Here is a 122,998-nt window from a genome sequence, read left to right as displayed (position 1 = left end):
AGTTCATACAGCTATAAACATCATATAGCAACATAAGTTCATATAGCTATAAACATCATTTAGTAACATAAGTTCATACAGCTATAAACATCATTTAGTAACATAAGTTCATACAGCTATAAACATCATATAGCAACATAGGTTCATATAGCTATAAGCATCATATAGTAACATAAGTTCATATAGCTATAAACATCATTTAGTAACATAAGTTCATATAGCTATAAACATCATATAGTTACATAAGTGCATATAGCTATAAACATCATATAGTAACATAAGTTCATATAGCTATAAACATCATTTAGTAACATAAGTTCATACAGCTATAAACATCATATAGCAACATAAGTTCATATAGCTATAAGCATCATATAGTAACATAAGTTCATATAGCTATAAACATAATATAGTAACATAAGTTCATATAGCTATAAACATAATTTAGTAACATAGGTTAATATAGCTAAAAACATTTCATAGTTACATAAGTTCATATAGCTGCACACAGCTAAAGTCTCTATGATAAAATCAAATACTTACACACAGTCATAGCTTGAGTCTATTTGTAATAACTATAAATAATACACATAGAATAACAGAGTTACACGTACGTAATCATATAGATCAATAAACATATAGAGGGTGTTCATCAGACTCCCACAGGTTCATACAGTTGCACTGGCAAATGGTAAATAAGACAATGGTAAATAACATATGATTTAGAGACCAAGTATATAATCATCAAGGATAGCTTGTGACATTTACGGCGTACTGGTAGTTTGCTAATAAATGTAAACATTGCATCTATGTCTCTAAAAAGATTACGTTATTTGTGTTAATTTAGTAAGCATTATAAATAAACAAAATAAATATTATGTTATAGCTGTTTTATCAAACACAGTGACATCACCTAATACTACTGGTGTGTATTTACGTAGCAGATGAGAACATGATAACTGTGGTAACTCTAGGCCAGAGGTGGCCAGCTATCAGATACTTAGAGCCACAGCTTTCACTGGGTAACCACACAGAGCCACATCTTACACATATGTAAGGTACATACATAAGGTACTTACATAAGCTATATATACACATGTGTTTAGGCACATATGAACTACCCCAGTCTCTTCCCCTCACTCTCATCTACACACAAAGACCTCTGCTCTTCCAGATTTACCGTAAATGGCACACATCAACATAATATTGACAAAAAATGAGTCCCACAGAACTAAGACCAAAGATCAGCCATTTTCAAAAATTTATGAACATTCTCTCACAAATAAATGCGCAACACAATGTCCAGCTCATATCTACAAAGCAGAATCGGTAAAAAAACACACAAAGATCTTGGCTACCTTCCGAAACCTTCGAATATTTGGCCCTACCTGAGAAAAAAATGATTTGTATCAGGCTCACACCCATGGCATCCTGCTTAGCAGACGAAAACTCTAACCAATTATACTAATCATCCACCTTGTTGAACTGAAGAATAATTGGAGAACTAGTTATTCTCTCCCCTTTATGACCCAAATAGTAAACAGACAGACCGTCATCGGCCAATATATATGTATAAAACTCAGTGTGTTTTTTTTTAAACCCTGTGTTAAAGGTTTACTTGCAACAAAATTCCTATTACAGTTATTTCGTATCCAAAGTTTCACCATGTCTTACTCTATTGTCTTGTAAATGCAAAATATGTGGAAATGTGATTACAAGCTCTTAGAAGCTCAAAAACGAACAGTTAATCGCAGCCATCACGAGACCGCCATAGATTAGAATCCCTTTCCAAAATGGCTCAAATGAGGCGTAACGGAACAAGGTGGCTTCTGTTTACAATTTCATGCAATCTCAATCGTCGAAATATTTTCGCAAATATACTTCTTGCGTTCAATAAAACCATGTCTATTGTCCTTCCGCGTCTATTTCATCATCATTGTAATGCTGCCATTTTGAGAACTGATGTTTCAAAACCCACCGTAAAAATTCATTAAATTTTTAACCTTAGCTCGAATGAGTGCATATCATCCTCTGATAAACATGAGGAGCCTGTTGGTTACTTGTGATAGTCGAAAAATGCTGCAGAAATTATTCAAGCTGTTTGGGAGGAAGTATGTGTCACATGATCAGATTACGACTAGACGATTAGACCAAGCCGAAACAAAACTGTAAAGTAGCGAGCATCTATATTTGATACGGGCTTTTCGGTAAAACCCCGAAGTGTTTGTCATAAACTATTGCTACGAGACGTTTGATATTGAGCCTTTTATTGGCCTTTCAATTCACGTGAAAACATCACGTGTTAAAACAATAACCAAATTGATTGAGTAGTTTTAAGAGTAGTATGTTTTAAGAGTTTGTAATCACATTTTCACATATTTGGCACCTAAAACACAGCAGAGTAAGATGTGGCGAATCTTTTGATACCAAATAACCGTAATGTGAATTTTGTTGCAAGTCAACATTTAAGTTTTAGGAATTAAAATCTAACAATGAAAAATCCACCCTGCGATGGATTTGATCTCAGGACCCCAGATCTAAAGATAGTGAACTTTGTGACTAAGCTACATGGAATACTGGATTCATTGTACAAATAGTCATTACATTGGTTAAGATACTCATTCTTGAAGCGCTTGCTTGGGGCTATTAACTAGCGCTGTTGACCATCCTGCGTCACGATTGTTATGTTGGCCCAAAATGTGGGTATTGTTTTAGTAAAGATTTTAGTAAAGATCTAGCTTTTCAGGTAAGTTACTCAAATTTATAATGTAATTATGCCACGACTAAACATGAGCGAAGTGATTGGTTGGGAGATTTATTATAAATGCACATTTGCACACAACTCCCGAAAATTATTCATCAACAATGAGACGAACCCTTGCCTCAAAATTTCATCAACAAATTTAACCATCGTTTTGTAGAGTCGTTAAAGTATAATAACGATACAAAACACATACAAACTTATTTAAATATGTTACCAAGTCTTTGTAAACCGTCGGCATTATCTTAAAACTTACCCATCTGATCGGATTATACACAAATAGACAGATTTCTTTGGACGAAAAATGTTATTAAAACTTGTTAAGCCTCACTTTTATCAAAGTTAAGACCCGAAATTGAAACGCTGAGCGACAGAGACTAGAACGATTAAGTCGTGCGCATTTCACGAAAAAATAACGTGCACATTTCACCAGTCTATAGCATTGTCGAATTGCCGAAGGTTTCTGTGATTAACGTAGGAGGAGTACAGAAATCGTTTCATTTTTGCCGATTTCAAAGTAACTGACATTTTAGACACATTTGAGTACTTTGGTATTCTAACTTATGTCTAACGCAGTGTAAGTAAAGGAAACGGCGATGATATTTTTTTTAACTATTCTTATGAGATTAGTACGATATTTAATTATAATTATAAGTTTGGACATTCTTCTTGATACTTCTTGATATTGTTATCTATGACGTTTAGAAATGTAAACAAAATTGTGCATTGGTTTTCTATTATTACTGTATTACTATTACTAAGTTTGGGTATTCTTTTTGATACTTCTTGATATTGTTAGCTATGGTGTTTTTAAATGTAAACAAAATTGTGCATTAGTTTTAGAGATTGGTATTACTGTAATATTACTATATTACTATAATATAGTAATATTACTGTATTACTATTACATTGGTATTACTGTATTAATATATTAATAATATTGGTTATTCTAATAATATCAGTGCATTTTACTTCTAATATTGCATTTTTCCTATTGCAGGGGGAGAGATATAAACATATAATCTTTTCCTTTCATTATTGCTGTTTGTTGTATATAATAACACCCACACCCAGTACATTACAGCTACCATTGCAGTTATCCTATTGCACTTCAGTGCCATTTGACTGCTAATATTGCATTTCTCAACCATCAGTACCCTTTCTTTTTCCAATATCACTTTGGTCGTAGGCTGTATGACAGTGGAATTTTTAGTTTTATTATCTGTGCAACGTCAGGCATTTGACTAATGATCAAGTTGTGTTGGGAAGATGTGACCTTAGCAATGTCCAGGTGAGACACAATTTTGATATCTTTCTGTTAAAAGAGTCATGAATTTCAGTAAGTTAAAGCTGGCTACATCCATTTGGAGAAGTAAATTTTCATGTGAAGTTTTGTTTCTGCTCAAAGTTGAAAGAAGATGTGGAATATATCATCACATGTTCATACAAAACTCTCTCTGCATAGTTTATGAATTGAGCTTTATGAGGTGAGGTTTAGAATGGGATGCAAGTGATATACAAATGCAAAATATACAGTATGACATGTAGCAGTTAGCATTAGTTATGCTGAAGGTAGCATAACTCTAGTCACTAATTTAAATGCCACCATGACATAATCTCCCATATGTATTTACACTGCACTCCGATTGATAAGTCACACTATTTCTCAGCTCATCACACCGAAGACTTACATGTATATGAATACAAACCATCAGAAACAATAACAAATTACTGTGAGTTGTTACTCCTTTGCAATAAGATGCTGACACAAAAGATAATTTACATATTTCACTATTTGTAAGAATCTCTGGAGTTAGCTCCTCTCGATTTTAGCATATTAATATAGGAAAGGGTTTGTGGGAGTTTCATTTATTTCATCTAAAGCTTCTAATACTATTGTACAAAATTAAAAATATTTAATCTATACTCATTATCACAAGATACTTCATAATTCATTACTACTTGACATAGCACTATGTCATAGTACAGCGAGATAATAAAAGATTGTACAGCGCTTTGCACTATGAGACAGAGTAATGCTATACCTGCAATACTGTCCAGCGCGATGCAAAACCATGTAATGTTATGATGTAATGCTGTAATGTTATAATACAACGGCAGCCACACTAAGTGATACGATAAAAGACAGTAAATAAAAGGCACTTATAAACATTTTTGTCGAAAGATGAAAATATGAAAAAATAGCAGTACCAACTGATGAACTGCGATGAAATACACCTAATGATCTGCAGCACTTGATAAAAACCTTATCATTTTCAAAGCTACAAAACAGTTTTGTTTCACAGCTACATATTAATTGAAATCCTAAATTTCTATTACCACTGAAACTTTATTGCAGTTCATCTGGTAGGCACTAGGCAGATTGGCACTCAATAAATCAAAATATCATGTAAGAAACCATTTTAGAACTTCTTCGATTCTGCACTTCGAAGGAAAATAGCATAATCTTTTGGATAAATCTTGGTGATAAAAATACAAGGTTAGATGAACCATACATAAAGTATGTATACTTCAACAGAGCAAGCATCACGGATATCAGTGTGTATACGCTTATTATCATAGATGGTATTATACTTGTATTACAAGTATACAGTAATCAATAGAATAAACTAGTACACAGAAATAAACAAGATGTACTAGTGTACAAAAGCAGCTAAGTGGATGGACCAACATGTAAGTAGGCAGATACTACGTATATATGTACGTATAAATGATACATGTATTTAGTTATACATGTATACCAAAACACATGTATACCAAAACACACGTATATCTATATACATGTATATCGGTATACATACATGTATAACCAATATAAAGGATTAGGACATTTGCAACACATTTTCTGGAGCCTTAACAGCCGGAGATTTGAAATGAGATGAAATGCAATATGACTATAGTTGCCAGCGCAAATAATATGGCTCCTTTGTGAACACCGCCGACATATTGGAAAGTACTAATAGTCTCCCGCTATTTGAAGCAAGTCAGGCAAGTGTCTCATATTATATCCCGACTGTAACAATACCACCAAACCTGTCTCAATATGAATCCATGTGAAATATCCGTGAATAATTTTTATTCTTTGTCAGCATAGCATGGCAGCCTTTCATGTCGGGTGTTATTTGGAGCCGAGTTCACTAATGTCACTGACTCTGATATCAATGACATTATGTCTTGGTGCGCAATGCAAACAAGAGCTAAATGGCCTTGTGTGTAATCCATGGCTAAGCCAAACACTTGCTAGGATGCACGTTACTATGTCTAATGAAAGAGCACACTTGAAGCGCGAGAGCACGCGAATAGAAGTTGAAATGGCTACAAGGCTTGTCGAGGGGCTTAATAATCATAAGAAACTAGAAAAGTTCAGCTACAAGAAATACAAACAGGTGAGCTATTCTTATCAGACTAACCATGTCTAAACTCGTGGCGACGTAAAGAGATAATTCGGAATAGTCAAAGATGACAACTTCTTCAGGTGCTTTCTAGATATATGAAAATACTTGCTGCTCTATGATATCTAAGATATATTGAAAACGGTTGAGGTTTGAGATACTACATGGTATGGTTATTCTTTTGATACCTAGATATATTCTAAATTAACTGAAGAAGGATGAAACTGACATGTTCATAGTAATTTGAGTGAGTTTTATATTAGCGACTTTATTATGATATGGATTTCCGTTTATTTGCTAACGTGATTACGTGTTACTGGTGAAACCAATTATCATTCTTTCAAAACACACTAGCTACAGGCATCATTGAAAAAAACTGCTTTTTGTGCTAGAACAAAAGATATTCATATACACACATCTAATTTTTATACTCCAATTTTAGAATATGATTAGTAGTATATATGCAATTATTTTAATTGCCCAATTCCTATACGATATTTAGAGACTGCTGGTAAGTGTGTGTGTGAGTTACAGAGCTGTAGCTACCCTGTATATGTTGTTGACCATCACACATTCACAAGAGTTTCTTGTAATCTGTAGTACATGTTTTGCACCTATGATGCATGCTATGACTAGAGAGCGATTGGAAAAATGACATTATCAAAGGTTGTTTGTAATGACAGAATAACTAGTAACAGGTGCTACTAGTTATGATATTGTCAGATATAATACCTGTTATGATGGAATGAAACAAGTACATAGAAGTATTTGAAAGAATGATGAATGCTCAGTTGCATACAGGGTGGACAAGTGTATAGTAGTAAATATGATAGGCTAGTACACGGTAGTAAATATGATATACTAGTACACAGTAGTAAATATGATAGACTACTACACAGTAGTAAATATGATATACTAGTACACAGTAGTAAATATGATAGACTAGTACATAGTAGTAAATATGATAGACTAGTATACAGTAGTAAATATGATAGACTAGTACGCAGTAGTAAATATGATAGACTAGTATACAGTAGTAAATATGATAGGCTACTACACAGTAGTAAATATGATAGACTAGTACACGGTAGTAAATATGATATACTAGTACACAGTAGTAAATATGATAGACTAGTACACAGTAGTAAATATGATAGACTAGTACACGGTAGTAAATATGATAGACTAGTACATAGTAGTAAATATGATAGACTAGTACACGGTAGTAAATATGATATACTAGTACACAGTAGTAAATATGATAGACTAGTACACGGTAGTAAATATGATAGACTAGTACACAGTAGTAAACAGGATAAACTAGTGCACAAAAGTAGCTATGTGGATGGTCCAACATGTACGTATACAGATGCTAAGAATACATGTATATAGGAATACTTACACTACATGTATATCGATGTACATGTTTATAGGTTTTTAGGAATATATGTACTATTAAGAGGCCAATATGATAGGTTTATCATTTCATGTTACTGACTTGCACCAGATAGAACATGAACTATAAACTCAGCATTACTTTCGGCCTAACAATGATGAACCGTTTAAAGAATAATGAATGACATGATGCTATTGCTGCGCACGATGAACGAAGATATGAGAAAAGCTGCTTGTAATTTTACAGAGATCTCCAGTTGGACAACTGCAGGTGATTCACAATGTGGAGAGTGCTGGTACATTCCTCTCTGTCCGGCCCTCGGCCACAGCAGACATACTAAAGCTGAATCACAATGCTCTTAATAGCATTGATCTCCAATCTCAGGAAACCCCAGACAACAACCCTCGCTTGCTGCAACGGTGAGTAACCTCTTATATAATAGAAGTCATCAAATCTAAAAGTCATCTAGTCAGTCATCTTATCTAAAAGCATTGCTGTGAGAAATTTGGGATGAGAGAGGACCGTCGTTATGTCCAGAAAAGTTTACTGACTATGAAGCGTGGCCTATCTTTAGATACTGCCTGACCTACATGCCTTTTGCAGTTTCGGATTATCCAATGGGCAAAGTTTGGCTTTAGTATTTGTAAACTGTTTTGATATTGCCATGTGTCTTATCACTGTTACTGCCACACAGGTAATTAAAATCTCATCTCACAAAGTGAAAGTTTGGAGTTAAGTAGATCATTGGATTCTGACATTGCTACGTCTTTCTATAACAGGTTCTATTTTCAATGTGCAACAGTTATAATTTAGATAGGAATCAATATTTCAGAGTGTCAGTTATATAATTCAGTTTATTGCATGACTCTCTGAGCTGGCAGCAGGCAATCTGTTATTTCGCGAGATGCCAGGAGCGTTAGTTTAACCAGTAAGAAGAATGGAGGCTGACTATGCAAATGCTTACTCCCTGTGACAAGCTGCCAAAACAGCGCAGATCTTCTTATTATTGAGAGTATTTCATAAATGGTGGTGCTTAGAGATACGTGTATTGTATTTAATAGATCAAAAGTTTTCAATAATTTTGTGATACAAAATAGGTTGAAATTTTACTACAATCTAGAAGTTTTTTAAATAAATTTATAATGATTGTAACACTTCTGCTAGGAATGGAATCTAGCTACTCTTAGAATGTTTTAATAGATGCCAGTTCATATCTTTAAAAAAAAAATTATATTGTACTTGGCTAAAACGAGGTAATCAGACGATAACACAAAATTTTCTGTTACCGAATAAAATAAGATTTTCCTGCAAGTTAGTTAAATGCAATATCTATATGTTATGATTAGTTTTACAAGACATTAAACTGAGGATGAACTTTTAGTCATTAAGCTAACAGTATTCTTGCTTAACATAGCATAGCATAGATAGCATAGATAGCATAGATAGCATAGATAGCATAGATAGATATATAGATACAAAATGTAGATGGATAGATATATAGATAGATATATAGATATAAACTTTATTATCACAGGTCATATGGATAGATATATAAATATATAGATATAAACTTTATTATCACAGGTCAGATGGATAGATATATAGATAGATATATAGATAGATATAAACTTTATTATCACAGGTCAGATGGATAGATATATAGATAGATATATAGATAGATATATAGATAGATATAAACTTTATTATCACAGGTCAGATGGATAGATATATAGATAGATATATAGATAGATATATAGATAGATATAAACTTTATTATCACAGGTCAATGCCGTTTAAAGCGAACTAGACCATGAGAAAAAAGATAAGTAAAAATAAAATATTGAAAGGGAATAAAATACTAAAGTAAAATAAAAAATTGGATACAGCTAATCATTTGGAATGGTAATGGTTGTTGTTATGAACGATGCTAAGTTTGGTTTCTATTATAATTAAACTAGTCTTACAGAGAAGGTAAATCCCACTAAGACATGAAGTTTATGCATAGTTTTTAAAGGTTGACTTGCAACATAATTCACATTACAGTTATTTGGTATCAAAAGATTCACCATGTCTTACTCTGCTGTGTTGTAGGTGCAAAATATGTGGAAATGTGATTACAAGCTCTTAAATGCTCAAAAACGAACAGTTAATCGCCACCATCATGAAACCGCCGTAGATTGGAATCAGTTTATTTCTCTGACGTAGTCAATCCATTTGGTTATTGTTTTGACACGTGATGTTCTCATGTGAATTGAAAGGTCAATAAAAGACTCAATATAAACTTATCGTAGCATTAGTTTATGACAAACACTTCGGGTTTTACCGAAGAGCCCGTATCAAGTATAGATGCTCGCTACTTTACAGTTTTGTTTCGGCTTGGTCTAATCGTCTAGTCGTAATCTGATTATGTGACCCATGCTTCCTGCCAAACACCGCAAATAATTTCTGCAGCATTTTTCGATTATCACAGGCGACCAACAGGCTTGTCATGTTTATCAGACAATGATATGTACTCCTTAGAGCTAAGGTTAAAGAATTAAACGAATTTTCATGGTAGGTTATAAGATATCAGTGCTGAAAGTGACAGCATTACAATGATGATGAAATAGACGCATAACGACAATAGACATGGTTTTATTGAATGCGTGAAGTATATTTGTGAAAATATTTCGACGAATGAGGTTGCATGAAAGTGTAAACAGAAGCCATCCCGTTCAACTACGTCCCATTTGAGCCGTTTTGGAAAGAGATTCTAATCTACAACAGCTTCATGATGGCGGCGATTAACTGTTCATTTTTGAGCTTTTAAGAGCTTGTAATCATATTTCCACATATTTTGCACCTACAACACAGCAGAGTAAGGCGTGGTGAATCTTTTGATACCAAATAACTGTAATGTGAATTTTGTTGCAAATCAACCTTTAAAGGATTTGGACAGCCAAACATTTTTTTGTTTCATGTTAAACAATAGAGTTTAATTTACAAAATCAAAAGTAAGTATTTATTTTATTGTAAGCGACTTTTGTAGAGATGTAATGATCAATACATATAGTTTATTAATCTATTTGTATTGATCATGACACTATTGATCATTTTGCTAAGCCTATTTAGATTTTAGCATTTCGATTGAGATTAAATTCTTTTTGGTTTTAAAGTATCTTTTATCCAAAATTATGTATCTTACAACAAGTTCTTTTTTTAAATCTGTCCATCAAAGAAGCAAAAGTGAATTTGACTCACTGCGCTATAGATAACTCCAGAAGAACCACTAATATTGCTAGGCTATAAAGCCCAACATCATCAAATATGTTAAAAATTCGCGCAATTCAAGAAAAAGGAATGCTTAGAAAAAAACAGTTATAATTTGCAGAAAGTTGCACCAACTTCGGTGTGACAGTTTAGGCCTACATTAAATGTGCAAAGACCTGCACTTTTCGACCTTTTTTACATTCCTGCTAGTAGATGATCGGCTTGCTTTTCTGTGCTTTTCATTGGTCAGTTTGAGACATTTCTTTGAGGTGTGCCCTGAGTGTAAAGGTACATCAAAGGAAAAGGTCAGCGGTTATAATTCATCTTTTAGCTAAGTAGTTTCACCAATCGAAATCTTATCACTTAATTGACAATGAAAGTTACTGACTGTCAGCTACACTATATCCACAGGAGTTTCATGATTTGAAGAAGTAATTATTCTTGTAAAGAAATAAATGCAGATGCGTTTTCCTACAGTCAGAGCTGATCATAGTAGCTAAATTTCATGAATTCTTTTTAATATTCATGCCAAACTAAACATGGATTTATAAATTAATAAATTATAAAGGAAACTTTATATAATTGATAAACTATTCTGGTAACGCATTGCTATCGATTTATAAATCCAACTACCCTATTTTACATTTATTCATAATTATGAAAAATTTTAGTCATAACAAGTTTTCAAGTTTAAGTATTACATATGAATTAATAAAAATGGCTTCGGTAAAACTTGCAACAGCTTATTTTTTATTTAAACTGAATATTGCTTAAGCCTTTGAAATCTTCAAAGATCCATGCTATCATTCCTCAGAGAATCTTTTAGATGCTTTACCATTCAAAGGATCCATATCATTTGTAAAAAGGACATCAGTGGATCAAATCTTTAGTTATGTGTGTTTTGATGCATCAAATAATGATGCAAAGGATTAAGCAGCAAATCATAACAACTGATTTGTGCTTGTCCAAATGGATTCAAACATTAATCGTTGTTATGACAACGGCCTTGTCCGTCTGTTCTACCATCTAGACAAAACCATATAGTTGTAGGTTAGGACTGCTTTACACAGAACTTAAACTCAAAAAATTCGGCTTAGCAGCACAAAACTCTAACACATGGGCTAACCATCTGCCTTGCAGCACTTCAGTATAATTGTGCATATGCTTATTCTCAGTGCTCTATTGACAGACCTGCCGATCTCTGGCAGCACATTAGACTCCCAGGGTACATATAATCATAAAAGTTGTTAGGCTTGAAAAGGGCTATAGAGGTGCTAATAAGACAAAAAGAAATATGGAGTAACACAGCCTGGAATGACGCATAATGTATTTACTTTCCTTTTCCTGTTTCTCAATTATGTGCTTGATCCCCCAAGCACTCAAGATAGGAAAATGAAGCCTTTGGCAGAACTAGGAGTTGTCTTTACATGTTAGTACTGCTTATTGAGCCCCTTAGTACTGCTTATATATATCGTTGCATTTGTTTTGTTTAATCTTTTAGACAATTGGAAAAATATGTAAAGTATTTTGTGGGTAGCGTAACAAAACAAAACTATTCTTTTGGAGATTTAAATATTTAGATATTTTTAAAACAGAAAGGAAGATGACGTTATCGTAGCTGTGGTTCTCCCTGCTGTATTGTGATGCTGTTACAATCAGAGAAGTTGCTTTCTCTTATAACTTTGAGTTACAAAAGTTCTTGAAATTTCAAGCAAATAATATTCAACCGCAAGATAAGATCCGTCTGAGTGAATTAGTGACCATAGGAACAAGAGATTATGGGTGGGCAGGACCTACAAACCAGTAAAAACATAATGAATAAATTTTGTTTCAGAAATAAGTCAGCTCCCATTTGGGTAAGAGTACCGAGCCATACTGAGATGTGGGAGGCCTGTGCATTACAGGACAAAGCGAAGACTCGCAAAATTGTTTTTTCCCACTCCAAGTCCATAACAGGACGTGAGAAGATTGGTTCAAAGTCAGCCTCAACTAAAAAAACAGGTATATATGCGTTTTTTTTGCCTTTTGTTAGTTACAGCTGGCTAATGAAGATAATGAACCTTAATTTGGTAGGAACTTTAAGAATTATTCTGATGAAATAAAAAATAAAAAAGTGTAACTTGAAGCAATGTCTTTTAAAGTCATGCATACACATACATACATATACTAAATTAACTACTACATACTTTCAAACGTACTTCTATACGCATATTCTAACATAGCTATTTAGAAATTTGAACATTAATGGTTTTTATGACTTGAGATATATTTTGTTAAGTGACTCAGTAATAGAATATGCAATGGTACTAATTTATCAGTTTACTATAGAGAATAGTAAATTTTAGTATAAAATCAACTCTGGAATGCGACGAACTTTCAAAAAATCTGCATTATTGCAATCATAGTCCAATAACTCCTCACGGTCACCTTGATGTACTACATGTAGTTTTTTGACAGATGCTATAAAATTTCTGTAGATAATTGAGTCAATGCACTGCCAGCTCCATGTATGAACAATGCTCCACCTCCATTTGCCTCTCCCAATAACAAAAGAAATAACAAATACCTCTTTTTGTTTAATGGTTATACTTCATTATTTTAGTGTCTTACATGTAATTTAGCTTTTTGGCATTGTTTTATATAATCCATTTATTTTGGCACTATATATAATTACCTGAACTATTTATCATTAAGTTTATGAGCAAATGTATTAGGCAATGTACAGGAATACACTATATGCTACCATATATAAGGATGTAAAGAGCAGTGACTCGCTATGTAATGGTAATTCTATACTCGAAATTCATTAAGAATAGGCTACTAGTTCTGCGGTGGCAGCCCGATGCCAAGAAAATTTCGTATCGTCTGTCTGCGTATCACACAATAGGATATGTGAGCAAGTAAGTATACTCGTGCCAACGTACTATAGTATTGACATATGAAAAAATCCCACAACAGATTGCTTTGCATCTTGATGTTTGACTGCAGTATCTTTGTCTCGAAATTATTGCACGAAAAGCTTGCATTACCATTCTAGCAAATGTCTATGTCACCAATATTGCATCGATAATCTTCAAAAACAACTGAAAACATTCCTAATGTAAATGATTGCGTGTTTATTGAAGCAAAGAACTTGCTGTAGAACCTAATGTTTGATACGCATGCGCTCAGCTAGCACTTCCAGTGATATTTGTACTAGGTTGAGTGTGTCAGTATTGGTTTAAAGTGCCTTTGCATTGATCGTGTATCATTGGCTAAATATGTTAGGGCCGGCATTACAATTTTTTTCATGACCCAAAGAAGTAGAAAAAAACCTTAGAAATTAGCCTTCACTATTATTGAAGAATGGTGAGTGCGTACGGAGCGTAGCACAGATATTAACCTACATGTACGCCTTTGGCCACTAAAGCATCAGCACCATCGCATTAGTAAACTTTTTAGTTACTAATGCGATGGTGCATTAGTAACATCAGTCAGTCTCGTTAACGAAAGGAGAGTGTCTTGTAGAAAAACTGGCAATACAAATGTGTTTACATAACCGCATACTGCCCTGAATCCTGTCAATGCAACTGCGTCAATCATCTTAGACCATAACATGAAACTTTTATCATAGAAATGAATGTGAAAAAATTGTTTGACAAAACGATATTATGCGCACACAGTGTAAGATTTAAACGCCTGGCAATGTTGAGATTAAACTCTTTAAAGGGTGTTGAATAAACACAATTACGTGAAAGCATTCGATCTACTTGAACACGTCTCGCACACTTCATACACAATAGTTTTAAAGGAGCCTCTTGTTCAAGCAGTGGAGTTCTAATGAATGTTTGCATATTGTTTTATTATATTAATATTCTTTGGATTGTGGTTGCATTCAATATCTTTATTCATGTGAACGCAGGGAAGGCGCTAACACGACCTCAAACCAATGCGACACTCTACAGGTTTCGACCCATAGATATCAAAGCAGCTTATAGCAAGGAGAATATTCAGGTAGGCATTTTATTATAGCATTCGTAGAACGTCAAATGTTAGAACAAGACTTGCTGACCTGAGGAAAGAATAGGGTGATGGTAAAGCGGATAGGCAGATGTACTGCTATGCATGAGTGTCTCCAGCGCAATATACTTTTACCAGATCCATAAAACCATAAATGTTTGACAAGCCTTCTATCTAGACGTAATTTTTTAACATAGGATCGATGATATGCTTGCTGCAGCATGTTCTTGATCAATAGTTGGTGAAGTCTACAGAATAAACTTCACGATTCATGTTTCGATTAATCATTCCAATTATGTAAAGTTAATTTATCAAGTTTGCTGAGTAATTAGCTAGCTCTCTAAAGATCATCTGTAATCAGCTGGTTGCCAAGCACTGTGTGGTCACATTACACATACAGAGACGATATCATTGGCAGGTGTTTGACAATCTAGATTGAGCCCCCAGCTTCAGATACATTAATGCTAATAGAGATAGCTTTTAGCTCCCCAACGTCTAAAACGAGAGTCTAAGGCTAATGCAAACACTGGCAGCGTCTTTGAATAGATGTCAGAGAGATATCAATAGCGACATTGTTTGTTCAATTTCATCTATCAACAATTGTCTTTGACTAACTTTAGATGGTCACGAATTCTTTTGTGTGCAGTATTGGATCTCTATCATCGACTATCTGCCTGCTGTCCTATTCACAGCTGAAAGCTAGCTTGTCACATGACCACTAACATGCTGCGAATATTCTTCAGCTCTGCACAGCCCTAATAAGGGAACAGTGGGACTCTAAGGAGCGGCAATACATCAGCTCAGGAGCATATGCTAGAGGCAAATCCGAGGCCAAGGATAAGGCTTTGCAGCAGTGGTTGACCTTTGAGGGCGATTCTCCAGGTGCCCTTTCAGCTTTTACACCAGGTAAGACATTTTGAATCTGTGCCAGAACTAAAAAAATATTTATGGTGTACTCACAGGCTAATGTTAAGAATAATTGTCATGACACGTTAGAGTTCGCACAGTAAATTTGTGTGACAAATGTCTACAAATGTATATAGCGATATCACAAAAGCAGAAATCGTTGTATTATTGTGTTAGAAGTACTAATGAACTTCTACCAAGAATTTATTTTGTTACATTTATAACTCACATAGTTTTCGTTAATGGTTTCATTGTAAACAGTTTCTGCCTTTTTCATATTGAACAAAATTCATTTCAGCAGTTGTTTACAGCCTTTGGGATTGCTTTAGGTGAAGAGCGATCGAGCCCAGAGGAGAACCCGAGGTTCAGCATAGAAGCTGGTGTCGGTATTGATGTAGCTGCAAAACTTGTCCTTGGAGAAAAGGTCAGGATAGGGCAGAACGGCAAGTTGCTTCTTGGACAAGAATTTGATGATGCTGATGATAATTCTGTGTTTTATGACAAGTAAGCATTCCAGCAACCTTACCGATGACAGATAGATTGATTTTTAAGGGCCAATTTTTATTATTGGAATCTGTAGCAGTGCTAGATGAATTATACTTAAGCTAAATAAAAGCACACACATAAACTGGTCCTAAAACTACCATTACAAAACATTAAATGTTTTGTAAATTGTACTGTCTGATATAGATAAATACTCAAGAGATCTACCTTCTTCTCTAACCTCCAACAAGTAGAGCTAGTTAAGAGATCAATAGATCAATTTTTATTATTGACGATTATAATATTTAGACTCAGAAGTCTACATGTAAGAGGGAACAACTTTGATGCGAGTTTCTATTATGTGATACGCACACAGATAGTAGGAAATAGTCATGGCATCGGGCTGCCACTGCAGAACCAGTAGCCTGAATTTCAAGTATAGAATTACCATTACATAGCGACTCACTGCTCTTTATATTGCATGAGATAAAAATGTACTTGCTTTGAGCTAAGCTTACGGATGCTAACAAGATCATAAGCAAAAGCGTATTCTGAGCTGTAAGACTTGATTTTGCATATTTTTTCCAGCATAATTTGTTAGATGCTTAAAATCAGCCCCGAATAAACACCTGGGAATCCTAATGACAATAAACTGTGTATAGCAACACATTTATAGTCGATATAAATACTGTACTTGTTCATATTGTTCATCCTACTTTTCTCTTATAACAGCCACCGTTTGCAGAACAATGTGAGTAGAATTTACCATTGGTTTATCTGTAGGTGTGATTCTCTGCTAAATATGACACATAGTATTGCCCAAAAACATGAGCCCCTCAATCCTCCTTTATGCTGGCAGGATGTGGAGAGTAAGGCTAAGGTGATAGTCCCTAAGGCTATAAACGAGTTTAACTCAAGGCAGCAGGTAAGAGCTATTGATCGACTAGTTCCATCTCCTTGGTGATCAGTAGATGCTCGATCCCAACTGATGAAAATTGCAGCCAGACTACGATTATAAAATGTGATGCCATCCTAATCTTACTCTTGACATCCTTCTAATTATTCATTAATGAAGAAACTTCCTATGACCATATACTATGCACAAAAATGCAATCACTAGTATTCTAAAGAACACCTTTATACCACAAAATTCATACATCATCCTCATCTAGTTTACTTTCCGCTTATGTTAGAAACATAGAGAACAATATGGATGCACTTACCCAATTTTTTTGCCAGGTATATAAAACAGATGTCTTTAATAATTTTATATCTTTTTATAACTGATTTGTTTTTTATTGCAATAGTTTTAAACTTTACGCGCTGGTTCTCTTACACCATAAGTCACCCACTGAAGGTGAAACAGCTATCACCTTTGATTGCAGATGAACAAGACAACTCCAGTCATCTACCACAGCAGCCCAAACATTAAGCCATATGTGCCACTTTCAGCTCAGTCTGACAAAGGCAGGCTGACTATGTTACTTTCTCACAAATTGGCAACAGCTCGGCGGCGGCATGAGGTAAGAAAAAGCATGTAAAATTATTGTTTATCAACACCACATAAATGCTGCCACAGTATATTTTGACTGTTTCTAACACAATCACAATTGTAGATCAGGTTTCTGCTCAACTGTTGTTCCAAAGTTGTATCAGCTTAATATTTTAGACACATCCGGATAGTCATAGAATATTTTAACGTGGCTTTGACAAAACTTTTTTATGTGATCACCTGCTACAGGATCAAGCTGAAATGACTTATGAAGAGATACTTGAGTCTCACACCCCTCATTCAAGCCGGAAAAACAAATCTGCAGGATTAGCTGCACCCACACCTGACAACACTACTGCTCAACCCTCAACGCTAAACAAGTCACCAAAAAAGATGACAGCCAAACTTCCTCCGCAAGTTCTCTCAGGTTTGCAATTTGCTATTAATTTTACGAGGTAAATAAATGGCCTAAAGATTTGAGTGTAGTTGGTCATTACGATTTTCCTTACATAAAACGAATGTTCTCACACAACCCTGTTTATGAATATGCTGCAAAAAACTACAAACTGCTTACAGCAAGCCGACGGACGCCAAATATACTCGAAGAAGTCAAGTCTGGCATCCAGAGACAAGTTACAATGCCTTCATACAATGTAGTATCAGAAAAGCCTGTTGAAAGGGTAAGATCGGCAAGATTGCTATGGATTTTATAATTGGCAAATTTTCTCATTAGTTCAAGCTTTCTAACTAGAATTGAAAAAACACCATTCAAAAAATTTTGATGCTAGGCATGTTTGATACATTATCTGATGATAAACATTTGCAATGATTAAATATGCAAAACTGGCCATACGGAATTATTTTATACATTAATAACAAAGAAAGCTACTCCAAAAATGAACATTTCTCTAGCATTTTGACTCATTTTTAAACCCAAGGTGTGAATATTGTACCTCGCATTATCTTTAACAAGTAGCAATTGTTTTGAATAATCAGGTGCAACTTGAACTACATAATAAAATCATATTATTGAGAGAATATACACGTAAACATTAACTTTATCACTATGATTAGCGTCAAGTTAGAATCGCTATTTTTCTAAAAGATTACGATAACATTATTGATCTATTATTGGTTCCTTTATAGATTGATTTGATTTAACAAAACAATAGTACATAAATAAGTTTCATGTGATTCATACATAACTCATGCAGTAGTCACATTTATCAATGAAAAACCTCAAACTAATGAAATTATGTTATACAAAGCTAAAACTGACAAACTCAATTTTTGAAGGTTGCTGGGAGACCCAAAACTAGCCAAAGCTTAACGGATAGGGCAGCAACTCCAATAAGGCCACCCAAATATGTACCTAGCTACAACAGTGGTAATGGAACCACTCCATCGATATCTCATAATGGAATGGAAGGAGAAAAAACATTTGTTCAGATAACTACTCCAATAAACCACCTATTTAGAAAAGAATTGACAGACCAAGCTGTAGTAAAAGAAATCAAGGAACAATCAGCAACGACGTCAATTCCTTACAAAGAACATAGAACTAGAACTAATAACACACCAGTTGGCTTGGCAACAGTCACATTAGTGGGAAAGGCTCCCCCAATCGAAAAACAACAGAAAACTAATGTCAAGGTGAACCATCAGCAAGTCGCAGGAAGAGAGGATAAAGAAACCTACGAAACAGCACCAGAGTTGAGTGCAACAGAATCGTCTCTTGGCGACCTAGCCAACCTTCCTAACAGACTTGCCATAAACATTCCTGCAGTGGATATGATAAGCGCATCATCCGCAGCTAATAATTCTATTGCAGATTTCCAGGAGTTTGATAATGCATCCCATAAAGCTAATCCTTTGGAGAATGCCGCTCGACGCGTTGCTGATGTCAATAATAATAACAGCATACAGTTTAGCGCTGACACTGAGAGTGCACAATCTGATCAGAGTCTATGCATAGCACCGAGTATAGCTTCCTTTGAGAATGAAACTGAGGAGTTTAGTATATCTGTAGATGTAACCAGTAGTGCTGTGCCAGTCCTATAGGTTATTCAATTACATACCTTTTGAATTGAAATTGTTCCTATTTTATTTTTGATATCTTGCTAGTTCCTATTAAAGAGCCAATATATTATAGACTATCGACTAAAATGTAGTTGGATCAATTTTGTGCAGTATCGATTTCTAAAAGCCTGACATTGAAAGACGGTTCAGTTGAGAAGCCATAAATTATGAAGCATCTACAATCTGAGCATTTTAAATAAGATTGACTAAGAAAAAACCTCATGTAAAAAGTAAGAACATCACTTTTAAAATACTATGGCAAGCTTGTTATGGTAGGATATATGAGAACTGCTTAAAACTGTGCAATGTACATGTAAATAGAAAGCTATCTTAGTTATACTCCACTGCAAGACCGGCACCGTGTCCACCACCAGAAATGTCCTTGCCATCCAGCAGAGCGGAGAGAGTAAGAACAAAACCTAAAATGCACCATACTTGCATGAAAAAGATCGTTTTGAAATACCAAAAGGTTAACTTTAAAATTGTACGTCAAATTTCGAATATATTTGCACTTAAGCTAACATATTACTATTTATATTCTTACGATGTTTTATTTTCAGGAAAGATAATTCTGTAATGCTCTACATATCAAAGCAAATTTTGAGTGGCTATGATGATTCGAACCATTGTGGAGCAAGAAAGGCCAATAATTCTATAGAACGGAGAGATGTTATTAATTGATGAACACGGAAACCAGTGATATATGAAATTCGATGTTGAGTGTTGCTTACAAATGAAATTTTTGACACAATTATTATTTTAGGTATAAAGGAACAGATTTGTGCCTATAGTGTTGGGGGCCAGAAGAAGTAAAGGTACAAGTAAAATAATTTGGCTACACAAGTACGTATCTAGCATGCTAAACATCTTGTGAAACACCTTTAGGTTGACAACAGTATGTTGAATGTGATTGAGGAAGTTTTATTCTGAAGCCTAAAAGCTTGAATAAAAGTTTTTCGCAAAAAACATGAGTTTGAGGGAATAAGAATTCGATCAATAACTGCTTATGACCATTAAGCTGATTGTGATTCATTTTAGATAGAAAGGAGACCTTGAGTAAAAAAACTTTGATAATTAAAATAGCATCAGCTTAAGCATGGAAATTGGAGCCAAAATAAAGACACTGGATTAATTCACAAAAATCCAAATAGAGTGAGAGAGTAACAGAGTAAGAATTCATCCTCAATGAACACCACAGATAGTCAACAAAAAAAAGGAATGTAGACCTGAAGATCGTTATGTATGAAGTTTAGTGTTTCACTTATGAGCTGATTTCACACCAAAAACATGAAATCTGATAAAACTTGCATTATAAGTTGAAAAGGATGCACCATTTCACAAATTAAACTGTTCTTTGCACTATACGAGTTATTTTCTTGCATAATAAAGAAACTTATGACTTGTTTACAGAAGGTTAACTCTAAGCAATTCTTGAAGCACTGATTTATAAAGTGTTAACGGCTAAAGGAATAGTGATAAGCCACAAATACTCAATACAAAGAGTTTTCTGCTCTATCCAATACTTGGCTGAATTAAAAGAAAAGTATTAATTTCGTACATCCAGTTAGCAATGCACTTATGTTGATGATATATTCCCTATCTACTCATCAAACTACTATTATTCATTCAGTGAATAAGTAAACAATTTTCTTGTTAGCAGTTGCATAAACATGGATAATTTGTACTTACCACCTTCTAGGTTTTGTTGAAGAGAAAGTCCTATTTGACCCTGCTGATTCACTTTCATTCGTACACTCGTGTCTTTGGACACCATATACCGACAGCCCATTCTAAATGCCGGTGAAATTAAGGGTTCTTTCCACCCTATACCCACAACTGTTTCTAGATTTCTGCTAAGCCTATGGTAGATGGAAGCTGAGACGCTTTGTTGCTCATTTCTATACAAAACAGATCTGGTATAAGTTAATAAGTAACGCCATATCAGAAGCATGCGGCATAGGTGCAAGTGTTTTGGTTGATGTAGCAGGTTCACTTAGATATTTGTATAGTGCTTATACAATGCACCTCTACTAACTACCTCCCCTGCACAATTTTTATAGGTAACATAGAATTTGAATAAATATTAGTCTCATCATGCGAAATAATTTACAACAAACAACCTTCCCAATTTCTCGAAACATTCCAAATTTTTATGTAAAAAGCAAGTTAAAATTGAAAATAAAAGGAAAAAAAATAAATAAAGTTAAACCATGTCTGGTGTAAGTGAGAATAAGTTATGCTGCACTCATTTATCACTCAATTACCGAGACTACACATTGCCCAGCCTATACACCTCCATTCATCTGTCTCCATGGTATAACTTAACAATGTAAACCTTTGATTTATTATTGCTCTAATTTAGTTTTTATAATTTGGGTTACCCATTTAATTTTTCACATAGTTTAATATAATGCATTTATTTTCATGCAAAACAAAACTACATATTAATTTTTGGGCTCTGGTATGAGTTAATAAAATACAACTGCTATGACACATGAAAAGATTGGGAATTGTTTAGCTTCATATGCTGAGATTTGAACGTACTTTCAATGAAAAAATGAGCTCTGTAAAGAATATAAATTTTGTCCATAACATGGCACTGTTTAGAATGAATATAGAAACAATGTGGAGGTAAATTTTACAAGTTTTGCAATATGTACATACTATTATTAATAATACTTACATTATAGCATTCACGCTGTAGTCTTCACCGACATGGCTTATGGCAAAGTTGTTTCCCAAAAGTTGGCCTCTATTGACATCATAAGCATTGAGGTAACCAAACACATAACTTTTGTATCTACACAATAGACAGAATGTCGAGTTAAAGCATACGGCATAAAGTGAAACTATAACTATAAAGTGAAACTATAACTATAAAGTGAAACTATAACTATAAAGTGAAACTATAACTATAAAGTGAAACTATAACTATAAAGTGAAACTATAACTATAAAGTAAAACTATAACTATAAAGTGAAACTATAACGAATGTACGATATGACAAAAGTGAGATATGAACTTACGCGGCAGTGAGGGAAGCTTTAACATTTAGATTGGTATCAATGTCCATTGTACCATTGAAAGATTCTGTCTTATATTTGGTTTTTAGCTGTCCTTTTTTGTACCTAGAAGAACAAATACATATTTTACATGTATTCTTCCCTACTGGGTCTCTAGCATGTAAAAATGTCTAATATTTAAATTTTATTGTGACTTGCACTATAAATGAAAAATATTCATAGGTGTGGGTTGTTTTTGTACCCAGGGAAGACAATTTCTTATGTGGCAAAATCAAATCAAAATCTGTGGCATTATTTGAACTCCGTTTATGTATTCTGAAATTTAACCAATCACACCATAATAAAATTAAACAAACATTGAAATAGATTTTAAAAGTCAACCATAAAAGGATAATAACCATTTTTAGATGCTACTGCTACCAATACTTTACGACCAAAGATAAAAGATATGAATTAATGGTGCAAAACCTACAAACATGGCTGCCAACAGGTTATACAGCGTTTTTATAAAAGATATGTAACCTTCCTAACCTCAGACTCATTTGTGTGTTTTCACGGTGGCCAGAAAAACCAAGGTATGGCATTTCAGTGCTTCGTTAGTTAGCATCTTTGATTCTCATAAATTTTTTGTCTGCATACAACTTTAATGTTTTATGCAGGGACTCTATAACTGGTGGCCAATTTATACACTGGTCGATAGTAATTTATTTTCCATTCTAATATACTGTTGAAATAATTATTATATTGTTGCACCAGAAACAAGGTAGCCTGCCACTTAACTGACACCTATAACTGATGCTTGCGAACCCAAAATGATCTATTTCAAGATGTGCTCTAGTGCAGCCTTCATCTGCATCTTATTAAAAGTGGCATTAATACTATGGACGATTCAAGCATGTAGAGCTGTGTACACAGCTCTACATGCTTGAATATTCCCATAATTATTTGAAACAAATACCTTTGGTAGTGATTTGAGCCCATTTTCTTTTGATTAGGACAGATAGTAAAGTGATTTGAGATTTGATAAATTGTTCGTTAATGGACACTTTTCCCCAATTTTTTTGAGTCAATTTTGCTATCATTTATCAGTTATAAAACAGAATTATATGCTATCCCACAGTTTAGCACTTTTGAAATTGTTTTCAAAGGCAGTTCAGGTAATATGATGCGGATGTTAGAACGCCCAACCTAATGTTAGTGTGCTCTGTCAATAATATGTTTAAACCGCATACGTTTTGCTGATAATAGTGAACTCCAAAATATTATAAAGTAATGTTATAAAAACTATGTCTGTTAACTTAACCATCGGATGTCCTTACCTTTCATGAATTTGTATGCGTCCAGTTTTTATATCATAACTTTAAGGTTAATTTACAATTTACAACTACTTGATTTCATAATAATAGTGGAACTAGTCATAATATACATAATCGTCATATATTAATGGCCAGTAAATTTATTAATTGTATTATAATGATTTTAAGGTTACTGTACCTAGATTGGTAGAATCACATGAAAATGATATACTGTATAATTCCAAACGCTGACCAAATAAAAGTGGACAAATGCTAACTAAGCTTGCTCTCAGGGTTTTGTCTATCCATGACATGACTGGTCTAATAGAAAAGGTTTTGAGTAAAAGCGCATTTATAATGCATCCAAGGTGAAGCTCCAATCTAGATTAATTTTTCAGATTTGTTGTACTTGAAATGTAATGGCAACAAGTGATAAAACAAAAATTTAAAATATTTTCTTCATGTCAATGGAAATAATTAATTAATTTTTGACGTTTTATGTTCTGCTTACTGTTGTTCTCAAGTCAAAATACAAGAAATATACCCAACACATTCATGGATACAATGCAAAAAAACTCTATTGGTCATCTATTTACTACTTTTACTCGTATGTAGTTTTATACATAATCCATTGTTCAATCAACTGATGAATAGAAAAGACACTTATGGTAATCTACCCTAACTTGTAGAACGCCTGCTTTGCTTAGAAGTTCTTGTACTCAATAATTTGTCACATAATCGCATTTTATTATTGTCGTGATTCGGAATATGGTTTGTGTTCATGGGACAAGTGATCTGATTTATTAGATATTATATGAGACAGACAGGTACATAATTTGATTTTAATCAAATCAGTTTATAAATCATTTGATTTCAAATATAAAAAGAGATTTGGATACAACTCTGTCACCATGTGACTGTTTTGGGTTTATTCACTTTATTGTCCTAGTCTGCAGTCATGGATGACTGCAGAGCTGAAGAGTGTCTAAAAAAGGAACTGTTCTTAGACAGTAAATCTGTAAATGGCACCTAGCAGTTGTTTTTTAGGATCATAGTAAGAAGTTGTATCCTCTGACAAGATAACTCTTAAAAACTAACTAAACTGCTCAGCAGCAATGCATTGGAGGTCACCTAGACTAAGTAGATAACCTTAATAAATTAGCCTGAAGGCAACTCAAGAAAACTTAACTGTGCAAAGCAAGCAAGCTTGGGTCAGCAAATTCTGTGTGATATCAGTGTCTGATGCACCATAAAATGATCATCAATTCAGTTATTACGCTATATATTGTATCACAATCTCTTTACCTGAAACAACTGACAGAGAACAATCACTTGAAATGACCAGTTAAAACATCACCAAACAGGTTTAAGCACTTGTCAGCTGTTATGTAAGTCACTGCTGCCTTGTCTAATACAGATGCAGCTATGCCAGATCAAATGACACTTTAAAAACAATTGATTTGCAAAAAGTTGTTTTTCTTGGCTATAATTTTTACCTATTTTAGCACTTGCATGATTCATAGCCAAAATGATCACGTTTCGAGCTGTATCATGTGCTATAATACAGTTATGGCACTCACCCAGATGAAGAGTTCACAGAGCCATCGAGCGACACCTTCAAACCATCAATGATCTTATCTTCTATAGTATTTTCAGAAGTAATTGTACCATCATTGGCGGCCTTTACCAGAAACTTCATGCCTATAATCATTTGTTTACGAGGGAGCTTTTTTGATGGTGAGGAATTGCTGAGAAAATCTAATGTTCAGTTACATTATATACAGAATATTTTTAGTTTATTCCAAAAGATTTCACATTAAAGATAATTGAACATGATGAAAAACCTCTAGATTTTTACATATTGCTTAGTAATGTGATGTGTTAATTCTAAATAATCAGTGTCTGCATCTCGTTTTTTAAACAATTTGGACATGCTATTGCACCAAAATGCTCCTCGTTTCTCAGAATAAGTTATTCATTATTTGAGGGCATATAGCTGCTGCTATCAGTAATCACTATTTCGAAAGATTTGATAGTTTAGTATAAACAATGTTTTTAACATACATCGCACCTGAATAAAGTCTGCGTAAATAATATTGTAACATCCCAAAGTATAATTACTCAAAGATATCGCAATTACTAAACATAAGTTTCATTAATCTTACTGTAGCAATTATTAGTCTATGTACAATGTAAATGGAAACAGGGCCCAAAACATGTCATCTCTCAACTATTTTGACTAACTCTTGTCTCGTCCATACCAATTTGCGATTATTCATGTTGAATAATTTATATACCAGCACTTCATCTCATTTACATGCAGTATGCAAATTTGGATACTGCTATCACTGCTATAGGGTATTACTATTACTTGGGTAAGTAATAGTAATACCCTATAGCAGTGATAGCAGTATCCAAATTTCAGGTAACTTATTAGAGCAAATAGTGAGGTTTTACTTGTCATATTATGCAGCAAAATCAAATATAAGATACTAGAGATGTACTGCCATTTTTAGGCATTTATGTCCAGGCACCACCCAAAAAACAATGGTCAATGTGACTGACATATTTTACTTGTTTCCCATTCATTTAACCACAATCCATATAGTAAAATAATTCCATTATTCTTTGGCCTAAGAGCCATTGGCCATTGTGATGTTTCCAAGCCGATTACAATTAGTATACTTTGCCCTTCAAAATACATGAAATATAACAAACACGTCTATGGATACAATACAAAGAAAGATATACTTCATTGTCAGCCACTTATTATTCTTACATGTATTCAGCAAAAAATATAACTCTGTTCAATCAACTGATCAAAAGATAAGAACAAACTCACGGTAACCTACCCTATATCATAAAATGCCTGCTTTGCTTTAAAGTTTTTGTATTCAATAAATTGTCAAATATTCCCATAAAATTATTGAGTGTTTCAGAGTTCGGTTTATGTGAATTAGATAAGTGATTTGATTTGTTAGACATCATTGGAAACGAACATGCGATTTGATTTTAATCAACCTAGTTTTCACAAATTCTGAAATGCGAGGTTACTAGCAAGATATATTTTATTCCTACATGTGAAAAATTTTTTTTATACTGCGTGTAATAGTCATTGTCATCACACATTGTAGTATCACAGTCTGATAGCTTGCCGCTTTGTTTATAATTGCACAATCACCTATTCGCAAATGCCAAAGGCTAAGAACATTCTAGATTACTGTGGATTAGTGTTGGCATCATCAGGTGAAAGTTTCGTAAAGAAGGGTATAGAAACCCATAGAAATTATCTAATGCGAGCACCCCCCACCTGTGAGAAAACATCAACATTTTATAAACATACTGCATATATTAAAAATTTATAACAAAATAGTATACCTAATAACCTTACTAACTATAGTTACCTACAGTAACTATAGCTATGTACAGTTTTGTTAGTGTATTTAGTATTTATAATTTGCAATAAAATGTAACATTACAATGTACTAAGTGCAGTATGTACTGTAGGAAGTTCTTACCTTTGAGGCAGACATATAACATAAACGATGAATTTAACTTACCACCAATAAATTTAGCTTACTAAACACATACTTAAAGCTAGGTTTTACTGAACTTCAACTTTTTGATCGCTGAAATTTTATTACCTATCTGTTTCCAGTTTTGCTTTCACAATAACTAATAACGAATAATGTCGAACTGAGCAAAATCAAGCATCGTATCTCTTCCATTCATTGGTAGAGGGATTTCGGCGAATAGCACATTGGCATATTTATTATTCGGACGTAATTAGCACACCGACTGCCAAATTTGAATTTCGAGAAAAATTCTTGTTGATGTCTCATGGAAAAAAATATTTCTTAAGAACACGGCGAAAAATCATTGTGCTCTACATCGCAGAGTGAAACATTTGCTTAACGGGGTCATCCTAATCCGAGGGCGCGCTGTGCTTAATTTACTATAAATACTGGAACCAATTTTTAACAGGATCCATTCAATATTTCAAAGCTTTAATACACACATCAGATAGAAAAATGAACAATCATCTACAACCGTATTTTCTCTCAACGGGATTAGCAAGCTGTAGATCACTAGTCAGGATATTTCGGACAGCAGGAATTTTTCTTTGAACTCTTCACATAATTATCAACTGGGAGGCAGTTTTTTGTGACACCAGTTTGTAACTGATTTGATTTCAACTAAAGAAAGTAATTTAGATACAACTCTGGCATCATGCGACTGTTCAGGGTTTATTGTCTTAGTCTGAGTTGACAAGCTATGGCGTGACAGTAATTCTAGCAAACAATAATTTGCATTTTATATAGACAATTGGTTAGCCGTCAACTTGGTGAAGACAATAATGCCTGGGAGAAAAGCCTGGTAAGATCCACAGATGACTGCCGGGCTGTAGAGTGCTTAAAAAGAGAACTGTTATTAGACTAAAACTGTAAACAGTGCCTAGCAGTTTAGTTTGTTATAGTAACAATGACACTAGTAAAAAGTCGTACCCTTGACATGAGAACTCTTAGAAATTAGCTGAACCATTCAGAGGCCATACGCTGGAGGTGACATAGAACAAGGAAATAACCTCTAATTTAAATTTGCTTAAAAGCGACTTAGCTACATACTTGGTATATTCTACCTACTCGTCGATTTTCCTACTCAACATAATACAAGGACAGCCAGGTTATCTTCTTCACCGTAACATGCCGGTACAGTAGACGCTCCTATAACGTATATCTTTTACAACGTAAATTCCAGATAGTGTAAAAAATCTATGCAAAGTTTTTACTTCGTGCTACATAACAAATTCCATATAACGTAAAGTGTGAAGTGTGAAATTCACACTTTGGGGCAAGTTCTCAAATTTGGTTTGAATGGTAACATATCTCGTCGCACTTGTGAAAGAAAAAATTACATTTGTATGCGTTGTATCTATTATACCTACAGCTTCCATGACATTTTAGTTCGTCGTGATAGTCAAATGGGTCAACAAAACAGAGAATATATAGCTGCGAAATCGTTTATAAATACTTAGAAGGCGATCGATTGGCGCAAGGCGTTATAACATCAGCCTACCAAACTGAATATCACGAGTTGGAGTATCGTTGAAAGTTATCTTTTATGCTAACCTTGACCCCTGGATACAGATAGACGACGAACATGCAGACATCGTTCTTTTTATATTGAAAATATATTTTTGTTTTGTTTTATTGTAGATGTGTAAAATATTTGTTGTTAGTTTTACTTTGCAGAATATACTTTGCCGTTGAGAAAAATTAATGGATCATTGCCAATGGACTTTGAAGATGTGCATTCCTTATTAATTTTTTGTAAAATTACCGCAATCAGAGTCTATGATACCAGTGAAATTGATCAGAAAAAGGAAAAGGTTGTCGATGCAAACTAATAATACTGCAGTTATGGTACAGCCTACAAATTAAAAAGGAAAGGATAGTTTTTTCTTAGTGTATAGCCGAAGGAGTGAGTTTGGAAAGATTTTGGAATGGATTAGGCAATTTACATGTATTTTACTGTTCGTATAACGCAAAATCCTTATAACATAAACGTTTCTGGAACAGATTATTTAAGTTGTAGGAGCACCTACAGTATATTGCTACTAACAAATAGAATTCACATGGGATCAGTTAGATCAGCGGTTCTCAACCTTTATAGTGCTGTGGCACTTTTGGTACAATACCCCATGATGTGTGTGGCAACCCAACTGTAAAATTGTTTTCATTCTTGGGCTTGGTTAACCATACTTTGGCTAATGTTATAAAATATAGATCATCATCATAATGCCATTATTTAACATGCAGTTGTATTGTATTTTCATTGTAAAACACAAAGCAGCCAAAGCTTTATGTTTAATTATGAACTAATATGTAATTATATTTTGAGCAAAATATATTTCTGCTTCTAATTAAATTGCAAATAAATAGTATTTTGTTTTTATGACTTGCATTTATTTACTATTCTATATTGCTTATTTACCATATTGACGCTGCATACTTATGTGAAAATTTGAAATGCATGGCGGAGCATAGAAATCAATCGTAATTATAGTGAACTATAGAGCTACATAATTGTTGTTTCAGTGCAAAGGTTGAGCTCGTTTCTGCTTTCTGCTTTAGCAAAAAACCAGATCAAGAATTCTCTGGACAGTCTGCAAGAGGGCAACAGAAACCATCGTTTGCATAAAGTTTACTTTTGTATATAAAGTTGATAATTAACAGTCTGGAAACCCTGTTTCGCAAAGATATGTCAATAGAAATGGAAGATGGTGCAACACTGTCTCAGACAGAACAGGATATGACAGCAAACACTTGAACCAAAATTATGTAACTGACATTGAAGAAAAATAACTTTTGCTGCATCGCTATTAATGAGTTAATATTATAAGATCTCCCTGTAATGTTTCAGAAACATCTTCAACTTAGTTTGAAAATCAACTTCTGGCAAGTACATCCTCAAGCATGTGAAAATGTTCTTTTACACAAATTATCATTGTATTCCGCATGTCATGTCAATTTCCTTGTAGAAAGCATATAGGGTTGGCAACACGTGCATTGTATTTTGTCCGATTTTGTTTGCCAAATTTGAAGTTTCATTCAGAAGGATCAGATCTTTTAAGATAAACTAAGTCCTGTTGCCCTTGTTTCTTGCGGAGATAGATTTAACTCATTCAAGATGTTGAAGATTTCAACTAGATGAGCTACTTTTTGTAGATCACTTTTGTTGCTAAAAAGTGCTTCGAAGTATAATTTTAATTTCTAATTGAAAAACTGTTTTAATTCATCACAAAGATTAAAAATAAAAATACCTTTTAGAGCTTTTCCTATTTTTGAGCTATTTCATACTTAAGTGGCATGTATTTCATGTCAGCGTGAACTAGCAGAACATTTTTGGACGCATCCAACAAACAGTTTTTAAACTGTCAGCTGTTCATATCAATCACCTATCAGAAAATTTACACAATTAACAACATTTTTCATTGCTTCTTGTAATTCTTGTGGAAGTGTCTTCCTTGCTAATATTTGTCGATGGATCATACAGTGAAATCTGATTACTCTTAAGGGCTCATTCTGTACAAAAAGTTGAAATCAAGACCGAATCCTAGCATAGCTGCAGCACAATCTGTTCAGACACCACAGATACTTACCCAAAAGATTTTACATTTTTTTAGAAATGAGCCAACTTTGTCATATACAGTAGCTGTAGCAGCTACTTCGAAAGGGTAGCAAAAGAGAAACTCATCTTTATAATCGCTATGATTTATACACCTCACATAGACCAGTAATGGTGAACAATTTGCATGTCTGTGTAACTATCAAACTGGATGCTAAATACTGGAAGTGGAGCAGATATCCTTTTCTGAATTACCTGATTGATTATATAAGCAGACATCTCAGTTATTCTCCAATGACCAGTATCATTGCACTAGATTTTGTGACTAACTTGGTTCAAATTATAACTCAAACAAAGTCTTCGGTAACTGGCAACAGTAACTATTCAGCAACGATGTGAGGTTTCATAACCACCCAATAAGAAGCTTCAACAGCTGCTATGTTTTGTTTATGGTACATTGTCATACGTGTCAAGTTTGGCTTTTTTGAATACTGGTCGTCCCGTATCGACAAAGCTCGGATGCTTGCTATCAAATTGCTTGCTATGTTTCCGCTTGCTCGACTTCACAGATCCACTTGATAGAACTTCATTACAAATAATGCATGGAGGTTTCTCAATGCCTACAATAACTATTGAAGCAAAATGTACAATAAAAAATCTTCATTATATCTTCTCTTCTTAATGTTTTTTGTTTCAGGCTCATTCTTATGGGTTGTTTCATCCTGAAAATATTACCTTCAATAACACAGACTATAAAACGATGCCATGTTATTAATGAGAAATGATGATGCTTTCCAATTATGACACAACATGTGCAAATCACCCTAGAAATGACCTCAAAAGACAATAGTAAAAAGCATATACTAACTACCAATGAAAACAATTTGTACTATGACAAATTTTGCATGTTAAAATAGATCGAAAACCCACATGTCTGATGGTCGAAGGCGACTTAAAGCAAATCATCATTTACTCTCCAACATGGTTGTGAACCAAATGATGAGAACCGTTAAGTTAAATGATATGTAAAACTCACCATATGCTTTAAGCTTATACTCAGCTTCCAAAAGGCCAGATGATTTTTCCTTTTTGGTGTCAAAGCTTTGCAAGGCTCTAAACTTCAAATCAGACTGTGTATATATCTTAGCTTCCAGCTTACATGTGTTAAAATCTGCCCAAAGATTTATCAATATTGCAAGGCTACACAAATTGATCAAATGCAAAAGAACCCCATGAAAAGTTGAAAAAAAGGTAACCAGTTCAAGAAGAAATGTGAAAGAGAAAGCTATGAAGTCTGCACTCACATTTAAGAACTATGAACAATTATTTAACTTTTTAACAGAACAGGGAACAAACAATATTAACAGGAAATGACCTAAAAAATACTGACGTTAACTTACAATATCCTTTGTCAATCAAATCTTTTGCAGCTTTTCCTAGATCGTTAAAAGTTGGTGGTGCCTAAACACAGCAAAGACTTGTAAACTGATGCTTAACACAAGAAATTGAAAAAACATACATCATGAAAAAGGACGTATCCGCTGCTTTAAGGTTATTAAGGATATGAATTTCCCTCAAAGAATATTACTTCATTAATCAGGTGATCAGCAAAATATTAATATGTTAAACTCAATTTGATACAACAAATCGTACACAATTCAGGCTAATAGCATTTAAATATGCGAAATTTCTGCGATCTAATTCCTCATATACATGTAAGTATATTGTACATTTTAAAAGTTCGCACAAGGATGTTCTAAGATTTCACTACACGAAGTTACGCTTTTGGGTCTTCTTGAGTGCCTGAATATAAATTAAATAAAAAGCCCCGAGTAGTTTTTTAATTGATATCTGAGTAAGCATGAAGACTATTCTTTTTGGTACTGTTAGTATGATACCTAATCATGCATGTACAAACATGTGTACTAAATCCTCTGTAAACAGCAAATATAATTATGTAAGTGTTGAATAAATCAGGATGTAAAATTTATTTTCAATTCCAAAGTTAGGCCAGAGAAGAAACGATAAATGATTGAGCGTTCAAAACAACAAACCTTATGAAAAACTGGAAATGAAAAATAACTACATATAGATAGTTATAGCATACATGGTCTAAAATAGAATAACAATATTTGTTAAAATATTATCCTCAAACCGAAAAAAAACAGACAATAAAATACAACATTGTTTTAACAGCTTATTCAGTTGAAAAACAAAAAATGTGAACAGTATAAATATTGAGTAGTTTATTTGTGCACGCAATTATGATCTTGTTTAATCTTGCTTATCATTACAATTACATTGGTATACCAATTTCAAAAGCTACATGTACATGCGACCGAAAAAGTTGCTACAAAATTCTTTTTATTCATTTTACAAGCCATTTTGGAGTAACCATATCAATGAAATTACTAATAATATATCAAAACGCCAAAGGCTCATGTCCCTGCTTGGGGTTGTGCAGGTGGAATGATATTTGTTGTTGAAGAAGCAGGCTAGCTAACAATTAAGTGTATGAGTGCAGGTAAAGTATGGGCTAGTTTGCCTGGACAACCAAACAATCTTTCAGATACTTGGCTAATTTATTGTTGGGTTTGGGTCAGTAATCCAGTCACATTTTTGTCTTTACTCTGGTTAGAGAGATATGTGTGAGTCGAGTTTTATCAATTTTTATGGTATCTCTGAGGAAGGCTTGGTAGCGTGCAAGGTGTTTCAGTTTTATGGCTTGTATTAATACCCTATTGCATAACAAACACAACCTTTTTGTTGCATTTATCACTAACATTAATAACATGTTTGACTACACTGAGTGTGTTAAAGCATTCACTAAAGCGTTCATAATGAGCTTCCTGCTTGTTTACACTACCATTTGAACAATTGATTGGAAAATGTAAAAAATCAATGACTAGATATTTTATGACCCGATTAAAAGATTGTGCTTGTTTGATTGCAGAAAAGTGATAATATTGTTATATTGTACTACATCTACATATATATATATATATATATACTAGGTGAATGACCGGCGTTGCCAGGGTAATAAAAGTCTAAGCACAGAAAATTTATTTTTATTTAACATATAACAAGAGGTACCATTCTAATTTTCAAACTACATATCATGAGAAAGGTGTTTTGTTCAGTTTAAAAAACTAAAAGAGAAAATAAAATAACTGTGAAGGTTTTCCAACTTTGTCAAACAACTGTAACTTTAAAACTTCATATCATGAGGAAAATGTTTTGTGCAGGTCAAATACATTACGAAACAAAATAAAACAACTATAAAAGCGTTTAAATGTAAGAGTGAAATAATTAGCAAGTAATAGCTAAATTAAGTCTGTTTTGTTACGATTACAATAAAAAATGATTTGGTAATAATACAATTAATACGAACTGAGAAAACAAAATAGAAGTCCTGAATATGTTGAATTAATAATAACAATAGTGCAAATAAGTGTGTGTATAAAAAAGGTTTTACTGTTCCAGCAGAAGATATCCATCAAAACTTGGGATATGACAATACTAGGAACCTCTCGATACTGGTACAAATGTAAAAATGATTTATCAAACTGTCTTTGTCTGGTACTTTGTTTGATCGAGCAGAGAGAGAATGTAGAGGCTATTCCTACTCGAGATAATACAACTGTCCGAATGAAAAGCATTAGCCTTTACCGATAAACCGGAAATTGAAGTGTAACGGCACATTTGAAATTGAACGTCACATTTAAAAATTAAAAATTAGGTAATGGTAGCAAAAATTGAGTTTTTAAACAATTTAAAAAAAACAAATGATGCAAGAGGTAATAATATTTAATAATCAAAAGTGCACATTTGGCGTATGCATATGGTATAGGGTATATGATAAGAGCTATATAATGCTAAAGACTGTATAGCTCAGTGGTTAAATGTGTGGTTTGAAACTTGTGATTGTGATGTCTGTGAGTTAGAATCCAGCGCACAGCAAGCTTTTTATTCCAAAGATTTTAATAGCTTTCAAATGGACAAACCGAAGTACAAGCACACAAACTTTGAAATTTACATATATACAGATATAAATCTGTGTTTGCTTGTCTGTCGTTTGTGTGTCCAGTTTTAAGAAAGGAAAAACAGCTTTGCTCTGCAATTAAACTCAAAAACCCCAGTTTTGTAGACAGACTGCTATCTACTACGCCACATGACACACTTATGACATAACTGTGCACATACCTATTACACTGCCAATATTTAATGGAGATTGATTAAAATACCCATAATTCAATATTTTGCTAGCACACTTGAACTAATTTAATAAAAGAAAGTTTACTGTTAGTTTAATTCCAATCATACTAAACTAGGCCAAATTTATCAATCACTACGCTTCATCTATTCTTATCCCGACTGCACACGCTGAATATGTACTTTTTATCATTTATTATTCTTTTTTGTGTTTGTTTTTCTTGAAAAATTGTTTTAAAGCATATTTTTACCGCTACTTATTTGTTTAATTTTTAAATGTGTCATTTAAATTTCAAATGTGTCATTACACACCTATTTCTAATTTCACTAAATTGTAAAAGCTAAACACTTTTATGTGGAGAATTGCATAATCTGAAGTAGGAATTGCTTCTACATTCTCTCTCCGGTTGGTCAGACAAAGTATCAGACAAGGACAGTCTGATATCTTATTTTTACGTTTGTGCCAGTATTGAGAGGTACCAGTATTGTCCATAAAAACTTTGAATACAACGAGCTTCTGCTGGAAAAGTAACTATGTTTATACACATACTTACATGTTCTCATTGTTTATTTTCTCTCTTAATTTAATTGAACTACCCAAAAACACTATTCTCATGATATGATGTCTGAAAGGTAAAATAGTAAATGTTGTATATGTTAAATAAAAATAAATCTTCTGTGCAAAAACTTTTTATTACCAGGACAATGCTGGGCATTCAATTAGTGTATGTATATATAACATAAACTTAATTAAAGTTATAGCACACAGAGAAATGAACAAACACCTTCATTTAAATGTTAAAGTGGTGAATGTTATATATGTTGATTAAAAGTGAATTTTCTGTGCAAAACTTTTGTATTAGCTAATTCTAATTTATAAAAGATGCTTCCAAAGAGACAACTTAAAAAGTATGAGTTTTTCACCGTAAGGTCGGTAATGTCAAAATACACCAACTGCTTATATATCCTATTTAAAACTCTGTTTATCATTTAAACAAATGTGATGTATGATAATTACTGCCTATCAACATCAGCTCCGACAAACTCAAAATAGACAAAAGGTAAGCTCTCCTGAATGAGGCACAAAGCAAGCTCCCAAATCCTAGCAAAAATATTATTTATGAAATTCAATTCTGCAATGCTAGCTACATTCTAATTGTATGAGAATCTCTACAATTGTAAAATAATATATCGTGTCCAGAAAAAGCAGCTCATAGCAGTAGTAATACTTCCATTTGTGATTCGTTACTATAACTTCCTAAACTTTAGCAGTATTAATGAACAGAACACACAATGGAGGCAAGATAATAACCTATGTATGAATAGCAAGCAATACAATCAAGAATGGAAGTCTTTTAAATGCTAAAGTGCGACTACATTCAAATTAATTAGTTGTTCCCCCAATAGCCTCTAAAAGTTTTTTTTAATGAAGGGTGCAATAAAAAGATTCCCTGGTATTCGGTTGCTGCTAGTTTACTCTTATATAAAGTACATAATGATGTGCAACATAGCCAATCTTAGTGATTCAAAAATATAAATCATGGTGTTGTTTCTCAATAACTTCAAGTTTATAATGTGGTTATTTCAAAGGTTTGAAATACTGAGTACATCCAGTATTTGAATAACAGTAGTGGTGTATTCGTAACTTGAGATTAGACTGATGAATACAGAATATGATTTTATTTATATAGCAATTTGTTAGCTTTATAGCTAGAAAAAGCATTAGTATCAAAAAGTTTTAATGAATGAATAATTGTTTCAATAAAGTTTCAATAATAGAATAATTGATTACTTCACTCTCAAGTATCTCAACACATGGACTATTACAGCTACAGAATTTAACTTCAAACTGGTTTGTAGGCTAGTTCGGTGTCTAGTAATTACCTGCCCTGCATCTGCCTTACAGCTCTTCGAAAAACTCTCAGTATCTGTCTATCAACTGAAAAAACAAGTACGCCAACATATCCTTAAAGCTTGTTATATATTCCTTTTATACTTGAGCTTATTGCATAACAAAACAAAAACCCTCTTTATAAGGGATTTTATGCATTCAAAGATAATTTGAGTAACCACTGACAACATTGTGAAAAACACTTATTTAGTAGGGGTATATTGAGGTAGATCATTACCGATGGTGGTGTGCTCCAGAACTAAGTATACTTATTGAATAAACGACACTTTTTCTTTTAGCTTTTGCTTACCAGGCCAATTTTTTAAAAATTGTGAGGGCTTCCCAAATGAATGTACGGAAGTCCACTTAAGCATAGGGTTTGCTTGCTCCTGTAAGTAATGAAAAGACAACTTCTATAGAAATCTTTTCTCCGAGTTTTTATGACTAAATCACAGTGCAGGTGGATTATCCGCACTTAATCTGCTTTACCTACTAGATGTAGAATTGCATGTGCATTAGAGTAAATGATATCAGCAACTGTATTGCTGCTAACTTACCAGCAGAGCACTTTATAGCAAAAATAACAAGCTGGCACCCAGTTCGAGTAGTGTGCATAAATAGTGTGCATGAGAACAGAGATAGACCAATGATATACAGCCCCAATTTGGGCTGTATATCATTGGATAGACATACATAGACAATGTTCATAAACCTTCATAAAGAGTATGAGCATTAGACAAATTACTATCACACTATCTTTCCTATCACATCAAAAATTTTGATTATATTTCCCGATTATAATAATTTTTTTTTTAGTATTTGTTGGTTTGGCCTCCGAACCATTAGTCAGGCCTACAAATCTCCATTAGTCAGCAACTTATTTAAAATCAGTCAATACTAACGATGGCTGTTCTGCTTCAAAAAAGTCCTCATCTAACCTCAACTAATATTCTCTTACTTTTTAATGTCTGCTTGACGACTCACTCCGGCCACAGAAGTAAAAGGCAATCAGGAGGAATTTATTGAGTGACGAGCATTAGCTGCATATACGATAAGGTTCAGCAACATCATTAGAATTAAGCCTTTAGCTTAGCGTTTAGCTTCAATCTCAACTTGATCTTAGCTGCTCATGTATACCGCGGTACAAGATTAAGCTGTGGAAGTCATAATTAAAAAAAATTCACGTTTAAACCTCTATTGGGTTATGCTTTAACATCCATAAGCAAGCAGTATGAGATTAGTCATTTTACACTCAACAGCGTCTTCTTTAAAGTGGTAAGTTATTAACAGCGTTAAACAGATAGTGGAGTGCAGAAAAGAGATGATATAACAATTACTAATTAAATTACCATTGATCCGCAGTCGGTTCAACTCTAGCGCGTCGTCTGCAGATCTCGATCTGTTTTTCGTAGCGTGCTCGCTGAGGTTAACAATCGTTCTTGTTCTACGTCTTACACACAGCCACTAAACATTCGAAGACTACCATTACTTCAATTAATTAATCGCCACTACGCGATATATTTCGTACCAATACGATCGTTACCGTAAGCAGACAACTTCTTACGTAATGTTTAGCATTTGTTGATTGCACAACTACTATAACACAATAAAATGCAAAATTCAATAACTGGTCAAAATTGATCAAGCTCAATACCAAAGAACTAATACCGTTGCAAAAAGTATAATATAGTCGGCAAATATTACTTTGACGAAGGCTTTTGCAGCAATGATTGAGTCCGCAAATGTGATTAATGTAAGGTGATTATTGAAGAAATAATGCTGAATAATATGTTTACCAAACTTAGGCATTTATTTGTTTTACTTTTGCCTTCTACGGAATAAAAAGACTGTCCACAAGGAGGACACAGTATCAACATATTAAATATAGTTACAAAAACTAGATACAATAGGAAGTAAATTATTATTAAACTTGGCGACACATAAGTCTAAAGCCCAGTGCACACAACAGCTATTATCCTATCAGATTGTGAAGCGACTTCAGTTTTCGTACTCGACAGCGAGGCCGACCGCGTGTCCACCCCCAGAGATATTCCTGCCATCCACTAGCGCCGACAGAGTCAGACTTAACCCTACAAGACAAAAGGAACCTGTCTGAATAAGGCAAATGAAAATGGATAGACCGACTCAAATGTACAAACTAAATACCAAAATGCTAACTAAAGCAAGCATACACAGAATGGGTGCAGGCCGATTCAATGTGGCACTCCCAACACACTAAAAGGATACCCACCATCTTTGAGGCTTTGCTGGAGAGAAAGTCCAACTTGACTTTGATGATTCACCTTCATTCGGACATTCGTGTCCTTTGACAACCAGTACCGACCACCAAAGTTGAAAGTAGTCGCATTTGAGCCAGCAGACCAGCCCAGGGTGACGCCCGTCTCAAGGTCTTTGCTCACTTTATGATGCACGGAGCCAGAGAAGTCCTGACCATCATTCCTATAAGCAGAGAGATAAAAACTCACACAACATATATGTTATATGGTGCCTTTGACAACACACCCAAGTAAAATATAATCTATGATCAAAATCAACAAAAGCATCACAAAAACAAATCAAATAATGATGGATAGGCGCTCTTTAAATAAAAAATACTATGAGCGACCTTTGTGAAAGCTCTGCGCGGATGTGACATACGTGTACACAGTGACGCAAGTATCGACAACTCCAAGCTCTTTGAATTCCACGTTTAGGTTCATAGCAATTTATAATAAAAATACTTACTTTGCTTACTTACACTTGAATAAAAAAGAACATGTAATTTGGCTTGTAACTCCTTAATTACATATTCTACGAACCACAAAGTAACAATATCCTAGCCCCTCCAACTGTAACAGCATACTACTAGTATTCGGTTAGCAATGGGAAAAATCTTTTTACAGCAGCTGTAGGCTGCTTTCTGAAGATACATGTAGTAAAAGATTCATTAAGAGCTGTGTAGAAAATATTTGTCAAGTACCAACTTTTAATAATGATGCGAATGTAGTTGCTTTACAACTTAATTTCCTTAACGAGTGAAATGGAAAAGAATTCAGGTCTGTCGAGGTGGACACTATTGTCTGGGTCTGTCAACACTGATACTATTGGAGTCAACTATATAATTTTGCCAATGAAAAATTTTGAACAGCTGCAAAACTTATGACTGGGTCATATTTTTCCAATATGTCATATTTTTGGCTAACTTAGGAATACAAAAACAGCAAAATACTTAAATCTTTTGCTAGATAGGACTACGTATGTCTCGGAAAATAGCAGACAAGCAAACTTTATTAGTTTCACCATGAATAAAATTTGTCAAGATAGGTAAATCATGAGGAATAGGAAGTGTTGAATTTGAAACACTATTTGCGTAATGATTTTGTTAAAATAACTGAGAGTTGTGATATATAGTTGACGGAATATTTAAACGAACTCAACAACCAGATTAAATGATTAAATCTAGGAAGAGAATCCAAAAAAGGGGATCCATACACCACAGTGTAAATGCCTCCCGCGATAGTTGCCAGGCTAAACAAAATTAATTTTTTTCTTGTGACTCATTAATAATTTTCCGCTTACGGATGCGTCTAACATCTCAGTAACAAATGCGCAATATTCTGGCAACTAAATGACTCAAGTTAACTCTTGGAAGACTAGCTTGTGATTAGGTTTGCAAGAGAGGACAACTCCGATTTTATATTGTATTCTACTGCAATTTATGAACTGGGCCCATGAAGTGATTACATAAGCTTAATAAGAGCTATATGGGCAGAAGGCTGTGCCAGTGCCTATCCGGATGAGAATAGGCAATAAATGAATGTATAGCTACTAACTCATTTTAACCCTTTCAGCCCTAATTATTTTCCAGTTGAGTGCCCCCCTGGCCTAATTAATTTTTCACAATCAATATTTAATAAAGTGAGGTGTGTTAGATTGAGCATAAATAAAGCTGCGTTCAAGATAAATGAAAATAGTTTTTTGTAACTTGTTGGTAACATTCTTAGCTACATTTTGATACTAATATATACACATTAGGTTAATCTATATAGGATGTTATTGATAAGATTCAAATCGATACATTTTTTGGAAATCGAAAAGTCTAAGTTTGGCTGCTACTACCAGTCAGCTTTTTGGTTGATAACACTTCAGTAACATATTAGGATGACAAGAAAAGGTGTTATAATCAAGTTGCAAAAAAAAATTGGAGTTCTAACCAATAGAACTGAAATTATGAGCCTATACGCAATATTACGGCATAATGTAGTTTCCGTTCCATTGTTCAATCAATTGGTATATAAGGTCTATATATCATATTTACATTCTATAAAGACAACATTTATTGCAGTTATGATAATAAACACGAGATGCAAACAACTGGAGTACAAAACTAATATAATGTATCGTTTTTATCAACTAAAATTGTGAAAAGATTTGTCAAATAAAATTTTTTTTTTCGAAAAATTTAAAAGTTATAACAATTTAGTAATTTTGACGTTGTGCAATTGAAACCCACTTTGTGCTACTAATAAACGGTCATAGTGTTGTTGTAGATCACTGTCACTGCTAAATTCTTCACCTGAACTAATTATTACGTTAGATTGTAAGATTTAGCCGATGTCTTTCGGCGAACGCATTCAATATGGCGACCTCCAGAGTTGAAGTTTGAAATCTATCACAGGATTTGCCTAGTAAAATGCTTTTATCCAACCACATTTCTGGTATCAAAACAATCCTCAGACTGTTATCTTTCGAAATAAAGCTATAAAAAAACGATAAACACAAAAGGAGTATCAATAAAGTTACTCAGAAAGTGTCCCGAAAGTGTTGGCTTCAGGCCCAAGTGTGAACAACTTCTCCCGAAATAGTTGGCATCAGGGGTGAGAGGGTTAACATCCCATGCTATTTAGTTTTGTGGAAACACGCGCTAGGCGCATACTTACACAGCAGCGTTGAGCGAGAAGTCTTCACCAAGTAAACCGACAGTAAAGTTGTTGCTTAACAACTGGCCTTTGTTGGCATCAAAAGCATTTTGGTATCCAAAGACGTAGCCTTCGTATCTGTAAAAGTGTATAGGCATGAAAGCGGAAAGCATGGATTACCACAACAATGAAGACCAAACTGTAGGAGAAAACATAAGAAATAAAAGATGGCGTACACAATACAAGTAAACGACAACATCAAGCATGTTGTAAATGGATAGTTGGAAGACTCACGCAGCAACAAGGGAACTTCTTACAATTGGCCCACCAGCTGAGTCGACCTCAACATTACCATTAACATAGTCCTGCTTATAATCTGCCTTCATCTGCCCTCTCATGTGCCTACAAGCAGCAAGTAACCAATTATAAAGGCATAACATGCCCATGTCTCCTTACCATATTGGCCACTTAGGTGGAGCACGATGGGATGGAATGTAATAAGGCATGAGACTCACCCTGAGGATGGGTTGAATGAACCATTAAGAGTGAACTTGAGACCCTCGATTCCCTGATCCTCGACTGAATTCTCGCAACTAAGCACTCCATCTGTAGTCCACTTCTCAACAAATTTTAAACCTGCAGCAGAATAAACATTCGTGAACTTTCTCTGACTACGACAAACTACATCTAAGCAATCACTAAACTTCCTGATATGGTATTTTCTTTTTAGCATTGGCAAAGAACCTTGAATGAGAACATTCTAACAAAACTGGATGAACAATTGAATGAAGGATGAAAAACGGCTTGTTGATGGGCGAGTTGTGAGACCGCTTAGTCTCACCCTTAATTCCTACATTAGTAACAGGCTGTATTCCTTGAATAATAGCCTCTGTGATGACGGTAGCCTTTATTATCACATATAGTCGCAATCACTAAACACAAGCCTGGAGATTAAGGCAAAATCTTACAAGTGTTATAACAATTAGCATCCTTTGTGCTACGATAGTATTAATCCATAAAACAAGGACGGGCATAGCCTTAACCCCTGACAATCACGGGCATAGCCTTAACTCCTCCAGCACACTTGTACACATTTGAAAACTTTCATATGATTTTTAGTATCACAAGGAACGACGCAAACTAATTTTATTATTATTTTCAAGCAATGCTACTAAGCAGTGCACTCAAGTAATTGAGTGAATGTTGATAATATAACTAGCTTGAGATCACAGTTTTGTAGTAGGAATTGTGTAGTCAGCACTCAGCTTTGCTAACCTGGCCCGAAGGTATAACTAGCTAAATAAGTATTGTAAGCGAATTTGACAGATGAAAAATACCACCAAAGCACTCAGCTTGTAAATGCCATGACTGATAATGGGAGTGCACACGATCATAAATTTATAGCTTGAATGTTATTAAGAAGTTGTAAATATTTACATCATATAAAATTAGCAGACTAAGAGATATTGAGACACATTTATAATATTTTAGCTGAGTCTAACCAATTTTTGAATCATTTGAAGTTTCTGTAAGTCACTTGCTAATAACAAGTGACGACATGTGTGTCTTGACCAAGTCGCCTACCTTTCAACTATAACTAAATACTCACCATAGTCTTTAACCTTATACTCTGATTCAAGAATTCCAAATAGCTTGCCCTTGTTAGAGTCTATGTTCTGTGTAGTTTTCAATTTCAAACCAGATTCTGTTTGTGTTTTGGCTTCTAACTTCCAGGTGTTGAAGTCTAGAAAAATAACGTTTAACATTACTGCTTAAGACACATTCGACGACAGGATGTGTCGATGATTTGTCTCTAAAAACAGTCATGAACAAGTAAACTGGTATCCATACTGTTTAAACTATAACACAATTTTGATGAAGTCATGGAAATACATGTACTTGGGCGTATGTGCATAGATTATCGCAAACTTATGCAAGACTGCATAGAAATTTCCTGCATGATCAGTTATACGAAGAGTAACTCTTTAGCCATTCATTAAAGTTCAACATTACATTTTAATACTGTAAAACAGGAGCTTATATTCCGTACATAAAAAGTGAACTGCAATATACCCATATACGCACATAGCACGAACAATAAACTAGCATTATTCTCAGGTTGTCAATATGTAAAATATATGTAGATACTTGTATGTGTACTTACGTGTTACTTTCCATAAAACCCTACATTAACTCATGTGCTAGTAGACCAATGGCATTAATTTTCTGACTTATCATGTCAGGCCTGATTCAAGATTTCAACTTCTGGCGATGAAGATAGTAAAAAATACAAACAACCACGGTATTATACAAGCAAAACAAATTGTTGCTGAGCTTTGACAACGCAAATGAAAATTAACTTACGATATCCTTTGCTGAATACCTCTCTGGCAGCTTTTCCTAAATCACTATATGTGGGTGGAGGAGCCTAAATAACAGAAAGTATGTAAAAATCATCAGTCATAGCAAAAACAAAAACTAATTGCTGCTGCTACATAGATAGAGTGAATCCTAATATTGCTTTCGACTAAAGGTTGTCATTATCTATTGCAAGTTTAAACCCGCAAAATGCAATACAACTAAACAAATATTCTACGTGAATGAGCAAGTTGACACGTACATCTTCGCAAAATCTCATTAAGCAGATTACAACATTGAAACCAACAGCAAAATCTACGAAGGAAACAATAAGCCTTTTTAGATCAGAGCCTTCAAAGTGGTAGTAAAATAAATATTAGGTTAACCCGAACGGATTACACGAAATGAATACACATAAAATCATTGCTAATTTTTTTAAAATTAGCTTTGATCAAAACGCACAAAGTCAATAAATAAACAACAAACCATTGCAATAAGTGCAAGCTTATCTAACTGAGCCGGCTAAATATTTTTCTTCAATGCAGAGCGGGTAGAAACAGATGAAAACTTGATGGCAAATTTTTTGCTCAAATTTTTATTTGTTTTAAAACAAATTTTTTAAACATAAATTATTTTTGTTAAACAAATTTATCAAAATTAATTTAACAAACATTTAATATTTTTGTTAAAGTTGAAGTTTAGTATAGATACTTATGTGCAAACTCTGTGCTCACAATCATGGTTCGTGGCGTATCTAGGACACTCAACAACTTTTGCAAAATCGACTTTGCTTTCAGGCTATAAATAAAGTTGGTGGAATTTTCCGGTTTCGCCGATACCGCCCTTTTGATCAATTTACAATTATTTTGCCTAAACATCGCTCATGTATTGATTAGTATTAATGTCGTTCTCTCATGGAATTTAAGGTATATAAACAGGCTTTTTATATGCATTTATTTTTATAGTAATTAACAATTAATGTACTGCTCGTTCCTGTTATATCATTTATGTAATAAGATGCATGTAAGTCCAGCTTTATTGGCATCAGACTAGTGACCATACCTGCCAACTCTCACGCATTGGGCGTGAGACTCACGCAATCACCCCAAAGAAAAAATGAAAATGCGTGAGATTTTTGCCCCAATTTCCACAATTTTATATATACTATCATTGATACATCAATTGCCCCAAAACCAAATCTCACGCATTGCCCCACTCTTGGGTTGGCAGGTCTGCTAGTGACTGAAAAATAATATCAAGATGGCGATTCCCTGGCGGAAACCTAGCCTCGGAAACCAATAATAGATACATAAACAAGACTAACTAATATAACATCTCCCTTTCGTGAACATAAACTAAACCCAAAATGTTACCAATAAAAGCACAGGTGCTCAGGTTCACAAACAGCTACAAGTAATGTTGATTGTGAGTAGTCGCATAGTATATGTAGTAATGAGTATTATGAGAGCAAGCAAGAGAAGATAATAACGCATTACAATTGAAAAGGAAATGCTGTAACATGAGTGATAAAGCGATCTATTAAAAAAAAAACTATGAAACAATCTAGGAAAATGCCATGAAATTCTGGCAAATAAAACACAATCCATGTTTTTTTATTTTTTATGTCACTCATCTCTATACCTAACAGGAAGCCTTATTGTTCTGCCTAATCTGGTGCGTCGCACTGGAGTCCGCACACTGGTAGTGGTCTGTTGCGGTGTGGGAGAGGTAGCATCACCAGGACTAGGCCCTCCAGCAACTGGAAGGGGAACAGGATTTGGTGAAATGTTTTGAGTTGGTATCACTTTTGGGCTAGTCTCTGTGGTCTGATTACCTACCTGACTAGGTTCTAATGAATTTGGCTGAACTGAAGTAACAGAGCTAGGCATTGAATTATCAGGCTTTAACTGTTCTCTATTACGTCTTATGACCATACCTGTTGCTGGATTCTTTATGGAGTATGACCTGTTGCTGTCATGGTGTCCTATCACCACTGCCTTCTCCCAGTTACCCTTTAAAGACTTAAATCTTACCTGCTGCCCTTCTGTTAGTATCTCACGTTCCGGCACTGTTTTCACATCATGATAGTTTTTCATTGCACGTTGTCTCTGCACTAACTTTGCTCTAACCTGATTTCTATCATAGGCCCTAGGAAATAGGCAGTGCTTTTGTACTGGAATGCCATCAAACAATGACCTACCCTGCAACAATTGTGCAGGTGATGGCAGGTCTCCTGCTAGAGGGGTATTGCGCCAAAGCTGTAGGGAATTCCAAAAACATTTTCCATCTTCCTTTGCTTTAATCATCAACTGTTTAACAGTCTGAACTGACCGTTCAACCTGTCCGTTTGATCTAGGATATCCAGGTGAGGAAGTTACATGATCTATCGCATATCGCTTGACAAATTGTTGGAATTCACATGATCTGTACTGCAGTCCATTATCTGATCGAATGATGTTTGGCCTTCCGTAATCTGCAAACTGCTTTTTGAATTCTTCTATTAGCGCTTTACTTGACAACTCACCCAATTTTGTGACATTTACCCATTTGGAGTAGTAATCCACATTCAGCAAGTAGTGGCCACCATCAAACTGGAAAAGATCACTGCCTATGATTTGCCAAGGGTAATCTGGAATTTCACTGGGTATGAGAGGTGCACTAACCTGGGACTTCTCATGAGCTTTGCATACGCTACATGAAATGATCTTGTCTTCTATTCTTTGGTTCATGCCAGGACAAAACACAGCTACTCTTGCACGCTGCTGCGTTTTTGTAATACCCAAATGACTAGCGTGCAGCTGATCAAGTACCTCCTGTTGCTTTTCATAAGGGACCACAAGCCGGCTACCATAAAACAGCAAATCATTGCACTCACTGATTTCACTCTGAAATTTCCAGTAAGGTTTAGCCAATGCATGACACAATCGCTTCTGGTTTGGCCAGCCTGTCTTGGTATAGTGCATTACTATTTTCAATGTATCATCACTAGCAGTAGCTTCTTTGTAAGCATCAACAGCAGTTGCATCACGAACTCTGAGCGCACAGATTTGAGGCATAGGATCATCTAAATTCAAGTCTACTTCATGCGTTTTGCCTTGCAAGACCTTGAGAGGTAATCTGATACAAACATTTGCTTGCCTGGTACATGTACTACTTGGTATTGGTAGTGCTGAATTTGCATGCGCATTCGTTGAAGTCTGGGTGTTAAGTCACTGAGGGGTTTCTTGCTAATTTTAACTAAAGGCTGATGATCAGATTCGACAATCACTTCTCGCCCATATACATACTGATGGAAACGTGTAAGCTCGAACTGAATGGCTAGCATTTCTTTTTCCACTTGAGCATACAAACATTGTGTCGAAGTTAGCGATTGTGCTGCAAATTCTATTGGCTGTCCCTTTTGCATGAGTACTGCACCTAAACTATGCGAGCTTGCATCTACATTCACAGTTACATCAACTTTAGGATCATAGAGTGCCAATACTGGTGCGTTTGTGACCAAACTTTTCACCTTTTGAAATGCTTGCTCCTGAGCAGACTCCCAACAAAAATACACCCCATCTTTAACCAATTGTCGTAAGGGATTTGTGCACTGTGACAAATTTGGACAAAACTTAGCCAGGTACGTCACCAAACCAAGAAATGAACGAATTTCTGACTTATTGCTGGGTGTCTTAGCGTTCTGTATTGCTCGAACTTTGTCTGGAGATGGCCGGATACCATCTTTGGACAAAATATTACCCAAGAATTTCACACTTTGAGCCCTAAACTGACATTTCTTTGCATTTAATTTTAAACCAGCTGCTCGGAATCGAGTGAGAACTTCTTTAAGTCTCTCATCATGCTCTTTTTCTGTAGTGCCATGTATCAATACATCATCAATGTATACTTCCACCCCTGGTATATCCCCTACTATGTCCACCATAGTCCTATGAAAGAACTCCGGTGCGGATGTGAGACCAAATGGCAAACGTAGGTACCTAAAGCGACCAAAAGGTGTCATGAATGTTGTTAGTTTGGAGGACTGTTCATCAAATGGTATTTGGTGAAATCCTGATTGTGCGTCCAAAGTAGTATAAATTATGGAGCCAGATAACCTTGCGTATATGTCACTGATAGTTGGTAAAACATATCTGTCTCTGATAGTCACTGCATTGAGCTGTTGTGGGTCAAGACATATGCGGAGTGATCCATCAGGTTTTAGGACTGGCACTATTTGATTGACCCATTCACTTGGTTCTTTACATTCAGCAATGATTCCCAATGACACCAATCGCTCTAACTCAGATTTCAGTTTGGCTTTGAGTGCATGCGGTACCAACCTTGGCGGGCAAGAATATGGCTCTGCATTTGGTTTGATTATAATACTATGTGTAATGTTCAACTTACCAAAACCTTCAAAGACATCTGGGAACTGACCGGCTATCCTACACTTACCTTTACTACCTACAGTATCAGAATTTACTGAACCTACCACAGAGACACTGAGAAGGCCCAGTCGTTTTATGGACGGCAATCCAATCAAAGTATGTGCTGTTCGTTCCCCTTTCAGTATGTGAAAGCTAAGAGAATGCTTTTGTCCCTTGTATGATACCTGCATCTCACTCACACCTACAACAGGCAGAACATGTCCCGAGTAGGCAGTCAACCTCGTGCGACTAGGATTAATCACAGAATTTGGGGCAACCCGTTGAAGTTCATTAGATGTGATAACATTTGCCTGAGCACCAGTGTCTATTTTTGCTTTTAACACCTGACCATTCACAACAAGATCTTCCAACCATTCATTAGTGATACTAAAAGCATGAGTAATAATAGCAGAATCAAACCTATCAACATAAATGGTTTTAGTGTCATTGCTAACAGCATCGGCATGTAAGTTTGGTGTATGAATGAAGAAATCCTAGTCTTCACTTTTAGCTGTACCATTCGCGGTTACCTCGGCAGCCTGAGCTCTGCTTACACACACGTTCGAAGTGATTACCTTTGGAGCATTTGTTGCACTTCTTTCCAAAAGCTGGACATGAACGTGGCGGATGAGAACCTCCACAATATTTGCAGTCCCATATCATGCGTGTTTGTTTCTGATTACTCTTAGCAGTACCGGTTAATTTAACTGCAGCAACTTTCGTTTCGAGTTGCATTTGTTTCACTATTGCCTCCTTAGCGCGCATCTTAGATATAACAGCATCTAGTGTTACGTCTTCATCAAGCTTTAGCTCGGAACTAAGCGAAGTATCAGACATACCAGAGAGTAGTCGGTCCTTGACCATATCATTTTGTGTCAATCCTGCATCAAATCGACACTTAACTGCCAAAGTGTGAACGCTGCGAATGTACTCTTCAGCCGACTCATCAGCACTCTGCTTACGGTTGTAAAACTGCTTCCTGTAATTGAGAACATTTCTGCGTGGCTGAAAGTAAGCAGTGAAGGCATCCACTACTGCTTTAAATGTTCTGTCCGCTTCATCTCCCGTAAATTGCAGCTGTGCATATACATCCTCACTTTCCGGACCCATTATATAGAGCAAAGAATCGATCTGCACTGCATTAGACTGTTCTGCTAAGCCACCAATGTTCCTAAACCGCTGAAACCTTTTTAACCACTCTGTCCACTGCGTGGAGGCATTAACAAAATCCAAATGTCCAGGAGTGTCAACTTTTATCCTCAACGGCGGGGGGCGTGCAGCATCGGCCTCCGCCATTCCGATATGATACTAGCCACAATCTTCTTTAATATTCCCGTCGAAATAAAGTCAATTCACAGTGCAGATAACAAAAACGGCAAATGCGTGGTTCAAAGTCCTGACACCATGTTATATCATTTATGTAATAAGATGCATGTAAGTCCAGCTTTATTGGCATCAGACTAGTGACTGAAAAATAATATCAAGATGGCGACTCCCTGGCAGAAACCTAGCCTCGGAAACCAATAATAGATACATAAACAAGACTAACTAATATAACAGTTCCCATGAAAATTGGAAATTAACTGTTGTTACTGAATGAGTCCTAGTCGAGCCTTTTACGACCAACATTGGAATATATGTATGTATTTAAGATTCAAATGCATTTCCAAGCGACTTATTAACAGTGATTTTTCTTATTAACTTAACGGTGAGCAACTAGATACTGTGATACATTTTAAATATTTGGGAGTAAATATTGCCAATGATTTTAACTGGCACCTGCACATAGACTCAATAACTGCCAGGGCGTCTCAAAGGCTTGGTATGATTAAGCATGTTTTGTATGGCGCCCCAGAAAAGTGAAAAGGATCCCATACCTCACATTGATTCGGCCAATAATGTAATATGCCAGTGAGGTGTGGGACCCATATTTGATGAGACAGATAACACTTTTGGAAATTGTGCAAAGGAAGACAATTCATTTTATTTCAGGGATTAAGGGTACACTGAGTGTATTGGAGGCACGCAACATTCTCAATATCAAACTCTTAGCACATAGACGAAAAAAATGCTTTCATGTCTTTAGTGTTCCGGTTTTTATTCGGGAGTGATCACAGTTCGATTATCAACAGTTTTTAAATAATACAAAATTTTATTCACAATCATGAAACCAGACAGGCAGCAAGCCGGGCACCCCTGGCACTATCCACAAACCAAACATTTTATCACCAAAGCTTACCACCCCTAACTTCACGTAACTTGTGTGGCTATTATTAAGCGTTTTTTATGAAGCGCCATCGAATTGATGGCCTTCTTTTACTTGGCCCTGGGATCTGAAGGCTCTATTTCAATCTAGAACCTAGAAATGGTTCATCGAACGCTTTGGGTTTTTGGCTAGGTTTCAGAACAGGGCTCAGTTAGTTCTGGTTGTTATTTCGCCTTTCTTTGGTACTAGTTTTACATACACATTTCTACAAATAAGATATTACTGTCATTGACTCTAGCTATTCACTTAAAAATCTGAAAGAACACATTTATGAACCTTAAGTAATGGTTCAGAGGAACTCCATGGTCAGTTATGAATCTATACTGAATAACTTTAATTGCACCACGTTCTTCTGTCTGATCACTTAATACTAGTTTGAAAATTTTCCGCCACATCATTACCTCAGGAACAGAGCTGGTTTCACCATATTTTTGATGTCATTTACCTTTTAATTCATGATAGCTAAATAACATTCATAGTTATTTGAAGATGTAAAACACATAATAGGCAACCATGCTTCTGGGTGTCTTCAGATTTGGTAGCTGAGTCATCTCATGGAAAAAGCTTTTGGTGGATCATCTAGAAGGTGTTTTAAAAGCTCGCAAAATACATAAAGTTTTATGACACGTCAAGAGTTGGGAAATTTTCTAATGTAAACAAGTCAGCTGCTGAAGCTGCTACATGCAAGTTTGTATAAATGATTAAACCTAGCTCTGGAATATTACTTGAGAATAAAAACACAATAAATATGCAAACGCATAAAATTTGTCAATACTACACACATTTGAAACATTTTACAAACTACCATTAGAACTATAATATAGATTCAGCTGAAAAATATGTATCATGTATGAAGACCAATTTTCATTCTCAGGCAAAAATTAAGTTTGTCCATAAAAGCACACAAATAAATTAATAAATTTAATATTAACAGGTAATACATTAACAAATAAGAAGTCAGCTGTAGCAGTTTCAAATTATTTTCTGAAAAATCTGTGCCATTCTAGATTAATCAATCCGTGCATACAAACATCATCTATTGTATGTGAAAGGACTTATTAATTGCTCAAAATAGATTGTATAAATACTGTTCCATGTACATGAGTACCATGATCTACCATTTTGTTATTATTACGTACTGACTGAAACAAGGTTTCTGAAGAGTCTACACTTTGACTGATACAAATGGTAAATAAGCAAAATACCGTAAATCCTCGTAGATAAGCGACACCTGTGAAACTAAAATTTTTGTTTGAAAGTTTGGAGTACCTGCTTATACCTTGTGCAGTCTAAAAATTATACCTGTAAACTTCTCACTATGTTCAGGGTTAGGTACTGTCACATGAGAAACCTAGCATTACATATAATGAAAAGATCTAAATATAACTATATTAAAAGATTATATAAAATATTAATAAATTTTAATAAGATTTTGATAACAATAACTATTACTACAATTTGAATTAGCTGTGGAAATGCACAAATGCTAAAGACAATTTATTTAACAGTAAAACACTAAAAAACGTCCAGTACTTGTGCACATGTGATGAGGGCATAAGTTGTGGTGAATGTCATGCGACCGCACCACCACTTCATTCTATTCGTCGGTTAGTTTTTTGTTGATGTCAAAAACTGCAGCATTTCAGCTGGTAGTTTCCGAAGCTACATTCACAACTTTCAATTAAAATGTTGCATTCTATATTACTCTTCTCGGTTACATTCTATATTACTCTTCTCGGTGACATTCTATATTACTCTTCTCGGTGACATTCTATATTACTCTTCTCGGTGACATTCTATATTCACTCTTCTCGGTGACATTCTATATTCACTCTTCTCGGTGACATTCTATATTACTCTTCTCGGTGACATTCTATATTCACTCTTCTCGGTGACATTCTATATTCACTCTTCTCGGTGACATTCTATATTACTCTTCTCGGTGACATTCTATATTACTCTTCTCGGTGACATTCTATATTCACTCTTCTCGGTGACATTCTATATTCACTCTTCTCGGTGAAATTCTATATTCACTCTTCTCGGTGACATTCTATATTACTCTTCTCGGTGACATTCTATATTACTCTTCTCGGTGACATTCTATATTCACTCTTCTCGGTGACATTCTATATTCACTCTTCTCGGTGACATTCTATATTACTCTTCTCGGTGACATTCTATATTACTCTTCTCGGTGACATTCTATATTCACTCTTCTCGGTGACATTCTATATTCACTCTTCTCGGTGACATTTTATATTCACTCTTCTCGGTGACATTCTATATTACTCTTCTCGGTGACATTCTATATTACTCTTCTCGGTGACATTCTATATTACTCTTCTCGGTGACATTCTATATTCACTCTTCTCGGTGACATTCTATATTCACTCTTCTCGGTGACATTCTATATTACTCTTCTCGGTGACATTCTATATTCACTCTTCTCGGTGACATTCTATATTACTCTTCTCGGTGACATTCTATATTCACTCTTCTCGGTGACATTCTATATTACTCTTCTCGGTGACATTCTATATTACTCTTCTCGGTGACATTCTATATTACTCTTCTCGGTTACATGGGTTGCCAATTGTGCTCGCTGATTTGGTATTTTTGTTTCTTGTGGTTGGCTGAAGGTATAGCACTTTTTCCGCAGAGGTGAAAACACTCATTGGTTGATTGCTACCTCGTCAGTCAATGTGTGTGTGTGTCAACAGACAAAGACAGTAGACTTGCTGAACGGCTCGGGTGGCTAGCTTAAATTAAATGTGTTAAATAATTGAAAACCCAGCGAGTTTGGCTTATACATGATGTACAAGCCAAACTTGTATACTGTACAAGTTTACTTGTACAGCGTAAACTTGTATACAGCGTGTATACAAGTATGCATGCTTTATACTTGTATACAATGTGTATACAAGTATTCACACTGTATACTCGTAACATGAAAAGCTCTTTTCAAAGTTTAGGGTGTGGCCTATACATAGTGGTAGCTTATACACGAAGCATAAAAGTTATACCTATTTCTGCTTATAACGAACCATCAGAGCAAACTTGTTAAAAACTGTGTTAAACATAAGTTAGAGTAATGATAAATATTTCAAATAATTATATATAATTATTTGAAATATAATGGCATATATACCATAATATATATATGGCATTGAAACAAATGTATTATGTAAACTATGCAAAAAATAAGTAAGTAAACTATAATTATATATATAAAAAGCAATAATACTGGACTAACAAGGTTTTTGTCGTTACTATATTTCAGAGACATGTAAACAGAAGTTTAGATTGGGCAATGCGTAAGTTCAGATGTCGAGCGAGTGATAAATATGTTGGAGTATTGTATTGTAACTTATATATGCTGTTATCGATTCTCCTTTCAATTTCTACTAACCCTCTTACATGTTTACTTACAAAACTGCATTGCTTTGAAAAATTTGGCATTGAATGTTGAGAACTGTTGTGGTTCCCCAATAATAAGAGTGTGATTTTTAAGGATTGTTGTAATACAGTCCCTACCTTCAACATAAGTTTGAGTTAAAAGCGGTAGAAGTGCAAGAGAGTACATTCTTTATAAAGTACTCAATTTTTATTTTATGTAAATGCGCGTCATGAGAAACTTTTCAACGACCAAGAGTAGAGCTGATCAGTGGTTGATTAAAAATAACATGAAAAAGTCCTTTCTAAGAAATTGCTTGTTCAAAGAAATAATTTGGTTATTTCATCGCAAAACAAGATGAGTGCAAGAAAAGGTTACTCGATCGACTACAAGAAAGGACTAGTGGAGGGAGCACTTGGAAGGAACTACTACATCATGTAAAAAAAGAATGTGGATGTTAAAATGTTTAAAGGTTGACTTGCAACAAAATTCACATTACAGTTATTTGGTATCAAAAGATTCACCATGTCTTACTCTGTTGTGTTGTAAGTGCCAAATATGTGGAAATGTGATTACAAGCTCTTAAACGCTCAAAAACGAAAAGCCGCCGTAGATTGGAATATCTTTATTTCGATGACGTAACCACAAAATTTGGTTATCGTCTTGTCACGTATGTTCTCATGTGGATTGAAAGGCCAATAAAAAGCTCAATATAAAATTTATCGTAGTACTAGTTTATGACAAACACTTCGTGTTTTACCGAAGACCCCGTATCAAATATAGATGCTCGCTACTTTACAGTTTTGTTTCGGCATTATTCAATCGTGAAGTCGTTCTCTGATCATGTGACCCAATACTTCGCAAATAATTTTTGCAGCACTTTTCGATTATCACAGGTGACCAACAGGCTCGTCATGATTATCAGACAATGATATGTACTCCTTCGAGCTAAGGTTAAAAAGTTTAACGATTTTTTACGGTAAGTTATAAGATATCAGTGCTAAAAGTGACAGCATTACAATGACGATAAAATAGACGCGTAAGAACAATAGACATAGTTTTATTGAATGCGTGAAGTATATTTGTGAAAATATTTCGACGAATAAGGTTGCAAGAAAGTGTAAACAGAAACCATCTCTCACAACTACATCACATTTGAGCCATTTTGGAAAGGGAATCCAAACTACGACGGTCTCGTGTGGCTGCGATTTTCTGTTCGTTTATGAGCTTTAAGAGCTTGTAATCACATTTCCACATATTTTGCACCTACAACACAACAGAGTAAGACATGGTGAATCTTTTCATATCAAATAACGGTAATGTGAATTTTGTTGCAAGTCAACCTTTAAGGACAGGCGAACAGACCAACCTAAAATAAGAAAAAAAATTTCTGAGAAGACTGACATGACTCGTTTTTTTTAAAAACACGCTAAGATTAAGTGAATGTGGGCCATGTTTATTAATTTCTGTATATTTAGAAATCTCGTAAGTTGCACTTCATATGCTATCTCTTAATCTATGAAAATAAAACGTTCCTCGAAAGTAATCTCCCATGTCATGTTTAGGAAGAAAATTAATATAAGCCCTATCTTATTATTTGGGAAAGATGGTACTTCGTATATGTCTGCTCAATGTTTATGCCACATGTCCAAAGTTTCCCAGGTAGAGGTGGTCAGGTGTAAAGGTTTGAATGTAGCAGAAGACGACAGTACCACGCGCTTCATCTTTGTACACATCAATCACTAGGAACGAGTAATTGATTTTGTTGATTATCAGTGTTGTTGCGTGTTCTACAGGAAGTCTATGTCTCTGTAAGTGAGGTTGAGTTATGGAGCACGGACACAGTCGTGAAGTGGCTTCATTCCAGAGGCTTTAGTTTGTGTGAATATTATTTTCTGAGAAATGATATTGATGGATACACTTTGGTGAGGCTCACAGAGGATGACCTCAGGTCAGTGGCAGATTTTCCTTCTTGGTGCATGGGTCTAGCTACTCTGCTTGCTATGTGCTTGCTACTTGCTATGTGGATATAAACATGAGTGTGGCTAAACTAATAAAGTCCTTGCCTCGGCGTGAGTTGATATTAGAGCCAAGAAACGCTGGTTAGCCATAATTAGCAGATGTTGTTTTTGAGAAAGTTTCAGAACTTTCCAGAACGTGAAAGTGATATCATAGCTCTTTCGCAAGTTTTAATTTAATTTTTTTTCTGTTTTAGATCTTTTGCGTGTAAGTTTTCAATGGTCAGCTTTGTAATGAAACGTACATGTAAAACCTCCCAAGAAACAAGCTTTTGTTAAATAGTTTCATTTGATAGCAATTGTTTGGCATTGAGTTACATCGTACATTTGTTATTGTGTTTTGGAAATAAACATTACCGTGAGTTATATCTTTAAACACACCAGATATTTTTTACAGAATTGTTTTATGACTGTGACAAGCTAGCGAAAGTTAATGGTGACTATTATGTCAAATATTTCTCGTTTGATCATCACTACAGTGCCAGCACACTGATGTTTTAAGAGTTGGTGTATCAGCTTGCTCATAAAATTTCATATACCGCTTGCTATTCTCAATGTAATTTTTACTATAATTAGAGCCGGGTCCAGCTGTTTGTCCGAAGTCATGCTAAGGGCATTAGGAAAAAGGATTGCTTAGTATGGGAATTGAACCCAGGTGTTCGGAGTTGAAGACAAGCGCACTACCACTGCTCCACTCCACCTTTTCACATCTAAGAATAATTGTGCACATACTTATTACACATGACAATCTCTCAGGGCACACTGGTTTTTTATTTATATTTACTAATTTATTATTAGAACAAATTAATAGGCAGACGGGTTTGTGTACTTCATGGTAGACATGTTTGCTAGTGTTGAAATAGTCTTGCGCTATCATCTTGTACAGGCGGCCTCCTGTGAGCATGGAAAAACTTGGAGACATCAAGCGAATAATTGGTGCTATTGACAAACTCGTCCCCTCAAGAAATCGCTTCCGCGTAGATGCAGATTGCCCAATCAAACTTCAATCATCTGTCACGTCTCAATCTTCCAACACCGAAAAGTTCAACTCGAGCTCGTCTTATACAGAAAGTAATAGGAGGAGGTATTCAACAAACCTTAAGCCTGAGGTACACGGTTACGTTGAAGTCAACTTATTCTGGGTGGTACCATTGGGATAATACTCAGTTTGCTTGAAACTGCAATGCAGTTTGTATATAATAAGATGAGATATAACAAAGCTTTATTAGTTCAATATAAAGTTGATATAGCTGTGTTTTTGCCGTAGTGTTGGCCGTATTTCAACTCTCAACATCTGACACCCCTGCATACAAATGTTTTAATTTGCGATGTAAAGTCTGAACAAATATTTGTCTCATCATGAGAAATTGTTTTTAACATACAAAATCTCTTGAAACATTAAAACTTGGTAAGTAAAAGTAAAAATGCAGGTAGAAATTAAAAATAACGTGTAAAGGTAATAAAAAGAATATGAATTACATTAATTTATATGAACGATTATTTATAAAAACGAATTATATCAACATACAGTCAAACCTCGACATACAAAGTTTATCAGCTTTTGATATTGGCTTCGTAATTAGGTCGAGACAGTTGTATGCTGAAGCAAGGGTTCTAATTTATGAAGGCATTGTGTTTATTTAATTCGTTTTACATCTTCAAAAACTAAAGGAAAAATATCAGGTATTGGGATGTATATAATTATACATATATACTACTATGTAACAACTGAAAGCAAGAAACTCAAGTATATTAATTGAAAAGTGATCAAAAAGGCTTCTATTGTCTTTTCGACTTTTCACTAAAGGTGTAGCCTTGGAGACACAATATAACCTCAATATGAAGGTAGAGATCAGAATAGAGATACGTAAGAAGTTTAAATTAGACTCAGTCAACTTTTATATTGAATTTTCTTATTAGTACCTTAAATTATCTCGGTCAGCATCTCTCGCATCACTAATTATGTTTCTTTGCATCAATTACATCTTCTTCTTCACCGTAACCTCTAGTCAAGGTTGGAGATTCTTCAAGGAATTGACACAGAAATGCTTGTCTTGTTTGTTTATTCTTTGTTTGTTTTAATTCTGAGAAAAGCATCGCCTTTTTCCTTCTGCATTGTTGCTAGTACTTTCACTGGTCTCCTTTAGATTCATAACTTAAAAAGGAATACACTGTTTAATATTATTAGAGCTTTTGTAGAATCCAGATATCTGAAGGATAACTGTATACGTGTGTACTTACTTACATAACTGCAATTTTCGAGAAATTTTGGATGTGATATGTTATAAGCTGCTCTGCTTCAAGTCAAATAGTTGTTCAACTTGAATGTAGATATGTTCGTAGGTCAAGATTGACCTGCACAACTGTCATGTCTTATGAAGCAAATATTAGTATGGATTAGCCCGATATGTCAACGTTGGACTATAACATGAGCTCGTTGATCAGTTTTTAAAAACTATAGCCTTATAGGCCTAAGTCTACTGTTGCTGAAGTATGTAGTGAAGATGTACACTTGGAAACGTTCGGTATTTCTACAGTTATGCTAAGTTCATGCTTCTGTCATTCCACAGAAGTTCAAGATGTGTGTTGCTGCGTGTTACTCATCCGCTGTCATGTACTTGTGCGCTGTCATCATGACCATAGTCAATGAGAGGGTCCCTGACATGGAGACTTATCCTCCCCTGCCAGACTTGTTCCTTGACATTTTACCCTTTGTTCCGTGGGCTTTTCACGCAGCCGAGTACATCGCTCTCACCCTTTTCGCTGTCTTTGGTTTTGTTGTCTTCACCCACAAGCACCGGTGAGTATGTACCATTGTGATATATAGCTATAACCCACAAGCACTGGTGAGTATGTACCATTGTGTTATATAGCTATAACCCACAAGCACTGGTGAGTATGTACCATTGTGATATATAGCTATAACCCACCAGCACTGGTGAGTATGTACCATTGTGTTATATAGCTATAACCCACAAGCACCGGTGAGTATGTACCATTGTGTTGTATAGCTATAATGGTCTTTGGTGCAAATACTGAGTCGAAATATTAGACAATCGCCTTTTTTAAGGGCTATGCAATCGTCTTGGCCTTGACCAGACTTTGCTGTTGCCACAGGATTCTTACAATACTCCTTCACGATATACTTTCTGGTCTGCAGTTTTCAATCCTGCTATAATTTTTGTTGCCAATGAAAGACATTCTACTCGAAATTGCTTCTGCATCTTCTGCGCAAACCATTGTCAACGTTGGCTGTACAGTTGACTATAATCCGTGACGGAAAAGTTTCTATCATATAAAAGAGCAAGCAGCTCCATGTAATCAGCTTTTGCCTGCCTCATGTATTGCCAAGTCTACATTTCTATCTTTAAAGTAACAAAAAAATCTTTGTTTAGTTTTTTTTATTTGGTTTTTTATAGTTGTATATAATACATTTGTTTTAATGCTATACATGTATATAATTACGTGAAGTATTTATCATGGTTTTTCAAGCTTTGGATTGAGAATTAAAATATACTGTATTCTTATGGGAATATTTGCTCCAATATATTACAATTATATTACAATTTAGGCACATGAAGCAAATATTAGAATGCATTGAGTTTGAATACATTCTTATATTCAGATTCAATGATGTTTGGTTGTATAGAGTTCCAATATTTGCCTACAATAGCTAACCCATTGTTACCAACAGCCAACATCCATTATTCTAAAATCTAAATAGATCTACATGTATAATCACAAGCTAAATTCTAAAATCTAAATAGATCTACATGTATAATCACAAGCTAAATTCTAAAATCTAAATAGATCTACATGTATAATCACAAGCTAAATTCTAAAATCTAAATAGATCTACATGTATAATCACAAGCTAAATTCTAAAATCTAAATAGATCTATATGTATAATCACAAGCTAAATTCTAAAATCTAAATAGATCTACATGTATAATCACAAGCTAAATTCTAAAATCTAAATAAATCTACATGTATAATCACAAGCTAAATTCTAAAATCTAAATAGATCTACATGTATAATCACAAGCTAAATTCTAAAATCTAAATAGATCTACATGTATAATCACAAGCTAAATTCTAAAATCTAAATAGATCTACATGTATAATCACAAGCTAAATTCTAAAATCTAAATAGATCTACATGTATAATCACAAGCTAAATTCTAAAATCTAAATAGATCTACATGTATAATCACAAGCTAAATTCTAAAATCTAAATAGATCTATATGTATAATCACAAGCTAAATTCTAAAATCTAAATAGATCTACATGTATAATCACAAGCTAAATTCTAAAATCTAAATAGATCTACATGTATAATCACAAGCTAAATTCTAAAATCTAAATAGATCTACATGTATAATCACAAGCTAAATTCTAAAATCTTAATAGATCTACATGTATAATCACAAGCTAAATTCTAAAATCTAAATAGATCTACATGTATAATCACAAGCTAAATTCTAAAATCTAAATAGATCTACATGTATAATCACAAGCTAAATTCTAAAATCTAAATAGATCTACATGTATAATCACAAGCTAAATTCTAAAATCTAAATAGATCTACATGTATAATCACAAGCTAAATTCTAAAATCTAAATAGATCTACATGTATAATCACAAGCTAAATTCTAAAATCTTAATAGATCTACATGTATAATCACAAGCTAAATTTTATATTTAAGTTATATTTTCGGTGCCTCAATGGATCACCTGCACCAAATAAGGTCTACATTCATTTCCATTATCTATTTACAATAGCAAGGAAATTTTATTCGAAAAACCATGTTGAGTGTTATGTTGCATTCGTTGGAACTTTTCTATTTGTAAGAAGTTTCCTATTTCCAATAAAACTGCTGCTTTTTCATGTAAGACATTATGGACAACCTGTTATTCAGTTGTTCTTATAAATGAATATCTTGAAGTTGAGCCTTGCAGCATAATAGCCAAAGAGTCTATTTCATTCCTGCCTCCCGAAAGAAAACACTACACCTTATATCAGACACCAACATCTTGCCAATTCACATTACAGAACAGTGTTATGCAATATGAGCATTTTTTTTAATACACATAATTTACTTTACTATTTTTTGTTGCTTGTCTCATGATATAATTTGCTTTAAACAGTATGGACTGGTGTAAATTCAGTTAAATCTCTCTATGATGTGGTTTCGCGTTAAAACTGACTCATTTAGACATGACAGCTCATTCGCCGGATTTTTGTTTGTTCAGGTTCATAATACTAAGACGCTACTGCTCATTGGTTGGAACTTTATTTCTGCTGAGAGGAATCTGCATGCTCATCACATCCCTCTCTGTACCTTGTCGCACTTTTCAGTGTTATCGCTATGTAAGTTTTTTTATTAGTACATGTAGTGCCTGCTAGGGAGAGATTGCTATCGCCTGTTCTCAACTAATATTAGTACATGTAGTGCCTGCTAGGGAGAGATTGCTATTGCCTGTTCTCAACTAATATTAGTACATGTAGTGCCTGCTAGGGAGAGATTGCTATCGCCTGTTCTCAACTAATATTAGTACATGTAGTGCCTGCTAGGGAGAGATTGCTATTGCCTGTTCTCAACTAATATTAGTACATGTAGTGCCTGCTAGGGAGAGATTGCTATTGCCTGTTCTCAACTAATATTAGGTATGAGGAACAATGGACTACGTAATTCTAGCTGCTTGTAATTGTTGGCGAGTGCTAGCTACTGCTGACTAGTACTAGCCACTGCTGACCAGTACTAGCTACTGTTGACCAGTACTAACTACTTTTGACCAGTACTAGCTACTGCTGACCACTACTAGCCACTGCTGACCAGTACTAGCCACTGCTGACCAGTACTAGCTACTGCTGACCAGTACTAGCTACTGTTGACCAGTACCAACTACTGCTGACAGTACTAGCTACTGCTGACCATTACTAGCTACTGCTGACCAGTACTAACTACCGCTGACCAGTACTAGCTACTGTTGACCAGTACTAACTACCGCTGACCAGTACTACCTACTGCTGACCAGTACTAGCTACTGTTGACCAGTACTCACTACTGCTGACCAGTACTGGCTACTGCTGACCATTACTAGCTACTGCTGACCAGTACTAGCTACTGCTGACCACTACTAGCTACTGCTGACTAGTACTAGCTACTGCTGACCAGTACTAGCTACTGCTAACCAGTACTAGCCACCGCTCACCAGTAATAGCCACCGCTGACCAGTACTAGCGACTGCTGACCAGTACTAGCCACCGCTGACCAGTACTAGTGACCGCTGACCAGTACTAGCGACTGCTAGTCAATTATGAGTTACTGCAATTACTAACTACTGCTGATGAATACTAGTTACTACTGGTCATTAATATCAATACTATTAGTTACTGATGACAGTTGTAATACATAAAGCTAGTTCTCAAGCTAAATATAAAGGTTCCAGTTTGTCTGTGACTTTTAAATAGTGATACTTTCGAGCAAATGTATCGGTCATCCTTGATTCTCTTACTTCTATTCTGTCATCATAGAAGCAAGCTTGGGTTTTCTACTAATACAAGGGCACAAACAGAGCAAACACTTAACCTTTGTAGAGCAGGCAAATCCATTTTTAGAAGCTTCCTGCTACAATCAAACCTCAACTTACGATTACTTTTAAATACGAATTTCTCAATATACAACATCAATTGTGAGCAAATTGTTTTGGCATTCCAAGTAGTTCGCGATACACTACATCTGAAATTTCTCAAATCAATGCAATTTAGTAAAAGTAAAAAAGTTGGTGGAGATACAACATAAAATGTAAAAATAAGGAAAAAACTAGATGAATTTAGTTAATAAAAGCACATTCTATTGTACATTAGAACAAATTACATCGCATATTCCTAATATCTACTCTGCCACTGAATTTACATATTACTGAGCCTACATTGTAACTTGTAGGTCTCTAGGATAAGTAATAATGAAAACCTCATTTCACTTTACTGATGCAATTTAATGTAATGCATCTGTTTAGACGCTTTGTTCAATCACTAGATTTTCCCCCTTAGTTTTGGGCTCTGAAACAGACTGAACTAATACAGTACACTCATATAAGAGTACGGTACACTAATACAGTACACTCATATAAGAGTACGGTACACTAATACAGTACACTCATATAAGAGTACGGTACACTAATACAGTACACTCATATAAGAGTACGGTACACTAATACAGTACACTCATATAAGAGTACGGTACACTAATACAGTACACTCATATAAGAGTACGGTACACTAATACAGTACACTCATATAAGAGTACGGTACACTAATACAGTACACTCATATAAGAGTACGGTACACTAATACAGTACACTCATATAAGAGTACGGTACACTAATACAGTACACTCATATAAGAGTACGGTACACTAATACAGTACACTCATATAAGAGTACGGTACACTAATACAGTACACTCATATAAGAGTACGGTACACTAATACAGTACACTCATATAAGAGTACGGTACACTAATACAGTACACTCATATAAGAGTACGGTACACTAATACAGTACACTCATATAAGAGTACGGTACACTAATACAGTACACTCATATAAGAGTACGGTACACTAATACAGTACACTCATATAAGAGTACGGTACACTAATACAGTACACTCATATAAGAGTACGGTACACTAATACAGTACACTCATATAAGAGTACGGTACACTAATACAGTACACTCATATAAGAGTACGGTACACTAATACAGTACACTCATATAAGAGTACGGTACACTAATACAGTACACTCATATAAGAGTACGGTACACTAATACAGTACACTCATATAAGAGTATTTGCTTCAACAAACGAATGCTTCAACTTTAAAAGAAAATATCAAAATAGATTAACTTTGTATGTTTAGATTAAACTGTAATAAAATTTTGTGAAAATCCTAGCAATGTCAATTAATATAAACTTGGTTTATGGAGGAGCAGTGAGTAGGATACAAATCTGAACTTCTCTTGTAACATCAGCAATCATTAGCACTCATATAACACATGATAGAAAATTAAATTGGAAATTTATGGCTATGCATAGCTCAGTGATGATATCTTTACCACTTGCCTTCGCACCACATCATTGTTCAAAATCACTACCTGTGAGTAATGAGAATATAGAAGTCCTTGTCTATTGTTTCTTTTAATATATTTGCTAGTGACCATTCTACCCCGTCATCTTCATTTGATCATATTTTGCAAGGTCATAAGGTCATCCTTAGATCTTGCATCATTCACTGAGTTTTCAGAACTGATCAAGCTGGGTCTCTTCCTACACAAGTTGCAACGTTATAATGTCATTGTAGCTGACTGTGTACATGAATTCCATAGCTGTACATCACAAGCATCATGTTTCATTTGACTTTAGACAATTGTCTTATCCTGTATAATCTTTACTATAATAAGAGCCATGTTCGTCTGCCTGTCCGAGGCCAAGGTTTGAGGCCGGGAAAAAATATTGCTTCGTGCAGGATTCAACCTCGAGACATTCGGCCAACTTGCCCGATGCGGAAACATCTACACTAGTCAGCCGCAATATACATTCCCAAATAATTGTGCACATAGTTACTCTCTGTGTTTTATCGACACACTTGACGATCTCTCATGGCAAATGAGAATGGTACTAGTTTTATTTAATATAAATAGTGTTAGTTTTAAATATTTGTTTATCACCCTTATTGTTAGGGTTAGTGGGACCCAGGTTACCAGTGCGTGATGTGGTGTTCTGCAGTCGGATCCAGACCTGTACTCTAAACTAAAGAGAGCTTGGGACATAGTCTGCTGTGGTGGAATGGCATTGAATGGGGTGCGTTACTGTGGAGACTATATGTTCAGTGGGCACACAACTCTCCTCACCCTCGTCAGTCTATTTATTGATGAATGTATGTATATGTCATAAACCTCTACTTGCATATTCACTGTCCTTTATTATACACAGTCTGTGTTTCTATAGATACATTTGAGACGTTAGAGTTGCCACAAAGGTGATTCAGTGTTGAGGTATTGTGTGTCCTTTTAAGGCACAGCTTCATTTATTAATCCAGTCATTTCTGTAGAACACATGTTCTCTCTATGTGAACTTTTAATTTTTAGACACTTTGTTGAGTCTATTGAATTTGACAGATGTATTTCATTCTACTAACATGAGTAGAGTGTTTGATTGTAGACTCTGACTATTAACATGAGTAGGGCGTTTGATTGTAGACTCAGGCTACTAACATGAGTAGTGTGTTTGATTGTAAACTCAGACTACTAACATGAGTAGAGTGTTTGATTGTAGACTCAGACTACTAACATGAGTAGGGTGTTTGATTGTAAACTCAGAGTACTAACATGAGTAGTGTGTTTGATTGTAGACTCAGGCTACTAACATGAGTAGTGTGTTTGATTGTAGACTCAGTCTACTAACATGAGTAGTGTGTTTGATTGTAGACTCGGACTACTAACATGAGTAGTGTGTTTGATTGTAGACTCGGACTACTAACATGAGTAGCGTGTTTGATTGTAGACTCAGACTACTAACATGAGTAGTGTGTTTGATTGTAGACTCAGACTACTAACATGAGTAGCGTGTTTGATTGTAGACTCAGACTACTAACATGAGTAGGGTGTTTGATTGTAGACTCAGACAAAAGGTATCCTATAGTGAAAACTCTATGCTGGATCCTCGCTCTATTTGGAATATTCTTCGTCATGGCAGGACATGAGCATTACTCTATTGATGTCTTCATTGCCTTTTATCTAACTACGAGGTATTCATAGATTCTCTTTAGCTATTAATTGGTTTTTACTAGCTTATGTATATTTTAACTTTTCCAAATCTCAAGCCCAGTCGCGTTTAATTTCAGTAATCAGAGAATATTTAATTTGTGAGGAACTTGTTGATGTAGTTTTGGTATATGGCTAAGGGCATTTGGTAGAAATGGCAAATTTGCTCGGCAAGCCACGCGATATGTTTAGGATGCTACGTCCAATCAGAGTTCTGGTTGCTGATGAAGCTAAATTATCAGAAAGTTCAACTTGTTTACATCAACACTGGTTGCTTACGCATGTGTGTCATACCTCCGCTCACAAAGTCTGTTTGTGAGATCTGTTTCATCTGTTCGAACTGCCATATGTTGGAGGACTTATTTCCCTAAATGTACACTCACTGCAATTCATTTAATTTGTTCCACAGCCAGAAACTTTCATAAATACTTCGAGTAATTACAGAAAGCATGAATATAAGTGTAAAACTAAGTTAAATGTAAAAAAATGCCTACTACACTACTAATGCATTGCAATAGTTTGCTATTGTCAGTGTACCTTAGAGACCTGAATGCAGAAATACTTGTACTAACTGACCTGTCATGCTTTCCTACCTCACACCAACAGGGATGTCAATGTCTGTAAGACGAATAATCTCATATCACATATATATTATATATCTTTATATATATATATTTCTCAAAGTATGTATGTCATCTGTCTGTCATTCTGGCTATAGCTATTATTACAATGTCGCTATAGCTGGACAACAATGCTGACAAAACGTTATGGCCTACTACCATTAGAAGCCTAGCGCCTATTAACTAGCTTGCTGGAATTACTAGCTTACTAGCTTAGAATTAGTAAGCTTACTAGCTCATTTGGTTTGTAAGCTGATTTTCAACACCTGGGGTACGCCGGGAGGCGCAGCTAGTACATATATATATCATACATATATTTTTTTATCTTTTACAAAATGTAGTTCTTGTCTTTCCTTGCTTGAATTGTAGAATTTCCTTAAATTTGTAGGTTATTTCTCTATTACCACACACTGGCTGACAACAACGCGCGCTTGAGATATGATACGTCTAGAAGGAAGATGTGGTTTCCATTGTTTACCTATTTTGAGTCTGAGGCGGATGGTTCGATACCACACGAATATGATTGGCCGTTGGGTTTGCCAAGGTTTATTTCTAAGCATTTATTTAGAGATAGAGAAAAGACTGAATAATATACATGTATTGCGGAGATATTTTCATATTTACTTCTTGATAATTTCATCATTGATTGATTTTGTTTGTACATTGTGAGGATTTGTCATCTACAATCAGGTTTTGTTGCCAGCGACATAGCCATAATCCTTAAAGTTATTTGCTCAGTGGTTAATTCCATTCTTATGATCTAATTCTATGGCAGACTTTTTGCCCTAATATTAATTTCCATATTTTTATTTTCAAGACTTTGTTCATCTGGTATGTTCAGTAGTGTAGCTATCCATTAAAACCAGTTTGTTCTTGGTAACATATACTAACAACTGTATAGTTCGCTTTGGTCAGCATGAGAAGACAACTCTTTCTAAGGTGCCAATGATAGTATTGCTCATTTATGATTATTTTTCATAGATTTTGTAGATATCTCTCCATACTCTACTTTTTGTATCTTGTTTTCGTAGCTTAAATTTCTCAAGAATGACGCAGAATTATTCTCAGTGATGTTGGGTATTGCTGGTTCACATGTCACGGCGTGTTTTCTAATTGAACAAATTAGTATTAAAATATTTGATAACCATAAGCACACCAACAAAACTAACTTTGGATCAAATAAGCCAAGACGGCCTTTTTCTTACTTGCCTCACATCACTGTGGTTCTGTACACTTTCAGGTTTCACAAACCAGTATATGTTGATAAAACTGAATCACTGTTCCAATCAATGTTCTCGCTAGCGAAATTGATAGATTCAAAGCATTATTTCAGTAGATATATAATGCAGTTGATTAATAAATTGGTGTCCATACCAGCAGTCAAATATATTTTCTGACAATAAATATAATTATCATACATTCAGCCTATTTAATTCTACATTCCAGTTTTAGAGCAGGTTTGCTGTCTGTTGGCAGCTAAACAAATTGGTAAAATGGAGTCAACTCTATAGATAAGTTCAAAAGTAGCGCTATCTTTTATTTGATGGCTAATTTCATCATCAATTCTGTTCTCTGTTAATATATTATAATCCGCACATCGTTGGCGGAATGACCTGCCAATGACAAACGCTGTCGAAGAGATGAGGTGAACCTTAGATTAACGCTGACCATAAGCCTTTTGAATTGTGTGGTCTTCTGTTCTTATGTAGTCAGGCCTATCTTCATAGTTCACATCAGTTATCGCTGCCGGCTGCTCTCCTGCAATAGGTCAGAATAGTTGTGATGCCAGATAGTGCATTAACGAAGCAAATTGCCAACTCAAACTACTAGGCTGTCTTTAAGCCATTTTGAATGACAGCAATTCTACGGATGGGAAATGATAGTTTTTCAAAAACTGCTCTAAGATATATATATATATATATATATATATATATATATTGAAGTAAAGAGAAACTTAACTTTCATGTGAAACTCGTAATGGGTAAAGGGTGATAAGATTGGTAATGATCTTAAATAGAATAACATTAAACCTGGTACTCTGCTCGCATTCATACGGAGTGGAATTTTGCTTAAAGGTTGACTTGCAATAAAATTCACATTACAGTTATTTGGTATCAAAAGATTCACCATGTCTTACTCTGTTGTGTTGTAGGTGCCAAATATGTGGTAATGTGATTACAAGCTCTTAAAAGCTCAAAAACGAACAGTTAATCGCAGCCACACGAGACCGCCGTAGTTTGGATTCTCTTTCCAAAACGGCTCAAATGTGACGTAGTTGTGGGAGATGATTTCTGTTTACACTTTCATGCAACCTTATTCGTCGAAGTATTTTCACAAATATACTTCACGCATTTAATAAAACCATGTTTATTGTTCTTACGCGTCTGTTTTATCGGCTTTGTAAATGCTGTCACTTTTAGCAGTGATATCTTATAACTTGCCGTAAAAATTCATTTATTTTTTAGCCTTACCTCGAAGGAGTACATATCGTTGTCTGATAATCATGACAAGCCTGTTGGTCACCTGTGATAATCGAAAAGTGCTGCAAAAATTATTTGCGAAGTATTGGGTCACATGATCAGAGAACGACTTGACGATTGAATAATGCCGAAACAAAACTGTAAAGTAGCGAGCATCTATATTTGATACGGGGTCTTCGGTAAAACCCGAAGTGTTTGTCATAAACTAATGCTACGATAAGTTTTATATTGAGCTTTTTATTGGCCTTCCAATTCGCGTGAGAACATACGTGACAAGAACCAAATTTCATGGCTACGTCATCGAAATAAAGAGATTCCAATCTACGGCGGCTTTTTGTTTTTGAGCTTTTAGGAGCTTGTAATCACATTTCCACATATTTGGCACCTACAACGCAACAGAGTAAGACATGGTGAATCTTTTGATACCAAATAATTGTAATGTGAATTTTATTGCAAGTCAACCTTTAACAACTGCAGCAACACCAGTTAGGAATTCTTCTTGTAACAAGTTATAATAATTATTTGAAATTAGTAGTGATTTACCAGTGTGGCTTAGTTATAACTAAATTTGCAAAATACAGTACAAGTGGCTTTGACACCTGCTGCTGGTGACATCAAGTACCTGTTGCATTTGTCATCAAATACCTTAGCTATAGATGGAATAGATCTATATGCCTGTATTCCTAAATTTAATGTTCTATAGAATAAGGATTAAGGGGTGAGCGCTCTATGGATAAACCGTGTTATTGAAGGAATGTTATTAATTAGTAAAATCATTTGTTTTTGGTGGAAACAAGCAGTTTTAAGTCGAGTGAAATTCATTACCATTGGTAAAACGTGATAGTTTCTAATTGTTTACGAGTAGATGTATTTTTAATGGTCGGCAGTGGTTCGTCTCGTTGCATTAATTTTTTAGAAACATCCAGTGTGGCGCTAAGCAAATAATCAACAAAACCTTGAGAAAACTGCCAGAAGTCTGTCAGATTTCATTTTAGAATATCAAGCTCTTGTTGGAACTGCAAGTCAGGCCATGCTGAATAATTTTTTGTCATACCAAGTCACATTTAGGATTGAGTCCTTCACACTTTATTCCTCGCACTCCTTCACACATATTCCTTACATGTACACCTTAACAGGTGTACATGTAAGGAATATGTGTACCTTTGATATCACCTTGGTATCAACACGGACCCGGTGGTATACATTAATACCAAGATGATATCCATATGTACTACCTTAATAAATATTGTATCCCAATATTTATTACGGTGTGATATTTATCCCACCTTGATAAATATTTTTTCAGGTGTGCTTGAAAAAACATTTATCGCTGAACGAGGCTACTTGATGGACAATTGTCGATGAATATGCATGTCCATAAGCTTGGAGTTATCCTCTACTTGCTGATTTCTTCCATATGTGATCCACACATTGACTATCTAACAAAAACATTTTAACAATCGCTGCACTCGTACAATGTTTATACGGACAATGATCTGCTGTCTTAATTTATATGTTTCAACTATTTATAAAGATCTCAGGATATGGTTTTTAATGAGGATTTGAGAAATTTACAGTTTATCCACAGCCAACAAAGCTTCTATAACTATTATATACGGCAACCACGACCAAAGATACTGTCACTTCTCTGCAATTGTGAGAGGTAGGTGACTGGAATCCACACATCACGCATGTGCAAACTTCCAATGTATAGGGTAACCTGAAAACACCCTTAGCAATTGATCACTTTTGCTCAGAATCATAACCCAGCTCGGCATAGTTGTGACTTATCAATACTTGTTACAAGATGAGAAACCTTGATCGTAGGTGAAACTGAAAAGATGAAAATGTAGATAGCTGAAATAATAGCCTCAGCAACTACAGTTTTTCACCCTTGTGGTGTAAAATTTCTACCTCTAATGAATGGGATTATGGAAAACATGCTACAGCTCTAGACTGCTTTGCAAAGTCCTGAAGATTAACATCAATTTCTTTGGAATCCTTTACATTCTCAAGAACGAGTATCCTTCAAACATTGCAAGTCAGAAAAGTAGTAGTTTTGATATTTGTTGCTGGTAAGTATCAAATACTGATGCTTGTCAGTAATTATATAGTTTTAGTTTTTAAATTTTAATAGTTAATATTAATATTTCTAAGATATTTTTTATCTGAATATTATTGAAAATTGAAATGCATATTGATTTCATTGGTTTTATTTGAAGATGAGCTCAGGAAAATTTGTCGAAGGTATATAAATATTTTAAGAAAGATTTTCTGCTAATAGAAGCATACTGGTTAGAAGGTAGTCTCTATAACACCAACCTCCGCGTTCCGACTCCTCCAATTGATTTTCCAAAATAGCGTATGTTCGAGAATAAACTTGTCGGAAGGGGTGGTGACCAGGCTGAGAGTATTGGCTGTTTTCTTCGACCTCTGACCTCTGCTCAGGGGCGGGCGCTGTTATTCCAAAGGCTGGGTGGTTAATGTCAATAGCCCCTCTAGCAAGCAGAGAATTAACGAAGTTAGTTTACCTACGTGTGAGTATATAATGCTAATTATTATCTGCGCTAAGAATAGTCACTCAATAGCCATAGACATGCAAAACTATATCTATTGTTCGAGAGTTTCATAGCTACCGTAAAACCTGTATTTGAACAGCACCTTTATTTGAATGCCACCTCTATTTGAGCGCCGCCCTTTAGTTGACTGATGCTATTTGACATTCTCAATCGCCAATTACATCAATAAAAATTAATTCGTTCGTTGTTTTTGTTTGTATCAAAGGCTGTTTTCCAACTTCAGGTTTTTAGGGATTTTTGTTAAAAACTTTCATTGCTTTCATTGTTAAAAACTATCATGGAAACAATTAGTATCAGGCTGATAGTAGGTTTTTTTAATGCAGTCTTGATACTTCGATGTATGCGCAATAAAGTTTTTGCATTTATGATGGAAAATATGCTACTACGTATTTTACAATGGAAGATGTGTTACTCCGTATTTTGAGGCTAATATTTTGAGGCTATTTTGATTACATGTGGTTTCTCTTTATTTGCGCTAGAAGTTTCTGTTTAAAATGACATCACATAAATGTTTTGCTTATCTGAAAAATTGTTTGGACGCTAATATCGACTACCTCAGCTATGCAGATGGATTGAGGTCAGCAGGTCAGAAGACATTGTGGAAGGTATTGAACAGCAAGAAGAATATGAATGGTTCCAAACAGAAGCAACAATCAGAACGCAACAGGCCGAGCAAACGATGCTAATAGTTTTGTTTTCAAGATGTTAATACTTGTTTTAAAAAGATAGTTTTTGTTGCTGCATGTAATATAATTATGGTTTGTTATGTCCCTTGTTCTTGAATATATATTTGTAACATTTGATAGATTATTATTATAGAACTTTTAAACTTGCAGATTTATAGCATATTATTTGATAGCATGATTGCGGTAATCTGAACTGGCCTACAATGGATCGACCACGCTCGTAACTCCTATTCTATTGCACATAAAAAGCCAGTTTTGGCTGCAAACTGTAGCAAACATATTAAGGAGTGCGATAAGCTTTTATGCAACCTTGTTAAGTATAGGTATAAAATGAAAATACGCCTTCAAATTTAAAATGAAATAAAAGACTTGAAAGCTCCACCAAATTGCAATGCAGGCTATAAGATCATCGTAAGTTAATTGAAAGCAATAGATATCAACAGGTAGAAACAAGTATCATCTTCCTCGTCCATATTTGTTTAGAGATCTATGACAAGTTGTAAGTAAGTTAGCAAATTTCTTGTGTCCAAAAGAGTTAATGTCGCACCGTCTGAAGGAGAGTGCAAAATATGGGCGTCAAATGGGTGAATGCGTTAAATTTATTTTCTCAATACTCTGATAAAGTGTTTAAAAAATAAAACGCCACCTTTTATTTGAATGTCACCTTTGATATAAGGTCATTCTAATGGAAGGGTTGAAATATAGAGCATGTTAGCTCTCAAATAAAGCTTTTGTAGTATCACTACCAGCATTTTCCTCAGGTTAAAAATTTTATGGTAGAACAGTAAGAACTGGTTCTGTCAGATATCGAACAATCTCCATATGCGATTAATAATGTAAGAGAAAACAACTCTGGCAGTGGATTAAGTGTTTTGCAATACAAGCTTTTTATATATGGCTGCCTGTATAAATTAGGGAAAAAATTGAATGAATAGAAATCTTACTATTTCATTATACTTATAAATGCTTACATCTGACAACCTACGGCCCAGCGCCTTGGCTAGTTGCAGCACTATTGCGCAATTGGGCCTCCTCACTAACACTATTTTTCAAATGTTTTTTACTATATTCTTATAGTCATCTGTTGCCATTTCAACAAAAGCTAAACCATAGACACCGCAATCTATCAAACATAAAAAGATATACAATCAGCTATGGCAAGTCAATTAAAATGTTTCCCTAAACAGGAATTTCCAGGATGACATCACAAGCGATGTGGATAAACAACCATGGTTAAGCAGGAGGGTGTACTTGCAAAAACCAAAATGTTATCTCATAGTTACACAAAATAATAGCAAGCTTGGAACCACGCGAATCTCGATTTGCCAAAAACAAGTACCTGCTCCAGGTGCTATTTATTGTCATTGGCACAAATGCCACATATCACAAATCAGCCACGCTAAGAAGTTGCACCAACCAACACTTTAAGTAAGCAACATAGTAGCTAGTTATAAGGGAAGGAGTAGTTGCAAATAGCTGCTTCATTCATTTAGTTGTTCCATTAGCTGCAGCAGTTCATTCAGTTGTCTCCATTTTATCCAATCTGTAGATAAGACTTGACAACCTTTGTTATGTCCGAACATCTAACCGATTATATAATATATATATATAAACAGACTTTTTGGGATCATTTTCTTCAGGTTTTAGGTGCCAATGAAAATAGCAGTGAATCACCCTTAAGAATAGAGGAGGCTCTTGCCAGCAGGCAATCTTGCTATTATGACACTATAGTTATATTCATGTGTCTTTTCAAGCCATACTGGCTCATCCATAGAATTTATTCTATTCATCATATCAGATAAGTCAACTAGAGTCAGCCGCTGTATACTATAGCTGATAGAGTCAGCGTCAGTCGGTTTGGGAGCATACTAGTAGCAGTAAATTGTCAAAGTCGGCCAATCATATCTCTCTATGTTTATGAGCAGTAGTAAAAGAGATTCTAGTAATTCTGAAAAAAAGCTTTTAAAAAAATTAAACATGATCCCATCCAGGTTTTAGAATGACTAAAACTTTCCAGAGCTTATAAACAGTTGTAAACAACAGCAATAACAACAGTTTGAGTATAATAACTGGTGCATTTGTTGACTATAAGGTTGGATAGTAACTAGTAGTTTGATTACTCAACTATTTTGATTACAGATCCGTGTCCACCATCAACGGTACGTAAATGTATGTTATGGCTTCAAAAAAATTATTAATTATAAAAAATGAGTAATGACTTTCACGTAGGAGAGTGTTTGTCCAAACCTGTTGTTATAGATGGAATCTAGATTACTTCAAAGATTCGATGGTTGAGAGAAAACACATATGTGTGTATGGTGACCTGACTAGTAGAGGTCAGAATTAGCCATGTAACTGTCCTAGAGTTCGAGCAGTGTCCATCGTGAACCAGGCTTAAGAGATTGAATCAACATAAATTATGCAGTTTCTGTTAAGAATACTCAAAAATTACTGATGGCAAATGCTGATAACTGACTTTTTATTTTGGGTATGTGTAAAAATAGATAGCGGAACAAATTTTAATGCTTGAGGAATGCGGTTGGACCAACAAAAATAATATTGCAATCTTTTCCGATTTTCTACTCGAGGGGTATGATGGACTAAATATTAAAAAAACTTCTATCATGGAATGAGGTTTGCAATGAGCATTTAGTTAGTCTCATGTGTATCCATAAACTGGGAGTTATCCTCCTCATGCCACTCTCAACAATAACTGACTCACCCAACAATCATTCTATCGATGATCCAACAAAACAAACACTTTAGCCAACTTTAGGCAGCGTTTGCTATAAGGAAAGCATTCAGTCACCACGACTTACAAATATTGAACTATTTATAGAGATCTCGGGCCAGGGCTGTCAGCCGAACCTATCGGCCACAGTTATTGTGTACCCTATTCAAGGCAAAAACTATCCTATTTCTTCTCTAAAAGTGTGAAGGATACGCGATTGGAGTCTGAACACCTCACATGTACTTGTATGTGTACTTCATAAGCGTTCGAGAGTTCGAGAGCACACAGATAATCAAGGCTATTTCTTCTGACAGGTTTTCATGTGTAACAGTTACAGAATTAAACAGTAGAGATTCTTATCAAGTGACTTCTCTTTCCAAGCTATCCAATGCCGCACCCGGAGTATCGAGTAACCATACAATACCTCCTGCTTAGATCTTTGTAGCGATAAAACCCTTCATAGATTAAGAGCATGCCAGAGGTAATGAAGACCACAAAAAATATTTCAACAAATTGGTTAGCCTTAGTGTGCAGAAAAACAACAGCTGCCTTACACAGATTCTGGAGTTGCATGGATTCTGCGAGAGCATAGGCTAACCTGTAATTGCATATATGCGCATACTATGAGCTAACATCACGCAAGAATGAATGCATGATGCAAGTCACGATGTTGCGTAGCATGCAATTAAGCTGCTGTATATACTCGTCTCTGTCTTATGAATTCCATTATGTTAAGAACGAGTTATTGCAAGATAACTGGTGCAATATCATAATTGGGGCAAGAGGGCAGCGGCTACAGCAGCGTGTTAGTCTAATGATCCAGTAAAGCACTGGAAGACAAAGCGAGCAAAACAAAGGATGATGGACGCAGGAAAACAAATAATAGAAGTGTTAGACGAATGGAAGTTTTAGCAGAATTCAAGACGGGTTTAAAACAGTAAATATAGTTAAGTTGTAACTTTAGAAACAAGAAAAAATTGAAAGTCCCACATCAACAGTCTTCATGTCAATACCGTTGATCATACCTTGTTTCAACGATATTGTAACCTCCTTTCACCATCTTCTGAACAGCTGGCTCTGTCTATACCAACACCTACTGCATCTCCCTACACCTACCCCTGTGTTTGCAGTTTCTCCTTTCACCCTGGACCTCTTCTCCGACTTTCAACTAAGGTCCATTCGCTTACATTTGATAGTTTATATAAATGGTTTTACCATCTATAACTGTGTGTTACTATAACTTCTGTGGTAACAGTAAATCACAAAGTATACCAATTGACTTTTGATCATAGCCAGCAATTCACTTTTGTTGTCTAAAAAATATTTTTGAGCAAATGACCAATTACAGATGCAGTTTCTATTCTGTAGATTGCATTTGCTCGTTTACTAGCAGTACCATAATATAACTTTGTTCAGTCACAATTACTTTGTAGCAAAGCGAATTGATTTAAAAAAAAAAGTATTTTTTTTTTAAATTACTCAAATAAAAGTGACCTCTATAGACTACCTAATATAAAGCTGCCTTTAAACGGCTTCATGTACCCAAATATACATCTCACACATCTGCGGGCAACGCAACTAGCAATCTATTAGCCATTGGACCCACGCATTGTGCATGAGTATTAATACCTTTGCACTGTGAAGTCAAGGTCATTGCCAGCGCGGAGGATTTCCATCTTGGCTTGATCGTGTGAGAGGTTGGCAGCGGGAGTACGACAAATTGCTAACACCATGTCTCCTGGTCGAAGGCCACGCTTGGCAGCGGGGCTTTTAGGATGAACCTAAAACCAAGAATATTCTAGAATTATTCCATGAAAACAACAAACTATGGATAAACTATGAATTGAGTTGCAGTCATTACATACATGAGCTATTCACGCTCTTATTATTTCTTTTAATTTAAAATGATAAGAGAGTAATAATAGTAATGAACGGTAAGTCAGTAAATGAAAAGAAGCAAGTAGGGAAGATTAGGCAGCAGCCCTACAAAGGTCAGACAGATATATCCAATCATTATTGCTGTCTGAACCATCAGAACTGCAGCACAGGGTCTATACGCGCTGCTCTGTACGCGCTACTCTGTACGCGCTGCTCTGTACGCGCTGCTCTGTACGCGCTGCTCTGTACGCGCTGCTCTGTACGCGCTGCTCTGTACGCGCTGCTCTGTACGCGCTGCTCTGTACGCGCTGCTCTGTACGCGCTGCTCTGTACGCGCTGCTCTGTACGCGCTGCTCTGTACGCGCTGCTCTGTACGCGCTGCTCTGTACGCGCTGCTCTGTACGCGCTGCTCTGTACGCGCTGCTCTGTACGCGCTACTCTGTACGGGCTGCTCTGTACGCGCTGCTCTGTGCGCGCTACTCTGTACGCGCTGATCTATACGCGCTGCTCTATCCGCGCTGCTCTGTACGCACTACTCTGTACGCGCTACTCTGTACGCGCTAATCTATACGCGCTGCTCTATACGCGCTGCTCTGTGCGCGCTACTCTATTAATACACTATACTCTATGCCCTACACTATTCTAATAATCATCTTCTACCATCCTCGATATCTCAGCAATATTCCTTCATGTTGAAAGGAAATAGCATAGCTGTATCTCAGGGTTGTAAATTCAAGCTCCTTTGTTGGAAAGTGATGACATCATCAGCAACAGCATTGGAATTGCTCCTAGCAGCATAATTAATGACTTTGAAAAGGATGACTTGCTGACTGCTTCTCCATGGCGATAGAAGTAAGGTGAATGGCAATAGAGGAAGGAGAGGCAGCTAAGTATACGCAGTATAAGATCAAGGGAGAACAATACAATATATTTAGTTATTGTAAGTAGAGCTGTAACAGTGCACTGCACCCTGAAAGTAAATAAACTGTGATATCTTCCTCCTCCACCTATTGCTACACAAAAAACTTCGTTCTTTTTACTTTTCCTAATTTGTTTGATTTTGTTCAATGCAATTGTAGGATGCAGCTTTTACAAAATTTCCAATTAATACAAATTATTTCGATAAAAGCAAATATGGTTAATGTTAGTATATTGGTCAGAGATGGAAAAGTAAGAAAACACCAAAATTAAACCAAGGAGAGTTATGACTTCTGTACCAGTAAGAAGTATGCTGCAGTAACATTGGGTTCTACTTATGCCATGTTTACTATCAAAAAAGCTCATGTTTGAATTCATTCCAGCAAATGATTATTTTTAAACCAGCCACAATTAGATTAATGAAATATGACTTGAGGAACAGGATTTGATAGCTTTACTAATGAACTAGCTTCAAGCAAACAATGATCTTTGTTTTATGTAAACATCCAGTCCCTCCGTAGACCAGCTCCCACGCCAATATCGTAAGCTACTCCTGCAAGCTTCACATCAGAGGCCTTGGTCGCAATCATGGGAGATGACTTCCTCATATAATCGCCATTTCATCTCATGACCTTTTCATAATGAGCTAGTTTTTAGGCGGGACTCCGGATGTTTCACCAAGAATCAACATCAATACGTTAGTAGCCCCTAAACTAGTATTTTAACACATTCAGTAACAGTAATTAGTCAAAAATTCATTTACTGTTTCAAATACTTTATGTTAAGTCTACAGGTAATGACGGTTACATCATGTTACACGCCAACACGGTTCTCAGGCTACGAGCTAGATGACAAGCACAAGTGAAACACTATTCGTAACTGCATGAACGGAGTTGAAAAGAAGCTCTAAGACGTTACAGCTGACAAGGCATATATAAACGTGTGTACACAACCTTGTCAAATGTTGAGTCATATAATAATCGGTGATTACATTTTATAGTAAAGCAAAGAAACTTTTGTAAAATTTTAAGCAAATGAAATAAAGATATAAAAAGGAAATGCTGATATTATAGACTACTAGTATTGAGGTAAAACCTTAACAACAACAGCATTATTTACAGTAGCAACCCAAATATGGAAAGCTTACGACACCCGATATCGGTATGTACATAAAACAGTCACATGCATACCTACGGCGTGCTTGTCAACTCCTACAAGTAACTAGCTAGATATATTTCTTTTTACTCCATTCCCTTGTTATGCATCTTTTGTTGCGCCTACAGAGAACTAGGCCAAGAAAGATGCCCATTGTTTAGCTAGTCGGTAATTAAACTGTGATTGAGTTTATTATTTTGACAGCAGCCATAAAAGCTCATCAAAAAATATTAGACTAAATGAAAAGATGTAGTCATCAAAATGGTTTAAATTTATAACTAATTTGAACAAAAAATCTTTTCAAAAAGGAAGGTAGTTGGAAATGTTTCAGGCTTGAACCTCTGTCGTTATATTATGAGGTGACTAGGTTTCTTACCTTCTGTATAAACAAGGGAAGCCCTTGGTCCCTCCCGCCTTGCATCTTAAATCCCCATTGAGTACTATTCTGGTGCCTCCGCAATGAGACTGTGATGGTCTGTATCTGCTGAGCGGCTGCCATCTTGCTTATTGCTGCCAGCTAGCGACGAGTCAGGAGGCTGTTCAGGCAAATCTGTGCCCGACCTCTGGGCTCCTCTAACGCGTGCCTTGCTTAAGGTCATGACCTTTAGCATGCGTATCAGATTTCTGAATGAGTGTACTACATCGCCTCAACAATGCCTCACTGATACTGTGACATGAGTGAAACTGGTGCCATCAAGCTGGTTTTAAACCTGCTGGTTACCGATACATAGAAATAATGCGAAAGCTAGTTTCTTGTTTAAAAAAGAGGTGAATATAGTATTTCTACTTTTTTAAAATTAATATAATAAGTGAGACCATGTAGAACCTCAATTAAGTTATGAGTCTAGGCTAAAAGCAAAAAACAGATTTTGTCACTCTTGGCATAGCTTTGATGTCTGAAAATCTTGCCAAACAATTACAAAAAGGTCACTGTCCATTCACCATAAAAATCATTTCTGGTTGTGAGTTCACAAGGTTTCTACTCATACCGTAGTTTTTAAAAATTTTGTTTCTAAAAACTTGATTTTTTGAAAATTAATCTTACTCTAAAGGACTTGTACACATGCAGCTGTATGTAAACAGTTACAAATTATTCAAGTATTCAAAGCAATCTAGAAATGTTACTGGACCAACCTCGATTAAAAAGTTCAACACTTCTCAAAAGGAGATTCTAAGGTAGAGTCTATATTGCAGGATGTCTATTTGCAGGGGAAGTTTGGTTCAATGTTATGGATGGAGTAATAAAGCGCTCTGTCAACAAAGCAGCTAGATGTCACATGTTATTTAGAGGCATCAGCTTGATATAACAGAAGAGGCAATTGTTTTGTGAATTCACTTTTTTCTCTAGATGACTGGAAATACATTGCTGCACAGTGTCCAAACAAAGACAACCAATAATATAAATTATACACCTACATGTATATGTAAAAGGCGTATACCAATTATACACCTAATACAATTATACACCTTCGTGGAAACGAAATACAATGGAGAACTATTGAGCAATAACTGGTATTTATTAACCATAAGGAATTCATAATCATATATATACACACTTATATATAATATAAATATTAACCGTATTTAAAGTTAGCAAGGCCTGCTACATGGAGGGCTAATATGGGGGAATGTTCAGTAGAAAGAAAGGCTTTTACGGAGGAGAATGTTAATACATGATTAGTGTATGTACGCATGATTAGTCCGTATCCCTCATCAGTATGTAAGATAGCCTCACTCAACTCACCTATATGTCTAATTCATTCAACTCCTGACATGCCGACACAAGAGCATCACAGGTATAAAAACTAATTAGCAATGTCAAAGGTACATGCAAAAGGTGATTGGTTCAATGAACCATCTCATAGATCCTGATTGGCTCAGACAACTAATCCACAGATTCTAGAGTCCAATTCCGAACAAGTCAGAACTACAGACTCCAAATATAGAGTTGGTTTAAGTTGGGTTTTTTTAGTCACTACTTGCATTATTTTTTCCCGCAAAAATCTCTTTTAAGCTTCTAAAATACATTAGGATCACCAAATGCAATGAAAGCGCAGTCATGTCCTCATTGCGACAGTGTGTTGATCACATGCGAGTCTGAAGTTAGTTTGATAAACTGACAGCATGGGGGGCAGTCCTGGAAAAAATAGAGCATTTAATAAACCTGTAGGAATGATTCTACTCATAATCTAATTGAAATTAACCAATAACAGCTAGGACAGATAGCAGAGGATTGTGAGTCATGCTACGCTGATAAGAGGAGACAAATCTCATACAATGGAAGCTTTACAAATGGCTATTTGTATTTTGTGCAACTTCTGCTAAAGAACTCATCTGAATGTGTTCACAGGCAAATATCATATCAGCCTTGAGATACGATATTATAATAAAATACTTCTTATAATGCTTTACATCTTAATCAAAGGTAATAGAATGTGCTACATTTATTGTTTTATTACATGCCATGCGTCGTATGAGCAACCCATGGAATATCTGTTGCAGTGCCAAGTAAACAATGACAACTGGAGACAGGTCCAATTGCAAAGAGCAATTTAAGATTGGATGTCATTCCTGTCACCAGCATCAGCTTTTTGGAAATAAAATCCCAACCTGTTGTTAGCAGGTAAGGTGTTCTAGAGCACTTGACCAAGGCTGCTGTGCTGCTCATGTAGTGTGGGTTACAACATGTTTTGAATATAATAAAAAGATTTGTTAAAATTCTACTAGTTATATGAGCAATAATAATGTGAGAGTGGAGAAACTACAAACATTTCTCTTCGCTAGTCACCTTTACACACTCAACTCGCAAGCAGACTGCTCTTCTGCGACGCTGTGTGTCCACCCACAGTAGGTCAAGACCAAAATGTGAGCCTAATTAACGTTGACACTGTTTGCAGACTTTTGCAACAGACTAAAATATCTTAAAGAGTGATATGATAGTAACAAAGTCAATCCAATTTGCAAAAATTATTATAGTGCAGACAACTCTGATGTACTTTGGAGTCATGTTTCCTTAAACAGGAATCCTAGGGGTACATACATACTGAGTAAAGGAAAAATTTACTATAAAATAGCATCTGCTGTTTACACGATTACTCTCAGAGAAATTTGGCTGTTTTGATAATGTTAACAGAATATTTTTCAACTTGCTCATTTTTATTGTGGTTTTGCCAAAACTGACCACCAATATCTTTGTTCAAGTTCATAAATAATATGGCAACCACAGATAAAATAGACAAGTTTTATCGCAATAGGCAGCTAAACAGATAGGATCCTACGTAAAAGCACTCATAGTGTATATAGATAATCACTGTTTCATTATCATAAACGAGAAGCTATGAAAACCTTTAAGATGACAAAAGGAAATACCAAACTGGGTCACAAACAGACCAACTAAACCCTTGACAAATTGTCTGGTAGGTTTGTGTAAAAAGTGAACTGTTATCTTGCTACAAGCTAGCTTTCACAAGTGTTTCTTGGAAAACTACCTATTTTTATTTGTCTCAAAGAAATGCCATACAAATATATTTCTTTTTGGTAGTACCAGCAAAATAAAAATTCTAATAATCCAAAACAAAGAAGTTTTTATATTTAAACATTACCTTATCCAAATTCTACATTAGTATGACTTCTCTAGTATTCAACTTCCCAACACTTACTCATCTATAGAAAAGTTTATTTTGTGAAAGCTAATGATTTGTTAGCAAATCTAGGCTGACTTATTTTTAAATTTCGTCTTTTTCCATGTGTTGTAGATTCAAAATCCTGCGTAAATTATCCCAGAATATTTGTATTTCTCCTTCCATACATGACCCCAATGTTTTCTATTTTGTGACACCAACTTACGGCATCCACCATCGTATGTTTCAGTTTATGAACTTTCTGTTACTACAACCTTCAATTCACCATCTCGACACTATCCTAATTACATAACTAACTTTTAAAACACTTTTGTTCAACTCAATTAATAATTACTGCTTTTCCATTTTTTTGCATGTAATGAAAAACATCATTTTGTTGATTATCACTGATGCCAATAAAAGGTTATACACACCTTGATCTCTGCACACTTGTTAATGACTGGTGATTAGCAAATCTACTACATAAGATGAAATACTTGTAGGTATGTAGTGACTGCCCAGTACTGCTGTCAACAGTTGCCAATATGCCAAGATCAGCTCTAAATACGGGCTGATATAGTTTAATATTAATTATAATATGGAACTAAATTATCTAAGCATTTCTGGTTCATTCTAGCATTCGCGGTGTTTGAAGATGCAAAACTTCCACTTTTTTATCTACCTGTTTAAAAGTTTCTATTGCTTACAATAAATATGCAGAATTTTGGTACCACAACCCACGCCAGTTGACATGCATAGAACGGCGATTCTCACTAGAAGTGTGTGACATATATCCCATATAATAACTGATTTGCAGAATGATGTAAGAATACGCACAAGGAATTAATAGACATGTATTTGTATCGCTTACTTGTGACATTGTTCATAATAACAGTAGATACTGTTGTCCTGCCAGCAGCCTATCTAAAGTGGAAATCATGAAATCCAGATGTATAAAAAGGAAAAATTCATAATAACCTCCAACATGCTTCGTAAAATTAGCTATAAAACTAATCTGATCTGTGCACATAGTCCAAGTAAGCCTAGCACACACCTGTTCGTGTTAGCATACTTTACTGGAACTGGATAGCTCTATCTTTGACGATGTAACCCTAGGAACTGTCCTAGTAGCAGAGAAATCTCATCTCAGCTAGATAATTTTTTTCGGGTGACTATGAGAATCTGCAGCTATTCTGGCAGACTATGAAATCTGTGCGGAACTAATTGACAAACAGATATTGACAGTTACTACACGAAGAATGCCTTTAATGTATACAACAACCTTATTTGCTATCTACTTACAGTAGTTTATAATTTCTCGTGAAACTATTCATGTCTTTGTACAATCAGAATACACACATTTTTCTACATGATGGTAGTGAACTTTCAATTCTCATGATAAATGGCTCCAAGCAAGGAGTATTGCTTGCAATCTTTGTTTTTACAATTTCTGCTTGGAGCCATGCCCATTTCGACTAAACTATTTTCCAAGCTAGTTTAGCTCATAGCATATTCATAAACCACACCTAGTTTTCTACACTCGACAATGTGGTGGTACCACAGCAAGAACTTACCTTAATTATCAAGATTAATAATATACAAATGATTGATCTTTGAAAATAGGGGTAATGCTAATAAATAACAATAGTGAACAAAGTTGTTGAACATCCTCTAAGACAGAATATTTTATGAAATGTATTGCAATACAAAAATCAGATCTACTAATATTAGCTGAAACGTTTGAGATGGTGTACATCTAAACCATGCATCACGCGCGTTTGACGGACTAAACATTCCATATATTCCTAATGTCAGTTTTTCTACTATTCCAGCCAAGTTCATTATCGGCAATCAAGTACCACTTGTAATTCTATTCCAAATCACTTGTGCTCCTTTTAAAGGACGAAAAAGGTACCATAGAAATTAACACAGTGAATCACGAGCTAAAGGTTCTAAGCTAAGTATGTATATGTAATCCATTTACGCAAAATTAATTTACGTAATTATAAAATTACACAAGTAGACCGATTTACACTGGAATACATGGATGGAATGACATTTAAGAACAACTTGCATGACAATATGCAGATGTAAAGAGAAGTCATAACTTTGGGTCAGCTCAACTTTATTATAGTACCAGGTACTGGAAAAATACCATAGTATAAAATATTGAGCCTTCTGAAGATGTTAAAACTTGTTTCTATCGGGCCATCGACACCTGCCAGACACGGATTAGTTTGTCAGTATAACCAGCAAAGAGAGTCTGACCGTCACCGGACCAGGCTAGCGAGAGGCATTCTGGTTGGATAGCTTTGGTGCTGGTGGTGTGCACAGCAGGAGTGAGTTCATCCACAATCATCTTTCCTTCCAAATCCTATAAGGAGATTACAAAAGTAGTAACTTGCGAATGAGAAATACATACGCACAGACAACTTGTTGCCCCCTCAGCACTGCAGGTATTATTTCATTAATTCATATGCAATGTGTCATCATGGGAGATGATTGACAAATGTTGAACACTTGTTTCGTAAACGTGGGCCTGCGCAAGCCACAGCAGAACCACAAAATATTTTTTAGAGACATTGTAACAGAATTTATATCATTCCGTATGACAATATCCAACCAAGCAGCCAAAAAGTAAACCATACGTATCAGATTTACATAAAAGCAAAAAAGTAAGTGATAAATATAGCTAACAAAAGTTTTCCAAAGACAAGATGACAATAATAAATTCAAAATGCCAATTTATGTTTCAAATCAAAAGTAAATTTTCCTATGTAAATGTGAATCAATAACAGTCAGGGTATTGACTGTTATTAACGCATTTAATTTTTGACCTGAATCATTTTTGCGAATACGCAAGACTGCATGTACTCAACGCTGGCTGCCAAGATCTTGTAACCTATTTCCAGCAAGGGAACACAGGAGCTGGTTGAAAAAAGTATTTACCTTCCAGAAAACAATGAACAGCAATTTTCTGATCATACGGAATAACTACAAATCTTGCCTTTGTGTACAACATCCAAAACACTTACCCAGATCTTCACTTGTGGACCACTAGCAGCACAGAGCCAGTATCTGTTAGGACTGAAGCACATGGCATTAATAGGTTCTCCTGCATCAAGTGTGTACAAGTGCTTGCCTTCATTCAAGTCCCACAGCATGGCTGACCCATCCTAAACATAGAACTTGGAAATAGACGTTGAACATGCATAGTATAGAAACTAAGAAAAACATACTGGAGTAACAACTACACAACTGAGAGATTGTCTATCAGTGACAACACTTAAAATGTAATCTAATATCAAAATACGCAGACGGTCCACATACCACAACACTGCTGAACGAATAAATACCAAGCTGAAAGAACTAGAACATCAAAGAACACGTTGCAAATTTTTCTGTAGATATACAGAAGCAGATTTGTCGAAAACCCATAAGATGCAGACAATCTGATAGAAAAACAAAATTGACAATCAGATGAACTTTTCAAAAGTTGCCACAATGCCAGAGTTTCCTAGATGACTACAACCACGGTTAAATTACTCATGTGGCATAAATTGGCACACTCTAGGCTGATACTAGAACATCAGAACTCCTATAAACCAGCCACTCGTAACTGTTATGCAGTCTCATAACTTGTACACTTTTGTTTTGTCCACACTGTTCACCAATCCAATAGAATAAGTTTTCAACCTACATATTTATCCCCATGAATATTCTAAACCGAGGTTAATATTTATTTAAAGCCACTTTTTAACAGGGTTATATTTTTGCCGGGAACTATTAAATTTATCCCGTAAGGGTGAGAAAAATTGGTATTTACCGTCAAGTGCCGTGAGAGAATTAGGAAGCGGCAAATGGTATATGGTTTGTATAAATGGTTTATATGTAAAATATGACCAATTTCAAAATTTTAAATGAAAATATGGCTTTGAGTTGTATATCAATCTTTCAGCAACTGTAAACAATGAACCAGTTGATGAACTTTTGTCAGTTCTCTCCCACGGAGTAACAAGTTTCACACCTTAATAACGAAAAAACCTATGTTCATTCTGCACTTGGGAAGTTTAGCTCATATCACCAACTTTGATAACAAGGATTGCTCCAATTAGCCTTCTTTTTTGCTGAAGCATTTCAGCCAATTAGTTATTTCGTTATTCAACTATAAACAAATACAACTTGGCAATAAAATTTTTACGGAGAAAACGAAATCCATGTCACCACTTGCTAGGAATTGCATCTTGCCTCCCACTAGCTTGGGGTCACATATTGAGGCTAACTTGACTTTAGTGTAAATAGACTAATTACACCATTGAAAGATAGCAAGAAGCATAAAGCCTGGTTCCCATATACATCGCAAAGCACCGACGACAGCACCGCAGGCTATTAGCGGTGAAACAGGAACCTACGCGCCGGGTATTGCCGGTAGTTGCCGGCGGGGGCAACGCAATAGTTTAACGCTGTTAAAATTTCGCAAAAGATCGCAGACAAAACCTTCCCGAAATGCTATGTACAGGTGAAGGTCACCATTACAGAAACGGCCCGGCGAGCGAACATTTTATTTAATTACGCGATTATGTTTAGCAATGCAGCTTAAAGATGTAGTTGCGTCAAAAATGAAATTAGGACCCATAAAAGGCTAAAACATCAGCTATAATTTGATGCCATTTTTGTCTTTGTAGACCAACCCTGTCCAGAGATATATGCGTTTGAATGAGGCCCTCTTTTAAAAAGCTCACGTTCCAGCGGGTGCCAATTTCGTGACGTCACTAGCTTGTTTTCTGAAACGAAACCACGAGCGATAAATATGAGGTCGCTTCGTTAGCCAATCACGATCGCGAAATTTTTATATAGACCGTAATAAATGTTATCACTCGTAAAACGCGTTGTCTGTGATCTCGAAGATTCTCATCGCTAGAGAATTCATGCTCATCGTTACTGATTCAACGCGTTTCAACAATTACTAAGTTATACATAGTTTTAAAATGGCTTCAAGTTCGAGCGACCGCTACTCAGAGTTATCTGAGCAACGTTTAGTAAAAGATTAGAGTAGACAGCCTATGGCCAAAGCTGACAGGCGTCAGCAGCGTTTTGCTGCAGAAGAAGACAGAATGGAGGTAAATTAACTTAGAGTCTTCTATACTTTAGTAAATGTAATATTTTTTTATAGTCATAAATACATATACTAATTAATAAAATGATAATTCTTTGCTATCTCCAATCATCGTTTCATAGCTTATCTGCCGTTTTACCTAGCTATAATATTTTTTTCGAATTTTCTTTGGTAAATTAGAGTCATGATTACAAATTATTTTCACACGTAGGAAGTGGGTAAAATCGATTGATCATTGCAAATCTTTAATTTCCAGAACCAAAGCTTCGAATCGTTGGCTTGGCGTACTTGTGCCTTTATTAAATGTTTATTCGTTTTTAAAATTACACTCGCAATCTATTTAACTCCCAATTTGGAAGCTGTCAATAGATACGCTTTAGAATGACATATCTATGAATGACATATTTATTGCATCTACTTTGTTTACATTTACTTGTTTTACTGATTACAGAATGTTTATGTCGTCCCACCAGCCGAAGAAGCTTTGTCAGTGTGGAAACTGCTATAAAGGAGAAAGCAAGACTTGAATGCGTGCTGGATGATGTTTTGTTTGAGTTTGTTGCAGTAGATGAATTTGTCTTATTGTATCAGCTAATACTATGTGAGTGGCCACGACTTGATGAATATTTTTAATAAAAGCTTTATGCCGAGATGAAAATATTTTTGCTTGTAAAAATTATATAATAAAATAATATTGTTGAAGATAATGCAAAACATGATTTGCAGAATATTGTAGTGAATCGGATATGGTATATGGGTGTCCGCAGAACTGGAGAATGTGAGTTCAAATCCAGTTTGCAGCAGACTTCTCATCCTTAAAACTCTATCCCTGTCTATATTCTTTTCAAAGAGGTGGCTTGCTAGTAGTAAGAAACTAGTAAGAAACTAGTACGTAGGCAATAGGTAATAGGCGACATAATGTGGGCGGGGCTTATGGGAGGCTGTATATCGTTTATATGGGTAGCTGCAGAACTGTGCTGATGCAAAGACCGCGTTCTACATAAAGTGACTAGACAGAATTACCGTAGACCGGTAGAATTGGTAGTCGGTACCCAAATGTTTACACAATATTTGGAGAAAGTGAGTAGAACAAACTTTCAATTTTCGTTATTTGAGGCCTTTTAAACATTCATAATAATGCATCTGTAACAGGATTTAAAATTTTATTCTAGCCAACACGAGCAAATACAAAATAAGATATATGCCAATAGAGCCGCGTAAGACTAGACTTTTATCGCAAATAGCCGATGTGAATACGAGAGATAGAGAGAGGTTGCCAAACGCGTGACATCATTTTTGGCGAGGCTGGGCACGTTTTTGTGGCCTGAGCGTTTTTACGGTGATCAGATTTTTTCGGTTTTAATCTTCAAATATCTTGGCAATGCGATCGCGTAACACAACAAACAACATATCAACTGATAGAGAAAAAAAATGCTTTCTTTTAAGATCAACTTAAATTTTGACGCAACTACATCTTTAATATGTGAATATGTGAATATGTGAACAGATGCCACCGACACTAGCATTGCAAGCGTTTTGCTGCGCAAGTTACCGCCGGAGTCTCGCAATCGATATGGGAACGAGGCTCAAGTTTGAATTTATTGCCCTATGATTGCCTTGTGATATTTTCTCCATTTATTCAGGGGAGACGGTAAAAACCATATTTTTCGCAGTAGTATTTTTACTGCCCCCAGGAAAATTATTGCAACATTGCTTTTTTTAATGCAGTACACACTCCTACAACGTAAATAATCCGTTGCATTCCGTAATATCCGTTCCAGTAAAATACATGTAAATTGCCTCATCCATTCCCAAAGATCTTTTCAAACTCACCCCTTTGAGTATATAAAAAGAAAATACTTGAATCAACTCTTTTAATTTGTGGGCTGTACCATAAATGCAGCATTATTACTTTGCACAGACAACTTTTCTCCTTTTTGTGATCAATCTCACGGGTTTTATAGACCATTATTGTAGTAATTCTACAGTAATTTGATGGGGAGCGCACATTTTTGACGTTCACTGACAATGATTTGCTCATTTTTTTCAACAGCAAAGTCTACTCTGCCAAGTAAAACTAATAAATATTTTATACGTCTACAACAAAGCAAAACAACAAAATATTTTACAAAAAGCGGCACAAGTTCGTCATCTATCTGTAAGCAGTTTCAAAGTTAGGATAAGAGAACCTTCGATGATACTCCAACTCGTGAAATTCGGATTGATGGACCGACGCTGTACCTGCACCAATCGATCGCCTTTGTATTTATGAACAATGCGCAGCTACCTTATTCTCCGTTTTGTTGACACATCTGGTGATCGATCACGACGAACTAGATTGTTGTCAAAGTTGTATATATGATTGGTATAATGCTAATCGCACATCGGTTTTTTATTCTACGCAGGTACAGCGAGATAGATAAACGTGGAATTTGAAAACTCGCCTGAGTTGACAATTTACGTCATATAGAATTTTTTATGTAGTAGGAAGCAAAAACGTAAAATAATTTTTTTTACGTTATGGCAATGCAATTGTCTAAAACCTGTGAACCCATCTACAATGGATTTAGAGAGGCTCTGCTTGAGTATTTACAGCAACAATATTTACCGTTTTAAAATATTATTTCTAATAGCGAAAATGACAGAGTAAACAGTACATAAACTGGACAACTAGCCGACCCCTGAACTATACAATAGAACTGACTACCATGTTAATTGCATGGGCAAAATAAGCTAAAACCAATCAAGGTACAGCTTAGACGAACCTTGCCACCGGATGCACAGAGAGAGCCATCAGGAGATACTGCCACAGTATTTACATATCCAGAATGTCCAAAGTGGTCAGTTTTTAGCTTGCAGTTGGTCAAGTTCCAGACCTTGACAATTCTGTCCCACCCAGCTGATACAATGATTGGGTTGTTCGTATTGGGAGAGAATCGCACACACGATACCCACTCAGAATGACCATCTTCCTGGCAAAGATAATATAGCCATCTGCATATAAAATATGGTTACCACAGCTTCCCACCAATTTGAGGACCTAGAGTGTATACGCTGGAATGGACACAGTATACATACACATAAATGCATTTTAGTTAATAAAAACCATTATTGCATTACGATGAGAAAATGTAGAAAGGTTCTTGCACTTTTTAATGATCTACCTGAATAGTATATTTGCAAACTCCAAGAGTGTTCCACAACTTGATGGTTTTATCCCGAGACCCAGATACAATCTGACGGTTGTCGGCTGAAAAGGCCACACTCAGCACATCATTGGTATGACCAGTGAACTGTCTGGTCGTCTGTCCTCTAGCGATGAAAAAGGATGAGTAATAAAATGATGTATTACCAACTTGTTAACTCTAAAATACATTTTCCACTCTTCATCAGTACTGCAGGAGTAATTTCATTAAATCATAGGCAAGTTATCATCAAGTTTGGAAGAGTGTGATGGATGAAAAATTACACATGAGAAGCATAGAATCTAACCTCATCTTCTGATCACCTCAATATATGAACTTTTGACACCGAATATAAAATTTGAGCAAACAATTGTTTTGTTCAATATATGAAGTAACGTTTAACATGCAATGACCAAAACTTACCTCAACAACAGTTTTCAATAAAACATAAAAAAGCTCATGAAAAATAATAAAATGGATTATGTCAATGACTTACTGTTAACTTACATGTCAATTGAAAGTAAGCCGCCTCACATATTTTTATCAGTGTTTACCATCAAACATGCAAATTGTTAAGCCTACACTTGCATTCACATGTTTTTGAAGTAACAATGCAAACCTTGTTTTACTGATTGTTACGTTTTCCCATAAATCATTTTTATTTGGTCTAGTTATATTTAATGCTATATCTAATAACTTTAAATCTTCATTACTGCCTTTGTAGTCTAATGCAAAATAAACAATAAAATGTAGGCTTGTAAGATATAGGGACATGTGCTCAAACAGATATCAGTTTCAACGTATGAAGCATATATCAAGAATGGTTAACTTTGCATTTCGATGATTGAACATAAAGTGTGTACCAACAATGTATAAAGTAGGCTTAACTTCAAATTTTAGATATACGCAAGGTTTTCCTTCGTTAGAACATACGTATGCAAGTCCCAAAGACGAAGAGTCTTATCCCAGGAACCAGAAAGAGCAAATTGGCCATCGGTTGACAAGGTAACATCAGACACGAAGTGACCATGCCCAGTGAGTGATTTCTCAGCGATACCGTAACTAAGTTCGTCTCTGGTAAGTTTCCACAAGGTTAGAGTCTTATCTGCAATAACGTAGAATATAACTGACCTAAGTACTTGAGCAGTTGATTTAAAATTGGTTAAAATAAAAATTGGTTCTCCAACTAATATTTTGACAAAGTTATGATATAAACAAGCACACATATACAAATTATCATTCAACTGATCAATTAGTAGGATTTACCTCGGGATGCAGAGAGAAGCATATCTGGAAAGACAGGCGTGGTTGCAATTTGTGTAACCCATCCATTATGACCCCGCAGGGTTCCACGCAATGTCATCTGTTCAGTCATGATGATGATTATTCACTTCACAACGAAGATGTCTACAGATTACCAAGCGGTGTTGGTAATCTAGTCACAAAGCTGTGGCAGATAAACCGGAAAAAGACCCAGGCTAGAAGCGACGCTGCAAGGGAACATTGTTTAATTTTTTTGAAAAGTGGGTAAAGTTATTTTAGAGCAATTAATTTAAATGTTTGATTTTAATACATTTTTTAGCACTAAATTTTATCTAAAAAGTTAAACAAAATCACACTTTGAATGTTGAGCATGCTATTACCTCGTCCACTACTCCTTAGCAGCCATCTTGGTGACCGTTTTCCAATATTTTTTCCAAGTAAGTCCCGGAAATAACACGCTTTTTCAGTACTATTGTTCATAATTGGATTAGGGGTGTATTAATAGACTTGTGTGCATGTTGTTGTTGTAGCTTTTTATTATGTACGGTGCATTCTTTTCGTGTGAATGATTTGAAAAACTATGCTCCATAAACTTAATGTAGATAACTCACCGATATCAGTGCTTTTAAATGCTTTTCCATCGTTTGAACCACTTACGATAGTTACATATTACAGAGAGATTTGCTTACAAAGTGACTACCAGTGGCAGTGTATGTTGGAATTTTACTCATCGGTGCATTATCAATGTGTAGGTTTAAAAACGCAATTGTTTCACATCGTTAGACAACCAATTAAAATCTTTATTCGACGAATTTATCAATATACAGATATCCTAAAAGCCGGGTTCGCTCCATTTCAAGATTAAACTTGCATACTCTTAAGTACGAAAGGGATTGCTTACAGTGATCTACTAAATTTATATTTACTTGTTATCAAGTCCTGCTATAATTTTCTTACACTCACGAATTAGCCTTTTAAAAACGAAAGTGCTTCATTTTTAACATTTATTGTGCCGAAAAATCAGTTTTAGTCTAAAATATTTGACAGTTCTGATAAACTTTTTTTTTGCCCAGTTGACTTGCGTTTTTTTATAAAGTGTTTTTAAAAGCGTTAGTGGCTCTTGTCGAACAATATTTTTGGGAAGAGAAACCGCATGGGGTTAATGTGGCTACTTTTTAAACATTGTAGCCTCAATTGCCCACTCTATCTTTGTACTTACACTGTGTTTCATTGTACGGTCTTTCTCTGCAGCATTTTCAGATCTTGCAAAGTTTTGCGGGTTGGTATTATCATGTTCTAGTGCAGAAAAACAGACACCTGCATATTCCTTCTACGACTACCATAGATATTAAAGCTTTTGTCATTTTACCTACAATCCTGATCCATAATATGTGCATTGCTGCTGATGTAATCAATACACATTGCACTGAGTATGTAGTAGGCTACTGGCTGCATTGTCCAAGAGCTGAAAAGGCTACTTAAATGATGAACTTACACAAAATTTTTGTAAATTTTAACAGGAAGTATCGGTATTTTTCTATCATTTGCGATTGCTTTTATGTTTAAGGTGATCTAATTGTTAGAATGTTTCAAGATTAAAATTGATAAAACTTGATCGCGGTTAAAACGTTCAGACCTATCGAAAGTGTGAATATGTCAGTAATTGCAAAGAGACTGACAGAATAGAGACCTGTAACGCTTCTACTTGTACACATACAGCCGATATCAATGATAACTACTAGTGACGTCATTCCGCACATATTTTTTGAGCCTATCAATCCGGATCTAGTTTTATTGATTTTAATCTAGCAATCAAATCACCTTAAGCAACAAAACAATCACAAATAATAGAAAAATACCGATACTTTTTGGTAGAATCTACAAAGATTTTGTGTAAGTTCATTTTTAAATGTGTTGAATGGTAGTAATATAAGTAATGATAGAAAAACCTCTAACATACTGGTTTGCGAAATCATTGCTCAAGTTACAGCATCAAGCTACCACCATTTGTTGAAATCATTGTTGAAACTGTAATCCTTTGATTATTATGCATTCATATTTGACTGAAAGTATGTAATTCTACAATGTTATAACGACTATTTAATGTACTCTGGTTGATCATCACTCTCTCCTGTGGCAATTCTTCCACTCATTGGATATATTGACATTGCATTTTCTTCAACGCATAAAGAGCTCTAGCCAGAAAATTTTTGGTTAATATAAAGGCAACTAAACATGCATTCAGGTCCAGGCAGAGTTGTAAATTCATCCTTAAAACTGAACTAACTGACCGGCTTCTATACTATAACTACTAGTGTTCACTATAGGCTGGCTCAACCTTTGTCACTGTATGTCAACATTTTTCTTTCGGCATTCATTGTCGATTATATAAACCGTAAACTGATGGATGAAACGTCGACGTAGCAATGCAGATATGTCGGAAAAGTTTGCAACGACCGCCTTTGAAATGTGAACCATTTCGGCGATAGTAATTCGCGGTCGGGGATAGAGTGATTTATTTCTGTTTATGATAGTCGCAGCGAGACTAGTATTTGATTCAAGCATGCGGAAACAAAGAGGTTTCTTTGCGCAAGTTTGAAAAGAAAAATGGGAACACTACATCACGGAATATTCTTTGATGCAAACACGGATGGGTTTGTGATTATGTGATAGGGTGAACATTGTAATCAACGACGATCATCAAAGTGTTTTGGCATCAACGCCGAGATACAGCGATATAGTGTGAACCAGCCCTATGAATAAATCTTGCAATTACTTTGTGTGAAATATCAGTATAGCGCCTATTACACGAAACATTGACAGATTCAGCCTTTTTATTTGGTAAAATGTTTCCTTTACATACCGCGATTGGTCAGGTAAATTTAAGATTGTCATTAGTTTAGTTTTTGCTTTTACTAGATTGTTATTGTTGAAGCTCAATACATGGTTGTTTGTCTTGATGATAGCAAAGGCAGGAAATGTTAGGTAAACAAATGGTCTGATCGCTGTATTTTTTGCCATACACGTTTTTATCTGTGGATTTTATAAACAACACAGAACGTCTAGTCAGGCATGCCAGTGCTGCTCAGGTCCTGTTCTTTAGTACGACGACAAAATGACTTACATTCAAAGCTCAGTAGATTTCTTATAATTGACCAATTCAAATATTTACTTTATTAGTTTGCATAGATCAAATTGCTGTCTGCTCGGTTAAGATATGGCAGCTTGAAGCATTTACCTTGCTGTTGCTACATATATATATATGTGGAATATGGCTATGTAAAAGACAAATTTTTAGTTCTTAATAGTAAAGCAGGCTGCGTAGATCGTACAAGAAAAGAACTGCCATAAACTTTTGATCTTCGAGTTAAAGAGTCGTTTTTTAGATAGCCGCACGCTATTTTTTATTTCGAGTCAAGACTGAAATCTTTGTCTTATGGTTGTTGGAAAAATTCTTAATGCATTATAAAAATGATGGTGAACTTGATTCAGATCAGAGATAATAAATAAGCGCATTGGTCTGCAATACTCTATATACATTAGAGAATGGCTGTACCATTGTCTCATAATTCATGAAGCTCTCTCACTATGTAAATTCTTATAAGTATTGGTTTGGACATTCATTGGTTTTCTTTCAACAGTGCTTAGGAGTTAAAATACATTATTATGTCAGATAAACTGTCGAAGGCTTGTATACAATGATCTGCTGTGCGATGATGTGATGGTGGACCGAAGTTTTTGAGACTATCTTACGTGACTTGTGATCTTTGCACCGAACTTTCATTGGCATGACTTGGATAGTACCGAGTACATACAGACTATATAGCATGGCTTAGAGACTATTGCAAGGTTGATTTTATCGTAGACGAAGATGGCAGATGATAGAGCGCATGCCAAAGAGCTAGACCAATGGATAGAACAACTCTATGAATGCAAACAGCTAACAGAGCCTCAGGTTAAGACACTATGTGAAAAGGTAATCAATGACCAATAGCTTTTTTACTGTTATACCAGTATATACATGGTGGTATTTTTAATGCAGAGCCAAGGTTGGTTGAAGTACTTTTTTCAAGTTTAATCACTGGAAGAGGCTACTGCAAGGGATGTTTCGCATAGACACAGGTGTTGATGCGTTTGGCAATTTAAATAACAATAGCTTTTAGGTAAATGATTGTTTCTGCTTCGGTTGCTTTCTGTGATCCCTTTACATGAATCTTGCGGACTGTAACTCATGTGTACAGTAATTCTCTGCAGGCTAAAGAAATATTGATGAAAGAGTCAAATGTGCAGGAAGTACGTTGTCCTGTCACAGTGTGTGGGGATGTTCACGGCCAGTTCCATGATCTCATGGAGCTCTTTAAAATAGGAGGGAGGTCTCCCGATACCAATTACCTGTTTATGGGTGACTATGTGGACAGAGGGTACTATTCTGTTGAGACCGTCACATTGCTCGTCGCGCTAAAAGTGAGTCACTTCAAAGCATCACCGTTAGTCACTTCACAGAATCACTGTTAGTCACTTCACTGCATCACTGTTAGTCACTCCACTGCATCACTGTTAGTCACTTCACTGCTTCACTGTTAGTCATTTCACTGCATCACTGTTGGTCACTTCACTACATCACTGTTAGTCACTTCACTGCTTCACTGTTGGTCACTTCACTACATCACTGTTAGTCACTTCACTGCTTCACTGTTAGTCATTTCACTGCATCACTGTTAGTCACTTAACTACATCACTGTTAGTCACTTTACTGCATCACTGTACTATTAATTTGATGTTATGCTACTTTGTTGAAAATATAGTGTCAAGCCATGATTATTATAGCTGTACATTAACCACATTTCACCAAATTCCTGTATTTTTTCTTTGTATGACTATCTACTCAATGTCGCGAACTCTAACCATCCTAAAACCCAATGATTGCAGGAAGTTTTAGTTCTGTAACTTTGAAAAATGTCTGCATGATGGTTATACCATGATGTTCTAGCTGTGCATATCTTTGTTTTCCTGAGGACAATTGAACTAGGATAAAAAATTCACTTGAGATTTTGACTTTGGAAGGTACAATTTTTTGTTATGTATCACAAAAATTGCTATACAGCTATTAAATTACCATAATTATAAGTTTTGTTCGATTATTTTCTGTGGTATTTGAACTGTAAAATTTTAAATTTTACAGAATATTTTTTTGTTTCAAATGTAAACTTATTAAAGAGAGAATTTTTACTGTCATTTGTTAGTAGTTTTAGTACTGTGATAAGTTATGATGTGATAGGCCACTGTGATAAGTTAAGCATGTCCAGTAAATGAGCTTAGCAATAGGGTATAATGGCATCGCCAGCTTACAAACGCCTTATCACTGCATATCTCTTAAGGCTTATCTCTTACATCATCTCCTGTAAAGACTTGAGTCAGGCTTCCCTTCAGCGTGCCTAGTATTCTTTGCTTTGAGTCAACAGTCATGCATGATGCAATCTAGAGATATTCAGTTAAAACGCATATAAGGTATTCTTTTGCGGTAATAATAAGTGGTCTCACTATTGTTCAGGCTATTACGGAGTTGTCATCATCTGTGTATTACTGAGGTCCAGTTTGTTTTATAATTCAATATACATAGCCTACATGTCATATGGATGTGTTGTACTATATATCGCGTTCCATTCATAGCTCTGTCCACATTTGTATGATGATATCTGACATCTACTCATTTTACAAAAGACGCGGTGTTAGGGCATACTGCATCTTAATCACCAATAGTATCTTTGTAAAACCATTCATCACGTTTATGCCTGAGCAGCAATATACAAAATACAAAGTTCTGTTACTATATTTATGTTGCCAACTATCTACTCAAGTAATTAAACTGTGCAATACACTGAGTAGTGCATTATTACCTGTCATTCTCTGTCGCTCGATCTTTTAAAATACTTTCTTTGAAATATAGCCTACTATTCATCATGATTATAAATCTTGCCACGAATCAATTTATGGGTAAACTGTCATCTGACCTAATTTTTAGACTGCATAGCTAAGGAATTTGTGTCTAATACATGCCACTTTCTGTCTATCAATACAAGCAAGAGTATATCGCTACAACAACGCCTCAGAGTTCAACAGTTTGGTATTAGTCTTAGGTCAAAACATAGGTCTTCATCAAACTTAATCAAATGTTGAAGACATCTCTCAATTTTAGCTGCATCCAAAATATAAAACAGTCCAATTTTTCATTATATACACACTTACAAGAAGTATTTTAAACTCGGCAACTAAAATACATACATGTAGTTGTCAGTGTGACAATTCCTCTGTATTTGGGGTAGAGCAGAGGCAAATCTATAATTGTTGGTTTGTCATAAATTCAAGCATGAAAAGTTAGTACTGTATAAAATTGTTGAAATTAATGTGTCATAGAGATGGAACGAGACAGGTTTTTAAAAGTTTGAGACGAGACTCGAGACACTGTCTTGTGAAAATTTGAGACACGAGACAGTAAAATAATGAGCATTTGGTGATGATTTCACTCACTACACAAGAACTAGCGCACTTGATATATGAAATTTATAAACCTTTTTAAATTGAATTTTCTCCTGGTGTAAACGATTTAAATACAACATTTTATAGCAATATGCATTTATTTTTTGTAAACAAAAGTGATACAAACTGCTCTAAAATAGCGAAGTTATATATTTCTAAGAATTTTGAGCTTGATTGATAATAATTATTATAAACATATTGCTTTGCACATGTATATTTTTATCATCTATTGAATAGGTCTTACTTTATATTGTAATGAAATGTGTAATGAAACTGATAGCCGCCGATCGATCGGCGGCTGCTGTGATCGCAGCTGATCGATCGGCGCAGCTGACGGTCTACAAAGAAGTACTGCAACTAAAAGAACACACGATAACACTTTCATTCTTATTGTATCATTTATGTTAAATTTTGTTTGTGCATTAACAGTAGTATGTGAATTACATCTAAATTGTACTCATGAAATTATATGAATTACTGTATATATTTTTATATTGAACTAATGATAATGGCATTGTTACCCGGAACACGGGCTGTGGTCGACACGGCCTTAAGTTTGTTTCTCCATGTCCGGACAAGTTTTACCCGCAATTGGTTGTATTTAAAAGAGGCCCAAATTTTATGAAGGGCAGTTATTGTTTGGACACGATACAATAAAATACAGATATTTTACCCGCAACAGTCTTATTTATTAAACCGGGTCTGGAGGGTAATTGGATACGACCCGGTATCTAGTTTTAAGGACACAGAACCGGACTACAATATATTAACAGGGCCGTTGTCCGGACTACATGATTAGACTTGGTGGCCAACATAATCAAAAACAACAGGTAGTAACGGACCAGGTATAACTTAAAAAAGTCAGTTGCCCGCATTCCATTACAATATATGGAGTTATTGTAACCGCGAGAAGCCATGTTTTAACAGCCGTGCGTAGGCGCTTTAGTTCTATTTCCTGTCTCGAGTTTGGCAATAGTTAGGTCAAGACGAGATCGATCCGGGACGAGACAGGTCGATACTCGAGATGTCTCGTGTCTCGTTCCACCTCTATTGCGTCACATCAACTTTAATGGTGAAACCTGCTGAGAAGTATTGAATGAATTCATTAGCGAATTCACGGGTATTGATGTTGATACTGATGGCGAACGCTCACATATTTGGGTGTACTTAAAGTGCTCGATATGTATACTTGTACACTAGCCAATTGTCGGTGCGCATGTTTTAAAATGAAATCTAAAACACACCAAAAAGCTTAATAATAATCTATTCTCTCTAAAGTACTATGATGCAATTCACAAAGAGATATTTTTAAATAAAAACATTACTAAAATTCAATTCTGAAAAAAAGTATTTTATGTTACGAGTGTCTCAATGGAAATTATTTGTATGATTAAGTCAAAGACAAAAAAATGTTTGCTGCCCGATTTTCGAAGAATTCTTTGTAAGGCTGATGTTCATACCAGTGACACCACCTATTTGATCCCCAATGTTTCAGTCATCAACTAGTACCTTTTGTACCAGCACTTTCACACTATCCCTTGTCTCATGCCCTCTGCGTATTATCTCTCCTGCACTTCAAGCCTTACGTATTACTGAGTGATGTTATAATTGTTCTTATTTATTGTATAGGTGCGGCACTATGAGCGGGTGACAATAACTAGAGGCAACCATGAGAGCAGGCAGATTACACAGGTTTATGGCTTCTACGACGAGTGTCTCCGCAAATACGGCAATGCCAATGTGTGGAAGTACTTCACTGACTTGTTTGATTATCTCCCCTTGACTGCTCTAGTTGATTCCCAAGTATGTTACCCCGTTGTATATTTATTAAAAACCAACTGGATTATCTAATCATTACTTGGATTAACTTCCTATGTTTCTAGGCCTGACTCACTTATAACTTACGCTGTAGATTTTCTGTCTGCATGGTGGACTGTCACCTTCAATAGACACGCTGGACCACATCCGTGCATTAGACCGAATACAGGAAGTGCCTCATGAAGGCCCTATGTGTGACCTTCTCTGGTCAGACCCAGATGACAGGGGTGGCTGGGGTATTTCTCCTCGTGGTGCGGGTTACACTTTTGGCCAGGACATCTCTGAGACCTTTAATCATAGCAATGGATTGACTCTTGTATCTAGAGCCCATCAACTTGTTATGGAGGTCAGTCTCTTTATTCTTTCTTCTCTCACTTTTTTACAGCACTCGACAGTTGAGCTTTCCGCATTTCTTGGGATGCTTGGCAGTTACCATGTCTTCATCTACAGTGTCTCTTTTAACAAATGCATGCGGGACAATCATGTTGTTGGCTGCATACGAAAGGTGACCAGTCAGAGCTTGAGTCCATCACGACTTGGATGGTTTTAAATTTCTGATGCATAGGATCTATGTAATTAGGGTACATGCGAGCCTTCATGATTTTAATCACACAGCTTTGATAATTCTAAGAGAAATATAATAGTTTTTGCCTTGATTGGGGTGCATGTCGCTACATGGTAGCCGAGTCAGGTAGGTCCGTCGATAACGGATGAAAGCGGTGATCATCTCCAGAAGCCAGTGCCCAGATCTCTATAAATAGTTGGGTGTTTTCAGGTTATATTAACCTAGTGATTACTACATACCAGTTGCATCCAGCACATGAAATGTATTATTGGATTCCTTAATGAGTCATTAATAAAGCAATTACCCTATCGATCGCATATCACTAAAAGCAGTGAAAAGAAGATAATTCCAAATATTCACTGTGTTGGTGTATTAAAATATGATTGGCCAATTGATTTATTCGGTTATCTCAAGTAAACTACCAGATGCTCAAGGTTATTAAGACATGCTCGTCCATACTCCCTTACATGAATGCAATTTAAGACCTTGAAACTTGCTGTTTTTACAAGGCGCAATCAGTGCTGTCCCAACCAGCAGATCTCAGGCCAAAATGTTAATTAGGAAAATCTTATAATGGGAGCCGCAAATATAATTTTAAGCTAGTAATGTGAAGAACTTGAAGCTGTTCTGTTATAAACATTAGGTGTTGTGGGTGTAACCGCCATAGCTTGTTATATATAATAGAAAATTGTTCTTTTGATTGTGATCACAAATGAGCATGGCATATGGTTGTTAGCAAAACTGCTTTGTCAAGTAAAGAGCAGTGGCGTATATCACTTTTTTCTCTCACGCATACTTTTTAAAACATGATATCTGAAGTTATTGTGAATCGGTACACGTGTACGCTGGTCTCCTTGGCATATCTTAGTTCTGATATACTTGACCAATGTAGCAGTACAACCTCTTTTAGTTGTGCAATTATGGATCTCAGAAAGGCTAGTGCGAGTTGCACTAGTGATGCACAAATGAAAAAAGCAGTGTTGTTTAGACGAGAAACATCAAAGAATAGAAAAGACATCTTGGAATCATTTATTTAAAAACACCCAAGCTTGGAATTGGTCATAGAGCTCTGCTAATACTGCTATCAATCTTTGGTTGAATGTGTTTTACCACTTGTATGTTTTGAATAGCCAGCAGCTTGTTAGCATGTACATGATTTACAAGTTAAAATTGTCCTTTCACTAATCACATATAACGCTATTATTATCCCTCCCATTAAACCTTAATTATATCTCACGTCATGCTCTTAAAATTCTTAATGTTTGCAGGGCTATAATTGGTGTCATGACCGCAATGTTGTAACCATATTCAGCGCCCCCAACTACTGCTACAGATGTGGAAACCAAGCAGCCATTATGGAATTAGACGATTCTCTCAAATATTCTTTGTGAGTAGTAATGCTAGTCGCGATTGCTTATCAAAGCCTTTCTTTATACTTGTTTGAGTATTCGTCTCTAGTGGGATGGGTTATTTTCAGTGAAAGGTTGTATACAAACTGCCCATATAGAACTTAATCACTATATCTTTCTATTTTAGCCTACAATTCGACCCGGCACCGAGACGAGGCGAACCCCATGTCACTAGACGTACCCCAGACTATTTCCTTTGAGCAGGAGGATTGTATGCTTGTTACTGTTACACTATCGCTTGCTTTGCCTACATTTGCCTTACTAAGGACAAGCACAACCTGCACATCTGGTCTTTTAGTAATTTTTCTAACACATAAATTGGGTGCTGCGCTCATTTTGGCAGTGCAGTGTCTTTCTGGAGCTCAATCGGGTTCAATCTATCAGTGTTCGAAATGGTCATATAAATTAGCGAAATTTCATTGTTCATGTCATCGATTTGGCAGAATCTTCTGCAGATCAACTTTAGTCTATTTATCTTAGTTGGCGACAGCAGTTTAACTCCTTGTGCATGCTGGGCCAGAAAATACTGTGTGCATGGGGTGTATATATACCATAGGACAATACAAATATTTAATAAATTGTTGTATGCCAAACTCAGTTCTTTTTTGTCTATTTATGTATGCATATATGATTATAAGTGGCTCTACCCGTTTGTTAGAACTGGTCTGCAAAGATGTGTACATGTATGTAGTATACTCATGTTGTTTCCAAAGTACCCAATATATCACGTTGACTCGCAAAAAGTTTAGGTACGAAAAATTCAGATCACTCTTGTCATAATCAATTGTATCTTCTCTAGAATTATCTTCCATAAAATGGCTCACCTCTTGAAGACTAGATTTTGCAAGTCAGAACAACTCAAATAATGACTTCATTAATATATTGTTCAATAAACAACACTAATGATAGCAAAATTGTAGAGACATACATCACGTATAAAAAGCCTTGGAGAATAATACAAAATGTATGCATGGTTGAACTGTATCATATGGAATGCAGATAATGCTGAGCAGAAAGCTACATGATACCCTGAGCCGATCATTAACTTGTCCTGACCTAAACAGATACTGAAAAAAGAAAAACATTTACAAGAAAATTTGTTCACAATATATAAACAATGTTTGCAAAATTGTTGACCAACACCGCCACACCATTGGATTGGCTAGACAACTTGGTGATCTACAATTCATCCTTGGGTTTGTGACCGCCGCAGCTGTTGAGTGTGTCATTATCAGGGTTTTCACACAGAAAGCTGAACAGTTCCTCTGGTCCGTGCTCTAGAATGTACTCATATATTTCGTACTCATCAGCCTCGCCCACTATCTCTCCACACATCATGGACAGCCTGCAAAGGATGAATGGATATGGAAACTGCACAATAATGGGCAAATAACTCCATCACTTTGATTGCAGCTACATTTGAACCATTAATAATTGGTACACATGTACAATGATTTGTAATAAAAATTTAGAAAATGATTAATTGTATAAAACTCACAGCTATTGGAGCCACCTATATGTGCATTAAATCACTCGAAAAAGCAAAATACAATCAAACATGGATAACTCGAACTTCAAGGGACCGAGCAAAAGTGTTCGAATTATCAGAGCGTTCAAGTTATCAGAGCACTGTCACAAGTCCATATATTTACTTATTTATTAGTAGATACATGTACATATACAAACTATAATATAAATCAAAAGCACAAATGGCTTGTTTCAAATTAAATGCTTCTAATGTAAAGTTTAAAACGTTTTCATGAAAAAGTATAGAGATTTTTCTATCACTTGAGATTGGTTTGTTGTTTGAGGTGATGTTATTGCAAGGACGTTTTTCAGATTGACATTGGCAAAACTTGATCGTTGTTGAAATGCTCAAAAGAAAAGACATTTTTTTCTTTTGGGGCTTTACCCACGATCGATTTTGCCGTTTTTTCTTGAAGTTTATGCAGATTACCTTACTTTACCTGGGATTCGTTAAGAGCAACACTCCGAGGCAGTTCAATTAGAAGTTTTACGAGGTTTTACGGTACATTCTATATCACTCACGCTTTTTTAATAGATACTTATTGAATGTACACATGTATCCTGTGTTTAGGTCAAACGATGAATAGTTTTTTGTAGCTCAGACAACGTATACGTTTAATTACAACATTTTTTAAGACGTTTTAAACATTCAACATTCCGACGTTGATTCAACACGGAATCAACGTCGGAAAACTATTCATCACGGACTAGCCGGGTCACGCACTCAAGGATTTTCGCCACGCACATACAAAACAACATGCGATTTTTGTTTTGTATGTGCGTGGCGAAAATCCTTGCGCCCGTGACCCGGCTAGCCCGTGCTATTCATCGTATCGCAGTATAAATCAAATTTCACCAAACTTTTAGAAAAGTCGTTGACAAAAATATTTTGCCGATGGTGGTAATAACGACGCTTATGAATTACGAAAAGATGAAGTTTACCTCTATGGCTTTGAATAAAGTGATTTTCTAAAGCGATAACAACCGTTTCGGTAGCCGTTGGGCAAAAAAACAGTTCGAATTAACAGTGTTGAGTTCGAGTTATCTATAGCAATTTATCATTACGTGGGAACGGACCAAAGGAAATGTTCGAATTAACCATGTGTTCGAGCTATCCGTGGACGAGTTATCCATGTTTGACTGTATGTTTTTTCACCATATCTTATGAGTCCTATTTGAATTCAATGATAGCGAAATAGAATCTTATGATTTATAAATGTGTTGAGAAACCACAATATAAATTTGAATTAGTTTTAAGCAATAGCTTATTTAATATTTAGTATTTAATAATAACAAAACAACACGCTAGTAATTCCAACTTTGCATGAACTGTAATTTTCGCAATCAACTTGTCATTACAGGAGTTGTCCAAACTTTGTTGCTATTTTTTTATAGAAATATCTGCAGCATGGAAATGTTGTGGAATTTCCATTCTCACAAAGTATTGAAATTGCAAATTCACACTCTACTGCTCTGCATTTGAGTGAATATTTCTGTATTAAGACATAATTCATATAATATATAGCTGTATATAGGCCTAACGGTTAAACTGGACCATCAGATAGGTCAGATTATCCACCACCTCGACTGGTCCATTGTAATGAGGGTTGACTATATAAATGTAGTAAAATAGAATGGAACAATTGACGAGACTATTGACATCAGAGCCTGAATAAAACATAGCATAAAACAGTTCGCTGAAAAACATTTCTTACTTCTTATGCTACACTTTCGTTCAAGATTAAAAATAGCTTATAAACAGTGGCAAGTAATGTAGTTGCTATTGGCTACATTTCTTTACCCAATGAATTTGAAAGCTCGAGGCATAGCTAAAACAGAATGCTGAAAAACATTTCTTACTTCTTATGCTACACTTTCGTTCAAGATTAAAAACAGTTTATAAATAGTGGCAGGTAATGTAGTTGCCCTTTACTCAGGAGATTGGAATAACTTCAGCTAATCCAAATCTTTACTATAACAAAAGTTGCGTCCATCTGTAGCCAGCGTTAGGAATAAATATTGCACCTCCCAGGTATCGAACTCATACGTTTGGCAGATGCACAAATGTGATGCCGAGTGCACTGTCATTAACCTACGCAGGCACGGCTTGAAATAATTGTGCTTGTAACCGGGTTGACTCGGTTTAAACCAATGGTTTAAATCAGCCGAAAAAAACCGGTTTTTATGGTTTTTTCATTATTTTTTGTGAAAAACATAATATTTTAAGCTCCTAGTGGTTCATGTGCGGTAGAAATGCAATTATATGTAATTATCAGCTGTGAAAGTGTATGTAGGACACAGTAATAAATTGATGGCAGAGCTCAATTTGAAACTACATGAAACCATAGCACAACAATGGATTAGTGAATTTCATTTTCAATTGGTTTTATCAAGTGATATGATGATCTCTTTACTGATGAAATATAAACACCATGTGAAATATACTAATCCAATCATTGTCTCTAGTAATGAACGAATACTTTCTTAAGTCTGGCCGGTGAGAAAGGATTACTTATAATTAGAAATTAAAACAATAAAATCCTTTTGGGCAAAAGCTTCAAGTTTGCAAACTAATATTTCATTTATTCGGCACAAGCCAAAGTAGTTGGATTGCTAGAACTCAGTTTATCAAGTTTTTTGTGTTTTGAAAAGTTAAAGTTGTGCCTCAAATTTCCAACATGCCTCGCAAACAGAATCCTGTTTGACAGTTTTTCACTCGAACTGCAACAGGCAAAGGTTTTAAGGCAAAATGTAATAGGTGTGCTGTCATAACGCGAGGTCACGCAGATAGGCTTAAAGCTCACGTAGCAAAATGTCAAGCTGAAAACACCAATTTAGACAGTGATGCTAGTATTCAGGTGATAGAAGTTGAGTCATCTGCCACTGTTCCAAACACTAGCAATGCATCTGCATGATGCTCTGCACTACCACACGACTAATCACTTGGATTAAAATTCCTACTTATACATAGTTGTATGCAAAATATTCACTTTATGTGATAAGATTTCTGCTCTGTATTTTATCGATCATATTTGATTAAAGACTTATTCCGAGATTTCCATGTTTACTCTCTTTCTTCCCATAACAACTCCTACAGTACCATCCTTAACAACTGATTCCACATATGTGTGTTCAATACTCAATCATGCAATCATATTAAGTGATGTTAATTAGACTTACAATTGCAAAAACCTTGGTGAAATTATAAAAAACCATAAAAATTGGTTTAAACCATAAAAACCAAAAAAACCTGGTTTTTTCATAAAAAAACCGTGGTTGTTTTCCAACCCTGGCTTGTAATCGCTACACCATGATCTCTCATACAATCACGAACTTCATGCCTGCTAGTAGTAACCAATAATATTTTCACGAAAGCTGCAAGCGGGCGTCATCAAAGTTTGGCGGATAGGTGTAATTAGTATGTCAATAATTATGCCATAGTGTTGCAAGCGGACGTATGGTGCAGTGGATAGCACGCTTGACCATAGAACTGGTGATTCCGAGTTCAATGACAACGTGAAGTGGTTTTTTGTTTCTAAAATTCAATCGCTAAAACTGAACATACAACAAACAAACACTTAAGTTTATAGTTTGAGAAAGGATAGCAAAACTCTCAACGGCTTCTTTTTTCAACCATTGTCTACAGAGTAAATAATGTGTTGAAGAGAACCTTGAAGTACCAGTCAATGTTATCCTGATGATGTTCTTCATGCCTCTATGAAGTAACTTTTTAGGAGTAACTGAACTGCTTCAATGACACGGTTAATTCACAAGTTTGTTTCATCTGTAAGACAGAAATGACAAAAACCCACGAGTCAAGCGAGTTTTGTTACTTGAAAATTTTAACCACTGTTTCATGCAAGCGAAAGATAGAAACAGCACTTGCGAATGATGCGCAAGAAAATTCTGTGCAAGCTATTCCATTTTAAACATTTTTTACACTTTGGTCATTTCTATATTGAAACCATGCTGCTTAGTGAGACAGGAGTGTGCCGCTTTGACCACTGGTGTAACTTTCCTTATCTTTTTTTAAACAACGCCCGCGCTAATCCGCAACATGCAAATGGCCATTTAAACAGTTATCGCTCGGTAACTTAATGAGCACACAATTATAAATCCGCGCAACGGAAACAGTATGTCAATTGAAAAAAAATTAGAGAAGAAAGTTACCTGTGGGGCCATCTCCCACCTCCCTGCATCATTCCTGGTTCCTCGGCAGCCTCCAGTCCAGGTCCAGACAGCCTGTTCACTCCATGCATAGGCTTCACACCATAGCTAAAGTGATAACAGCTGAGATGTCAAGACTACAGTAAACAGTGCAAAAAGTAACACTATGGCAAGAACGCAAACTGCATTATACTTCAACCTCAAGCAAAACAATGTAGAAGGGTCAGATACAGTTATTAGTATATGCATCAAAATTAAAACAATTAATTTTTAAATCTTGCAAAGTGGTTTCTAACTTGAAGGATCTGCAAATCTCAAAGAGGTTCTGTTGCTACAGTAGTAGCAATAGTAGTAGCAATAGTAGTAGCAATAGTAGTAGCAATAGTAGTAGCAATAGTAGTAGCAATACTAGTAGCAATAGCTCATGATATTGTTCGCCATCACCCAATTTTAGACACTTAGTTTTTACTCTTATTCACTCTTCTTCATTGTGATAAGCCTCCTAGAAAGATCAGACACACATTTACCTGTCAAATACCTGCTTGTCACATATCTTCTCCACTAAGTCAATGATATCTGACTCGGGTGCCTTCTTTCCTTTCTTAGCAAACTTGCTTGTATGAAAAGCTTGGATCAGTACGGATAGCTAACAATAAAATACAAAAAGGTTTAACATGTAATAAAAATTTCAATAGCACAAATATTTCTCACTGATAACTAATTTGTAAAATATTTTAACAACATGCTCTTACTTTCTCTCAATGGTCATAAGAATGGATGACAACTATGCAAACTAAATTAACTATTAACTTGTTGCTACCAATACACGTTTTCTTATTTTATTTTATACATTTACAGTCGACTTATTGAAACAGTTTGCAAAACACTGTTTCACCATTCCTGTGGAGTTTCACTTAGGCTTATACCACAGCAAAGCTTTCGCTAAAATGCAGGATACACTTATTATTGGTTTTATGGCAAGCTAGAATATATGGCTTTTGGAAATATTAACTTACTCATTTTTAAAAAGAAATATGCGGTCGCAGAATCATTTTATTTTCTCAATGCGTTAATTTTACAAAACCTATCAACCTTGCAATGTACCTGGAAAGCAATCGCAGTACATCCATCACACTTGAGATTACTAGGAAGCCGGGTGGAATGCGCTTCTTCGTCATTCAAATCGGGTGCGGACCATTTCATCATATTCTCCCTGGACATGCCTTCCGGAACAGCAGGTACATCGTCAAACTCGTCGTCTTCGTCAAAATCTTCTTGCCCTTCCTCGTCTTCACATTGCACTGGGTTGCAACTAATTATTAGAACTAATATCATAAGCCAACATGTCAGTATTTTCAGTTTCATTGTCATTGTACTTGCCTTGAGATTCAGCAACTACAACCAAGGCTGCCTCTATGTATCAATCCTTCGGCAAAGCAGTGCAATGTGTCACAACGAGCGGCTGTTACAATTAACCAACCAATTTAAACCACGTTAAGCTTGCCCAATTAAAAGCTTTCACTAAAACATGGAGGCCAATTGCATCAAGCAAACAACAAAGCGAAAGCTGTACCACGTGCTCACAACGGCAGTACGTATTTGTGTAGGGCTTTGATCTGCGCTTTATTAGACAAAAAGCAAGGCTAATCGGGTTTCCAATTGGGGACGAGTATAACTGGAGGGTCTCAAAACCTGGTCACGTGACGGGGGAATTTCTGTTTTTGTCACGTCTTGCGCATGCCCAGTTGCTACGACAACATAATGCCAAAATGGGAGCTGCTTAACCGTCGGTCTACTGAGATTCATCTACGTGTATTGCACAATTATCCACATCTCCCAAGTCATATTGTTTTGTGGGTATATCTTGTTCGGTTTCAGAACAAAATACTTTTGGTTTTATCAACAGTAGCATATTGTAATATTGTGTTAGATGTTCTAAGAATGATAAATAAAGTTATACTAATACATACATCCAAAGTTCAGAGTTAGTCAAGAAAGATGTATTTTCCAGATTTTTTTTCATAAATATGCTTGTATTTAAAATCAAGATCAAAGCTAAAATTATACATACTATTGCTGATAAAGTCAGAAAAAAACGGCAAGTACATGTATATGATTTCTAGAATTTAATACATGTATCATGATTAATATTAGACACTGGCCACAATGCTAACATTTTAAGTCCATCTAAAATTCATCAGCAGAAATACACAAAGCAAAAATCAGAAAGCCAAGGCGGCAATGAAACTATATTCTATCACAGCAATATTGCAATAACCCACTACTAATAACCCAATACTGTTAAGAAATATAAGATTTCACGAATAAACAAAATTGTGTCATGAAATTATTCAAGTGTTTAGTTGACTCATAATAATGCCTATGAGTTGACTACACCTTTAACAATTGGAAGTTAATTATTAACTAAAATTGAAGAGTTTTATGGACAATGAGTTCTTGATGAGACTGCTGTGCATCAACTTGCGTCTAAAAGTTAACACACAATTTAATCAACATCAGCAAATGCTGAAAGCATGGTAGTAACCTCCACATCACTGGACACGCTGAATAGAGATGTTTTAGACAGGTTGTCTGTTTGTCTTGCTAGAGGTTTGAGTGCTTTCTGTTGATATGAAGAGACATCAATCTGCTCCCGATGCGCTTCGGCTTTCTCTCCAACTCTTCCAGAGTACTGGTCTCGTTTTTGTCTTACGAGTAGAGGCCTCAGCTAGAAATAATCAAGTACTGTTAAGGAAAAGAAATTTAGCGATAAATTGCATCAGTTTTCTTTGCAAAAATTAAGCAAACATAAAAATGTTTTCCATCTAGGTAGTGCCATTCTCAAGCTAGGCGCCTCTCTTTCGCATCACTTTCTGGACCAAGCGTGTCTTCTACTCAGACTGGTACAAACTTTTGCATGTTGCTAGACACACTATTCCGCTTCTCTATACTAAGGATTGCACAAAAAAGATTTCTCACTTATCAGGCACTAGATATGGCAACTGGGAGGTTAAAACGAATACCTCATCGGTGATGGATTCAAACTTTTCTTCACTTATGTTTTCCTTCTTTCCACTGGCCTTCTGTAATGAATAAGGTTTTAGGATCACATTTACAGCATTTTGATAAACGCAATTCAGGGGTCAGCGAGCACATTCTTAGTCAGGTGTTCTCTTTGCCCTAAATTTAATCTCAAAGCTTCACTGCTTTTGCATTACCAAAGTCATGGGCAACTCTTTTAACAGTAGCAATGCAAACTGCACATATTGAACCTATCTTGAGTTTTAATCTAACTTCGCCTGCTTTGCTGTGACATATTGCCTTTCTCTTGCGAGAGTTTGATTCCAGGGTTAATCCATCAGCTTTCTGAAAAGTTGTTTCTATGTTTTTGACTGACTTCTCCAGGCAGTTGTTTAGTGATGCCAACCTATCAGAGTCTGTCATCAAATATGTCAAGTTTCTCAATACACGGAGGTTCTCTCTAGCTTGATTTGCGAGGTTTTTTAGAGAAGTTCGAGTGGGAAGTGGTAACAGTTCAGTTTCAGTGGTAGAGCTTTCATCAGACGCCACTTTCATAGTAACAGCCTCTTTTTTCGAATTTACAATAATATGGTCATCTATAGTGAACCATGGGCTGTTCAGGTACCATTCAGGTAGGGGAATCTTGAACTGCTGTGTTACTGCAAACATATGCTTGCACGGATGTTTGCTGCTACTCCACGAGAGACAGGAGCAGGATGGTGCGGACATATCAACCGTGTGTTCCACTTTGCCGAGTTTGAAAATAAAAACAGAATTTGAAGTCTTGGATATGCGCTCTCTGGGGATTCCCTTTGCTAGACTGATGTTTACCATGCAGTCATTGACTAGTGGTTTAGGTCTGTTGTGTAGAAACGACGGCACATCTGTTGAATAACTTCTGTACAGAGAAGATAAGCTGACATTCTCTAGGCAGTATCTATAAGAATAAGGAAAACATCAATTAACAGTTAATCAATTAATCAATCAATTAATCATTCCAAGTCTGTTGTTTGAAGAGAGGTGTTAGAAGGGGTTGGAAAATAGTGGAAAACAGATGCACATTGCACACGGATTTTTATATTATAATTCAGCTTATAGAGAAATCAAAAACATGCTACTTCACACGCCAGAAGAATAGAAAACAATTTGTTAAAAAGCAGTGTACAGCATTAGAAAAGTTTTGTGAGACTGCAATGTGTTTGTTATAATCTATTACATGTATGTGCGAATCCCACCCCAGATACTTACACACTTACACTAATCATAGCTACAACATAAAAAGAAACATTCAATAAAATGAACACAAGTTGGCAAGGCGCAGTTCTAGTTCAGTGTAATAAACCATTGCATATCCCTCGTCCTTACCGTTTTTCAAGTTGTGCGCAGAACTTTTCTACCAGAACCCTCACGGTAATGCTCAGGTTATTTGTTTGTCGCCCGCGCAGAAAGTTGTTCTTGAACTTTCCGTTTATACTCTCTACGCCGTTGTTAGTATTCACAGATACTATACGGTTCATTTGATAGCAACAGGCCCATCTCTGAAATTAAGATTTCAAGGGTATTACTATCAAGGAATCCCTAAACCATTACATCACTTGTTCAGCTACAGTCTGCTAAAACATAATTTTTAATGTGCTATAGTGTTAGAGAAAATGAGAAGTTATGGATTAAATAAGAATATTTTAGACATGGTCAAAAGCTTTTTACTTCACAGAAAACAGTGTGTTAAAATAAATGGTGCCTTTTCTGGTTATGTTGATGTTGAGGATAGGAGCTCCCCAAGGGACAAAGTTAGAACCTCTTGTGTGTGGTTTTTACTTTTAAAAGATGCAAACAAGTTACGCCTTGAGAAAATTCAAAGGTATGCAACTAGAATTATTTTACCCAATTTATGATATGGAGACAATTGTCAGTTTTAAATTTACCTACTACTGTTTTCAGACTGAGCGCGAGTTGTTTTACAAAAACAGCTGATGATCCCACACACCTTCTTTTTGATTGAATCTGCAAGGGCCAAGACAGAATGTCTTCTCGCTGTAAAACTGTTTTTAGACCGAAGTTAAGTAGAACTACAAAGAACGGGCAAATTTTTTTCCAGTGTTTTTATGACTCATTTTAATAATCTCCGCTATTACTTGTTTTATCTTGCACATTTTCTTTTTACTGCTGTTCACATTCAGTTATATCTGGTCTGATATATAGAATGCAAATAAATGCCATCCTTATCAAAATTTATCACCTTGAACATGCTCTCCTCAAGCCAGTTGTGAGTGAGGTACTCTCTCAGCTTTTTATGACTTGATCCATTCCATATCTCATGCTCCTTTAATCGTTCTATTGCCACCAGATGCTTTTCAACAGATCTGGAACAGATGGAGACATTTAGCAAGCGCTTCACAACAAAATTTAAACACTCATCTTTGTAAAAGCACATGGCTTCATGTTCAACTGATTGTTGATTAGTGTATAATTATAACCAGAGCAGCAAGGAAATATATGTAGCACCTAGCCCTTGCAATACGCCGGAGCATTGCCAGAAGGATATTCATCTCCATTTTAGCGGGATTGAGATTCATTTCACTGCGTTTAAGCTGGCGCAACAAGGCCTGTTCGCGATGGAAGTCACACAACAAAACTGTAGTGTCTGAAAATACAAAATAATATACATTTAACCTTGTAGAATTTAGTGAATAAAACAACACTGCAAAGAAAAAAATGTCAGATGTCAAAAATGTCAGAAAGAATGTCAGATTCAGATACCATGAATAGAAACTAGAAACTAAGGAAACCAGAACCTGGGAATGAGGATTCCAAAGCATTGATTTCTGCCAACGAGTAATCAGTCATGCAAAACTTCGGTGTCCAATAGCTATTCCACTGCTTGAGGACATCAAGTGCTCGCACAATTTCAACTTTTGACTCGTGTTCGAGGATGAAGGTGGCCACTACCTATAATTATATCAATGAAAACTTCTCTAGTATGCGTCTCAAAGTTTCAGCCTCCTCTGACCCAAAGTAACACAAAAGGCTTCGAGACAGGGTAGAAAAACCTTAGACCATACATACATATGTACATGTGTATATATATAAATAATATAATATCATTCATCTATTCCACCATTCTATATTGTTGTCATGTGGACAAATAAGCTATCATGCTAGTAAGAGAAGACTTCCAAATGTTGAAACCATGAAGACCAATGAGTAAATCAAAACCTAAAATCAAATGTGAGTGGACAACTTTGAGGTTTGAGCTCTAAAACCAACATACCTGGTAATCAACATTCGTCTTCACGACAAAAAAGAACAGGAAGAGCGCATATTTTGTTGTCCTGTGGGTTGCGTCCAAAAGGCACAATTCTGAACCATACTTCTTCATCATACGCTGTTGATGCATAGTTTGGTGGACGAACAAGAACTTGGATTCATCCTTTGATGGCTGGAAATAAAAGCTCTGTCCTCGGTTTTCCCACTCATTCTCGATTTTCAACTGGAGATTCTCTTGGTCAGATTTAGAGTAGCTAAAACAATTAATTTTCAAAACATAACTACATGTATAAATGCTAGAGGTCAGGGAGAGATACTTTATCATGTACATGTACATCGTAATATTATTACCATATATGCATTAATGGCAAGGCCATATACGGCCACTCTTCTCATGAATTCCTTGACCTGACACAGAGTTAAGCCATAAATACACATAATTTAGTAAGGGAACTATGAGCTTATAGCCAATCACATTAAACATTGAAATTAAAGGAGTTACTAGCCATTTACTAGCCAATTTCCTGTGTAAAAGAACTGGATTTTGTTTAGCAAGTGGAATTGTAATGAACAATTTCAGCTGTTGCTGTTTTATCACATTCTCATATACTCCTACAATACACATACACAAACATACAAGTACACTATACTGTCGTCTTACAATGTTGAGGAGAGTGCAAGTTGAATGTGGTTTTTGAGTGTCTGGTCACCAGGGTAAAAACGGGTGTTCAATAGCGAAACATTTGGGCAGCTAGTCCTCACAAACTCAGCCAAGTGATCTTCAAAAGAAAATACGTTGTGTTTAAAAAAAAAAACATCCTTCTACATCATGACACAGGAATTCAACGATGAGCAAATATCGGGAAAACCTGACAATCACCAGAGGCACCAGGCCAACAAACCACTGCATAGTGTATATGTAGGTGGGTTTTCGCTAAATGGTATCTAGTTGTGTTAGCTTATGCCTTACAGCAAAATCTGGTAATTATATGAATTTGAGAACTTTTTTTCCTAATTAAAAGTCGTCACTATATTCACACATACCTTTTATCTCCTTTAATGAGTATATTCCATGGGTTACTAATGAATATATCTTTTTATTCACCAAGTCATCAACTGGCAGTGACATCTCAGCGACCTGGTACGGTAATAAACCTATTCATCCACTACACCTTGTTTGCAGCAGTAAACATTTTTACCTTAATAATTATTACTGTATTGTATTGGATTTAACCAATACAATACAGTATGTTGCGGGTATCTTTTTAAGGTTGAGATGGCTAGAAAATTTTGCATAGGCCTATTACCTTCCCCATAAGGTGACCAGAGTGAGAATCTATGGGTGGTATCTTGAGCTCAAACACCACCTCATATACAGGAATGAGGAGTTGCTGACGAAGCTTCTCGGATATCAGCTCGCGATTGAATTTTGTTCCTGATGAAAGCTACATAAAAGAAGAAACATACTATTGTTTGTGTGAACTTCTACTCAAATTTATCATGTTCAATTTTCTAGCTAGGAGATAACGACATTTGATCATGATCTGACCTTATAATCGGTAAAGCGAATGAGTTTTTTCATGAAGAATTGCGCTGAACAGCCAGTTTTATGAGACGGACAGGGTCGATTCCGTGTCTTCACATTAGCACTGTGATCATTTGATAACAGCGTCTGGAAAAAAATATAGCAAAATTATATCCAAAGGGAGTTTTTCATTGATCAAGGGTATAGTTGTGATGTGATGACCTAGTCTGAAGAAATAAATAAAGCACCCATTGCAAACGGAATAACAAAACCAAAGAATTGTAAAAAAGACTGTGTATCGATAGGAACAGTTAAATTTACACACCAATCTCTTTTTCCTGTACTGCGCCTTTTCTACAAGGTGGCGATCATGACCATGGCGGCAGTCAAATGTCTTTCTACCAACCACCATACAGGCAAATTGTTGCTTGTCCCAGTAAACATTTTTCTTTTCCCATATCACACTGCCTTCTGTAAGAACAAAAAACGGGCGTTATCATCCATTGGTGGACTCAAGTTGTCTGTATTGCATAATACAGTATAATAGTTCAGGCAAGTCTTACAAAGGGCTTTCTATGTACACAACAGTTGATTGACGGCTATCACAATTGGACCTGTTCATTATGATAACAGTTAGTTTTATATACATACTCAACAGGGCCATCTTGTTTGGGCCCCTTCAACTGCTATTGTGTTACATATTTTACAATCATTGCAACATTACCATCCTATATTACAGAATTATATTAGGCCTGTGGTATAGAAGTTGAAACAGACAGCCCTATTGCCTGTTGAATACATAACTCCAGCAGTCTCCAAGTGAAAAAGTATTAACACAGATTTTATATACATGTATTGTAAATATATAAGTTTACTATATAATTGACCATAATATCAATATATTTACATGACTGTGTATATATAATATAGCTTTATTGGTGATGTGTATTGTATTTATAAATAAATTATTTGAACAATATAATATATACATGTACAATAACAAATACATGTAAATGTAAATACATGTAAATTAACAATATAGCACTTTTACACTCACTAAGGGTATCAGTGTGTGTGCGTGCGTGTGTGTGTATGTGTGTGTGTAAATAACGACTAAACACATCACATGCAAATTGAAACATACATTATAACATACACATTTGACATTACACTCTGACTCAGCACCTACCGTTTTTGCTTAAAGATTCAGGAAGGCTTTTAAATTGAGAGTCTTGGTGGCTCACACAGAATTTTAGGTTGTTGGCCAGCCATGCTCTCTAATAATCATTTCACCTTCCTCTTCTGACTTAACATATATAAGTTTAATTGTATCCATTCTGTTGTAAGTCGTTAACACAGCGATTGTGAATTTCAATGCGTGCTTGTTTAGTTGTTCTGTATTTCCCGCGATAACATCCCATGTGCAAGACATGTGACAAAAACAGAAAATTCCTCCGTCACGTGACCAGGTTCTGAGACACTCCAGTTATACTCGTCCTCCAATTGGCACCATTGATCGTTTGCTCTAGAAGGACGATCACCTATATGGACATGTACTGAAATAATGATATATATGCTTCAAGTATAGCATAGTCATACCTGCCAACTCTCACGCATTGGGCGTGAGACTCACGCAATCACCCCAAAGGAAAAATGAAAATGCGTGAGAAATGCGTGAGATTTTTGCCCCAATTTCCACGATTTTATATATACTATCATTGATACATCAATTGCCCCAAAACCAAATCTCACACATTGCCCCACTCTTGGGTTGGCAGGTCTGAGCATAGTTCCCACGACTAACAAATCAAACCAGAGTAAAATGATTTCATGTTTTATGCCATACAGCCAGTGCATCGTCAAAGTTTTAATTGTATGCATGCAGTAGAGAACACAAATTGCCAAGAATTACGTGAGCAACGTTGTAAATTATTTAGATTTACCTGTTGTAGCGCAACTAGGTTTGCATAATATATGTTGTCTTTCCCTACACAAGCTTACGTTATGTGTTATGTTTGTCCTTATATAGGGGTCAATCTAGGCACGAGTTAAGTGAAATAAACTGCTAGTGAAACTACAATTTTTCTACTCTGCCTCTAACCACTGAAGATCTAAACACAATAGTACTACATGGTGCCAGCGTGTTAGTCTGTTGATTCCCTTGTCCGATGATCTCAGAGTAACCAGAAAGACAATTATTTCACTCAAGTGCTGAAGATATAGAAACTGACTATGCTGTTCCTGTGAGCTTTAAGTCGACCTGCAGCATGTCAACAGTATATCAACCTGTCATACAACAGCTTGACACAATTGATTTACTGCAAGACAAGGAGGAAAGCTACAGGTCATTTGTATCAAGCTGGAAAACATTTTGCATACTCACTCAGCTTGAAAAGAAGCCAAATGAGTACCAAGTGGCTATGCTGAAACTGTGTTGTTGAAACAGTTAAAATCATTGAGACAAGCACACGATATGAGGAAAATTTACGTAGAGTAGATGATGTTCTTAAAATCTTACATGTATACTGTCATACATGATTGATATCTATTCAACTCTAGGTCACAGACTGAGATACAGTCATTCGAGGCATTTTATCTTGAGTGGCGTCAAAAGGCTAAAAAATGCCAGTTTCGCTATCTGGAATCTGACCTAATTTACGACAGGATTGTTGAAGGCATTGCGAAGACAGTACAAGGAGTAAGCTCCTAGTACTGTAGTAAGATTATTCCCTTCAGAAATATTCTTACTCCAGTACTAGGAGCTTACTCCATTACGAGAAGATTTCAGTAATCTTCCAGTGTAAGATTATTCCCTTCGAGAATCTTCCAGTGTAAGATTATTCCCTTCGAGAATCTTCCAGTGTAAGATTATTCCCTTCGGGAATAATCTTACACTGGAAGGGCAAGATTATTCCCGTGTACTAATACATCATAGTTTTAGTATTAGTACACGGGAATACTCCCATCATACCCGTGTACCCGTTGACAGATTTTCCCATCATACCCATCATACTCAGATTTTCCCTTCCCAACATACCCGTGTACAGATTTTCACAGCCTCTTCCAGTGTAAGATTATTCCCTTCGAGAATAATTTTACGCTGAAAGAGGCTGTGAAAATCTGCAGATCCTAAAAATTGACTTCTAAGGCAATGAAACATATCAGCTCAGCTTGAAGCACTCACCCCAACTTGTCAACTAAACCAATCAGAGCTGTATCTCGGTCATCACGACGCCAAAAACCAGTCCATGCAGGCAAATCAAGTGGTGGTAAGTCAAGATAAATAGTTTCCACAACCAGCTAGCATGGTCAGCTACTATAGAAGTTGATAAGGTACCAGTGAAATTCAAGCTTGATTCTGGTGCGAATGCTTCGATTATGAAAATTACAGAGCCCATGGTTCAGATGGTCAATCTAGACCAGGCCTGGTCTCGTCTTCGTGGTCCTGAAAATCACATCATTAATTGTTTAGGAACCTTTACCGAGTGCCTCAAATATGACACAAAGTATACCAACGAGACTGTATATGTGATAGCTAATTTGAACACCAACCTGCTGAGCAGAGAGACCTGCGAAAACTCTAGACTTCTGACCTGCAATGTTTACCAGGCTGACACGGACACAGAGACAATCTATCAGTAATACCCTAAGTCTTCAACGGTCTAGGGTTTGTCAAGAACTATTCTTACGAGATAAGTCTCAAAGAATATACCTGACCTTCGTGTATGTACACCACTTGCTCTGTACCGCAATCTCCGCTGTATAAGGTTAAAGATAACCTAGGAGATAGTAGGAGATAGGAGTTGTAGGAGATATCCTTGGTCAAAGAAACCACCGACTGGCGCAGTGAAATGGTGCAGGTACTAAAACCAGACGGATCCGTGCGCATGTGTGGATCTGTCCCAACTAAATTAATCAGTCAGGTGAGAGATCCAACTGCTTGTGTTGATGACACTGTGGTCAAACTTAGACAGAATAAGATTTGTTCTCACTTTGGTGCCAATCTTAGGTATCATCAAATCAACCTAACAAAACATTCTTGATTGCTGATCACTTTTCTTACACCGCTTGGCAGGTATGCATTCAACAGGCTGCCATTTAGAATTTCAGTCGGACCAGAGGTCTTTCAGCGATACATGAATGAACTACTAAGTGGCATCGAGGGTGTGATAATTAACACGGATGATATTCTGATCCATGCTCCTACTGGAAAGATCTACGACAACCATCTCAAAAGGGTTCTTGATCATATTGCTCACTCAGGCATGACTCTCAATAAGAAAAAGTGTCTATTCAGGCAGACATCTGTCAAATTTCTTAGGCATAACATAGATGCTGATGGCATACAATCTGACACTGAGAAGACCACGACCATTTTAAAATTTCTTGAGCTTCATAACCCGTCAGACGTCAGACACCTAAATAATATGCTGAATCAGCTAATGAAGTTCATCCCTAACCTAGCAGAGCTCATGGCACCAATTCGGCCAGCTACTCTGAGAGAATTGAGAGTGGCTCTAGGGCAGTACTCAGCAAGACGCATTCAGAAGACTGAAATGAATGTTGGCTTCTGACAAAGTTTTGGCTCCATATGATTCAAAACTTCAAGACGATACTCGTCATGGATGCACGTAACAGCGGGTTAGAAGCTTAATTCAGATTAAGATTCAAAGGTTAATTCAGATTCAAACTAATGGTACTTGTCGACCAGTCAGCTTTGCTTCAAGGTCCTTAAAGGAGGATAAAAGGAGATATGCAGTCAACGAAAACTAGGCACTGGCAGTATCGTGGTGCTGTAAAATATTGAATCAGTACTAACACGGGCTAAAGTTCACTGTAGAGGTAGACCACAAGCCTCTAGTCACACTGCTCAATTCGAAAATCTTGCTGTCATGCCAGCCTGAGCTCTTCAATTTTGTTTTTATCTAATGAAGTACTCTCCCACAATTACTTGTTTCTGGGTTGAAACACCGTCAGCTGGACGTTGGAGAGCGCAGAGATGGCTTCATGACCATGTTTCTCATTTTTGAATAATGTATTAGCAATGAGCATCATAATTTCTTTAAAAACCTCCCCATCCGCAAGGGCTTTCTTGTTTTCTATCAAAAAATGCGCAGCTCCAAACTTGGCATTCTGTGATTTTTTAATTGCTTTCGTGAAAACAGCTGTTTGTCTAAAGATACTTTTAATTCTTGAGCTTTTTCTGTCCGTAATATGCTGCCAGGTGGTTAGTTGACATCACATTTTCCGTGGCAGGTTCCAAATTGTGCCGCTGCCGGTACTGCAACAGTCATCTTGCAAATAAGGCACGGACATTTATCTTTAAAGAACGTAAAATTGAACTCTTCCTCCCAACCATCGTCAAAAAAGTATGTCCTTTTTCTCTTTTTTGCCATGATTTTTAGAGCAAAAGCACAAGCAAGCTAACTCCTAATTACCTTGCTTGGTCAATTGGTCAGGAAAAAGTGGTTTGGCACCGCAGAACTGACCATTGACTTAAAAAGATTTGAGTTTGTTATCAAGTATTTTTAATTGAACTTTAAAATTATTTCCACCTGATTATTTTCATTTTATGTTACGTTAAAAGTGGTGCAATGTGAGCAATAATCAAAAATATGTGTATAACATTCATACTGCATTGAAATATGAACCGTGCTATTTTTGACACATTCTTCGCAGGGTGGGCGATACATGTCTTAGAGGCGCCTTGTCGCCCTCGTGCACTGCTTTGGTGACCCCTTTTATAGATGGTGACCTCTGGTATATGATATGTATGCACTATCACTAGAGTTCAGTATTGTTCCTGCCCGGACATGTGTAGCTAGTGCTCTTTCAATAGCTTAGGAGAGTCATATCCTTATCTTTTGGCTTACTCCATAGATATAGTAAACCTTACTATATCTATGGCTTACTCACTAGCTGGTCAGCTGGCCATGTTCAGTGTTGAGTCGGCTCATGTTACCTGCGGTTCAGTTGCTAATAAAGCTGTCCAATTGAATTGTTACATTTGTTTATTGCTTCTTACTACAAGATGTAACAGTATAGATGGTGCATGTATATCATATTTTATACAGTAAGAATCTTATCTTTTTCAATAGACAAATTTTATTTTTATGGAACTGAAATGAATGGTTGATTTCACTTCTACAAGCCAGAGCACGAGAGACAAAGCATACTGCAAAGTCACGAAAGAATTTGAGCAGTTGGTATGCTGTGTTTTAAAAACAGTTACAACAGTGTTAGACAGTTCTATACGGAAGAAAATCCAACTCTAGCTAGTAGTTAGGACCTTTATAGTTGTGTGACGATCCTGAAATACATGCCAATAAAATAAAAAATCAGATCAAAGAAGGAAACAGATCATGATGATAACCTGAAAAGAGGATTGTGTACGGTTCATCAGTGA

The 122,998-nt window shown here is 35.7% G+C and overlaps 8 protein-coding genes across 8 annotated transcripts; 3 read left to right on the top strand and 5 right to left on the bottom strand.

Annotated features, from left to right (window-relative positions):
• Positions 1–6,093: 6,093 nt before the first annotated feature.
• On the top strand, positions 6,094–19,831 carry LOC137394402 (uncharacterized). Its single transcript, XM_068081118.1, has 11 exons — positions 6,094–6,168; positions 7,817–7,989; positions 12,654–12,820; positions 14,721–14,812; positions 15,562–15,724; positions 16,054–16,228; positions 16,991–17,132; positions 17,593–17,730; positions 17,949–18,126; positions 18,186–18,379; positions 18,996–19,831. The coding sequence occupies exons 1-11, from the start codon at positions 6,094–6,096 to the stop codon at positions 19,758–19,760; spliced, it is 2,262 nt and encodes a 753-aa protein (XP_067937219.1). The 3' UTR covers positions 19,761–19,831.
• A 269-nt stretch (positions 19,832–20,100) lies between these two features.
• Positions 20,101–25,795, bottom strand: LOC137394401 (voltage-dependent anion-selective channel-like). The gene is made up of 5 exons (XM_068081116.1): positions 25,677–25,795; positions 22,805–22,906; positions 22,462–22,578; positions 21,468–21,676; positions 20,101–20,197 (listed from the first exon to the last, which is right to left on the bottom strand). Exons 1-5 carry the CDS (start codon positions 25,793–25,795, stop codon positions 20,109–20,111), a joined length of 636 nt encoding a protein of 211 aa, XP_067937217.1. The 3' UTR covers positions 20,101–20,108.
• A 13,319-nt stretch (positions 25,796–39,114) lies between these two features.
• LOC137393511 (voltage-dependent anion-selective channel-like) lies at positions 39,115–45,162 on the bottom strand. The gene is made up of 8 exons (XM_068080089.1): positions 45,091–45,162; positions 44,611–44,674; positions 43,856–43,990; positions 42,762–42,882; positions 42,541–42,648; positions 42,268–42,384; positions 39,579–39,787; positions 39,115–39,417 (listed from the first exon to the last, which is right to left on the bottom strand). Exons 1-8 carry the CDS (start codon positions 45,091–45,093, stop codon positions 39,326–39,328), a joined length of 849 nt encoding a protein of 282 aa, XP_067936190.1. The 5' UTR covers positions 45,094–45,162; the 3' UTR covers positions 39,115–39,325.
• Positions 45,163–45,423: 261 nt separating this feature from the next.
• On the top strand, positions 45,424–68,216 carry LOC137395161 (sphingomyelin synthase-related protein 1-like). Its single transcript, XM_068081986.1, has 8 exons — positions 45,424–45,530; positions 56,473–56,627; positions 57,581–57,803; positions 59,265–59,494; positions 61,951–62,068; positions 65,489–65,639; positions 66,380–66,509; positions 67,534–68,216. Exons 1-8 carry the CDS (start codon positions 45,519–45,521, stop codon positions 67,733–67,735), a joined length of 1,221 nt encoding a protein of 406 aa, XP_067938087.1. The 5' UTR covers positions 45,424–45,518; the 3' UTR covers positions 67,736–68,216.
• A 296-nt stretch (positions 68,217–68,512) lies between these two features.
• LOC137395162 (PDZ and LIM domain protein 3-like) lies at positions 68,513–80,118 on the bottom strand. The gene is made up of 4 exons (XM_068081987.1): positions 79,949–80,118; positions 77,251–77,402; positions 71,948–72,123; positions 68,513–68,903 (listed from the first exon to the last, which is right to left on the bottom strand). The coding sequence occupies exons 1-4, from the start codon at positions 80,069–80,071 to the stop codon at positions 68,803–68,805; spliced, it is 552 nt and encodes a 183-aa protein (XP_067938088.1). The 5' UTR covers positions 80,072–80,118; the 3' UTR covers positions 68,513–68,802.
• A 5,182-nt stretch (positions 80,119–85,300) lies between these two features.
• On the bottom strand, positions 85,301–92,961 carry LOC137393617 (small ribosomal subunit protein RACK1-like). The gene is made up of 6 exons (XM_068080249.1): positions 92,760–92,961; positions 92,427–92,598; positions 91,473–91,620; positions 91,074–91,280; positions 86,228–86,368; positions 85,301–85,566 (listed from the first exon to the last, which is right to left on the bottom strand). Exons 1-6 carry the CDS (start codon positions 92,866–92,868, stop codon positions 85,393–85,395), a joined length of 951 nt encoding a protein of 316 aa, XP_067936350.1. The 5' UTR covers positions 92,869–92,961; the 3' UTR covers positions 85,301–85,392.
• Positions 92,962–93,142: 181 nt separating this feature from the next.
• On the top strand, positions 93,143–103,682 carry LOC137393618 (serine/threonine-protein phosphatase 2A catalytic subunit beta isoform). Its single transcript, XM_068080250.1, has 7 exons — positions 93,143–93,193; positions 96,622–96,732; positions 97,011–97,220; positions 100,923–101,096; positions 101,206–101,457; positions 102,945–103,063; positions 103,213–103,682. Exons 2-7 carry the CDS (start codon positions 96,628–96,630, stop codon positions 103,283–103,285), a joined length of 933 nt encoding a protein of 310 aa, XP_067936351.1. The 5' UTR covers positions 93,143–93,193; positions 96,622–96,627; the 3' UTR covers positions 103,286–103,682.
• A 271-nt stretch (positions 103,683–103,953) lies between these two features.
• LOC137394567 (marginal zone B- and B1-cell-specific protein-like) lies at positions 103,954–110,230 on the bottom strand. Its single transcript, XM_068081297.1, has 4 exons — positions 109,884–110,230; positions 109,307–109,425; positions 108,783–108,887; positions 103,954–104,430 (listed from the first exon to the last, which is right to left on the bottom strand). Exons 1-4 carry the CDS (start codon positions 110,148–110,150, stop codon positions 104,265–104,267), a joined length of 657 nt encoding a protein of 218 aa, XP_067937398.1. The 5' UTR covers positions 110,151–110,230; the 3' UTR covers positions 103,954–104,264.
• Between the last annotated feature and the right edge of the window lie 12,768 nt (positions 110,231–122,998).

This window comes from Watersipora subatra, chromosome 4, assembly GCF_963576615.1.
Source record: "Watersipora subatra chromosome 4, tzWatSuba1.1, whole genome shotgun sequence".
In the NCBI taxonomy this organism is placed as follows: Eukaryota; Metazoa; Bryozoa; class Gymnolaemata; order Cheilostomatida; family Watersiporidae; genus Watersipora; species Watersipora subatra.
The sequence above is the reverse complement of the archived record's forward strand: the minus strand, read 5'-3'. Positions and strand labels throughout refer to the sequence as shown.

Bases quoted from the DNA above. Each gene is read 5' to 3' on its own strand.
- LOC137394402 (XM_068081118.1), top strand. From the start codon at position 6,094: ATGGCTACAAGGCTTGTCGAGGGGCTTAATAATCATAAGAAACTAGAA. The intron at 12,821-14,720 runs GTATATATGCGT...ATGTGAACGCAG, and splicing joins AGCCTCAACTAAAAAAACAG to GGAAGGCGCTAACACGACCT. The intron at 15,725-16,053 runs GTAAGACATTTT...GGATTGCTTTAG, and splicing joins CCTTTCAGCTTTTACACCAG to GTGAAGAGCGATCGAGCCCA.
- LOC137394401 (XM_068081116.1), bottom strand. From the start codon at position 25,795: ATGAAGTTTCTGGTAAAGGCCGCCAATGATGGTACAATTACTTCTGAA. The intron at 22,579-22,804 runs GTAAGTTCATAT...TCTATTGTGTAG, and splicing joins AAAGCTTCCCTCACTGCCGC to ATACAAAAGTTATGTGTTTG. The intron at 21,677-22,461 runs GTAAGTATTATT...TGTTTTGTATAG, and splicing joins TACAGCGTGAATGCTATAAT to AAATGAGCAACAAAGCGTCT.
- LOC137393511 (XM_068080089.1), bottom strand. The intron at 43,991-44,610 runs GTAAGTTAATTT...TTATTTTTCTAG, and splicing joins GGTATTCAGCAAAGGATATC to ACTTCAACACCTGGAAGTTA. The intron at 39,788-42,267 runs GTAAGTATGCGC...CTCTGCTTATAG, and splicing joins TTCTCGCTCAACGCTGCTGT to GAATGATGGTCAGGACTTCT.
- LOC137395161 (XM_068081986.1), top strand. The intron at 65,640-66,379 runs GTATGTATATGT...GTTTGATTGTAG, and splicing joins CAGTCTATTTATTGATGAAT to ACTCAGACAAAAGGTATCCT. The intron at 66,510-67,533 runs GTATTCATAGAT...TTAAATTTGTAG, and splicing joins GCCTTTTATCTAACTACGAG to GTTATTTCTCTATTACCACA.
- LOC137395162 (XM_068081987.1), bottom strand. From the start codon at position 80,071: ATGGCAGCCGCTCAGCAGATACAGACCATCACAGTCTCATTGCGGAGG. The intron at 77,403-79,948 runs GTAAGAAACCTA...TCTTGGTTTTAG, and splicing joins TTCCCTTGTTTATACAGAAG to GTTCATCCTAAAAGCCCCGC. The intron at 68,904-71,947 runs GTTGGTGTTATA...GACCTATTGCAG, and splicing joins GGAGGAGTCGGAACGCGGAG to GAGAGCAGCCGGCAGCGATA.
- LOC137393617 (XM_068080249.1), bottom strand. From the start codon at position 92,868: ATGACTGAACAGATGACATTGCGTGGAACCCTGCGGGGTCATAATGGA. The intron at 91,621-92,426 runs GTATGTTCTAAC...TTTCATCGCTAG, and splicing joins CGTCTTTGGGACTTGCATAC to AGGACAGACGACCAGACAGT. The intron at 91,281-91,472 runs GTAGATCATTAA...TATCTTTGCCAG, and splicing joins TTTGCAAATATACTATTCAG to GAAGATGGTCATTCTGAGTG.
- LOC137393618 (XM_068080250.1), top strand. From the start codon at position 96,628: ATGGCAGATGATAGAGCGCATGCCAAAGAGCTAGACCAATGGATAGAA. The intron at 101,097-101,205 runs GTATGTTACCCC...CTTACGCTGTAG, and splicing joins CTGCTCTAGTTGATTCCCAA to ATTTTCTGTCTGCATGGTGG. The intron at 101,458-102,944 runs GTCAGTCTCTTT...TAATGTTTGCAG, and splicing joins CCCATCAACTTGTTATGGAG to GGCTATAATTGGTGTCATGA.
- LOC137394567 (XM_068081297.1), bottom strand. From the start codon at position 110,150: ATGACAATGAAACTGAAAATACTGACATGTTGGCTTATGATATTAGTT. The intron at 109,426-109,883 runs GTACATTGCAAG...TTTTATTGTTAG, and splicing joins GTACTGCGATTGCTTTCCAG to CTATCCGTACTGATCCAAGC. The intron at 104,431-108,782 runs GTAACTTTCTTC...CATCCTTTGCAG, and splicing joins GGTGGGAGATGGCCCCACAG to GCTGTCCATGATGTGTGGAG.